Source organism: Periophthalmus magnuspinnatus, chromosome 18 (assembly GCF_009829125.3).
Source record: "Periophthalmus magnuspinnatus isolate fPerMag1 chromosome 18, fPerMag1.2.pri, whole genome shotgun sequence".
Lineage (NCBI taxonomy): Eukaryota > Metazoa > Chordata > Actinopteri > Gobiiformes > Gobiidae > Periophthalmus > Periophthalmus magnuspinnatus.
The window spans coordinates 14,129,846-14,274,024 of record NC_047143.1 but is presented as its reverse complement, the minus strand read 5'-3'; the positions used below and the strand labels follow the sequence as shown (position 1 = coordinate 14,274,024).

General features: G+C 39.0%; 3 protein-coding genes across 5 annotated transcripts; 2 read left to right on the top strand and 1 right to left on the bottom strand.

Moving 5' to 3' along the window:
- Positions 1-26,680: 26,680 nt before the first annotated feature.
- Positions 26,681-119,770, bottom strand: LOC117386524 (RAS guanyl-releasing protein 2). 3 transcript variants are annotated; one of them, XM_033983923.2, is made up of 17 exons: positions 119,459-119,770; positions 95,974-96,092; positions 87,945-88,047; positions 86,440-86,496; positions 84,724-84,855; positions 82,781-82,931; positions 80,875-81,048; positions 76,233-76,349; positions 63,408-63,689; positions 51,915-51,989; positions 51,672-51,794; positions 48,545-48,660; positions 48,321-48,462; positions 40,937-40,973; positions 32,852-33,010; positions 31,718-31,780; positions 26,681-29,729 (listed from the first exon to the last, which is right to left on the bottom strand). In XM_033983923.2, exons 2-16 carry the CDS (start codon positions 96,041-96,043, stop codon positions 31,722-31,724), a joined length of 1,797 nt encoding a protein of 598 aa, XP_033839814.1. In that variant the 5' UTR covers positions 96,044-96,092; positions 119,459-119,770; the 3' UTR covers positions 26,681-29,729; positions 31,718-31,721. The 3 variants fall into 3 exon arrangements, with proteins under 3 accessions (XP_033839814.1, XP_033839815.1, XP_055084910.1); XM_033983924.2 differs by having other exon boundaries at positions 26,687-29,729; positions 51,672-51,791; positions 119,459-119,729; XM_055228935.1 differs by lacking the exon at positions 26,681-29,729 and adding an exon at positions 29,759-29,777 and having other exon boundaries at positions 119,459-119,728.
- A 1,336-nt stretch (positions 119,771-121,106) lies between these two features.
- On the top strand, positions 121,107-130,033 carry alpk1 (alpha-kinase 1). The gene is made up of 13 exons (XM_033983892.2): positions 121,107-121,333; positions 121,951-122,105; positions 122,565-122,763; positions 123,080-123,139; positions 123,232-123,318; positions 123,583-123,659; positions 123,757-123,852; positions 123,928-124,032; positions 125,125-126,562; positions 126,856-127,003; positions 127,566-127,728; positions 128,093-128,279; positions 129,380-130,033. The coding sequence occupies exons 1-13, from the start codon at positions 121,210-121,212 to the stop codon at positions 129,589-129,591; spliced, it is 3,051 nt and encodes a 1,016-aa protein (XP_033839783.2). The 5' UTR covers positions 121,107-121,209; the 3' UTR covers positions 129,592-130,033.
- Positions 130,034-132,915: 2,882 nt separating this feature from the next.
- Positions 132,916-138,671, top strand: LOC117386354 (ependymin-like). The gene is made up of 6 exons (XM_033983705.2): positions 132,916-133,042; positions 133,127-133,161; positions 133,649-133,783; positions 135,447-135,630; positions 136,273-136,360; positions 137,194-138,671. The coding sequence occupies exons 1-6, from the start codon at positions 132,964-132,966 to the stop codon at positions 137,333-137,335; spliced, it is 663 nt and encodes a 220-aa protein (XP_033839596.1). The 5' UTR covers positions 132,916-132,963; the 3' UTR covers positions 137,336-138,671.
- The last annotated feature ends 5,508 nt before the right edge of the window (positions 138,672-144,179 follow it).

The following is a 144,179-nucleotide window of genomic DNA, read 5'->3' as shown; positions in this document are numbered from 1 at the left end:
TTACTGTGTTGAGCCTCTAGAATTTTCAGTCTTTTTTACAACTAGTTGAAACGACTTCTTAATTTGGGCAAATATTAATACGTTTCACTGAAGTGGTGAGGGCCCCAACGGCAAATTCTGCTTAAGCCCCCCAAAGGCTATGGCTGGCCCTGATATGTGCATCAAATGTGCACACATTTGCTAAGTAATAAAATACAACTCATCTCATTTTGTGATGGACTTGCTACACTGACACTAAGCATACATTAGATTTTATCACAGAATAATGTATATTATTTATTATTTTATCGGGTATGATATATAATTGAGTGTATAAAAATAAGCTACTCAATAACCACATGAATTGCAGTTGAGCCCAAGTCAAACTGCAGCCTTTGCTTTGTTCCTGTCATGAGAGAGAGAGACCGAGACAGAAAGAGGGAAATCGAGAGACAGGCACAGACCAAGATACTCACCAAGGCAATAATCCTGCAGGTCTATGGTGAGAAAAGTTTGCCAAAAATATATGTTGTTTTCAATAATGTGTCTTGTTTGTGCAGAGCAGTGGTGGCACTGGGTGGTCGGGCCTAATACAAGTCTCAGTCCACTGCAGCAGTCATATTGTCTCTCTCTGTGGAGAGACAGAGATGTGTGAAACTGCAGTCTTCGCATACAAAAGTACACAATGTTAGTTATTACATGATATGACAAGAGGTTGCACTGTCAAAAGAATCAATATCAATCATTTAAATTTGACCTAAATTAAACTTATATTTACAGGCATGTTTATGACAGCCATAGATCATTATGCTAGAATTTGCAATACTGACCTAAAACGAACTAATAAAAGAAACAAGTCCACTGACTTCTGCGTTAGAAAACTGTCGTGCTCAATGGAAGCTGACATCACTGTAAACGTCATCACAACAAAGAGCCATGTTGCTGTCAGCCCCTCCTATGGATAGCTGCACATCATGCAAGCAAGTAGCGGATTTTTTTTTTTCATTTGAACCAAAATGACTATGCGACTCTGCTAAATCCTAAGCGTATCATCAACTAAGAAAATAAAATTGAAGAACAAAGTAAGTAGAAAGCAGTGGGTGTATGCCGGTGGCAGTGATAATGGGGATTGATCAGCAATCTGGCATCTTGAAAATGAGCGATTAAAGATTGCTCAAACATGCACAAATCACATTAGCTTTTTCCCATTTCTGGCTTTATAGAGTGTTTAAATGTAGAATGTGTGCCATGTGATGATTTGTTAAGTCTAAGGTTGACATCATCTGTGCGGGCTATTATCATATGAAAATGCAAATTATATAGCTCTGTAAAAACCAGGCCACTGCCATGCAACAATTGTCTAGTCCCTTAAGATTCTAATGTAATCGAGGTATTTATGAGTGGTGCATCTCTGCCTTACTGTTTGCCCCACAACTAAGTACTAGTATAAGATTTTGCATATGTATGGCCTCAAGTTCTTTTAAATGTTCTATATTATGCTAAATTGGTTCTTGTGAGCTGTTATAATGTTGTTGCCTCCTCAAGAACATACCTGGAGTTGTGTTTTGCTTCATTCACACATGTTTGAGTTTATTATTAGTTCATTATTAGTCTGCCAACATCTCTAAATTCCAAAATGCTCTGTTCCACCTCATGATGTCACGTAGTGGTAGTTTTCAAGTTAACAGCTACCTTTTACATTTTCTTCAGTAGAGATTGGCAATTCCAGGGCTGAAATTATATAAATGATTCTAATGAAGGTGTATGGAGTTTAAAAACATAGTGGAGCACTTAATGTAATACCGCGTGACATCACAAGGTAATGTTTTCGGTTTGAGAGAAGAAATATGCTGGGTGTGTGTGTTAATGTGTGAATGAAACAAAGACAACTCCAGGCATAGATCAACATTGCTTGGTGCTGTTGTTTGGAGCTCAGGTGTTATTGAACTGCTGTAGGTATATCCTTCTATTAGCTAATATCCTTGCTTTAACAGTACCTTAAAGCCCTAGTAGGTTCCTTTTTTTTTTTTGTTTTTTTTTTTTTTTAGTAACAACTATCAGTGCTGCTTGTGACTACATTAAAGCTGCAGTTGAGCAGATTTGTAACTATCTCTATCAAGCTAAAGAACGAAATGTGGACGCATAACACATAAACAGACATAGTTATAAAATACAATCTGAACCCATATTCAAAAAATGTCAAACAAAAGTGTACCGATGATAAATGATGAATAAATTAAAAAAAAATCAAAAATAGACTAAAATAAAAGCATGATGAAAACTTTACATATTTTTTTCATTATGGTTGTGTTTATTGCACTGAAAAACATTCAATTCTTATATAGCACATTTAAAAACTGTTAGATGCTCAAAGTGCTTCACATAAAAGTCAACAAAAAAACAAATATACCGATAACAGGATAAATAAAAAAGAACTCTAAAATACCAAGATATCCTGTCTAGTTGTATTAGATTCCAGGGCAAAAAGGTGGGTTTTCAGTCTAGTCTTAAACTGTGTAAAAGAAGATCTGACAGGCAGAGAGCACTGTTCCAGTCTGGGCGCTGCCACAGAAAAGGTTCTCAACCAATCAAAGAGCCTGTGTCTGTAACCAATCAGAGAGCTCCCATCCAACTACCCACCTACAAACTAGTGGTTAGATGAGGGCCATTTTAGGAGATACTGTAAAGTGTTTCATGTTTGCGTAACTTCAAATAAGCACAGAGTATAGATGTGAGAGTGCTTGTGTTGGAGGAAAACAAATGATAAGTGTCTTGGAAATGAATTTGTACAGTGATTAAAACCATTCAACTGCTTCATTACTCGACATTGTTAAAAGATGTATTTAATGTACTGCAAATCATCGAAAAACATGCGCCCTTACTGTGAGCGGGCTTGTAACTCCATAAAACAGACTCTCATTTGATCTGAGGGATGGTCTCCTGCTTGTTTCTATGGAAATGTTATTCCTTTTACTATAATATTCCACAGTATGGCATGTTTTCTGTGTTGTTGTTCAGAGGGCACGTGTCTATCTCCATGGAGGATGTTCCGAAGTATGATTTTAATGATATATTTTCATGGAATTATGCAGTTGATTTTCCATCTCCAGAATGTTACATACTTTATAAAAATTTGTTTGCACAAACATGAATACCAATAATAACAATAATAATAATAATAATAATAATAATAATAATAATAATAATAATAATAATAATAATAATAATTAAAGCCGCAAGCGGCATCAAACGGCCCTCACGGGCTGTGCTTCGCACTCAGCCGACCCGGCACTCCCTGTGGGTGGCGCCACTTGTATCTCAAGTCTCTGGATATTGTGGGACTGTCTTGGCTGACACATCTTTGCAACATTGTGTGGTGGTTGGGGATAGTAGCGCTGGACTGGCAAACCGGTGGTCTCTCTGTATAAGAAGGAGGACCGGAGGGTGTGTTCCAATTACAGGGGAATCACACTTCTCAGCCTTCCCGGTAAGGTCTATTACAGGGTATTGTAGAGGAGAATAATAATATGTCGTACCGCTAGGCATGAGGGACCAAAAATACAGAACTTGGTGAAGTTTCAACAGTGTTTATTTACAAGGTGAGGGTTGACAAATGACTGTAGATCAGACGGTGTATCAGGAGCGGGGAGTAGCCATGGTCCGGGGGAAAATGTGAGGAGCTGAGTCTGAGACGAGGAGTATGGTACCGGTACAGAGAAGCAGGTTCGAAGGCAGGAGTGCTGAGCTTGTCCAAGGAGCGGTTTGTCCATTGGATTGGGGATGAAAATCGGATGTGAGGCTGACAGACGAGCCCAGACCCTCGTAGAAAGTGTGCCACACTTGGGAGGTAAACTGAGTGCCACGGTCCGAGACAATATCCGACAATATCCAATATACCATGAAGCCGGAACACGTGGTTAGTAATCTGGTCGGCTGTTGCCTTGGCGGTTTGGAGCTTTGGCAGGGCAATGAAGTGGGCTGCCTTGGAGAAGTGGTTGATGATGGTGAGGATGACCGTGTTGCCTTGGGACGGCGGGAGGCCTGTGACGAAGTCCACCGCCACATGGGACCAAGGCTGCTTTGGAACCGGATGCAGCAGGCCAGACGGTGGTGAATGGGAGGCCTTACCCCTGGCACACACCTGGCACGTGGAGACAAAAGCCCTGGTGTCCCTGTCGATGCTAGGCCACCAGAAATGACGTTTCAGCAGCGAGAGGGTGCGATTGGCTCCTGGATGACAGGAGAACCGAAAGCTATGGATCCATTCCAGTACCTTGGAGCGGGCAGTATCTGGAATGAAAAGAGTACCAGGTGGGCTATACCTGAATCAGGGTCATTGCATTGGGTCTCCCAGACCAAAATTAATTCGACTAAAGAATAAGGACCAACAGGCTTGATGGGAATTGAGGCGTTTGGCAGATTGAATGTAGGAAAGATTCTTATGGTCAGTCCATACCAAAAAGGGTTGCTCCGTCCCCTCCAACCAGTGCCGCCACTCCTCCAACGCGAGCTTGACTGACTTGTAGCTCGCGATTCTCCACATCGTAGTTGCTTTCCGCTGGAGACAAACGATGAGAGAAGAAGGCACAGGGAAACAAACGATTGAGGGGTTCAAACCTCTAGGAGAGAACAGCCCCCACTCTGAGGCATCTACCTCCACGATGAACTGGCGAGAGGGGTCAGGCTGACGTAGAATCGGAGCGGAGGTGAAGAGGCCCTTCAATTTGTCAAAGGCAGACTGGGCTTTGGGGGTCCAAGTGAACTGTCTGGAAGGAGAAGTGAGTTTGGTGAGAGGTGAAACCACACAGCTGAAGTCCCGGATGAACTATAAAAGTTGGCAAAACCAATAAACCTCTGGAGTTGTTTTCGGTTATTGGGTATCGGCTAATCGTCACGGCTTTAATTTTCTCTGGGTCAGCTCTCACCTGTCCATGCCCCATGATGAATCCCAGGAAACTGACCTCATCTGCGTGGAACTCACACTTTTCGGCCTTGACGTAGAGCTTATTTTCGAGAAGACGTTGGAGGACCTGGCATACATGATAATGGTGTTCCTGCGGGGACTGTGAGAAGATCAGGATTTCGTCAAGATACACAAAGACAAACCGGTTCAGAAAATCTTGAAGGACGTCATTTATAAGGGCCTGAAAGACTGCTGGGGCATTGGTTAGTCCAAAAGGCATGACCAGATACTCAAAGTGTCCCAATGGCGTCTTGAAGGCAGTCTTCCCCCTCCCTTAGGCGCACCAGGTGGTACGCATTCCACATGTCAAGTTTTGTAAAATTTGTGGATCCGTGGAGTGGTGTAAAGGCAGAGTTAATGAGAGGAAGAGGGTATTTATTTTTTTACGGTGATGTTGTTGAGGCTCCTGTAGTCTATGTAAAGTCTTATCCTTTTTAGCCACAAAGAAAAACCCTGTGCCCACCAGAGAGGAGGATGGATGGATAAAGTCTGCTGCTAGTGAATCTCGGATGTACTGCTCCATGGCTTCTCATTCCGGCTTGGAAAGGTTATAAAGGCGGCTGGAAGGCATGGGAGCACCGGGCAAGAGGTCTATGGTGCAATCACAAGGACGGTGGTGAGGAAGCGAGAGCGCCCGACTTTTGCTAAAAATGTCCTTAAGATCTTGGTATTCCTCCGGTATAGAGGAAACAGCCAGCATGTCTGGGAAAGGATTAAGTACGGAGTGGGTGCCCCCTGCAGGAGACAGGGCTGATTATAAGCAGTGGCGTGACAAGAGGAACTCCACTCCAAGACCTTTCCCCGGGCCCAGTTCAAAACAGGGTTGTGAGCCACGAGCCACAGGTAGCCCAAGACAAGCGGAGAGAAAGGGTGGAGATGAGATGGAAACGTCGGGACTCGTGGTGACAAAACAAGATTCATAGATCCCGTGATGTGCGTAACTAAAAGAGCAAGAGCTGTGAGGGGTTGTTCAAGAGGCTCCAACCTAATTCCCGACTGCTCGGCCACCTGCTGGTCAATAAAATCCTCCTCTGCTCTGGAGTCTATGAGGGCTCGGACGGGTAAGGTAGCCAAACGAAAGCACAGAGTAGCTTCATGCTGAAACTTATTGTCTCTCTCTGGGATAAGCTGTTTACCCACCAGTGCTCCCAGTGATACTGGTGGGCACCCCTTTTGGCCGAACCGGGCAGGAAGCAAGAAAGTGTCCCCGCTTACCAGAATACAAGCACTCCCCCGACTGGCGGCATCGCAGACATTCCCCGGCAGACAAGCATGCTTGACCCAGTTGCATAGGCTCCTCTGGGGGCGGTGTAGAGGAGTGTATCTTGGTCAACTCGGTTGGCTAGCAAAATCAAGGATCTCAGGTCATCTTGTAATTGATCATTGAGTCCCTTCAAAAAGACGGCTTTTAACGCACTGTCAGTCCAGTCCAACTCTGTAGCCAGTTTCCAGAACTCGATTGTGTAATCTGCCACAGGCCTGGATCCCTGCGCAAAACTTAACAGGCGAGAAGCGGCGTCAGACTGATAATGAAACTCGCTCAAAAAACTATAAAAAGTTATCTGGTCTAACGTAGTGTTTGAGAATTTCGCCCCCGCCCCTTGGAGTGCTCTCCTCCTCAGCAGCCCACAAATATAGTGTGTCTTGGCAGCGTCAGATGTAAAACGGGCTGGATGCTGTTGGAACATGGATAAGCATTGGAAGAGAAAACCCTGACAGAGGTTAGGCTGACCTGTATATGGATCTAGATCTGTGCCCCTCGACTCCAGAGGACCCGGCGGTGCCATGGTCCCGGTGGCGGCAGCGGCAGCGGGAGTCGAGGGAGGGAGTGCGAGTAGCGTGGCAACCTGGTTGGTAAGCTGAGAAACTTGCCAGGTTAGGGTCTGGTTACAGTCGAGCAGGGTCTGGACTGTCTGTTTGTGTTGACCGATTATCACTCCGTGATGCGTAAGAGCCTGGCGAAGCGTTTGATCCGGCCCTGAGTCTGCCTGGTCCATGTTTGGCCAGATCGTTCTGTTGTAACGCTAGGCACAAGGGACCAAAAATACAGAACTCAAGGAAGTTTCAACAGTGTTATTTACATGGTGAGAGTTGACAAATGACGGTTGATCAGACAGTGTGTCAGGAACGGGGAGTAGCCGTGGTCCGGGGGAAAATGTGAGGAGCCGAGTCTGACACGAGGAGTACGGTACTGGTACAGGGAAGCAGGGTTGAAGGCGGGAGTGCTGAGCTGGTCCAAGGAGCGGGATCTGGTGAGGAGCAAAGGTAATCCGGTAAGCACGTAAAAAGCAGAGAAGAAACATGAACAAAGCTGAGCAAGGTATATTCACGTGAACACACGAATGATCTGGCGCCGAGTGCCGGGTCCTGGCTCCTCTTATCCACCACAGGTGCAGCTGATGATGATTGCTTCCAGGTGTTCTCCAGACTCAGACACGTGAGGGAGGGGGAAACAACAAGCGAGGCAGGACAGACCGGGATCATGACATAATAATATATTTTTGCAAATATTCGTGTAGACTCAAAAAAAAGGTTTAAAACATAATACACTGAACAAATTTGAACTTCAGAAGCATTATTTACACACCAATTTATGTGGAAGTTATAACTTTAAACTTTGAAAAAAAATTTTTTCCAACAAATACTAGTTCTTGTTGATCAGAAAGTCTGAGAAGTTATTGTGTATTGTTTTGTATCCTGCTCGTTTACACAGTATTTGTGAAAATGGGTGTGTGGGAACATGGGTTGCATAGGATGGTTCGAATAGTGGGAGAGATTGCTAAATTACTCATATAAGAATGGTGGCATTTAAAACCTCTGCGATGAGGTTTATAACATGGTAGCCTCAAAAAGCTGATTTTGCATCATGGTAGCCTCAAAAAGCTGATTTTACCTGAGTAAACTAAAACATTAACTTATGTGAATATTATATCTTTAAACATTCTAATTTGTTCAAGTAATGAAATAAGGTTAGGCTGAAGCATTCTTTTGTTCATCAGTCAATCCTTAAAATAAACAAGGAGCTTAATCCATAGCTATCAAAGTGCTAGAAAGTGACTTGAATTAATGTTTGTATCGTGTCTGTGTCGCATGTGTGATGTTAATGTGTAGCAACGGAGCCACTGTTTTTATGTGCAAGACAAATTTCAGATCTCTGATCTGACAATAAAGTATTATCTAATCTAATCTAATCTAATCTAAAGTTGTGATTGGTCAGAAAATGAAAAGTGAGAACTCTCCACAGACACCTTAATATATCCACTTATGCTCTCATTAGCCTGTGGATTTGCATACTGTGTGGCTATAAGAGGCTCTAACAGGAGCCAGGTGAACCAGGGTGAGCTCTTTGTGAGGAGATCAGGACAGACACAATTACACCCACACTGCACCTGCTCAACCTGCGACTTTAACAAACTCCCAACATATTATACAGACCACAGCTAAATGACTAGAATTTTCATCTTAATAGAGAATATAAAGTAAAGTCAGATCAGGGTGCCACTTTGAACTAATCATCTCAGCAGACACTCTGGCAGTGTAACTTATAATGACTGATATTGTGGCGTTTCTTTTATGAAGTTTTGAAGCAGGATTATAGCTTCTCCTCTCTTATTAAATAAGAGAGGAGATGCAATTCCACTCACTCAGAGTAAGGCCACATGTTTTTAAAAAATACAAATTAAATAAAAAATTTAAATGCTTTTAATTTTTGTTTTATTTTTTGGCTACAACGTTGCCATTTGAGCATTGACTACAGATAGATGTGTCATATTTCCAAAGAAATCGCTCAGCAGTGTATCACTGTCATTACTTCAAGACCCTTAACCTGTGCACCAGCTATCCTGTGGGGGACTTCAGCCAGCCCGCAAACTTCAGACTAAACATCAACATCTACCTCCACACAATCCTTCTACATATTTTACATCCAGCTTCTGTGGAAAGAAAGAGGCCTATTACAGTGAAAGAGGACTCTGTCCCTTCTGCTGTTCCTCAAATCCATTTCCTCTGATATTCTCATAGAAAGCCAAAGAGGGAACTCAGAGAAAATAACAAAACTCAATGGTTGTTTGTGAGAATCCAGCTGCAAAATTAAATAGCATACTGTAATTCTTAAAGTAAACAAAAATTTCATTCCAGTAGATAGATGTCCACAAGCACTGCACTGTTGCTGTTGCTGATATAATTTTGTTGTTTTTGTCCTTATTGGTAGTAGAGTAGTAGAAATTACTTTACAACTACTAGTTGGACTAAACACCTAAACTCCACCCACAACCACATTTCAAATAGAGCTGCTAAACTGGACATATGAGGAACAGTGTGATTGGTTAAACAGGTATCCACACTTCAAACTCCACCCCTGCAGCCAGGTGTTTGTAATCAGAAACACCTGGCTGTAATCAGGGTAGCCTTGTGTGATGTCACCAACTACTGGGAATTGCAGAGGTTGCTGAAGGCAGCACACACTTAAATTTGGTCATTTTTGACCAGAAAGCTGCCAGGTGAGCTTGCAAACATGCAATCTGACCTGGTTTGCATTGAAGTTGCCAAAAAAATCACCAGTCACCGGTGATAATTCAATTCAAACACCATACATACAGGTTAGCAGCAAAAAAGGTTGCTTAGTTTAGGTGTTTAGTTCCACTTTAATGAGGTCTCCACATATGAGGAGCAGTCCGACTGATCCAACAAGAATCTACATTTCAAACTCTTACCCTGCAGCCAGGTGTTTGTTATCAGAAACACATATTATTTTTATATTCTCATCAGGTCTTTACCTAGCATAAAGGAAACACATAGTAGCTGTAATTTGAGGGATAAAAAACTATACAACTGCCCCTAGAGTGAAGCTAAGAGTCTGCCAAATAAGCAAATTGATTGTAGCTTCAATTTCCCTAACATTTGGCACTGGCTTAAATTTCCATTTACGAGACAAAGCTGTTACTGAGTAGCCCTGCAATAGAAACAAGCATTTACAAAGCACTCATTTGTTTGGCCAATTCACTGCAGAAAGTAATTATAAGGCAGGATTAGGTTAACCTGCATTATGCATGCACTTTTTATTCAAACACATTTTAACTGGCATCATGTGCATTTGTCCTTCCCCTGCTGTATGCTTCTATAACTGGAGCAGGTTAAAGGCCTCCTCACTGTGGACCATTCACTCGACCCAGTGGGATAAGTCAAACAGGTCAATGCACTTTTTCATAATGCTATAGTGATATCTGATATACAGCCATACAGACACATCTGCTTATTAACTCTGATATGTGTATGACGACAATATGTGCAAAATGTCACTGGAATAATAATGAAAGAGAGATTGAAAAATTAAGAGAGGTGTCATAATAGTATCATGTATGAACTGTGGTCTGTAACCTATGCGTCAGCTACAGTGCAGTATTACCATGGCATTGATTTCTGGAGCATTCAGGGAGTCATGTGGTTGGGGCTTCCTGTAATGGAACTCTCAGAGAGGCAGTGAAAGAGACCGAGGGATGAAACAGACATTTTCAGACGAGATGCAAGAGGTTACTTCAAGTAAGTACAAGTAATAAATTAAAAATGTATAGGAGCTAATAGTGGGGGTTTGGGCAGTGATATTAGGGATGTACTGGTAAGAACTAAATAAAAAAACACTTCATTTTCAGCTGAACATGAACATCAAAATTGAACAAAGCTGCAAAGTATTCATGTGAATAAAAGTTTAAAAGGTAGTGCTCTTTCGATTGGTGTTGTACCTGATTTTTACTGTCTAAAAATATGAAAAACAGAACTGGTTCATTTTAAACAGTTTGCTTATGCATTCTCACTTCAATGAGTTTATAAGCTCTTTTCTCATCTTTCAGAAACCAGAGTTTTGCTGTCACGGTAAAGTTAACAACAACTAGCATTCTAATGGGCACATGTTGATTATCTGATAATAAAATATCATTATAATTAGATTAAAGCAAAATATCAAGAGCTGCTTATACAATATATCTGTACTGGGGCAAGACAAATTTTCCTTAAATACATACAACTTCACCTGGGATGGGGGTTACAAATCCTGGTTTAAACATTTTATCTGATAACCCAAAATGTAAACAAAAACACAAATCACCATCAAATTAGTAATGCTCATTTTCTATCTTTATTTACATCTGAAATCTTAACCTAAAACTAAGTTCCTTTGCTTGGACCCCCACTGACTTACCTGTAAATGTCAACAAGAGCCTTTAACTAGTTTAAAGAACAAATATCATGCATAATATGTATTGTTATTTGCCTTTAAACATGGTCTTAATTAAATTTGCTTTGGAATGTCATGATTTGGAACTTAAATTAATGGCTATTTAAAAATACAGACATCATTTCACAGCCTCAGAGTTCTCTATACTCTGATCTGGTACAGTTTGCCATCTACTGCCAGCAGAGGGAATTGCCAAAGCAAAAATTTGACTATAAAATGAGAAATGTGTATAGGCTTAAAAACTGAATGACAAGACATACAAATCAAGGTATATTTTTGATCAGGAAACAATATTCTAACATGGTTAAAAGCTCCCAAAGACAATTTTGCATAATATATTTTCTTTACACTGCAAAATCAGTGTGACTTTTACTTCTTATACCCACAAAGTTTATACCTGTGCTTGTAGTCCCCAGAATCTGAACTCACTCTTCAAAAGGTGCACTGCAACTGCTTTTAAGGAGCCCCTCTGATCAATGCAGGATTACAGGTCATTACTCTGCACTTTAATAGTGACAGTAAAGAAGATGTAGTAGGTGTAATGTTCCCACTTTGACTTTCAAATAAGTAATTTATGGACTCGGCAGTGCTCTGTGGAGTCTCGGACAACAGAGGCAGAAGAAGACCTGACGGATCCTGTTGAGTGATGGGTAAATATCACAAAGCACAGAGCCTGTACAAAGAGCCCGGGTTGTCATAGTAACCTGGTGTTTGCAGCTCCATAAGGGAGATCAGTGAAACGTTTTGTAGATACCAGACAGTTTCATGTTCGGGGTGGTATATGGGACTGACAGGGGCTTTCAAATGAACGCAGGCTGTTTCAGTGTGTTTACGGAGAGATGGGGCCAGACATGGGAGCAAGAATTTTAGTGGGAGGATAACTTAAAGAGGGGGTATTATGCAAAATTGACTATTTGAATCTTTCTACCATATTATAGCATTGTTCCCTAATGAAAAAGTGGTTTTGTATGTCATCCATGCATGTTTAATTCATTTTGGGATCTCTCCTGGATGCTATTCAACCCTTTAACTTAAAGAGGGGGTATTATGCATAATCGACTATTTGAATCTTTCTACCATATTATAGCATTGTTCCCTAATGAAAAAGTGGTTTTGTATGTCATCCATGCATGTTTAATTCATTTTGGGATCTCTCCTGGATGCTATTCAACCCTTTATGGTCAGCAGCATGATCCTGTCCAAGACTCAGTCCACAAGCCTATGTCACTCTTGCTCCTACATGGCAATTTTCCATAACAAAAGCATGATACAAAACAATACTGTACAACTTCACAAACCTGATGTGATGTGCAATAGTTTCATTAGCAGAATGCACAATGACTGTGTTGTGATAGTGCTCTGAAGGGAGAGTGGCTCAGTGCGGAGAGAAAGGGAATGGGAGACTTAGAGCATCAAACACAAAACATGTTGTGCATTTTCAAAACAATAAAAGATAACATGGTGATCTAAATATTTTATGTGTAAGCAGCAACTGATAGCAATGTAATATATCCCCTCTTAAAAAAAAAAATAAAAAAAAATTAATGTTTCTTTTTTTTTCTTTTTTTTTTCTTTTGACTGCACAGTTTTAGCATAGAACATATATATGGAGATTCATTAAGTAGGAAAATGTCATCATATTTGTTTGTTAAAGTTCTACTATGTAACTTGTTTGGCAGATAGTCACCTTATATGGTCCATGTGGAATGGTCCACAGTATTGCATTAAACATATGTACAAGTGATGCCAGTGTTTCAATAAATGTATATAGATATGTGTAATGCCATAATGTGGAACGTTCCGGAAAACCATATACAGATATGCAGGTGGCTGAAATTAATACAATTTAAATGGACTACCCAGGCCAACTTTGGCACTATTATAAAGGATTTAAAGCAGCATTTGACATATGATAGAACAAAGAATGTTCTTGTTCACTTGCCAAAGAAAATTATCCACACAATTACATCCGCAAAGCAGATTCTTGGAAATGCATCGACTCCCCTCTTGAGACGTAATCAAATTTTCCCCATAGGACAATTTATATAGAACAAAACAATTATCTGAGAAATCCAATGCATTACAGACTGAATGAGACAGATCCAACATCTTCATAGGAGGAAATAGTCTGAATATTGCAGTTGACAAGATAGCAATCCATATGTAGCTAAATTGCTCCAATAAGCTGTAAACAAGGTTGGCAACTTAATGCATCATTATTATAAACCCACACTGTAACTGATAAATATATGCATATCATTATTGTATTCTATGTGTGAACTGTCATGTATCTTACTTAAAAGCATCTAACTTCTAAAGTGATTTTTACAATTCATTAAAACTGCACTAACATTTCAGACAAAGAAAAAAGAGGGAAAAATACAAGAATAAATATCATTATGGCCATTTTTATCCACTAAAAAAACATGCTTACTGTGACGGTTTACCTCTCCGTTGACCTGACTTGAACCTTGGCCTGGTCATGCCACTTGCTTGTGACCATTGAACTATCATTGCTATGCCTCGTATGTTCTAAGTATAAAGTACAACAATGTATCTTTCTCCATAGAGAATGTTCACAGTATGGTTTTAATTTTTATTTGTATCTGGACGAAGTCATACAGGTGGCGTCCCGCAATCATTAACAGTTACACAGAGCTGCTTTAATGAAAATGTATTACTCATTAGTTCCTGATTGAAAAGGAGTTCCCCAAGGTTTCTGTATTTGATCTATATCTATATATTCTATCAACCTAAGACATACACAAAAGACTAGGGTTATGGCTTTTTAGTTATTGATTAACTGGTTGATAGTGTCATAAGACTGGTGTCCAGTGCCCATTTTTTTCATCTTATAAGACTGTTGGATGTCACATTAGGCCATCTGAGGGATTTAAATTGTACAAGAACACACATGCACAGTATGTGATGGTGCACACGATCAGTCGCAGCTACGATCAAAGTTTGTTTGAGCAAATACCAGACTCCAAGTGGAAAGGTCTCCGTAATTATACAGGTTATCTGAGGCTAGTGCTACATGCTAGCTGTGTTTCTGTATTTGTAAAAGTTAGTAAATGGAATGGAAAAGGGGAGAGAGGTTCCAGTGTACAACTGTTTTCTGTTAGTTACATGTTCGACAAAGATTGATCGCAGACGAGAGGAGAGCTCACTCTGCAACTAAGACTCCAAAATATATCAATCTAGGCTAGGTTTTTGGTCGTACAACAGTTCTAAGTTTGATCTTTGATCCCTGCCTCACGGTGAGATCTGCAACCTGCAATTTTTAGATATGACTCAAGATGTGTGAAGATGATCAGAAATCTTCCGTCATAGGCGACCAAAAGCATATAATGGACTTCAGGCTTAAGTTAGCATTTTTATTATTATAAAGATATGGAACTCAAGAAAAGAGGAAATGGAGTGAGTTAGCTGGCGTTTTGGGAGTGACTGGACAGTTCAGTCTGCCTTTTTGCTGAAGCGTATTACTTGTACTTCTCTGTATATATTAGCAGTTTTTGCATGAGATCCTACAAAATATTAAGAACCTTTTTTCCAGCGCCATGCCTTACCCCATTTTGTTTGATTAATGGAGGCACAGAAAATCCCATAATGACTAAAGACATACTTGCTTCCAGCTATGACTGCTGATCAAGATCCTTATTTAAAAGCAGGACAACATGCTTATACCTTACCTTGTCCTTTATGAACTTCACTTGAACTTAATAGTACTTAAATATTCAGTCTCTTAAAACTCTCATGTGAGACATTTAAAGCAAGAAGGCAATACATTTCCCTTAGTTATCGCTCCTATGGCTCTTCTTATACGCATTATTTCCCTATGGTTATTGTGGCATCACTTACCACTGCAGATGCCTATCTGACAACACGATTTAAACCAGAATGAAGAAAGGGAGAAAGGAAAGAAATGGTGAGCGACGGGCTGCAAAGAGAAAAAAAGAAAGACGGAGTCACGGAGATAGAGAAATGACTGCAATCAGACCTCCAGGGGCAGCTATAGTCTGGGAGCACATGATATGTGTATAAATGTGCTATGTCTTGTGTCTTAACTCTTAGCATCCAAGGCTAACAATAGCTAGTATAACTCTACATGAAGGGAGCAGTCATTATAAGCCATAGAGATTTACACTGGAGGTCTATTGGAGGAGGGAATACTGTTTAATGTCATATCTTATCAGGAAGATGGAGGGTGCCAGGGGAACAATATAAGAAGAGAGAATGGCACAAACTTGGTGGAATGAGATGCTTATTAAGTTTGAATCCAACTTTATAGAGGTTTACTGAATCCATGAATCACAGAGATTAAGTGACATAAAAAAAAAAAAAAAAGAAATAAACACTTTTCATGATTTTGTCCACTGATCAGAAGGTTGGCGGTTCGAATCTCACTCTCAACATAAGCATTATTGGTAGGGCAGTCAGATCCACTGACCTGCAGGTTGACAGTGCGATTCCAGCTTCCACAAATGAATACAGTCATTATGTCATTGGATAAGGCTCTTAAGTCACCCCGCCCCCAGCGTCTGTATATACTGGTGTATGAATGTGTATGTAAATGGATGAGTGGTTCCTTGATGTAAAGTGCTTTGAATGCCTAGAAGGTGGACAGGTGCGATGTAAAAATGTGACCAATGAGACCTGGCGCCTTCTATCACATAAATGGACAAATGGCTGGATTATTTTGGACAGTGGTATGAATATCTTTATTTATTTTTTAATACAAGGTATAAGGTAAACTAACTGCACCACAAAGCTGATATGGAGAAAGAAAACATATTAAATAGTTGTGTGATAAGGGACTGGAGACACTAATTCTATAAACAAAATATCCAACGATCAGCTCCAACAAGATTCTATGTCCTTCTCTTTGCTCACATGCCACAGGTTGTGAAAACTTGTCTTGTTCAGACAGGAAATGTGCTTCCCATATTAAACATACATTGTGTGAAATAGTAAAACCCAATCATGCTCAATGTTCCCAACCTCAGCCCACATCCTAAAAGGGCACTTTCGGAAATGCCCTTCCTTTATCTGACAGAGTTTGATAAGGAAATCAATATTAATTTCATGTGAGCACTGAACAGAGATTTGCTGCATACAGTATTTAACCGACCCTCAAAGCTTCTGAGACTGAGGTAGTGCATGTTTTAATCATGTCATCAAATACAATAAATTACATTTGGAAACTTCGAACTTGGATCAACTTTATGTTTCCATTATGCAATCTTAACATAACCTTACACTGTAACTGTATTATTATTATTATTATTTTTATTTTTTTTCACCTAACTGTGTACCCAGATAGAAGGTAAACATATTCAAATTAAATATAGCTTTTAGTGATGACATTTGCAATCTTGATTCATTCTTGATTACAAAAACATTGGACATGATGGTCAAGTTGCTTTGGTTCCTTAATCAATGTCTCTGCTGCTACAGTATATACTGTCTATAAACTGAGAATGTGAAAAACTTGTATGTGTCCTCTATCTGCAGGTTAAGTCACTGGCAACTTAGTTTTGATTGCAATACCTTTTTTTTTTAAAGCTGTAAGGGCACATGCTACATACAGTTCCTTTAAGGCTTGTTAAACTGGAAATAATCACAATCAGTGAGAGAAAATGGAATCTCCCATTTCACTGAGATGGGTTTCAAGTTTAGCCAGCCAGAGTTATTTAGAATTTGATTTATACATGATTCCTACAATGTTCATCAATATTGTCCCTTCCTAGCTTTGTCACCCATATGGTCAATAGCTTATGAGTTTCATAGATGAAACTTTGTTTTAAATTGATTTGAGTTGATCATTTTTATGGAACTGGCGCTAGATTTCCTTTGCTTTGAAACACATGGATAGATTGTACTTTCCTACAGAACCTCTTCATGTCAGTGTTAATCACTAAAAGCCTGAGGAGTAATTGTGTCCCCTCACACCTTTCAAAGTGCCTCTCATGTACTGACAGCCAAAGCACAACCACTTATGTTCCATGTTTAAACCATCATCAACTCATGAACACATTTAAAGAAGGAAGGGGGGGTTATAGAGAATTGATTTTTGGAGCTTTTTTACTGTGTTATAATGTTGTTACCTCATCAAAAACATGCCTGAAGTGGTTTTATATGTCATCCATGCATATTGAGCCGGGCCATAGTCAAACCCTTTTACAGTTAGCAATACAACTCAAACTCAGCCCACATTTTTCATAAATATAGAAAAGCATGATACGAAACAAAACACTACACAAAACTTCACAAAAGTGATGTGATACATTATGTATATGTCGTTTCGTTAGCGAATTGTACATTGAATGTGTTGTGGTAGTGTTCTGAAGGGACTCAAAAACTGAATCTAATTACACATTTTAATATATTTTCGGGAAAATAGAGCATTTTCAAAACAATTAAAGGTAACATAGTGATCTAAATAAGTTATGTGTTACCACCACTAAACCACTTCTTATGTACTACTTCTCCTCTATTCATATTTACTATAGTGCATTTTCTCCACAGGGGGCCATGGAGGACCAATCCTTTCTACAGGCCATCACTGTGAAGCTTAGACCCACACAGGCAGGAGATGTCACTGATCAAACTGAATTTTCCCATGATGCAAAGCAATATGCACTTCCAATTGTCATTTGTGTGTGCTGATGTTGTCTCTATGGCCTTACATACAAACTGTGACCCAACGCCATTGCTGGGTAAACATGACACAGGCTTTTGACAGCTTAGCATGCAAATGCTTCAAGTGAATGTAACTGCTTTAAATGGGTGTGTTTTGCTACTTGCTTGTCTCCTTAGGGTAGTAAGCTTACCTATCTTGTGGAGGGCAGGGCCCTAGCTTTTAGGGGGCCCTTAGCTGAATTTGTCTCTGGGGCCCCCAGCAGTGGATGTCTCCTACCTCAGCTATTGGTGATTCACATTTGACAACATTATAACTATGCTCTCATCACCTTGACCAGTTGTATTTGTATTTATATGACCAAGATCAGACTGAAAACATCCAAAATGTCACAACTACTATAGGCACAAGAACTGAAGACAAACATAAAGGGGGTCAAGATTTTTGAAATTCTAGACAAGTGTCTGGTGGACTTTAATGTGTTCCAGTTGGCGACAGTAGGCTTACCTTTACATTATAAAGGGTCCTTACACCAGTGTAAACACATAGTTGTCCTCACCTATAGCTGGCTCAAAAACAAATGCACCCATCAGCAGATATTTTGCTACTATACGTAGATATAAAACAAATGTAATTTTGTGATTTAGGCTGCTGTAAACACACCAACCCTGTTTCCAATAAACAATATATTATATTATTTCAATATAAATATATGGGCTCTTGGGGGCTTTCTGCTGGCCTGGGGACTAAGCAGCTGCTTAGACTGCTTATGGGCTGGGAGGGTGAGAAAGAGATTTTTTGAAGTGTCTTGGCATGAAATGTAAACTAAACATCAGCACTGAAGCATTAAAAAGTGAAATAGTTATGTATAGAACTTAAAACAAAGGTATGGTCAAAATTGCTAAACTATGCAGTCCAGATTATTGGACTTTAAAAACACAGAGGAGTACTTCAAGCCTATAGAGAGGCAGATTCTGGAGTACTGAAACATATGAATGAAACAAACCACAACTTCATATATGTTTGACAGGATAACAACTTTATAACAAAAAGCTTTAAAGTCAGTTTGGCTTAGCGTGTGGTTAACTTTAATGTAGTGCCTTAATAAGAGATGGAATGCAGCCCCTTCAAAACTTCCCAAGGCCATCATTAGCCAAAAATGCTTTACTATATTTTCACATTTTTCTGGTTTAACACTGCAGCTGATTCCTATCTTAATCTCCCAGTCAATGTCTTGGAATAACAATGTCTGCACTGGGCCCTCCCAAGGTTAAAATGTACTCATTTCAAACTGAAACAGACTATCCTAATAAAGCTTATTGTGTGAAGAATGGCAAATAAAACCTTGTATTTTTAATGCGTATTACACATTACACATTTTAACTTACTGGAAAGTAACAGTGCTGTATTAAATCACATTTGTACTGTCACCTGTTAATTCTACCATAAAATGAGGAATAATGTTGTTATGTACAATATTAAGCTCCTTGTTGTAGCATAGCTTTCTTTTATTGTCATTTGTAGCTTCACAGGCATAACTTTAGTTTATTAAAGAGGAGGTATTTTACTTCTATGGGATATTTACTGCTAAGTACTAACACCTAACATATTTAGATCACCATGTTACCATTCCTTGTTTTGAAAATACTATATTCACCTAAAACAATGTATTGTATGTAATGTATTTCACTTTTGTTTTTGACACTCTGAGTCACTCCTCCTTCACAGTATCATTACAACATAATCAGCATGCATCCCACTAATGAAACTACTGCACTACTACTATATCAGGTTTGTGACGTACAGTGTACAGTTTTGTATATTTATAATAAACATGCATTAGTCTTATATATTACTTTTCCAGTCGCTTTACAATTCTATGGTATGCATTATTCATTCATTCCACACTCAGTGGTGGCATGCTACTATTCTAGCCACAGGTGCCCTGAGGTATACTGACAGAAGCTCAGGCACACACCACTTACAAAGCAATGTGAGCGAAGTGCCCTGCCTAAGGACACAATGACAATTGTCCCCACTGTGGCACTTGAAATTCCTAGCAGGCTCCCATCCAAGTACTAACCAGGCCCGGCCTTGCTTAGGTTCTGAGATCTGACAAAATCAGACTTTGACAAGGAGGTTTGGCCACCCAAGGAGGTTATGGAAAAATTGTCATGTTAGAGCATGAAGGACATAGGCTTGTGGGCTGAGTTTTGGACAGAATCTTTCAGCTAACCATAAGGAGAGTTTGAATAAGGCCCGGGAGAGATCACTAAATTACTGAAACATCCATGGATGACAACTAAAACCTCTTCAGGCACATGTGTTTGATGATGGAACATTATAACATAAGTTAAAAAAATAAAATAAAATTGCTTTACACCCCATCTTTTAGCAATGTCATTACACAAACTAAATCTACATTTTATCATGAGTCACACAGCAATCTATTAGCTTGTTTGAAGAAAATTCATAATAAAATGCATATGGTAATTATAGGCTACAATATGGGCTATGCTATTCACATTATGCCCCTTTTTAGCATGCAGATGAAAGCCATGACTGATGAAAGCCAACACTGCTATCAAGTGGATAAAAATGGTACAACAGGGCCCTGAGTCACAATAGACAGAGCTTTCCAGTCACTACAGCACAGACGGGATGAATGATAGTTGACATTTTAAACTAACCAAACATCTTTGAATACATTATATCTAAAGGTGTACTGTGGAACTTTTCTGTTGGAGGGTATGCAGCTGCTTGCCTGAAATATGGCATTAAAGATCCTATATTGCACAAAATTGACTCTTGTGAGCTTTTAGCGATGTTAGAATGTTGTTACCTGATCCAAAACATATCTGGAGTTTTATTTTTTTATTTTATTTTATTTTTTCTATTCACACGTTTGAGCTCAAAATGCTCTGTTCCACTGTGTGATGTCAAAAAGGGTAGTTTTAATATTAACAGCTACATTTTACCTTACGTTCAGTAGAGATATGATATTCCGGGGTTGAAATTATCCAAATGATTCTAGTGAAGGTGTATGGAGTTTTAAAGCACAGTGGAGCACTTCCTGTATTACCACATGACATCACGAGGTGGAACAGTGTGTTTCCTGTTTGAGAGAAGAACTCAGCCTAAATATGCAGGATTTGTGTTAAATATGTGTCAATGAAACAAAACACAACTTTAGGTATGATTTTGATGAGGAAACAACAATTATAATATAGATTTAAAAAAAATGCATAATATGGTGAGTTAGAGGTCAGACCTGTGGAAAGGTCTGACTTTGTCTTCATTCACAGTAAGATTGTTTTTTTTTTTTTTTTTTTTTTTTTAGCAACAAATACATAATTGAATAGATATAAGACAGAGATGTGATTTCAGTAGGCCCTACATAGCAGAAACAAACTAGCTTTTCTTTTTCTTTTCTTTTTTTTATTGAGTAGTGGGCCTATTAATTATTGAAGGTAGGTATATGACCTTCTCAAATCTTTTATGTAATCATGGTTGATAATTACACTGTAGCCATTTGCTTTTGCTAATGCAGTCAAGGATTGTATTATTTTTTTCTCAACACAGTTATGTGTTGAGAAAAAAATCCAGCTCTAAACACAAACATCATTGGTAGAGCGCTGAGATCCATTGACCCACAGGTTGGTGGCGGGATTCCAGCTCCCACAGTTGAATGCCGTTGTTGTGTCCTTGGGCAAGACACTCAACCTTGAAGTTGGAAAAGTGCTACATAAAAATGTAACCTATTACCTTGACCATTTAGGTACAGGTAGCCTATTTTGGGTAAAGTGCATTTGACAGGCTATACTACACATTTCAGACATAGTTAACATAATTATATTTAAGATTTTACTAAAATGTATTTTGTCTTGTTTTTAAATTTTGATGAAGATTGTCATTTTACTTCCTGGTTGAATATGGGCAGCAGATATAACACACGTAGAGGTAATTCCGTACAAATGTTATGTGGCAATCATAATGTTAACAAGGGCCTTGTCTAAATTACTCAATAGTTATGATTATACTAATAAAAGTAAATGACAACACCTTTATTTTAATTAATTAATTAATTAATTAATTAATTAATTAAACAGAAAGTTTAATTAAGTGTGTGTTAATGTGCATAAATAGTACCTGAAAGTGAATTGGAATTTTCTGTGTTGATGACATAGGTAGGGGGATTATTTTTGTAGAACTCACTGCTACTTCCTGTATTTTTGGACTTCTCTTCTCAACTTTTGCCCCACAAATTGCCACTTATGTAAAACTATGAGAAATATGTACCCCAAGTACTATCCCACCAAACCAAGCAATAATTAGAAAAAACATAAAAACCTGTCACTTGTACTTTAAGGTTAGGACTTTGGAACACATTTAGCAAGCCTCAGCAGAATTGTTTTGGGAAAAATAGATGCCATTCAAACCCATTATTAACTTATCCCTCCTTCATTAGCCTATAATTAGCCATAGCACTATTCATTTCCCCTCATTATCAGGTCAATATCTCTCACGACTCCAAGCTAAGCAGCTGTGTGGAAAGTGCCACTTATTCCTCACCTTATTGCGAGGTATCCATCACCAAAATAGATATTCACTGTCCGAAAGTCAAATGGACATTCTGAGGCAGTCTTAGGAGTTGTCCTTGTATCGATTCACCACAAACAAAAACACAAGGCATCTTACAATAATATTGATATAGTTTTAGAGTGAGAATATCCGTCATGTCAACTGGGTTAAAAAAGGGAAGATTTCATAACTTTTCATGTGTAACTTTACCTAAACATTTATAGGCTATATCATACTGAAAATACATACTTGTGTTGCTAAATACTAACTATCCCAAATACTTGTACACACACTACTTTCATACTAGGCAATGTGGTTGAAGCGCCTTACTTAAGAATACAAGGACAGTTTTTGATATACCCATCCAGATACTAACCAGGCCCAGCCCTGCTTAACTTCTGAGATCCGGCTTTGGCATGGAGGTTTGGCCACAAGACAAAGCATGTACCGTACAATATACCTCACCCACAATTCCTATTTTAAATCCCTACATATGGTTGGTTGAGACAGGAGGGACATCCAGGTTAAAACTTTTCCAAAATACTATATATTATCAACCTAGGCAGAAGTTAGGTAGAAGCTAGATAGAAGCTAGAAATTTGAGTGAATGCATTTCAAGTTACCATACTGTGGCACTTTCCAGGCAAAGTAATAATCCCCACAGAAAGGTTGCCTTTAAGTGAGTGATACTTTTTCCACATATTAAAATCACATATCTATCATTTTCAATAGCAATAGTCATGTAATTAGGGACGATATGAGACTGAATTCCAAAAAGATGAGAAGAAAAATGAGATTGGGTTCATGAGAACGAGACAAGATGAGATTTTGAAACAATGTATGATTTATAATAATTTGGATTTATTTTATTATTTATATCAGAATGATTTTTGGAATAACAGCTTGTCAAGAGGTAACTCTGCAGTATAACCTTTTTTTCCAATCCAAATGTAAACACATGGGGAAAATATCTCACAAGGTCATATCAGAGGTGAGTATAAAAGTCAAAACTTACTCAAGGGTAACGTTACTTCAAAGTAATCTTACTCAAGTAGAAGTAAAAACTTGTGGTCCGAGAAATGACTTAAGTAAGAGTAAAAAAATATTTGGAAAACTGTTCAAATCATTTAATATGGCCAACACGTGTAGAGGGAAAAGTACCCAAAACTTTGGTAAGCTTACTACTACTTTAATAAAAAATATTTCTCTAGTTGCAGTAATAGTATGCTGCCCTCACTGGCTGGATGACCCCTATCCTGGATGAGCCCCCCTCTGTCCCAAAGTCTTGACTTCTCTGTAGGGCTCTGACCCTACAGACTTGAACTTTATCTACAAATGGATTTGCATTAGTCTTGGGAACATCTGCAGCCTGCCCGGTGATGGGAGTGTATCTCTCCTTCAGTGTGGTTTTCCTCAAGGGTACTCTTTTTCCCACTGGGTTTTGTTGAGATTTTCCTTGCCGAGAAGGAGGGTCTAAGGACAGGGGATGCTCTGGGATTTGCTTGTTTTCTAATGAATGCTGTTATTGACCAATACCTGTTTCACTGTTGGATTTTCTAACTTTCTGGTGGTTAAATCACTGAGCCCTAAGAGACAACTGCTTTTGTGATCTTGGGCTTTACAAAAATACACTGAATTGAATTTAAAAGTTTCTCAACAAAACGCAGTAACTTCCCACCTCTGGCCGTTATACATGCTGTAACCTATAGCCTATACATTTCTGTCCAACTTACCGCAACTGTATATATGGACATCAGTCGTGGCAGTTATTAACACATCATCTTTGGAGTTTATCAGTTACCAGCCTACACAGTGTCACATGTGAGCACTTTATCCTCTCCATTATAACACTGCAGAAGATATGAGTTGTCTGAGGCGCCATAGTACTGTCCAATCAATGTGACCATATTGAGCTGAAGATGGACATTCACTTATGGCTAACTGACTCTTTCTCCTGGACTCATTAGAGCTAGCATCGACCAGGCCGTTCAGATTCCCTAGTAATGATTATTAAGAATGAAGATACTGGAATACACATGGTGGAAAAATATTAATTGTTATTTAATGTGAATATTGTCAATTCATAGTATACATTTGGAAAGTTTTGAATAATTGTTTTTATTTAGTTGGCTTAGATTTTTTTTTTTAGTCTGCCATTTATTCTTTAAAGGTCCTATGTTTCCCAAAATGACCAAGTTAGAATGTTACCTCATCAAAAACATACCGACGTTGTGCTTTAATTCATTCATACAAGTTTGAATAATCCTGGATTATTATGCTACCTGCATCTCCAATGGTCAAAATGCTCTGTTCCACCTTGAACTGTCACAAAACGGTAGTTTTCAAGTTAACAGCTACCTTGTACTTTGTATAGAAGAGATTGGCCGTTCCAAAGGATTCTAGTGAAGGTATATGCTGTTTACAAACAAGATTCTTATAGGCAGACCTCTATTTATTTCATACCTTGACAGTTGAAGCCTTCCTCAGCTGCTGACCAGACGCATCACAGCAGCATCATGGGCTCGACACACGGGGAGCGACTAACGACAGCGTGCAGCGACACTTATCGCATAGGCTTTAAAATCGAACACACGGGCAGCGACAAACTGCAGCGACTAGCGGCAGCTTGTCACGTCGCGCTCTGTTCCAGAGCAGATCGCGAGCCTCCTACACGTCTGATTGGCTGTTTATTTGGAGGGAATTTTGAGGTTAATAGCGGTAGATGGGAAAAAGACGCTAAAATGAAATCTTGTAAAGTTTTGCTTCATTTGACTAAAATATTACAATTGGTTGCACTCTACAAAACTAAAAAAAAAAAAAAAAAAGCGATCCTGGGTCCACCCTATTTTGCAGCTAATTCTGTTTAATGTAAAAACCTTAAATAAATATATATATTTTAAAATGTTGAATCAGTCTTTAATACATTTGGTTATTAGCCTCCATAGATTTATCTGAATTAACAAATTTGCGCATGTTATCTTACCACTCATAATCACCCTGGCACCAAGGCAGGGGAGTTCCCAGGCAGCGGCTTTTTTGATATACCTCGGTAGTCTCTTTGAGATATGTCAAAAATAATTGGGAAATCCGACACCGTGAGTATATAATTTTCTCCTCCATGATGTTTCTGAAGTGGACAGTGCATTGGCTCGTCAATCAAACTCTCGCTGATTGGCTGTTGTGCAGGCGACAGCGATAAAAGTAGAACATTTTTCAACTTTCATTAGTCGCGTCGCAGGCCCGCGTGTGCACGGCGACACGCACGAGCGCGAGGTTTTCACGTGCACGACTTTCGCTTGTCGCGGAGGTGAGAGAGACGAGCGATTTTCGCAGTGTCGCACAGGTACCATTGAAAATGAATGGAGAGCGAGCGACGTCGCTCCCCGTGTGTCGAGCCCATCAGCCGAAACAGTCAAGGTATGAAATAATAGAAGTCTGTACATAAGAATCTAACTTATAATCATCAATCATCATCAACAAAAGACCTAGTGAATCTGATATGACTATTATGACCTTCTGTTCACAACCTCAGAAGTGAGTGGCCCTGCCTCTTCAAAATACATGATTTTATTTTATTATTATTATGTGACATTTTTTAACCCTACATGTAGCGTATGGAGGTAGGTGGGGTGAAGCGGTAAATGAAAAAGGTAATTTCTGAGAATTCAAGCATCAAATACAGGATGATACAGGATTACTCAAACATGCATTAACCAATCAAAATACAACTTCTACTACAATCATGATGAGTGAACATCGTTATAACCAGTGGGGGAACCTAACAAAGTAAAGGTTGTAAAGTACAAATTAAGTACAAATTTTAGATATCTGTACTTTACTTAAGTCAATTTGAAAGTGGATACGTTTCACTTTTACATCATCTTAACACATAATTTGAGCAAACAAAAATACACAAATAAGAACAGCAAGGAAAACAATTGATTAAATTGTTTCTGTTGAACAAAACTTCTTCAAAATTACTTCAAGCCTTATAACACCGCAAAATCACTCTGAAATACTTTTCATTTTTCCTCTTTAAGTAAATTTTTAAACGGGTGCTTTAATACTTTTACTTAAGTAGATTTTTTCATGGGATTCTTTTTACTTGAGTAATTCTGCTCAGAAAAGTTTATTTTACATAATATGTTCCCTTTCCATTTTGCAATGTTCAAGTCACAGGATACTGCTCCTAAATTCCTCTGTCTTGGGTTTAGTTTCAGTAGGTAATTTTTCATGACAAGGTCAAGAATGAAAGAATGAATAAATGGAAAATATAAAACACAGGTCTCTGTTCTATCACTTTTATTCACAAAAGTTCATAACATTACATCATACTGACATTTCAATTTACAAAAGTTTAATACTAACACATCTTTCATTGAGCTGTGCACCGTTTATACTACATTATATTATTTAAATATGACATACATATAACCAGGCTTATGCACTCAATTGTAGTTCCCAATGTGACAATAAAATACAGTTACAATGCACAATAAAGGAGCAAGGATTCTTCTCTTAGTTTGGGACTAAACCCTAAATCCAATTTTTCGCTACTAAACTCTGTAGATGGTGTTTTAATAGCATCATCTACCATTCCAAATCATTTTTTTTAATTTTATTTTATTGCAAACTACATACATTTGCAGCTTTTTGTCAAAACAATCAGTAGCCACTGCAATTTCAAGTACTACGTGACATTATGCAACACTACCCTGATGACAACCAGGTGTCTCTGGTTACAAACACCTGGTTGCAGGGGCAAAGTTTAAAGTGTGGATACCTAGCAGACCAATCACTTTCTGTAGTTCTCCAGGTACTGCCCAGTTTAGCAGCTCTATTTGAAAAGTGGTTGTGGGAAGAGTTTAGGTGTTAAGTCCCACTTTAAAATGATTCCTATCTCCACAATAAAAGTTTAAAGTTTTAGACTTTATAAAAGATACAGCTTCATACTCCATATTTCATTTAGTTTCATATAAAATCATTTCTGTCTCAACCTTAAAGGCCCTGTACTGAAGTTATACCAAATTTGTTTAGTTTTATTCTTTTTATATTATTTATACGCATGAATGATTGTAGAGGGGAGTTTATCATGGCAACATCCACAACAAGCTTGTTATGGACTCACAAGGAGTGTTAACAACAGCAACCAATTCTAGCATGTAGTTCAGAGGTTTGCAGTCAATAAAAAATGTTTTTTATTGCAATGCAGATAATATGCAGCGTACATTTTTGCACATAGTTCACTTTTTTTTTCTCTTTTTTTTGCCTTTAGAATAAACTTTATGGGGCAAATACTTTACTACAACAAAAACATTTAGGTACAGGGCCTTTCATTTATATTTAGTCACTTTGACTAGCCTCCATTTTTACACATATCTCTGAATGCACACAAGACCCACATTTTGTTTTGGACACTCTTCAGGATTTCTCTACATAAATTAATAAAAAACAAAACAAAAACAAAAAACGTATATAAAGTAAATACAAATATATATATATCGATATATGTGCTACATTCACAGTACTCCAATGTTTGACTGCTACAAACAATAGCACTACAAAGGGTAAACAAATCATGTACACATATAGATTTTTTAAAGGTTCATGCTATTCTCATTCTTTTGTTGCTGCGAAGACAAAACAGTATTTGTTCAGACAGCAAAATTGGTGTTATTAAATGTACTTTTGAAAATGTAAGAAGTACTTAAGATGTTGCCTGGACATGTTGTTGACAGAGATACTTAGGAGTCTTATACACTTAAAGGAAAATAGCTTGCAAGTAGAAGCAGTTATTTTTTTCTTCTTGAACTTCGATCAATAGAATGCTTATCTAAACATAACCATTGATGATCTCATTGGTCTAAGTAGGAAGTAGCACCACATTATACCACGCCGTTATAATGTGGTGATACAATACACTGAATGATGTTTTGCCTTCTATCATATTTTTTCCTGTATTATGCATTGTGTGCAACCCATTAGCCCATTAGCTGTATAGTGGTGAAATAATAAAAACAATTCTAGAACAGGGGTATGTACTATAAAAACACAAAGGAGTTGCATGTAGTACCACTATATGACAAAAGGTGGTGAGCATAAATGAAACAAATGTGTTTGTTATTATTGTGAAAAGTGAGTTTTTTGAGCCAGAGAGGGGGGTATTAACCCTTTAAGGACTGAGCACATTATAGACCAATGTTGCTCGCCTAGACTTTTATTCTTTTTTAGCTATTGAAATCACGTTAAAGGAAATATCAGAATATATTCAATTTTTTCCACACAGCTACCTCTTTTTTAAATATCCGTATTTTCCCTTTAACGCGTCGCATAACCGACTGGGAAAATCCCTGCGGCATCTGCACTCCGATTGGTCATATTCAAGGAACAACGTTAGCAGATTACCACAATGACAGTAAAATATTTAAAGAGCCCCATGCCTCTGCTTTGAGATGCCATTTGAATTTACATGATAGCACAATTGGTTGCAAAGTTACGGTAATGAAAATTCCGCAACCGCGCTCTATCGGCAATGATAGAATCCGCCACAATAGGGTAACTGCAAACACATAACATATTTAGATGACCATGGTATCTTTTATTGTTTTGAAAATGCTTGCTGAAAACAACTTATAAACATGTTTTTTATAAGTTTTGCTTTTGTTTTTAGCACTCTGAGCCTCTTCTCCCTTTGCTGAGCCATCTCCATGGTATGTCACTCCTCCTTCAGAGCGCTATCACAACACAATCAGCATGTATCTCGCCAATGAAACTACTGCACATCACATCAGGTTTGTCAAGTTGTTGTGTACAGTTCTGTATCATACGTTGCTATATTTATGGAGAATTGCCGTGTGGGAGCATGGATGACGTAGCCTTGTGGGTTGAGCATTGGACAGAATCTTATAGCTAACCGTGAGGAGGGTGTGAATGGTACCCAGGAGAGATCGTGAACTATGATTTTTTGTATAATGTTTTTTTTTTTTTTTAAATACAAAAACATTGTTTTTTGCAAAATACCCCCTCTTTAAAATTGTAACATTGCTTTCTAATAATCTCAGTTATCGCCCATGGCATTACACCTTGGATATCAATATCGGCTTTTAAAAAAAATCCATATCGGACCATCCTTACAATTTACACTATAATGTGGTTTTAAACTCCTTACATTTGGTTTTAGCATAATATATGACCTTTAAAAAATGATCAAATTCATTTGTTTGTATCTGCACCGTCATTGAAAGTCCACTAGGGGGCAGTCTGTACATATCCTGTAGTCTCCTCACTTTGAAGTAGCACATTCTCAGTTTGGTTCCTCATTTCTCGTTGCCTGGATTCTAAAATAAACACATTGTAATCCATTTGAATCAATACAGGTGCTATCGCTGTAGGAAAAAAACAATTAAAAATGCATTAACGTAGCATGTATGATAGACTGACTACCTTTAGGATATTATGCATCTGTGAAATAAAGATTATGTGTATGGAAATTCAGTTTTGGGAGTATATTTCCGAATTTCTGAAGCTGGAGTGAAACAAATAATGATAGCTATTAGCAAGGCAGTGGGTGAAATGATTCAAATGGGATTTAGAATAGCCTTATTAATCAAAATTAGCCACAAGCATTGGAGAAGCTATGAATAATTTAAAATGTAATGGGATTAAATAGTGGGATGCAGGTCCATTATGACAAGGAAAGAGATATAGTTATAGTGTAATGAATTAGTAACATAAATAAAGATGCTTGTCTAGCTCACTGAGTTCTGTTCCATTGGTTTGATTTGGGCTGTAGCTAGTAATAACTTAGCAATACAAATTTAGCAGTAATCAAAATATGTGAGGCATTGTACACTAAAGCATGAGAAAATGCATGAGCGACTCTTGTATGTCTGGGAGTCTATAGAATTTTGTTATCCTCATTTGAACACTATTGTATACATAGTTACTTTTGTAACTACTATTGTATACGTAGTTACTTTGTTATTATATTTATTAAGCACCAAAAAATGTCCAATTTTGATTTTGTATATATTTTTATTGTCAACTCTGTAGTTTCGTATATTGCATATAACATATGTTTTGTTCTCAAGTGACATTATTTTCAATTAAATGAATAAATAATTGCAGTATTTGGAATTTACAAACTATTCAAGTTGAACGTACGATAGATGCAAACTCCAGATTGTGTCTTGCATTCAGACTCACAATCACACTTTAATCCAGTGTACTTCATCAAAACGAGAGGAAACGTGAGTAGTTTATCAGGGGCAGTAGCTCAGTTGGTAGAAGGTTTGTCCCCTAATCTGAAAGTTGGCAGTTTGAATCCCCCTCTTACATAAACATCATTGGTAGAGCGGTCACTGACCCACAGGTTGGAGGATTGATTCCTCCCACAGATGAATACTATCATTGTGTCCTTGTGCAAGACACTTAACTCATCTTGCCCCCATTGTCGGTGTAGACTGGTGTGTGAATGGGAGAGTGGTTCCTTAATGTAAAGCACTTTGAGTGCCGTGAGGGTGGAAAAGCACTATATAAAAATGTGACCCATTTACCAATAGCAGTTGTATCCCTGGTGCTGTCCAAAGTTATGACTGAATGACCAACATTTGGTTTAGTGAGAAAATACGCTGTATAATAATTTTTATTTTATTTTACAGGGACCCTGCTCAGGACCACTAAGACACCTTTGTACCAGACCAAAGATAATTTCCAGACATACAAAAACACAGAATGCACAAACAGCATACAAATAGTACAACTATTTCATGATTAAAAAAAATACTATAATGCCTGTAAATAACTCACCTTCCCATCCTAACACTGTGCACTTAATCAAGCAGAATTTAATACATTTATTTTTGGAAACCGGATTTCATTAGTGATAGGAAATCCCCCCCCTAAAATCTAGTCCATTACTGGTGATGTTAACATAATCCGAAATTGTCAGATTATTGAAATGTCATATAAACTTGCACACCCGTGCAAGGGTGTGAAAGAATTCATACACTTGAATTCTTTCACACATTTGCACAGGTTTTGACAAGGGAAATGACGCAAAAAAGTGGTAAACTAATGTGGCAATGACCAAAATGACAGAGAAAATGTTACAGAGTTATTTTATAATTCTTTATACTTTACTCTAATTTAGTTACATTGAAATCTATGGATTAACTGACACATGTCACCAGGTGTTTTTGATGATCAGATGGCTTTTGTGTTGTAAAGACCAAAAATCAGATCTAATGATAGGGATATCTGATTATTCCAGTTATCTGATTTGTTTCACCCACTAACATTCTTCACCATTCCAGTCTTGTTTTACCTGGTTATAGGTGCACATCGAACACACCCTCCTCCACCGTCTCGATATCCTCCTCCTCAATTACTGTAATCAGATTCAGACAGAAAACATTGATTGGTCATACACAAAAATAAGGCAACAATTGTTCTAAAAGCTAAACAAATGCCTGATCCATGTCAATCCATACAGCACTATTGTCTGCCTCTTTGATCGCATTTTAAACCTTGCCTGGATTATACATTTGGTGGGATTGTGACTCATCGGCCCTGCTGCAGTGGTCCAATCACATTACCAATGCAAATGGAGCAGTATTGTGCCTGCGTGTCTCTGAAATGTCACACCAGAGGAGAGGTGGAGTGCCCTTCTGCACGGAAAGTGCAGCAGATTCTGGGAGATGTCAATTAGGGAGATGGTGTTTGGATATAGAGCTAAGTGATTGTCTGTTTGTTAGTTTCAGCACTTATGTTAATGTTAGCTAAAATCAATAGGCTGTTAATTTTCTAGAATTGTAAACATTTTAGATTAAGGGCAAGAGCTTATATGAGAAAATGCAAAATGAGTAAATGAATGATGCTAGGAACAAAGTCCAGGTGTCCTCGCCTCAGAAGCATTGAAGGTAAAAAGAAAATGGGGTGGCAAAAGCCAGATTGATAAGCACTCTGAATGGAGTTACACTTTTTTTTTTTTATGTATTTATTTTATTAACAGTCTGGGATTGCTTGTGATGAAACCGACTGAGAAAAGGCAAAACATTCAGAATAATTCAGAATAATTTGCTGATTGGGAGATGTATAACAACAGTGGAAGAAGCAGCGAAATCTAACTTTTTATAAATCTAGTTGCAAGAAAAATGTATAAAATGCACATCCACCACTATGTTTGTTTTGGTTTGTTTTAGCACTTGGCCTTTGGCCCAAACCAAAATGCATCCCTATAATTGGTCTGATGACAAGATAGATCCTGGTGTGTTAAATATAGGGCACTTTCCTTCCTATTTTTTGCTTCTAATTTATTCTGTTTTGTCTATTTTTCTGATAACAATTCTGATAATCAGATCATATTTTTGTTTAATGTTTTACCCTCTCTTTATGTACATCACAGTACATAAAAGTATAAACTGATATGTATTGTTATTGTGAAACTGGGTCAGCTCACCTGAGTCCTGCAGGCTGGGTGGGGTGTTTGCGGGCAGAGGGAAACTGTAGGAGCGTGTTGATAGTGCAGGAGGGTTCTCGTGGCTGATGCTCTTGGTCCTCTTCCGGCACTCCACCGCCAAACGACCACGACATGCTTTGTGACAGTTCACTCCACAGGCTGCAGGGGGCAACAGACAGGGGGGCAGGGAGCGCGCCCGGGACAGGGATAGGTTTCGGTGGGGCAGGCGGTTGAGGGGTGAAGAGCGGTGGCGGGACAAAAGACAGAACGGAGAATTGGGCAAGTCAGTTAAAGGGATAAACATAGTGGGGACAAACGGTTGGACTAGCGGAGATGCTAACTTGGGGCAGCTGCAGCAACACGAACAGTTACACATGCAGGAGGTGAGGCTAATGCTATTGGATAGTAGCTCAGTGAACCGGGAGAGGTCTGAGGGTGATGGAAGATGACAGAGCAATAAATAATCAAATCATCATGTCTTAAAAACTGTTGTGCAACCTTAAATTGTTACCTAAGGCACTGTACAAAACAAAACTAGATTGTTTTAAAAGGTTTGCACTGGTCCAAATCTATTCCTCACTTGCCTTATGAATTCAGAGCATCCTAATTATTCACCACAGTGAATATATAAGCATGTTTCACATGCTTAGATTGCTATCACGGTAATCCTAACAACTATTAGCATGCACCTTATCTTTAAGCAATATTCTCGTCTCCTGTTTCAGTACTGGAAGCGGAGGCAATTTGAGAAAGTCTAGAGGTGTATAGACTTTAGAAACATGGAGGAGCTTAATCTGTTAATATTCCCAAAGAGAGCATATTGAGTACTACTGAAAGATACATGAAGTGAACAAAACACAACTCAAGGTATGATTTTCGTTTGACATAAGAACATTGTTAAAAGGTGCTGTGTCTGATTTGTTTTTTTGTTGTTGTTTTTTTTTTTTTTTTTTGGTAAGTAAGTAATAAGTAAGTATAGTAAGTAAGTATAATAAAATAAAATTTGTTTTTCCCTTTTTATCATCCGCGAACCAAGAAGTAATGCTGATAAGTTGTTGGCATGCTAGTTGATTTTGGCTTTTCCTTGCCGGCAAAACTCCAATTTAAAAATTGTGAAAAGCATTTATAAACTCATAATAATAATTAGGACAGCCTCAGTAAACTGTTAAAAAAATAACTTGTTTATGAGGCAGTACAAATCAGGTACAACAAGTTTAATAGTAAGTAAGTCTGCCTATTCAAATAACACAAATATTACCTCATTTAAACTCCAACCTTCAATTAGGCTTAGCAATATCTGAAGCACCAGCTTCAGCCCATTGTCTTGTCATATTTTCCCACAACTCAACTCCACCAGGACCACTGTTAATTACTGCTGTTGCTACGCTACCACAGTCTGATGTCTGAGCATGTTAGCTTTTCAATGCACCGCCATTAGCCCACGTGAAATTAACCTGTTATAATGAGCTTGTCTGCATGCAACACTGGCGATACATTGTGTACTAGCATTTTTTTTTTTTTTTTTTTTGCATATTTTGTCAACCAAAATCTACTTAATGTGTGTTTGTTTTTTTTCTAATACGTTTTTTCACCATGTTCATTAACTCTTTATTTAATTTGTTGTAGTATTAGTAGAAAGCTACTTCTGAAAATAAACAAATAAATAAAAATAACTTGTAGTATAGCAGTATTGGATGTTGGCCAACTATAAGGTGACTTTTGCTATGTATTTGCCACCAAAAAGCATGGATATTTTAGTGTGTGTGTGTTTTGTCTTTTGTTTTTTCATCTGCAATGCCATAGGGCTAGGCTAAATAAACAATTCTTGGCAAAAGCTTGAAAAAATAGGCTACTCTTTCTTCTCCCTCAAATCATAACTGTAAATAATGCAAAAAAGCTTATATTTGCAAAAAACAAAACAAAACTATTGCTAAGCATCTACTGCAAAACAGGAATAAGCTATTTAGTTTGCACAATATTACTTCTTGACTCAGAGCAGAGGAGGTTGCAGTGGGAAAGATGGTTTTCACAGATAAATGAATGGGGTTGGCTGTGTGTGCTGAGAAATGGAAACAGCCTGGTCAAACACTGAGCTATCAGGAAGAGCAAATACTGTGTTCAAGTCCATTATGAGCATTTGAGATAAGTTGTATTTGCTGAGGTTAGATATAGGTGCTAAAGGTAAGATTTAGATTTATAAGGTTGTTTACGGGTTATAAGTTAAGGATACTACCTCCAGGCACAATAGGAAAACAGAGAGACATCATTATTTGGTATGGTTGCTTGTATAAAAAACTGTATAGTAGAAAATAAATGCTAAATTAGGAATACAAATTAAAATACTACAACAAACATAGTTAACATCATTATATTTCAAATTATGCCTAGTTTTGTGTAGGTTTTTGTTTTTAGTGTAAGTTTATCATTTTTAGCAGATGACGTAGATGATATAGACGTAATTTCATAACTGTTACCTAGCAACCATAATGTTAGTAACAAGCATAGACATCATAAAACCTGCGCTAGTTTGCTGAGCCTATGGTGCTAGTTCTGACAGAATGACCACCATATTAGGCCAGGATACTTGAGCATTCTATCATAAGAATCAATGCATTTTCAGGTCCGCCAGAAGAAATGTTTTACTAACTTTTATTTTATATCAATTAGGTATATATTTTATACAATATAGCAACAAGTTTCACCATATTAAATGCATAAATTGGCTGTAGTGCTCCCCCGAGTCGCCGCTAACATTTATTACACTTAACAGTTAGTTTGCATGTCAAAATGGATTTTACCAAATAATTTATGAATGATGAGGACTGAAAACATGGTAACAATAGTTTTCTGCTACTTAAGGTTTGTTAGTTTAAATATCTTTATTACCAATATAAATGTTTATTTTGTAGTCTTAACTGGGTTTTAACTATCTACTGTATAAAGAAGTGGACTAAGGGAGTGTGACATCACCCATAACGTTTTGCTCCAGCCAAATGAAGCTCGTATTGAAAATTATATAGTTATAGTACTTTCCTTTTATTCTCATGTTTGAATATCTGCCTCTGTCTGTTTGCTAAATAAATGATGCTGATAAAAAAATTGCTTATTTCTGGTATTTATCGTGCAACTTCAGCAGCTAAAAATGCTCTTAATGATCTATTCATGATGCTTTCTAAACTGGAAAATTATGAAGTCCTAATAATGGGTGATAAAAAATATTAACTGGCCAAGACCTAACCAATGGCCTAAATCTCACACAATTAATTTATATTTCGACTAGACCTGATGCTAGAAATTTAAATAAAGGCACACTCATAAATGTAATCTTAACAAACCCCATAATTATAAGGCAAATTGGGTTTTTCCACTGGATTTTAGTGACCATTGTCCAATTGGATGTATTTGAAATACAATAGTGAAAAAGACACATCCATGTGTAAAGGTTAGAAGATCATATAAACAAGCCTTCATCTCTGATACTAATATCAGGTTAACATCTGCATTCCATGACCCTGATATAGCCTTAACATTTTTTTATTAATGTATTTAATAAAATTGTAGACCGATATGCACCTAAAAGAAAAAAATAAATGGAAAACTGTAACAATCCTTGGTTCAACTCAGAAACTGAAAGTTTAATTAGAGAAAGGAATACTGTCTGTAAAACTGCACACACAACTAGGTCAGATTTGGATTGGGCATGTTTTCACAAAAAGAGAAATAAATAGTGGTCCTTGGTGGCAAGGCTCCATCCCGAGTACCTTAAGTCTCTGGACTCTGGGTGTTGTGGAGCTGTCTTGGCTGACACGTCTCTGCAACATCGTGTGGCGGTCGGGGACAGTATTGCTGGACAGGCAGACCAGGGTGGTGGTCCCTCTGTTTAAGAGAGAGGGGAGGGTGTGTTCCAACCACAGGGGAATAACACTCCTCAGCCTTCTTGGTAAGGTCTTCCAAGGTACTGGAAAGAAGAATCCAACTGATAGTTGAACTTCGGATTCAAGAGGAGCAGTGCAGTGTTCGTCCTGGTCACAGAACACTGGACCAGCTCTATACTCTCCATCCGGTCCTCGAGGGTTCATGGGAGTTTGCCCAACCAGTCCATTGTTGATCTGGAGAAGGCATTCGGCCGTGTCCCTTGTGGTACACTTTGGGAGGTGGTCCAGGAATATGGAGTCCAGGGCCCTTTGCCCTTTGGCTCTCCGGTCCCTGTATGATCGGAGCAGGAGCTGTGTTTGCATTGCTGGCAGTAAGTCAAACCTGTTCCCAGTGCATGTTGGACTCTGCCAGGGCTGCCCTTTGTCACCGGTTCTGTTCATTGTATTTATGGACAAAATTTCTAGGTGCAGCCAGGGGCCAGAGAGGGTCCAATTTGGGAACCACAGGATCTCATCGCTGCTGTCCTGGTGGCTTCAACAGCCAGGATATGCAGCAGGCGCTGGGGCGGTTTGCAGTCAGGTATGAAGTGGCTGGCCCCCTACTTTTTATTATTTTGATCAATTCCACTAATAGCAATTTAAGAGAAAGCCTCATACATTCATATGCAGACGACGCTGTTTTGTATGCAAGAGCTTCCTTTGCTGACCAGGTGCTTTTAAAACTGCAATAAAATTTCAATGAAAATAAATAAATCTTAAACTGTATTTGAATGCAAATAAAACTAAGTATGTGATTTTTTTTCTAAGAAATGTTCAAGTAATGTCCAAGCTACAAATCTTTATGTGCTAAATGGTACATTGATTGAAAGATTCACGCCAAGATCCCAGTCGGCCCTATGTTTTGGTGCTGTCTTTCACTCCCTTCTGTGTCGGAGCCTGGAGCTGGGCGGAGATTCTGGCTCCACCTGCAACCCATCCACAATGAGGCTGCACCTGGGGAGGACAAAGGGACCGAGGACCTGACACTCAGCGCCAGATCACCTGCATATCCTCTATGGCAGGGGTGTTCATTACGTTAATCACAATCTACCAGTCGATTGCGAAGGCATTTTGTGTAGATCTCCTCCCGTCAGCCATCCAGTCACATGACTAATATACAGGACAACCAGTCAGATTACACCTGACTCTAGGTCACATCAGGGGCGTTGCACACGCATAAACAAGCGCGAGTTAGTTTAACCCTATAGCGTCGGATCCTATCGTCGCAGATAGAGTGCGGTTGTGGACTTTCCAGCAGCGTAACTCCGCGCCCAGTCGTGCTCTCATGTAAATTCAAACGGCGTTTCAAAGCGGAGACATGGGGCTATCTAAATATTTTACCGTCATTACGGTAATCTGCCTCTGTTGTCCCTCGAAGGTGACGAATGAGAGCGCGGGGGCTGCGGGTCATTTATTCGATGCGTAAAAGAAAAAATATCATGATGTGATGTGTAAAATAGAAGTAGTTTTGTGAAAAAATGCAGTAAATTCTGATACTTCGTTTAAATTTTTTTTTATGGCTATAAAAAAGACAAAACCGTAATCAACATGATTAGCTCTGTTATCTCTTTCAAATGAAAAATTTTACTCCTGGCTGTCAGAAGCGACTGCCCGAACTATGTGTCCTTCACTGATTCCATTCAGTCCAAGTCATCAGAGCAGTAATCATCATACAAGTAATTATGAACATGTAAGAAGTTCAATTGTGTTGCGCAGTATTATCTCATGACGTTGTGCAAGGTACATCAAAATGCACTGTACATGTAAGAATTCATAATACATTTGCAAATAAATATATGTTTAACATTTTTGTATTAGGTGGTAGATATTTCAGACACGATCATTTTAAAAGTAGCTCACATACTGAAAATATCTGAGCACCCCTGCTCTATGGTACTGCTCTGCTTGGCTCAGTCTTGTTTTTTGCATTTATGACTTCAATCTTAGCCTCTGATCCCACTACCCATGACCCACTCGAAGACTGCTCCATCAACCTTCAGTTGCATTCCCTTGTCTGTAAATAAACTTTGTTTAAACTTTTCACCCAAGTCTGAATCTTTGGTCCCCCTGTCAGTCGTTACGACAATTCAACACTTATAAATATCCAACACTTATAAATATCCAATATCCATACTGGATTATGGGGATGTGGTGTACATGCAGACTTTAGCCGCTGCTTTGGAACCATTGGATACACAATTTTACCCTTATTTGCCCTTATTTATTTATTTTTTTTATTACAGGTGATGGATTTGAAACCCATCACTGTATTCACTATGAAAAATTGGGTTGGCCATCACAGTTTATTAGAAGAAAAAAGCACTCTATGAAAAGTATCTATAAGGGACTACTTCAAAAACTGCCAGAATACCTCACCTTCTTGTTAATCATTGATACTGGAACGTTTAATACCAGATCACACAACTGACTTGTATATTTGTAGTAGTGGCTAGCAAATTAGCTATGTCCATTTATATATACAGTCTACGGTTGTAACTGTCACATTTACAGTCATTGGCTGCTAGCTTATCTAAAGTAACACATTTGAAGAAGTGAGCTTTACTTGTGAAAGGTTTATACTTTTTTCCTGCATTGTTGATTATAAAAATAAAATGACCAAATATAGACACTAAAGTCTCTGCGTTTGAGTCTATGTGACGTGGTGGCCATCTTGGGACATCCATTGCTCAAGTTGCATCCAACAAGCCTTTATGAGGCTTTTATGATTTCTATGAGTAACAAGAAACAAAACTTGTCTAAATTACACAATAGCTATGATTAGACAAAATAAAATTAAAATTAATAAAAAAAATATTTTGTTAGATGAAAGTTTAATCTGCCAGAAAAATGCCTTCCAGGTTTCTACATAGATTCTGCATTTTGGATAGTGTTGATGGCATTGGTAAAAGGATTCTGGTTTTGAACTCACTCCTAGTTCCTGCATTTTTGTTTTTTTATTTACTGTTCTTCTCAACTTTTTCCCAAGAACTACCACTTAACAGGTGTGAGAAAGACCTTATACTTAGGTTACTTCCTCATACTTGGTCAAACCTCTGCTGACTTTACACATTTGAATTGAAAAAACATTTTGGTAGTGCTAATTAGGGACAGTCTTGGCTGAGTGATCCTAAATGAAATACCATAGTCATATTTAAATAATTACAATTAAAAAGCTTTTAAAGGAGTCATTATGGACAAACATTCTATAGCCTTCAACTATATTACAAAGCTATTCCTCCATCAGGAACATACCTTAAGGTGTGTTTTGTATCATTTTTTTTATATCTATTGTATCAGGGTTGTTTTTTTTTTTACATTAGCTAAAAATAAAATAGAATAAAATAAAACAGGTTATCAACATCTCGACCGGAAAAAGGTGGCTTGCCCTCTCCAGGTGAGTGGTGAATCTCTCCCTCAAGTGGAGGAGTTCAAGTATCTCGGGGTCTTGTTCATGAGTGAAGGAAGGATGGAGCGTGAGCTTAACTGGAGGATTGGTCTGTTGTGGTAAAGAAGGAGCTGAGTCGAAAGGCAACGCTCTCGATTTACCGGTCAGTATACATTTCTACCCTCACCTATGGTCATGAGATCTGGGTAATGACCGAAAGGACAAGATCGTGGATACAAGTGGCGGAAATGGGTTTCCTCCGTAGGGTGGTGGGGCACACCCTTACGGATAGGGTGAGGAGCTTGGTCACATGGGAGGAGCTCAGTGTAGAGCCATTGCTCCTACATGGCTCGAGAGGGACCAGCTCAAGCGGTTCAGGCATCTGCTCAGGATGCCTCCTGGATGCCTCCCTAGGGAGGTGTTCCGGGCATGTCCCATCAGGAGCAGGCCCAGGGAAGACCCAGGACACGCTGGAGGGACTATGTCTCTCGGCTGGCCTGGAGGACGTGTCTGTGGTGAGGGAAGTCTCAGACTCCCTGCTTAGACTGCTGCCCCCACTACCCAGCCCCAGATAAGCTGAAGAAAATGGATAGATGGATGAAGGTTATCAACATTCCCTCTCAACCCACATTCATTTGAAGATTGTCTTTCCAAACTTTCTACATTCCATGACCATGGCAGCAGAACAATTCACCTCCTCAGCCTCTCCATTTTCTTCTCTTCACAGTCACAAGTGCCTAGGCTTTGGTGGAGATAGTATCCCTAACACACCCAAGCCTATCTTACCTTTACACTTGTAACCTTGCTTGTAGAATCCCCATATCTGTAAAAAACAGAAAAAAAGAAAAGAAAAAAAAACAAGGTTGAGGACTAATTAAATGTTTCTTTCTAGCCTACAAAAGCACAAATACACCAATTATCACTAGTCAGCAGCCACATCTCCACTACAGCTCTTAATGAAAAAGAGTGTCTGGCTGTTTGAAATGATGAAACAAAGAGGATACAAAACATTAGGTCTACGAGGAGACATTGTGCATTTGGTGATGCACTCTCACTTTTTAATGTTTTGTATCTGTTTTTCTTTTTCACTTGAAGCTTCCTTAATTTCAACAAAACAAATATCAAAGAAGAGAAAGCATTATTGTTGAACTGTTGTATTAAGTGTTCTTCAATCAGTATTTCAAGTGGCATCCTTGTTCACATGGTCTGTTTAGTTTAGTCATTTAATGATTAAATTTCTGAGTGCCAAGAAGGATTGCAGATATATATATATATATATATATATATATATATATATATATATATATATATATATATATATATATATATATATATATATATATCTCTTCTAGAAGTGTAAATTTGTTCAGCGTTACTTTGTCAGGACTCATTACCTTCTCACTGTTGCAGTGACTATGTTTACATGCACACCATGAAAACTGGATAACTGGCCTAGTCCAATTTAAACAGATTTATCAAAATGCATATAAACTCAGAAACTACGATTGAGGTGTCATAATTCAAATCTCAAAGATCCCAAAAATATATCTCAAGAAGCTGATACATACTCAGATAGTCCCTGCATGGAACAGTGCTGTCTGATTTATGTTAGGCGCAGATTAGGAGAGGCATTCAACTGCATGGGGTAAGAAACAGCCAGACAAAGTTTAGACGTTTACTCACTACATTTAGGTCATCAGTGATGATAAAATAAGGTCTGTTTGTTGCAGTCTAACACAAAGCAAAACCTACCGATATCCAAGTAGAGCAAATAACTACTGCAGTTCCTAAATATAAATCTAATCAAATGATCAGCGTAAAGATGTGTTGCTTATCTATCAAAAGGGTGTTGATACATATGCTAGCCATTTTTATCCAATCCAATCCACTTTACTTATATAGCACATTTCACAAACAAATGCAGTTTCCAAAGTGCTGCACAAATACATTATTGTCATGAGGCATTTATTTCTGCTCCTGGTGTTATCTCCCTGTGTGCTTCTCCCCCTCCCTCACCTGCCGGAGTCTGGAGCTGGGCGGAGTTCCTGGCTCCTCCCGCGCGCACCTGCATCCCATCAGCGCAATCAATGCCACCTGCCATGGATAAGAGGAGCCAGGACCAGACACTCTGTGCCAGATCGTCCGCGTGTCAAACGTGACTGTCCCAGCTCTGTTTTTGTACTCTTTGTTACCTACCTTTTTGATGCTTACTGGATTTTGCTGCCCCTCAGATTCCTGCTCACTCGGCCATCCCAGCTTCTTGTCTCTGGCTCCGTTCCTGACCTGCTCCTTCGGTATAGTCTGCTCCTTGTTTTCACCATCTTGTCTCGTCCTGGACTCCGGCATGCCTCTCGTTTCCCGCTCTGGCTCCTGTTCCCCGGACTGCCCCTGCTCTGTTACCTCTGGCTCCGTCCCCGGTCCTGTCCCCACTCTGGTCCTGGCTGTTCCCTGTTCCTGCCCCTGCTCTTCGCAACGCATTCCTGGACTCTGGCTCGCACCCTGTTCCTCGCTCCTTGTCAATTTAGCGAACTCTTGTCTATTATTTCACAAACTGTAAATACACACTGTAAATCTGCTCCGAGTTCTGCACCTCTTCGGTCCACCCTACACCAGCATTACGACAATTATAAATAAAAACAACTGGTTCAGTAAATCAACATTTAGACTAAAATCAAATAGCAAAATTAAAATAATAATTATGTATATAAAAGAATTACCAATATAACAATAAAATAAAAATAAAAACAGCCATTTTTATTAGCAACTACAGGTGCAAAGTTTTAGTACCAAGGCAAAATTACTAGACACCCTTGAGTATCTTGTAGCCCCCCTTTTGCAGCTATTCAGTTCTGTGACCAGCTGTACACTGGCCTGGGAGGTTTTGGTTCAAAAACGATTTTGAATTTGTTAGTTTAATGCACTCTGACTTCTCTGTGCATGTAAAGGTAGTGTCTCTTTTGGCTGCACTGTGATCATGTGGTGATCTCTGAGAGGTGCCTGGTTCGGTTCCATGACCAAGTAGGGTGATTACCTCCAGGTACTCTCATTAGACATGAACAGGTCCAGGGAAGCACCTTGATCCCGGTTCAGAATCTGGGGTCCCTGGTATTTACAAACCAGCCAATGTTCCTGGAACAACATGGACCCAACCCAGGGCTTCCTTGCATACAGAGGGCTAGTCACCACAGTTACTTAATGTCGCGTCTACTCCAGAATCTTCCGACCACAACCCAACAAACTAAGTGTTATAAAAAGAAAACACTTCTTGTTGAAAGTTATTGTCTAACTAGAAAGTAACTCTTTAAAGCTTAAGCGTTAATTCTGATTAGCCACTTCAGTCAAAAAACATTACAAGAAATACTGCAAAAGGAAAATTAATTCTGTCAGCTGAACATACCTTTTAAGAGTGAATATGCTTCACAACAACACAACTAGTACATTTTAAATGTTTTGCAGAGCTGCTTATATAATATGTCTGTACTGGAGCAAGAGAGATTTTGCGCCAAATGCATGGACATGCATAGTGTTTAATACATAAATTTTTGCATGGTTAAATATGAAACTAGGTGGCCAACATTTAGGAGACAAGTCCATTGGGCAGCGTGCGGACATCAATGGGGCCATGAGCCAGTGGGGAACAATGACATGAAAGAGGGACATCTGAGGGACAGCAAATATCCTGACCTCTCCACACACACACACACACACACACACACACACATAAAGCACATGCACATGGACTGTACTGCAGGAGGAGGAGATGGTCTAAATACAGAGAGGACCACAGAGCAGCCCACACAAGCTGACCTTTACAGCACCCGTTCAATCCAAAACACAATGCAAAGCAAATGGGAGCAGGAAGACCCCTATGGAGGGATAGAATGGGTTGGTAAGATGGTGCGTTCCAAAGAGCTGCTGCAGCATGTGGTTCATTAATTTCAGTGCTGGCAATAATCAACTTTCCATAGATTTATATGGGCCATTTTCTCAAAATGCATTTTCTCCCATGATGACTAAAAGATAAACCATTAAAAAGCAACTATATACACAGAAATTTCATATCTTGTACTTAATACAATTTTGACAGATCATACAGAAGGATTTGTTGATTTGTTCAAAAATTTTACAACAATTTCCAGTAAGATCTAGCTCACTCAAATGCTACATAATGTATTCAAAGTTAGTTCTGTACATTTTTACATTGTTAACTTTTTTTTCTTCTTTGCTCATTTGTTAGATTCAATTCAGTCTTTATCATTGCAAAATTTGTAACCCTACATGGAGCAGTGGAAATTGATTCTGCCTCATACCCAGGAGATTGTGGGTTTGAATCCTCCTACAGCCTAAAACAACATGCAAGAATTCAAATTGGAATTCAAATGCACAACCATTTAAGGTTCCTATTTGCTGTGAAGGGACTCCAGCAAATCCACCTAGAAGTCCACAAACAGAACAGACAATATGGTTGTCTTAGTAGTTTTGTAATGTGTGTGTTTTTTTTTTTAAGTTTTCTTTAAATGACACATAAGAATAGATTTGCAAATGGTACTTTTTAATATTTATTTTAACATAAATAAAATAAAATATTCAAATTCAATTCTTATTACAAAAAGAAAGAAAACAAAGCAAAACAAACTTCAACGATTACAATTTGGTGTTTTGAATGGCTTGTAAACAAGTGTGGCATGGATGTGTTCTATAGTTTCATTCTGATCTGTTGGTATATTTTGACAGAGCAGAGCCATGTGTCAACACAGATTATAACAGGTACTTGTAACAGAGAATTAGCAGACTGGTTCGGAACGGGGAAGTGGACAATTTAATTAGTATGTGGCTCTCATGTTCTAATGAGAGCATACAGAAATAGGGGTAATTGAAAAGACCACAGCAATGTTCAAAATGCATGCTGTTATGATAAAGATGGGATGGTGTGATGAAGTAGGTATTTAAATCTATTGAACTTGTTCCCAATGGTGGAAGGTGGCAAAGTAAAAGTAGTATCTGTACTTTACTGAAGTCAATTTTACAGTGGATACTTTTTACTTTTACTTCACTATATTGTGAAGAGAGCAGGTATCTGCATTTTCTACTCCAAAAAAATACTTTTAAAAATACTTTTAAAAAGTATTTTTTTCATATGATTCGATCGGTTATTTTTTACCATGTTTGTGGTATATCCTGACTCAAGTTTTTTAGTTCAAGCTTTGAGCAAAAAAAAAAAAAAAAATACACTAAATTTATGAGAAACATTAAGAAACTGATTCATATTGCAACTGTTGACTAAAATATGTATCATTTTTCACTCAATATCATTCAATAACACTTAAACAAATTAACCACACTTTATCAAAATATCTCTAAAATAGTTTAATTTTTTACTCTAAAAATACATTTTTAAATGGGTACTTAAGTGGATTTTTTTCATGTGATACTTTTATTGAGTGTCTTTTTACCTCTGTATCTATACTTTTACTTAAGTAACAAAATTGAGTACTTTATCTACAACTGCTTGTTCCTTGCACTCAAAAACCCTTTGGCAAATGGTGAGTATGCACATACATGTATTTTTTATGCTAGAACAGCTTTTTCAGACAGTGAAGCAAGATGGACCACCCCTGCACAGCCAGTTAGCTCTTAGTTAGTGACCCACATGGCTCTTTCTTACAAGCTTGCAATCTATAAAATGTTTTCAAATTAGACAGCATGCAGAAAATTTATGTTTTGTTTTTTTTTGTTTGTTTTTTTTTTACAAAGTTTTGTAAAGAGAGGAGAGGAGAAAACAGCATTTACAAATGTATGTGAAAAAAAAGGGTACTTCAACTTTGAAAAGTTATAATTTATGGAGGTCGGGGTAGAGTCCTTTTTTAATCATGCAATCAATACTGTCCCCTAGTTTATCCGAAGGGGACAAACTAGGCCACATAAACACCATGCAATGTGGTGTATTCCACTGCAGTGATGAGGAATACACCACAAGGAGAATTATATAGAGCAAACTAAACAACCACTACACAAAAAAACTATATCAACACGTTAAAGCTATAAATCAGTCATTTGAAGACAGCGAGGTGCACATTTTAAACAGGGGGATAGGTTGTTTTGAAAATGCTGTGAAGGAGGTAGATTTTGTCAAAAAAGAAAATATTTCTTTAAACAGGAGTGGTCAGTCTAATCAGGTGCTTAAGAGCTGTCAGAAAACAATAGGGCAGAAAAAATACAAAACTAGTCTAACAAGTATACATAGGCAAGTAAACTAGTACAGGACAGGTTTTAGGGTAAAACTCCTTCCCTAGGGTAGTACTAATATAGCTCCTCTTATCTTAGTGCAGTATACATTCTAGCTTCTCAGACCAGTATTCCCAGACAGAAAATGTCTTCCGGATAGCAACCAAAAGTCTTGATTTCAAATGTTGTAGAGATAAGTTCGAAACCTTCTCTAACATGGACCATTTGTGGATGGATTAGGGATTACACTGATTGCAATTAAACCCAAAAAATCCAATCCTAATCCAAGTTTTTGGGAGGTGAGATGATTCAATAGTTAAAATGCCTTCTATTTACGAATATCAAAATTGAATACTCTGCATCACATCTGAATTCTAACTCTAAATAACATAGGTCTTCTCAGAGACACACTACACACCAGTCCAATCATCTCACTCAATTACCTCTCACCATATTTCCCAGAATGCAACTGCACCAGCGGTCATAACTCAGGATAATTGGCAATGATGAAGGCTGAAGCTGACGGAAAGCCAAACAGGTAGAGTAGAGAGATGGAATGGGAAAGGTGAGCACATATCAGAATCAGAATCAGAATCAGAAGACTTTTATTGCCATATGAACAATAGGCTTTATATACCAGCAGTGATTGACTGAATCTATGGAATCCATATGAGCAAATGCAACATACATTAATATGAGGCGATCATGCAGAGATGGCAGATTCATCAGTTGAAATGTTACGTTGCCATGGTGACATTTGGGGTGCCTTGAAGTGTTTTCTCCTCTTTTGTGTCAAGATAATGACACAAGCACTACAGCTCACATATATGTAAGTGCCATTTTTTTTTCGAGACAAAATAATAGTGCTTTCTTTATGTTATCATATTGTCCCTACTAATGAAGCTCAAGATATTTCTAAAACTGTCCAGGAAAATTATCAATTCTTGCTCAAACAAGTACTTAGTTTCAATACTAGTTTTAGTCATGATTAATATCTGATTTCCCAGTCTAGTACAGAACATTTTGGTTATGCTGCCATTGTAGGGAGTATTATACCTCTGATGATGTAGGATGTAAGATAACAAGGACTGAGCTGGCTGTGAGTACCCTTGGTACAGCACAGCAGTACAAATTCAGTACTCAGTAGCTAGTAAAACTCATAAAATCAGCATATGCCAAAATCACTACAGGTTACTCAACAAACACATACTAAAAACTACAACACTGTGTCACGATCCCTGTCTGCCCTGCCTTTTTTTTTTTTTTTTTTTTTTTTTTTTTCTTTCCCCCTCCCTTCTGTTTCTGAGCCTGGAGCTGGGGCGGAGATCTTGGCTCCTCCCATGCACACCTGGAGCTAATCTACAATCAGCTGCACCTGGGTAGGACAAGAGGAGCCAGGACCTTACACTCAGCTCCAGCATGTCCACGTATCTCTGTGGTACTCCCTGCTTGGCTCAGTTCATGTTTTTTTTGCTTTTTGACTTTTGCTAAACTGGATACTTTTGCTGGATACTTCCTGCTCCCTGGACCCGCTCAGCTCTCCACCCTGCACTTCTCTACTGGTACCGTTCGTCCCGTCTCAGTCTCTGCTACTCACAGATACCCTTGGATCACGGCAAACGACCCCTCCCGATTCACCGATTGATCTGCTGTCATATTTTCACTTGCACTCCTGTAAATAAACACTGTTAAACCTTCCCTGAGTTCTGTCTTTTTGGTCCCTCCTATCAGATGTTACGACACACTGTAAACACGGTGAATCAACCTAATTAAAAAACAAAAAACAAAAAAAAAAACAGGGCCTGCTACATTTATAATAAATGCACTATCTCTCCCCTTTCTTTTAAAGCGCCAAAGTTCACCGATCCAATTCAGTATTCTATTGATTCTCACTTGCTTGTACTGGTTAGACAGATTACATTTATTGGATTGTGTGTTGACTTACAAATCCGGCGCAGTGCTCGCAGAATGTAGGTTTCACATACGTAGCCTCTGTAAACGTGTGTATAAAGCCCATCTTACAGTTGAGTAGAGAGCTAGCCTTCAAGAAGTAGTCGATCATCTCCTCTCGGCTGATCTTGCCATCTCTGACAGAAAAAAGGTTTATGAGGCAATAAATATCTGTCTGTTTGATTTAAGGGTAAATAATAAAATCTATATGTGTCTCACTGGTTCTTGTCCAGCTCTCCGAACTTGCTGAGGTAAGGGAAGTTGTTCTGGATAGCCTCAAACTCATCTTGGGAAATATGGCCATCACCATCCGTGTCGAAGTTCTTGAAGACTGACTGGAAAAGTTGTTCATTAAATGTTTAGTTGACATAATTATTATATGCAATTTCATAAGTAGTCTTGGGATGTCATAGTAAATTATATATTAGGAGTGTGTTGAATCAGAACTTCCAATATAATATTAAACCTATTGAGATATTAAATCTATGGAGATAATATAAAACTATATTATATCCATCCATCCATTTTCTTCCGCTTATCCAGAGCCGGGTCGCGAGGGCAGCAGTCTAAGCAGGGACTCCTAAACTTCCCTCACCCCAGACACGTCCTCCAGCTCCTCCGGTGGGATCCCAAGGCGTTCCCAGGCCAGCTGAGAGACATAGTCCCTCCAGCGTGTCCTGGATCTTCCCCGGGGTCTCCTCCCAGTGGGACATGCCCAGAACACCTCCCTAGGGAGGCGTCTAGGAGGCATCCTGAGCAGATGCCCGAGCCACTTCAGCTGGCTCCTCTCAACATGTAGGAGCAGCGGCTCTACTCCGAGCTCCTCCCGTGTGACTGAGCTCCTTACCCTATCCCTAAGGGTGCACCCAGCCACTCTGCGGAGGAAACCCATTTCGGCCGCTTGTATCCACGATCTTGTCCTTTCGGTCATTACCCAGAGTTCATGACCATAGGTGATGGTAGGAACGTAGATTGTCTGATTTTGGAACACACCCTCCGGTCCCCCTTCTTATACAGAGGTACCACCACCCCGGTCTGCCTCTCCAGTGGTACTGTCCCCGACCGCCACGCGATGTTGCAGAGACGTGTCAGCCAAGACAGTCCCACATCATCCAGAGACTTGAGGTACTCGGGACGGATCTCGTCCACCCCCGGAGCCCTGCCACTGAGGAGCTTGCTAACCACCTCGGTGACTTCAGCAAAGGTGATGGACGAGTCCGCCTCCAGGTCCCCAGTCTCTGCTTCCTCCTCGGGAGACATGACGGGGGGATTGAGGTAGTATTCCTTCCACCGCCCGGCAACATCCCCAGTCGAGGTCAGCAGCTCTCCACCCACACTGTAAACAGTGTTGGTGAAGCACTGCTTCCCCCTCCTGAGGCGTCGGACGGTTTGCAAGAATTTCTTTGAGGCCGTCCGATAGTCCTCCTCCATGGCCTCCTCCATGGCCTCCCCGAACTCCTCCCAACCCCATTTTTTTGCCTCTGCAACCGCACGAGCCGCTGCACGCTTGGCCCGCCTGTACTCATCGGCTGCCTCAGGAGTCCCACAAGCCAACAAGGCTCGATAGGACTCCTTCTTCAGTTTGACGGCATCCCTTACTTCCGGTGTCCAGCACCGGGTTCGGGGATTGCCGCCGCGACAAGCACCACAGACCTTATGACCACAGCTACGAGCGGCTGCATCGACAATAGAGGTGGAGAACATGGCCCACTCGGAGTCCATGTCTCCAGTCTCCCCCGGGATCAGGGAGAAGTTCTCCCGGAGGTGTGAGTTGAAGACCCCTCTGACTGAAGGCTCTGCCAGGCATTCCCAACAGACCCTTACAATATGCTTGGGTCTGCCAGGTCTGTCCGGCTTCCTCCTCTGCCAGCGGATCCAACTCACCACCAGGTGGTGATCGGTTGACAGCTCAGCCCCTCTCTTCACCCGAGTGTCCAAGACACACGGTCGGAGATCAGATGACACGACAACAAAGTCGATCATCGACCTCCGACCTAGAGTGTCCTGGTGCCACGTGCACCAATGGACACCCTTGTGCTCGAACATGGTGTTCATTATGGACAAACTGTGACTAGCACAGAAGTCCAATAACAAAACACCACTTGGGTTCAGATCAGGGAGGCCGTTCTTCCCAATCACGCCCCTTCAGGTGTCACTGTCGTTACCCACATGGGCGTTGAAGTCCCCCAGGAGAACAATGGAGTCCCCAGTCGGTGCACTGTCTAGTACCCATCCCAGGGACTCCAAGAAGGCCTGGTACTCTGCACTGCTGTTTGGCCCGTAGGCCGACACAACAGTGAGAGACCTGTCCCCAACCCGAAGGCGCAGGGACGCAACCCTCTCGTCCACCGGAGTGAACCCCAACACGAAGCGGCTGAGCTGTGGGGCAATGAGCAAGCCCACACCAGCTCGCTGCCTCTCCCCGTGGGCAACGCCAGAAAAATGGAGAGTCCAGCACCTCTTTTACAATTTTACAATTTTGAGAAGCTTAATACTGAAGTAAGTATTTGCATTTGCACACTAATAAGGATCTCTTCAGAAGATTTTCAGTTAGCCTAATATTAAACCAATACTAAATCAAATGCTAAATACCTACAAACGTATTCTGCTGCTAAAATGTAGTAGACTATTTACCAGTAGTGAGCTCAGGTTGTTCCCCAAATCTTTTGCTTGCATTCGTTATTTGATGTTCTCTGCTTCCTGTGTGGAATGTGCACAGACAGAGCCCAGGCGGTGCTCAAATACCTTCCCCTTTGTCTTGTACCCTTGTGGTCAACATATTTTTATATTTTTTTTAGGTTTAATATTTGCTCCATGAGGACAGCAGATGTGTAAAAGTTGTTTCAAACACGCAATAAAGAATATTCACTGCGCATCTCATTTTTGTTATACTTTTTTGGTCCAAGATCCCTCAGGTCATTTACACCAATGCAGATAGCTTTGTTGCTGATAACTCAGCAGGTGTACACATAAAAGTAGCCTAATATCTAAAGAGGCAAAATCATACTTGCTTACTTAAAAAAAAAGAAAAGGTGGATAAGTGATATGGAAAAGTGGTAGAGCACCTGCCTCTAAAAATGTCATTTCCATTCAAAAAACATACTACTTTGTTTAAAATTGTTAATTGCTTTGGCAACGGTCCTAATTTGTCATAATTTTGAAACCCACGGATAATGTGTTGGATGTATTCACCTGTCATTATTGATGTTTTTACCTCAGCAATGCAGTTAAACCGTGATGACTACTTCAAACCTTGATTGTAGTTACCATAGCAATCAACACTTGACTGACTGTTGCTGGTGATGAAGTACGAGCAATTGATTGTAATGGTGACAAAGTCTTATACCTCCACCATCTTCTCTATGTGCTTCTTGATTATGGTTGGGTCCGCATTTGGCTTAACCGATACAGCCCAGTCATCAATCATGGTGGCCTTAGGCTCTGGAGGAGGGGTGGGGCTGGAGTTCTGCTGTAAAATGAAAAGTAAAAGCACCAAAGATCAACATTAGAGAAGTAAGTTACTATATGACCAGCAAGAATGGAAGGTTTTATGTGCTGAACTTGAATAACCGTGAGTGACTTGCTTTACCGCTGGTTTTCGAGGCTCTCTTTGTAATGACATTTGATAGATCTCCTCCTCTGTGTGGTACTGGTCTAAAGACACCTGAAATGAAGGAGACAGGTAAATATTCAATGTCCAATGTTTACTTCCTTGGGGATTGTACAACAAATGATCAACTTAACAATGTAGAGCAGTAAGTAGTTACACAGTAAGGAGCAGTGGAGGGTAACTTTTGGAAATTGTACTTTTCAGAGTACTTTTCTAGCAGCATATTTATACTCCTACTTGAAAACAATTTTTATTGAAGTACTTACTTGAGTAAGTAACATTACCCTTACTTGAGTAAAATCATCTTTTATTGAAGTATTTGAGTCTTATTTGAGTAAAAGTTTTAGTTATAGTTTATCACTGCGTGCAAGTCTACAAGTGACAAAACATTTATGTCGACAATATGAAATTATTTATATGAAATATGATTTTTTTTTTCTCATTTTTGTGTATATCCTTTGAAAATACCAGATTTTAATGTTCCAATTACATTAACTTAACATTGCAAATCAGATGTTATGTCTCGACAGTTACTCTTACTTTAGTAGTAATTTTCCCGAATACTTTTTTACTCTTACTTGAGTAATTTCTTAAAACACTAGTTTGTATTTCTACTTGAGTAATATTATATTGAAGTAATGTTGGTCTTATTTGAGCACAGTTTTTGGCTGCCCTACCCACCTCTGGTAACACAGTAACATGTTACAAGTTAAATGAGCTGTATGTTTCCCTAAGTAAGCTATAGTAATCACACAACAATATAACTGCTTTTGAAATTAAGCAATAAGAGTAGTATTTAGCTAATGTTTACCACTTATATATATATATACATATGCATTTTAAACATGAACTGATGAAATAATATAAGAATCCTATGCATTTCAGAACATACAGCTGCAGTGTTAGTAGATTGTATAGGGCTACAAAAAACACAGTATAGTCTGCGGTTAGCGTAAGACTTTCTACTTAAATAATTCCTTTCTTTGTGATTAACTTCCTTTGCTATTGTCTCGGGCTAATTGTGTTTCCTGACATCTATTGACTTTGGATGTGGAGGGTAATTTCAGAGTCCCCGGCGCTAAACAGGTGGTAAGAGAGTTGACTTATTTTGGCCTACTTCCCTGTTAAACGAACTGACGAACCAAAGATAATTAGGTATTGACTCCTTCAAAGTGCACTTTGCAAAGGAACGTCACTATCTTAGACGGACACCTGCTGCACGACTGAATTATTGAATACATTTTACAACAAAATAAATAAAAATAAAACCTGAAGTGTCACAGGACTTTAGCACTAAAACAAATTATACATTATTAATATGACAATTTATTCTGCTTTTAATTGTAATTGTTCTGTGAGACGTGTCAATTAGGTATCACTCATTCCCACACCACAATCGGACAAATGCACGGTGGGTGAAATGTCTTGCCTAAGGACGCAACAACACTGGCAGAGATGGGATCAAACCTATAACAAACCATGGGGGAGCTAAAGGTTTGATGCTGCTCTTCAAAAGCTAAATACTGTGGCTAAGTTCATAAATTGATGAAAAAGCAGGCCTCAGCATCTCGGACTAGCTTTAGCGCTCTGGTTAAGAGAAGGGAGAGCGAGTGATTTTTTTTTTTTTTTCCTTTAGCTGTCAATTAAAATAATCATCCTTGTCACTGTACTTTTTGTCGAAATTTCTAAAAAAATAATTCACAAATGTTGAACCTGGTCATGTCTATTAATGACTAATCCCTTTAACTGTCTATACTACAGCAAAAATTGTCTTTTTAACTATATTCATTTTACCTGCTCCCCACCTGTATTAAACATTATTAGCCAATAGAATGTCATCTGAAATCTAACAATTGGTCGCACTATGGAACACAAAATAATCTTATGTTTATGCCACAACCCCTATCGACCATTTTAACCCCAAAAATACTCTCTTCGCTTCAGCATTTTCCTGTTTGTCTCCATGGAGATGCTATTGCTGTGTCTGAAATGCTTCACAGCATAGCATTAAACTTACATATTTTACATATATTCTATTACAGTTATTCTATTCCTATTTCTTTCAAGAATAAATTTAAAAATTATGTATTCTTACAGTGAGTCGGGTTGCTTCTCCACAGATCTAACCTGTGACTTGTCCTGGTATTGTGTCGCCTTCTGGTTTTCATGGAAATAGTTAAGTTTCATGCCATGCTGTGGAATATTCCAGGCAAAGCAATAACATCTCCATGGAGACACTCAATGCACCTTTGAAACTTCGCAACCCTGCTCTCATGTCTATTGCAGCAGCAGCAGCAGAACCATCAGCATCTTCAACTTCTCCATCTCCTCCTCTTAGTCAGATCATAACTACAATAAATGATACATTACAGCTCACTCATTTGTAGTAGTTAAAATATTGCTGTGGCTTCCCAGCACCCATGTCTTCACACCTTTGACTAAAACAAACCATATTTTTTACACTACAATTTACTGCCGAGCATAAGCATCACACCAACTGTTTTAACATCAAGAAGAAACAGTGTGACTTCACAGGGTTTTATCCATGTAAATAAATGTGGAGACTGTAACTCCACTTTCTATCTCTTAACTTTCAAAATGTATAAAAATGAAGCCTATAGAGGAATAGATATATTTTCTGTACAATAACAACATACCTATGTACCTGTTTATGCTAACTTTGTAATTGTTTCTATCGACACTAAAAATACCATTACCACATTAAAGTATAAGTAAAGTATAAGTAAAACTTAATGAGAGATTCACTGTTTTTTGATGAAATATCCAAACTCATGATCCACAAATGCCTAATGTTTCATTAATTGTTAGGGACTGGCTTCACAAACCAGTATTAATTTTTATTCATCTGACAACAATCATGCATTTAGTGTTGACAATGGCACCCCTTTCTGAAGCTATTGTTAAAAAAAAAAAAAAATACACTTTTGTTTATCTGTGCTGACTGAGAAGTCATTGAACTTTGTGCCAGTTTTTGTTTCATGTGGCTACACCCAGTAATTACAGAGATATAACCATAAACCAGGTAAAAAACCAGCAAAACAAATTCTATCATAGAATTCTGACCTGTCCTTCAGCTCAGTTTTAAGCTACAGAGATTGTAAAATGCAACCTATAAAACTTGAGTATTTTTATGGGGGACAGTAACTCAGTAGGGTGTTGATTGTTGATCCAAGGTTTGAATCCAATTTGCGACATAAATATTGCTTGAGCGGTCAGACCCACTGAGCCCACAGGTTGCAATTCCAGCTCCCACAGATGAATGCTGCCGTTGTGTTCTTGGGCAAGACCCTCACCCCTAGGGTCTGTGTACACTGGTGTGTGTGAGTGTGTGTGAATGTGTGAGTGGTTCCTTGATGTAAGGTGCTTTGAATGCCTTAAAGGTAGTGAAGGACGTAAACGTCATTGCTCATAATATCAAAGATTAGACTAAAAGGAGGTTTAGGACTTTCATGCAACACTGCACAAACACACTCCATCCTTGCCCTATCGCATAGAAAAGAACGTACTGTGACAATAGATAGATTGTGTAGCATGTCCTCCCAGGTCAATCTGTAACAGATAATGCTGCGCCAGTGGGGTGCCTGGAGGGTAGAGGAGTGCCAGAAGGAAGAAGAAGATGTCCACGCCCAGCTACTGAATATTCATGATTTATCTTTAAATGTGGCGTTCAGGGTCAAGCACTCAGATCAAAACGGGACTGCCCCTGAGATCTGCACGTACTAGGGACAGCATCATGCCTGACTTGTATTAGATTGGATGTATAGGGGATAATAAAACTCGAGTGATTCTACTCTCTGGTCTCCAGTGGTTCTTCTGATCGGATAAAAGGAACATGCTTACAATTTGGTGACCCCTGACGTGATCCGATCTTGAGGCCCTGGGCAAACTAAAGAGGTAAGGAAGACCTTTCAAAACTTCCATATTGACTACATGTAAATTGAGGAAGTCACCGTGCTGTCTGGTGCCGCTTGTGGTTAAATTTAGCAAACCGACCATATTAAAATAGCATTTTAGGGACAGAAGGGCCACAAGGTAACTGGTGAATTACAGCTGTAATATTATCACGGGGTTAAAGTCCCTTAAAAAAAATAAATAAAAAATAAATAAATAAATACATTTAAAAAAAAAATAATTAAAAAAAAAAAAAAAAAAAAAAAAGGTTAACGACCGAGCTTCAGGTTCGAGTCCTGATACTAAGACAGGTTCGAGTCCTGTGACCCACCATGAACTGGTGTAGTGGGCAGACGTGTCCCTACGTAGCTGGGTGCGTACAGCGCTTCCCTGGGGAGTTTTGGGTCCCCCAAAAATAATAAGGGTACAGGGTTCGAGTCCCTGGTGAAGGGTTAGAGTCCCTCACGGAAAAGGTTAACGGCCGAGCTTCAGGTTCAAGTCCTGATAGTAATACAGGGTTTGAGTCCCTGGTGAAGGGTTAGAGTCCCTCACGGAAAAGGTTAACGGCCGAGCTTCAGGTTCAAGTCCTGATAGTAATACAGGGTTCGAGTCCCTGATGAAGGGTTAGAGTCCCTCACGGAAAATATAAAGAAAAATAAATTATTATTATTATTTATTTATTTTTTTTAATTAAATAAAATAAAAAATAAGAAAAAAAAAATAAGCAAAAGAACAAAAACAGAACTATGGATGAAGAGTGTACAGGAGGGTGTGAAGAGTTTGGTGGATGTCCGCAACTAGAGGGTGGCAAGGACTCGCTGGATGGAGAATGGTTAGATATGTGGCAAAAAGTGGAGGAGCAAGTGCTGTCAGGCATAGAGAAAAGGAAAAGGCCAAAGGAAAAAGAAAGGTTGACTAATTAATGGATTCGCGCCCAGGTAACTATGCCCAAAGACATGAGGACAGATCCATGCTGGGGAAATATGTGTAAGTTGTGGATAGGACGAGAGGAGAAAGCACAGTATGTTATGGGGCAGACCACAAAAGAGAAACAAAAGGCAAGTATTGTACTATGGCAAAAGAAACATGGATTGACGGACTTTTATTAGACATAGTAAAGTGACAGGAAAGTATTTGAGAAGGGACAGGAAAGTTTTGTAAAGTACTGGGAAAGTTCTTAAACTGAGCAAGACAGTGTTTAAAGAGTGCGTGAGAGAGTTTTTAAAGGGTGCAAATGAGTGGGTGAGAGAGTTGCAGATTGGAGGCTTGTTAAGACAAGATATTATTATACTAAAATATTGTTATATTATGATATAATCTAATAGTACAACAATATAATTCAGCCTAAAATATGAGAGATTCGTGTAACAACTATCAGTGCTGCTTGTGACTACATTAAAGCTACAGTTGAGCAGATTTGTAACTATCTCTATCAAGCTAAAGAACGAAATGTGGACGCATAACACATAAACAGACATAGTTATAAAATACAATCTGAACCCATATTCAAAAAATGTCAAACAAAAGTGTACCGATGATAAATGATGAATAAATACATTGTATCCCATATTGGTGCCTCTGTGAGTGGTTTAAAATGAAGCAATTTACCAAATAATGATCCCAGCAATATAATTAAACTTGAGTTTAACTGCACCTACATGATACAAGACCAATGGTTAAAGTGCCACAGTTGATGATGCTTTTGTGCAATGCAAAGAAAGAGCAGTATGTTTTAAATTCATCTGACAGTAGAGATTTATTTTAGCATTCAAATAAACTTTAGAAGATTTTGTTTAATTAGATCATGCTGAAATTGAAATAAACAATTCAAACCATGTCTTTATAATTATTGAAAATTCCTCACTTTAACTTTAGGATATTGTAAATATAGATACGGATTTCTTATGCAAACTGTTTACACATTTTTGAGGTGAAAATGAACAACTTGTCCATGCAAGTTGGAATAGACCTTGAATAGATTTTAGTTTTGACTGAAGTGGATTTGGGATGGGTCTTTGGTCTGTTGTGTCTGGGTGGGCGTGGTCTGGGTGCAGTGGCTCTCTGGGTGCATCGCTCCATCTCTGAACTGGAAGGTCACATGACCTGGACTGGCTCTGTTTCTGCTGTCGTCTAAAGATTGTCTAAACATGGCTGTTGCGTCACTGAGAAACATGAACTGAACTAAAACCAAAGAAAGTCCTGCTGGCTCTGAAACTCATCTGTGGACTGGGCTCCTCCACTACCGGTCACATGACAAATGAATGAACTGAATCAAAAGCTTCCACAAGCGCTCTGCTGCTCTTCTAAAGGCCCCATAAAACTGTCTCTGCTGCTGCGTTTGGGCTGTGTTTACCTGGGCACTCATGACTGGAGCCTGTTCTTGGATCCACACAGTCAAATATTTTGTTTTTGACCAAATTTCAAAATTTAGAAGTGTATTCATTTATTTCAAACATTTTTGCTCCATTCCTGAGAACAACCATTTACCAATATAACATTATTTAGGCTGTTTCTTTTCATTGTACATCAGCGCTGTTGCACTGGGGCTTCTACATACTGCAAATGCAACTCATTTGAAATTACATTTAGAATGGCCACAATTAACAAAATTAGAAACCAAAGTTTTTAAACAGTATAATTTCCAATGTGAAAAAATATGTAGCTTTATTATGTATGAAATCTGAGACCGCTGGAGTCTGAAAGACTTTAAATTGTTTGGTGTAAATCTTTAGTTCATATACTATGCTACTTTAAATTTGATCAAAATGTTAATGCTCCTGAAATGTGTTTGAAATTTGTATTTTAAACTGAATTATATTATCAGAACATAAAACAGTGGCTTTCTAAGGCTTGTAAAACAATTCTTAAGCTAATAACAACAACTAAATAGGGTAGTCACAATAACGTCATTTCATCTGACAAAAAAAAAAAAAGTTCAGCAGTATGAATGTGTCTAAACTTATTTGGAGGAAGGAAAAAAAAGAAATAAGTCCCGCTTCAAGTCCTAATCAAAACCCGGTATTAAATAATTTTAAATATTCACAAATAGAATAAATTATTGCTATGAATGAATGTTTGAATTATATGAATGTTGATCAGATAAAATAAAGTTGTTAAAAAGGGGGGAGGTTGCAGTTCATATAACATAAAGCTAAACTGGACAAGGAGGTTTCAGTTAGTATAATATAGAGCTAAACTAGACATTAACAAAGGACAATTATGGTTAAAGCAGTAATAATGGCATCTAATACACACTGATGCCTCTCAGTAGATACTGAAGGGATTTACCACCAGCACTGCACATAAAAACTAAATATTCAATAGAACTGATAGACACTGGCAGATTGTTGACTGTGCATGAGCTCAACATTTGGACTGACACAGATATGACAAATATGTACCAAATATGTAACCAACAGGACAAATAAGTGTCACGATAGACCACCTGACAAATGACAGAGTGTTACATATGGCTATATTTTATAGAGGGGGGTCTCATCACTTGAGCAAATGGGGAAACAAATCATGAACTTTACCAGAATGACCTGGTTGGATGCTTTGCCATTAGCGCTGATGGCAATGTGATCCACAGCCAGCATTCTTGATTTCTCTTTACATGAGATCTTAATTAGGAAAAGGATCGGCACTCCTCTCCAACCTGAAACAAGTGTCCTTAAAAATCTTCACATTCATAAGATCTTGATTACAAAGCACTGACTAACTTAACTCTATAGTTCTCTCCCAACAGGTCCAGCAACCTGAAACAAGTGTCCTTAAAAATCTTCACATTCACAAGGTCTTGATTACAAAGCACTGACTAACTTAAGTCTGTAGTTCTCTCCCAACAGGTCCAGAATCTCTGACAACCCCCTGGTAATGGTAAACTAACCTAAACTAAATGAAACAACTTAGAATGTATCTGGCCTGAAGCCTATCCTGTGAACCGTGAGGATACTCTTCTGTGATCAAGGTCATGATTAATCATTATATTCCTACTCATGGCTTTCCAGCTCTGATTAGCTCTGATAATGGTACACATTTCAACAACCATGCTCTTCAAAAGGTTGACAAAAAATGCTAGGCCTGTGTCATAAATTTGGTTCTGTGTATCATCCTCAAAGTTAAGGACGTGCTGAACGCATGAACCGCACTCTAAAAGACAAATTGGCTAAGATCTGTTACGCTTTAGGGCTTAATTGGCTCCAGTCCCTACCCCTGGCTCTTTTGACAGTGAGACAGACTATTAACAAAGTTACTGGTTTCTTTCCTTATGAATTGCTCACTGGACGTTTGATGCCAGGGCCAGGGGCTACATTGGTACCACAGGACCCCTCATCTTCCTCTTAATTAACTTTTACCTTAATTGTTTTTAGTTTAATTATTTTCACTTATGCTGTACAATTTCTCTGTGCCTTCCAGGTTGAATATAATTGTGCTCTGGTCGGAGTCGGTACGGGTGGCTACCCTGCATCCCTGTCAAAAGGCTTGTACACGCATGCAATGATTTTTAGTGGACGGGGTTCTACCCTGCACAAAAGGGGGATTTCATTATTAACAGTGTTATGCTTTAGTGTAACATTATGGGCATGTGCAGGTGGGGCCTCCAGTACCTCAGATAACTTAATTTCAAAAACAGGTCAGAAGTGTTCAAACAAAACCAGCCACGTGACATTACCTCAAATGTGTACTCCCACCGGAGAATCCAGAGTTTTTCGTATACCATTCCACTTATTTAAACATCGGGGGACTCAGTTAACTTCTTTGGTAGACCCTAGCTCTTATCACTGGTATGTGATGCCCGGACAAATTGACAATTCATGGGGAAACGTAGCTGCATACTCAGGTAATGACTGGACTCCATGGTCCTCCACAGAACTAGCTAGTAAATGGAAAAACATGTTAACTTTAACCAGGACCTCAACCCATTTAGTAGTAACAATAGATTTTACACAACAAGCAAATGCTTCTGAATGCACAATATTTAGATTTTATGTATATGTGCCTGGACCATCTCGTGATTATTATGCCGATGCAATTATATGTCAAGATCCAATCAGAATTAACAAGACTAGTTCCTATACTTCTGTTGGTAGATTAGACCAAAATACAAAATACATTGAAGTTCTGGACCCATCACGATTTACTTCAGCAGAATTTGTTTATTCAGCTACTGGCACTAAATTACAATCTAACATTTGGCTCCAATCCGCACAAAATGTTGCTTTAGGTATAGGAGAAGACTGTGTGGTCTGCCTTAATGCAAGGCCACAGCTGCAGTTGGTCCCAGGCATTTATGAGAACACATCATGTGCATTGGAGCTCTCCTCAAAGGAACAATTCAAATCTATCCCCATCATGTAAACAATTAGGCCCTATCTTCCCTATCCTAAAAGCTCATATCCAACCTCCAATTTTTTACACTCCCAAAGTGGGTGTGTAACACCTGTGTTTCCAGTACCTGTCCTGAAAATTGTACAGATTGTAAGGCATGTAGGCTCTATTGACCCTAACATGTGTTCTGAAAATCTAACTAAAAACAAATCTTTTAGTCTCTTAAAGCAACGTGTTGATGTATGGTGGTGGTGCGGACGTGACACTCTCAGAGGACACATGCCAGGTAATTGGAGTGGTGTGTGTTCATTGGTTTCTCTTATCTATCCCGCTACCATTATTGTTAAATCAGGTTCACATACCACACACACCAGATATCAACGTGACACTATGTCTGATGTAAATCATGCTCTAGGCCCTAACCCAACATATGTAGATGCTATAGGTGTATCACGTGGTGTTCCAGATGAATATAAACTAGTCGATCAGCTTGCTGCAGGGTTTGAAAATCTTCCATTAATTAGTGCTATATTTCCTATCACTCCTAACAAAATGTAGATCGTATAAATTATCTCCATTACAACTTGTTGCATTTAACCAATCTGACCACATCCTTAGGCACAGCTATGGCTGAACAATTAGACGCGGTATCCAGAACTACCTTTCAAAATAGAATGGCCCTAGATATGTTATTAGCCGAACGGGGAGGGGTATGTTCTTTGTTCGGGGAACAGTGTTGTACATTTATTCCTAATAATACTGCTCCGGATGGCTCCGTAACCAGAACTCTTAAAGGACTCCAAATGTTCTCGGACACGATGCATTCTCACTCAGGTGTTAACAATCCCCTAGATGAGTGGTTCTCCAAAATGTTTGGCTCTTGGAAACAAGTAGCAATGTCAATGGCTACCACAGTAGTAATGGTGATTGCTTTATTTGTCTTTGGTGGTTGTTGTTGTATTGATTAGATCCTTAATTGAACGAGTCATTCAACACGCTGTAGGTGGTCAGCTAAGAGGTCAATATACAATGTTTAAACAGGAGGAGGTAAAACCCACATTACCGGTATTGGCCCCATAGATTGTGTAGCATGGTCTCCCAGGTCAATCTGTTACAGATAACGTTGCGCCGGTGGGGCACCTGGAGGGTAGAGGACTGCCAGAAGGAAGAAGATGTCCACGCCCAGCTACTGAATATTCATGATTTATCTTTAAATGTGGCATTCAGGGTCAAGCACTCAGATCAAAACGGGACTGCCTCTGAGATCTCCGTGCACGTACTAGGGACAGCATCACGCCTGACTTGTATTAGATTGCATGTATAGGGAATAATAAAACTCGAGTGATTCTACTCTCTGGTTTCCAGTGGTTCTTCTGATCGGATAAAAGGAACATGCTTACAGTAGAAAAGCGCTATATAAAATGTGATAATTAACCATTTCTCTTATCTTCACTCAATCTGATCATAGTTTTGAGAGTTTCCTCCTCTCCCGGCTGGTCATTCTACTGTGTTTTTGACCAACAGCCAAACGCATAACAAAATCTGTACTACCAATGTCTTCCTCCTACTTCAGTCAATGTTGTCTTAGATACTTAGATACAAATGTTCAAGTGCTCCCATCTGCAGACCAAAATCTTTCCAACTTGTTTCTTTTGTATTTAAGTTAAGAATCAATGCATTCCAATTTCACATTTTCTAACTTAAAATAATGTTTAAAGTTGGAAAACTCACTTTTTAAACTCCAGTTTCATATTTAATTTTATATAAATAAATATTTTATATAAATATTGGTAAATGTTGTCTGTCGGACAGACAGGGATAACTGGGAAACCCCACCAATATCACTGGAGCCACATTGGAGCCTATATATTGCCGATCCCTACTTTGCATTATCTCCTGTGAAGTATGTTTTTTTAAGAATTTTTCAAACAGACAATCCACACATACTGAAGGAATTATTATTATATCATTAATAGTAGCAGTATCATGAAATTATTTGTATAAGCCTGAAGTAGCTTAGCCATTGTTGAAAACATTGTAATAACAAGACTTCAGCTATTTTTCTGCCAATACTTGTTGTCCCTCCATACTTACTGTAGGCTAATCAGTTTGAGCAAGTTTGTGTTAGCATCTGTATTCAGGGTTTGTTCTAAATTAGAGAAGGTTTTTTAGAATGCCGTCAAATATTTGTAGTTCTATAGGCTAGCAACTCTGTGCCAGCTCACTTACTGTAAGCAGATTTAGCAAGTCCGTGTTAGCATCTATGTTGGGCGGTGCATTTTGTATTAGCGCTAACTCTTGTAAGATGGCATACAGCTGCTGCGTTTTGGCCAGGTTCACTCTTGTCTTCTCTTTGTCCATCCAATCCGGCAGTGCTACATGAACAGCGATCAAGTCCTTTAGGTGAACTCCAAGAATCGGAAAACGGAATCCGGAACAATCTGAAAAACGCTTGCGGTACTGGCTATAGTTTCCACAAGAGGTCACCAGCTCGATCAGACTGTTGAAACTCTGAAAAAAAAAAAAAAGTTTTAATTGTAATAAGCTCTAATGGAAGTTATACAGAAAAAGTCGGCGAGCTATTAACCAAGATTTAAAGATGCACTTTGTAACTTTTCTGGAGGATCTGGCACTTGCTTCTGGAGATGTTATTGCTTTGTTTCTTACTATATGGCATTAAATGTATTTATCTCCATGGACACATGCCAGTACCACCACCGGGCCAAGTGCAAAGGCAACCCTGCTCATAGTATGAATGCATGCTTTTCAAAGCACACATCTAGCCAAATTCAATAAAGAAATGTAAAATACCATATTGTGGAACCTTCCAAGCAAAGCAATAACATCTCCATGGAGACAAGCAAGTGGCGGACTGCTCAACAGAAAAGTTACATAGTGCACCTTCAAGTAAAGATGGAGAACTGACATAGGTGTTGTTGCACTGCGTTTGACAGTGGAATGTACACAGATCAGAAACAGTTCTCAGTGCATATGTTAGCATGATGACCTTTACATAGCACTGTGAGAGTAAACAAAGCAGCGTACAGTTTAATGTGAAGTCGTTGGCCTTCTTGGTTCAGCTAATTTACTTTTTAGGCAAACAGTGTCCATAGCAAATTACAAGATATAAACATTTGCTGACTAGCATAATACCTCCAAATGTCTGTAATTAACTCGTTACTATTATCTCCTTACCTCGGTTAGTGGAATGTAAAACCTGAATAAACACTTCTGTTTACACAATAAAACCGTTTTGTAACATCAAAGGACTAAAGGGAATAAAATTTGTATTTTTAAGATTCAACAAGTCCTATCGGATGTGGTATACAGAAAAAAAGTCTCTAGCAAACTCTGACCAGTGGTGGAAAAACTACTCTACTAACTACTAATTTTGTAAAGTAAGTAAAAGTACAAACACTGGAGTAAAAAAAAAAGTAAAACTAAAATTATCACATGATACATCATTAAAGTGAAAATCAGCGCTATATATATATATATATATATAGCGCTGATTTTGAGATCTAATGAAGCTTGTAATGATTTTCATATGTCTATTTTATTTGTACATTTTTGGTTGCTCAAACTACAAATATGTTAAAAATAAACCCTCAGCCTTTTCAGCAGATCGCAGGCAGTCATATAACATACTTTTACTTTTCAGTTCAGTTCAAAAATGTAGTGGAGTAAAAAGTACAGATACCTGCTCTCACGTACTGAAGTAAAAGTATCCACATTTACATAAGCAAAATACAGATACATAAAGTACAGTGCTTTCCTACTTTTACTTTGTTACATTCCACCACTGACTCCACCAGATCAAAAACAATAAAAGCAGTAGAAGTAGTAGTAGTAGTAAAAGTTATTCTGTATTTTAGGAAAGAGATTTACTGTTAACATGTTTTACAACTTACAAGAAATCTATATAAAATACTTCTTTTTCATACCATATTTTTTCTTTGAGTGACTAAAAAAAGTGTTGTAACGGTAGGTACAGGTGTGGACCAAAGGATGCAGACCCAGGGCAAGTTTATGGTATTTATTTACAATAGTGAAGAATTTATAGTCAATAGTTCATAGATCACAAACGGGGACAGGGAGCGGGAGGCAGGCAGACGGGCGTAGTCCAGAGCGGGCAGGAGACAGCCAGGGCCGAAGCACGACAGGACAAGACGCAGAACCAGGAAGGACCGAGCAGGAGTAATCCAGTAAGCGGGAGCCAGGGCAGGTGACGGGAAACAAGCCAGAGACCAAGACAGGACAGGAGGCGAAGACAAAGGGTGGGCTGTACCAGAGCTGGAGCGCAGAGTCAGGAGCGGGAACGAGCGAGAGAGCAGGAACCTGAGGAGTAGCAGATCGCTGGTCCGAATGGGCTTGACCTGGGAGACGTGGAATGTCGGGTGGATTCGGAGAGACGGGGGCAATTGGAGTTGCACTGCGGACGGGTTTATGACCTTGATGATTTTAAAAGGTCCAAGAAAATGGAGGGAAAGCCTACGGGAATCAGTCTTTAATGGGACTGTCTTGGATGACAGCCAAACCTCCTGGCCGGGTCGGTACGCCGGGGCTGGGATGCGGCACCGAACAGCCACCGCTTTGGTGTGTGCCCACGTCTTAAGGAGGGCCGCTCGAGTCTTCCTCCAAACCCTGCGACAGCGCTGGAGGTGGTGCTGGACAGACGAAACTGCGATGTCTTCCTCTTCCGCGGGGAAGAGCGGGGGCTGGTAACCGCGGGAGCCCTGGAAAGGGGACATGCCGGTGGCCGAGCTTACCAGCGAGTTGTGCGAGTACTCGATCCAGGGAAGATGAGAGCTCCAGGTTGCAGGGTTAATGGCAACCACGCACCACAGGGCTGACTTGAGGTCCTGGTTGGCCCGCTCCGTCTGACCGTTGGACTGCGGGTGAAAGCCGGATGTGAGGCTGACCGTGGCGCCTAACCCCTCACAGAAGGCGCACCATACTTGTGAGGTGAACTGCGTTCCTCTGTCGGAGACGATGTCCACCGGGATTCCATGCAGGCGGAAGACATGAGCGGTGAGCTGGTCAGCGGTCTCTCTGGCTGTCGGGAGTTTAGGCAGTGTGATGAAGTGGACGGCCTTGGAGAAGCGGTCCACCACGGTAAGTATGACCGTGTTTCCCTGAGAAGGCGGGAGTCCGGTGACGAAGTCCAGGGCGATGTGGGACCAAGGCCGCCTAGGAACTGCGAGGGGAAACAAGAGTCCAGAGGGTGGTGAGTGGGAGGCCTTAGCCCGTGCACATACCTGACAGGCCAGTACATAGGCTCGAGTGTCAGAGTCCATAGTAGGCCACCAGAAGTGGCGTTTTAACAGGGACAGAGAGCGGCTCACCCTGGGATGACAGGCGAACTTGGAGTTGTGGACCCACTCCAGCACCTGGGAACGGACAGAATCAGGGACAAATAGTTTGCCAGGTGGGCCATTACCTGGGTCAGGATCGTTGGTCTGGGCCTCCCGGATTGTGTCCTCAATCTCCAAGTGCACTGCCGCCACCACAAAAAATGGAGGGACGATGGTCTGGGCCGAGGAAGGGCTGTCCCCCAGGGCGAATTGGCGGGAAAGGGCGTCTGGTTTGATGTTCCGTGATCCGGGACAGTAAGTAAGAACAAAATTAAAACGGCTGAAAAACAGGGACCAGCGAGCCTGACGGGAGTTGAGTCGTTTGGCGGACTGAATGTACTCCAAGTTTTTGTGGTCTGTCCAGACCACAAATGGTTGTTCCACCCCCTCCAGCCAATGGCGCCACTCCTCCAGGGCAAGTTTCACTGCAAGGAGCTCCCGGTCCCCCACGTCGTAATTGGCCTCTACCGGGGACAACCGGCGGGAGAAGAAGGCGCAGGGGCAGAGTCAGTTATGGGGTTCAAATCTCTGGGAAAGCACAGCCCCCACTCCCGTGTCGGACGCATCCACTTTCACCACGAATTGGCGCGAAGGGTCGGGCTGGTGCAGAACGGGGGCGGACGTGAACAGTCTCTTGAGTTGATTGAAGGCCGCGTGCGCTTCGGGTGACCAGGAGAACTGGAACGAGGGAGAGGTCAGTTTAGTGAGTGGCGAGATAACATGACTAAAATCCCTTATGAACCGTCTGTAGAAATTAGCGAAGCCGATAAATCTCTGGAGCTGCTTACGAATGGCAGGAACTGGCCAATCCATCACCGCCTGGATCTTCTCTGGGTTGGCTTTCACCTGGCCCCGCCCCACTATCAATCCCAAAAAACTGACCTCTTCAGAGTGAAATTCGCACTTCTCAGCCTTCACAAACAACTTGTTCTCCAGGAGGCGCTGGAGGATTTGGCACACATGGAGACGATGTTCCTGTGGGGACCGGGAGAATATCAGGATGTCGTCTAAATATACAAACACAAAGCGGTTTAGAAAATCACGCAGGACATCATTGATGAGGGCCTGAAACACTGCCGGGGCGTTGGTAAGGTCAAAAGGCATGACGAGGTACTCAAGATGACCAAGGAGAGTCTTGAATGCCGTCTTCCATTCGTCCCCCTCCCTAATGCGCACCAAGTGGTAAGCATTCCAAAGATCCAGTTTGGAAAATATGGTGGCTCCATGGAGAGGAGTGAAGGCGGAGTCAAGTAATGGTAGTGGATATTTGTTCTTCACGGTGATATTATTCAAACCCCGGTAATCAATGCAGGGTCGTAACGACTTGTCCTTCTTAGCCACGAAGAAGAATCCTGCACCAACCGGGGACAAAGACGGGTGGATGATCCCGGCGGCCAGGGAATCGTGGATATAGTCCTCCATGGACTCTCATTTAGGCTTGGATAGGTTGTACAACCAACTGGAGGGTAAGGGAGCGCCCGGCAGGAGGTCGATGGTGCAGTCATAAGGGCGGTGTGGGGGTAGAGAAAGCGCTCTGCTTTTGCTAAAAACCTCCCCTAGGTCATGATACTCTGCCGGGACTAAGGACAGATTCGGGACGTCATGAGATGGGCCGGGAGTGGAGCCCCCCCCCCTTCCGCAGGAGACAAGGCGGACTGAAGACACAGGGCGTGGCACTTGGGGCTCCACCCCGACACACTCCCCCAGGCCCAATCAAAAACAGGATTATGAGTACGTAGCCAAGGGTAGCCCAAAACCAGTGGGGAGGAGGAGGAGGGGAGCACATGGAAACGCCGGGCCTCATGGTGGTTGCCGGACAGGACCACCATGACGGGTTCTGTGATGTGCGTCACGTGGGCCAGGAAACATCCATTGAGAGCTTGGGTGTTAAGAGGGTTTTCCAGGGGCTCGAGCTTGACGCCGAGTTGCTCCGCTAGCTGGGCGTCAATAAAGTCCTTCTCTGCTCCGGAATCAATGAGCGCTAAAACAAGTAAAGTCTCTGAACGAACACACAGGTTGGCGTTGAGCCGCAGTCTATTGTTATTCTCTGGGATGCTGGCCTCACCCACCAGTACTCCCAGTGCTACTGGTGGGTGCTTCCTTTTGGCCGGGCTGGGCAGGTGGCCACAAAGTGTCCATGTTCGCCGCAATAGATGCACGCCCCAGCCAAGCGACGCCTCCGTCAACGTTCCTCGACCGAGATGAGTGTCCGGTCAATCTGCATGGGCTCCTCGAGGGGGAGCGGGGCGACGCGTGGTTCTAGACGGGGCGGTGAACGGCGTCTCTCTCCAACGTGCCCGTAGCCGGTTGTCAATGCGGTTGGTAAGGGTGATGAGGGCGTGTAGATTGGGGGGTTCATCACGTGACACCAACTCGTCCTTAAGGCGCTCGTTAAGTCCCCGTAAGAAAGCGGCCCGTAACGCACTATCCGTCCAATCCACCTCCGCAGCATGTGTCCAAAACTCTATGGTATAATCCGCCACTGTCCGGGACCCTTGGTCAAGGCTCAGTAATTGGGAAGCAGCATTGTTCTGATAGTGTGGATGGTCAAACACCAGTTTAAAGGCAGTAATAAAGTCATTAAAGTTCAAACTGTCCACAGGTGTGTTAGCCAATCGCGCCTCAGCCCACTGGAGCGCCCTTCCCCGAAGTAGTCCACAAATATACCGTATCTTAGCGGCCTCAGAATTAAAACGAGTTGGGCACTGCTGAAACAGGAACGTATACTGGAACAAAAACCGCGGCAAAGGCTGGGCTGACCTGAGTATGGCTCCGGGTCCGTGCCTCTCGACTCCAGAGGGCTCGACGGCGCACCGGTCCCGGCAGCAGCAGCCCCAGACGCAGCAGGTAGAGCAGTGAGCAGCGCGGTTACCTGATTAGTGAGCTGGGCAACTTGTTGAGTCAGAGCCTGATTACAATCCAACAGAGTCCAGATGGACTGATCGTGTTGTCCGATGATTATGCCATGGTGCAAACAAGCGAGTCGCAGCGACTGGTCTGGGCCCGAGTCCGATCGGTCCATGTTGGCCAGACCGTTCTGTCGTAACGGTAGGTACAGGTGCGGACCAAAGGATGCAGACCCAGGGCAAGTTTACGGTGTTTATTTACAATAGTGCAGAATTTATAGTCAATAGTTCATAGATCACAAACAGGGACAGGGAGCGGGAGGCAGGCCAGACGGGCGTAGTCCAGAGCGGGCAGGAGACAGCCAGGGCCGAAGCACGACAGGACAAGACGCGGAACCAGGAAGGACCGAGCAGGAGTAATCCAATAAGCGGGAGCCAGGGCAGGTGATGGGAAACAAGCCAGAGACCAAGACAGGACAGGAGGCGAAGACAAAGGGTGGGCTGTACCAGAGCTGGAGCACAGAGTCAGGAGCAGGAACGAGCGAGAGAGCAGGAACCTGAGGAGTAGCAGAAATCCGGTAAGAGGCGAGCAGGCAGGTAACAAGAATACAAAAACAGAGCTGGAGCATTCACGTTAAACACGCAGACGGTCTGGCGCCAAGTGTCTTCTGCCGAGCCCTCATATACTCGGCAGCAGGTGGCGGTGATTACGTTGATGCGCTCCAGGTGTGCACGGGAGGCGTAGGAACTCCGCCCAACTCCGGAATCAGGCAGGTAGGGGAGGGGGAGAGCACACAGGGATACGGAACATACAGGCTTCATGACAAAAAGTTTTCTTCCAAAAAGTCTTGGTTATTTCCTGCCCTATTTACTTGAAGTCTTATTTTGTTTATTAGCCCTCGCCATTCACAAAGTGATGGCGAGGGGTATTGTTCTTCCTTGGTTTCTTATTCTTATTATTAGCCCTCGCCATTCACAAAGTGATGGCGAGGGGTATTGTTCTTCCATGGTTTCTTTTTATTATTCTTTTTTTTCCGCCCAAACGATCCCATTTTTCACCCCCTGAACATGAACGAAAAGTCCCACATATATATGTAGGATCGACCGGCTCGGCGAAAAATTTCATAAAATTGGCATCACTACAATGTCCCACGGACACAGGCTCGACAGCGCCGCCTAGAAAATTCAAAATTTTCAAATGAATTGGGAGCTGACATGCATTTTTTGCCATAGCTCGACGAAATTCACACCAGTGATAGAGCTCATAGAGACAAGCAAAAAAGCCAATCATAGTGCGGCCCTAGGGTTGACCAGAAGTCGGCCATATTGAATCAAAAATTCGCCAATTTTTTCACTGCGTGTTTTCAAAATGCATCTCCTCCCAGGTTTTTGGTCCAAATGAGCTCAGATTTCACATGCTACATCTAGACACATGGGGTTTCATAAAACATCCGTTTTTTCTACGAATTCCACACGGTTCGCCCGTACGCCGCCGCCGAAATACGCCTTCATTTCCTGTTTTTTTTATGTCCTCTCACGACCACAGGCATTGCCCTACAGAGCTCACATTCACATCACATATACGAGATTGGGGCATGAATGGAATGCAATATTAATTTTAATCAAAATGAACACTATAGCGCCCCCTACCATAGGGGTGAAAGGCAAACATTATCGGATTGCTACAAAATTCGGGGAATAAATTGGGGGCATGACGTGGAGAAAAAAATTATATTACGGGCATAGGTCTTTTTCCTCCCTTGGCCACCAGGGGCACAAAGACTCTATAGCGCCCCCTACCTTAGAGGTGATATGTAAACATTATCAGATTCCTACGAAATTTGGGGAATCAATTGGTGGCATCAGAAGAAGCAAAACATTACATTATAGCCATGAGTCATTTTCCACGGCAGGCCACCAGGAGCGCAAACACTCAAAATAAAATCATTGAAAAATTTCTTACACATACATACATTGTTCTAGACAGCTGAAATTCTCATCACACATGTGATATCAGGGTATTAATAGAATGCACTATTAATTGTTATCTAAATGAACACTATAGCGCCCCCTACAGTATTGGTAAAATACTCAAATTTGTCCGATTGGCATGAAACTTGGGGAGATAATTGTGGGCATTAAAAGGGGCAAAAAAGTCAATTACACCATACCTGTATTATGTACGTGGTTGCTGGTGCAACGCCTTGCACAGCCATTGTAATGTGTTGGTCACACATATTTATATAGAAACTGTGTGAAGGGGGGCGGATTGCGGCCGTGGGGTGGCCAGGTGGGGAAAATGGTGCGTGGGGGCGGTGGCCAGACCCGGGCGGTCGCTTGGGGCTGCGGTCGCGTGGGTGGCAAGGGCTATCATCGCCGCTCGCGGCTTTAATTATTTTTTTTCCCCCTCTTTGATCCCATTTTTCACCCCCTGAACATGAACGAAAAGTCCCACATATACATTTAGGGATCGACCGGCTCGGCGAAAAATTTCATAAAATTGGCATCACAACAATGTCCAGTGGACACAGGCTCGACAGCGCCACCTAGAAAATTCAAAATTTTCAAATGAATTGGGAGCTGACATGCATTTTTTGCCCTAGCTCAACGAAATTCACACCAGTGATAGAGCTCATGGAGACAAGCAAAAAAGCCAATCATAGTGCGGCCCTAGGGTTGACCGGAAGTCGGCCATTTTGAATCAAAAATTCGCCAATTTTTTCACTGCGTGTTTTCAAAACGCATCTCCTCCCAGGTTTTTGGTCCAAATGAGCTCAGATTTCACATGCTACATCTAGACACATGGGGTTTCATAAAACATCCGTTTTTTCTACGAATTCCACACGGTTCGCCCGTACGCCGCCGCCGAAATACGCCTTCATTTCCTGTTTTTTTTATGTCCTCTCACGACCACAGGCATTGCCCTACAGAGCTCACATTCACATCACATATACGAGATTGGGGCATGAATGGAATGCAATATTAATTTTAATCAAAATGAACACTATAGCGCCCCCTACCATAGGGGTGAAAGGCAAACATTATCGGATTGCTACAAAATTCGGGGAATAAATTGGGGGCATGACGTGGAGAAAAAAATTATATTACGGGCATAGGTCTTTTTCCTCCCTTGGCCACCAGGGGCACAAAGACTCTATAGCGCCCCCTACCTTAGAGGTGATATGTAAACATTATCAGATTCCTACGAAATTTGGGGAATCAATTGGTGGCATCAGAAGAAGCAAAACATTACATTATAGCCATGAGTCATTTTCCATGGCAGGCCACCAGGGGCGCAAACACTCAAAATAAAATCATTGAAAAATTTCTTACACATACATACATTGTTCTAGACAGCTGAAATTCTCATCACACATGTGATATCAGGGTATTAATAGAATGCACTATTAATTGTTATCTAAATGAACACTATAGCGCCCCCTACAGTATTGGTAAAATACTCAAATTTGTCCGATTGGCATGAAACTTGGGGAGATAATTGTGGGCATTAAAAGGGGCAAAAAAGTCAATTACACCATACCTGTATTATGTACGTGGTTGCTGGTGCAACGCCTTGCACAGCCATTGTAATGTGTTGGTCACACATATTTATATAGAAACTGTGTGAAGGGGGGCGGATTGCGGCCGTGGGGTGGCCAGGTGGGGAAAATGGTGCGTGGGGGCGGTGGCCAGACCCGGGCGGTCGCTTGGGGCTGCGGTCGCGTGGGTGGCAAGGGCTATCATCGCCGCTCGCGGCTTTAATTATTTTTTTTCCCCCTCTTTGATCCCATTTTTCACCCCCTGAACATGAACGAAAAGTCCCACATATACATTTAGGGATCGACCGGCTCGGCGAAAAATTTCATAAAATTGGCATCACAACAATGTCCAGTGGACACAGGCTCGACAGCGCCACCTAGAAAATTCAAAATTTTCAAATGAATTGGGAGCTGACATGCATTTTTTGCCCTAGCTCAACGAAATTCACACCAGTGATAGAGCTCATGGAGACAAGCAAAAAAGCCAATCATAGTGCGGCCCTAGGGTTGACCGGAAGTCGGCCATTTTGAATCAAAAATTCGCCAATTTTTTCACTGCGTGTTTTCAAAACGCATCTCCTCCCAGGTTTTTGGTCCAAATGAGCTCAGATTTCACATGCTACATCTAGACACATGGGGTTTCATAAAACATCCGTTTTTTCCACGAATTCCACACGGTTCGCCCGTACGCCGCCGCCGAAATACGCCTTCGTTTCCTGTTTTTTTGATGTCCTCTCACGACCACAGTCATTGCCCTACAGAGCTCACATTCACATCACATATGCGAGATTGGGGCATGAATGGAATGCAATATTAATTTTAATCAAAATGAACACTATAGCGCCCCCTACCATAGGGGTGAAATGCAAACATTATCGGATTGCTACGAAATTCGGAGAATAACTTGGGGGCATGACGTGGAGAAAAAAATTATATTATGGGCTTAGGTCTTTTTACTCCCTTGGCCACCAGGGGCGCAAAGACTCCAAAAAAATCATTGAAAAATGTCTGACACAACCATACATTGGTCTACACAGCTCAAATTCACATCACACATGTGACATCAGGGCATTAATAGAATGCACTATTAATTGTAATCAAAATAAACACTGTAGCACCCCCTACCATAGAGGTGATATGTAAACATTATTCAATTCCTATGAAATTGGTGGCATAAGAAGAAGCAAAAGATTACATTATGGCCATGAGTCATTTTCCACGGTTGGCCACCAGGGGCGCAAACTCAAAAAAAAAAAATCATTAAAAAAATTCTTATACGCACATACATGGTTCTAGACAGCTGAAATTCTCATCACACATGTGATATCAGGGTATTAATATAATGCACTATTAATTGTTATCTAAATGAACACTATAGCGCCCCCTACAGTATTGGTAAAATACACAACTTTGTCCGATTGGCATGAAACTTGGGGAGATAATTGTGCACCTCAAAAGAGGCAAAAAAGTCCATTACACCATACCTGTATTGTGCACGAGGTTGCCGGTTCAACGCCGTGGACCTCCATTATAATGTGTTGGTCACACATATTTATATAGAAACTGTGTGAAGGGGGGCGGATTGCAGCCGTGGGGTGGCCAGGCGGGGAAAATGGTGCGTGGGGGCGGTGGCCGGCCCCGGGCGGTCGCGTGGGGGGGCGGTCGCGCGGGTGGCGAGGGCTATCATCGCCGTTCGCGGCTTTAATTATTATTTTTTTTCCCCCTCTTTGATCCCATTTTTCACCCCCTGAACATGAACGAAAAGTCCCACATAAATATATAGGATCGACCGGCTCGGCGAAAAATTTCATAAAATTGGCATCACAACAATGTCCAATGGACACAGGCTCGACAGCGCCGCCTAGAAAATTCAAAATTTTCAAATGAATTGGGAGCTGACATGCATTTTTTGCCCTAGCTTGACGAAATTCACACCAGTGATAGAGCTCATGGAGACAAGCAAAAAAGCCAATCATAGTGCTGCCCTAGGGCTGACCGGAAGTCGGCCATTTTGAATCAAAAATTCGCCAATTTTTTCACTGCGTGTTTTCAAAATGCATCTCCTCCCAGGTTTTTGGTCCAAATGAGCTCAGATTTCACATGCTACATCTAGACACATGGGGTTTCATAAAACATCCGTTTTTTCCACGAATTCCACACGGTTCGCCCGTACGCCGCCGCCGAAATACGCCTTCGTTTCCTGTTTTTTTATGTCCTCTCACGACCACAGGCATTGCCCTACAGAGCTCACATTCATATCACATATGTGTGATTGGGGCATGAATGGAATGCAATATTAATTTTAATCAAAATGAACACTATAGCGCCCCCTACCATAGGGGTGAAATGCAAACATTATCGGATTCCTACGAAATTCGGGGAATAAATTGGGGGCATGACGTGGAGAAAAAAATTATATTATGGGCATAGGTCTTTTTATTCCCTTGGCCACCAGGGGCGCAAAGACTCCAAATAAAATCATTGAAAATTGTCTGACACACACATACATTGGTCTACACAGCTCAAATTCACATCACACATGTGGCATCAGGGCATTAATAGAATGCACTATTAATTGTAATAAAAATGAACACTATAGCGCCCCCTACCATAGGGGTGAAACGCAAACATTTTCAGATTCCTACGAAATTCGGAAAATAAATTGAGGGCATGACATGGACAAAAAAATAATATGACGGGTATAGGTCATTTTTCACACTTGGCCACCAGGGGCGCACAAACTAAAAAAAATCATAAAAAAATGTCTGACACACATGTATATTGGTCTAGACAGCTCAAATTCACATCACACATGTGACATCAGGGCATTGATAGAATGCACTATTAATTGTTATCTAAATGAACATTATAGCGCCCCCTACAGTATTGGTAAAATACACAACCTTGTCCGATTGGTAAGAAACTTGGGGAGATAATTGTGCACCTCAAAAGAGGCAAAAAAGTCCATTACACCATACCTGTATTGTGCATGAGGTTGCCGGTTCAACGCCGTGGACCTCCATTATAATGTGTTGGTCACACATATTTATATAGAAACTGTGTCAAGGGGGGCGGGTTGCGGCCGTGGGGTGGCCAGGCAGGGAAAATGGTGCGTGGGGGCGGTGGGGTGGGGTGGCGGTCGTGCGGGTGGCGAGGGCTATCATCGCCGCTTGCAGCTTTAATTTACTTTGCTTCTACTCCCTGCACAATATTTAATTTCACCATAAACAGAATACTTGAATACATCTGATATTGACAACCATAACTACCAAACCTAAAGTCGACTTGTGAGTGAGTATAGATCTCTTCTCTCACCTTGTTGGTCTCTGCACTGATGTGAGCCTGTGTGTCTTTGAGTCTGGAGATGGAGCTGTTACTGAGGCCGCCCACCACTGCCATCAGGGTATTGAAGTTCTGCAGCTGGAGTAGCTTCTGTTCACAACAAAACCACATATATTTTAGTTAAAAAAAAATGGTTCTGACATCTTAGCTTCCAGTTCCATTACATTACACAAGCTTTTGGAGCAGCTCTTGCTTCCCTTACGATTGGTATATAGGTAGTTTTTACACAGTTAGGTCGACAAGGAAGATCTTTTAATCTGAGAGCGGAGTTTTAAAATTTCAACTACCAGAAAATACACATTGAAACCAGTAGGAACCACTAGTATGTCCAAAAATCACTTCAATTCAATAAATCATTTTATTTATATAGTACATTTAAAAAACAACGTCAGGTGCCCAAAGTGCTTCATATAAAAAGTCAACAAAAAACACAGATGCAGATAAAGTCTTAAACTGCATTAAAGAGGATCTGACAGGCAACGGAAAATCTGGACCAACTAACTAGCTAAAATAAAACTAGTCTGAACCTAAGAATTCAACTGATCTTTAATTGTTAAGATTATTGCTTGTACTGCCAAGACACTCCAGCATGTTCCAGCATTGTTCTGCATATGAGCTTGAGAATACTTTGTGATGGACTCGACAGGGCCCCATGTGGCCTTCTTTTGTGTGGACTCTCCCTGTTTAAATCAGTGGGTCTATAGCGGTGCACAAGGGCAGCCAAGCGCGTCATGTGATATAACAAACAGCTTCTCAACTCAATATTGGACCAAACTGAGACAGATTAATAATAAAGGTTTATTCAAACATGTGTGAATGAAACAAAACACAACTCCAGGTATGTTTTTGATGAGGTAACAACATTCTAACAAGAATCAATTTTGTGTAATATAGGGCCTTTAAACAATTTGCAGGGGTCCAAAGTTATTCCTTGTGCATTCCAGACATTGTAATCCTCAATTTATAAGCAATTAAAAAATAAAAATAAAACAAAAACTAGCATGCTAATACTCACTTCCTCTTTATCAGACAATAAAATGTTTTCTAACTAGCAGCAGACTTATTTGGAACTCAACAGCTACTATATATGTACTGAGACAAGAAAAATCGAGTAAAGTTCTTTAATGCTATAAAATAGAATATCTGAGGCAAAGCAATAACATCACCATCTAGACCAGTGTTTTTCAACGTTTTTCTCACACAATGCAGCAGTATTAACATCTTGCCATTGCTTGGTGGGTGTAAACATTTCAAGATTACCACTTTTGACATGTTGTTGCCCAAGTTGCACCTTTGAACAGAATCCTTTTATTTTATCTGTACTTGTACGCAGGTTTTCATTTCGGCCTTACATTCATGTTTTCAGTTCATTCAGATGATGAAAAATATCTGCCAGGTATGCCAGCCTTGCACATCAGTCATCTGGCACCTTGCAAGCAGCTTTGCGTAATCAGACCTCTCATTTGTAAGAAACACTGTAAGTTCTTCCTGCAGCTCATACACAGGGGCCAAGAACATGCCACGCGACAACCACCGGGCCTCCATATGAAAAAGCAAGGCTTTATGCTCTGCTCTCATTTCCTCACATAAAGATGCAAATATGCGACTTTTCACAGGTCATGACTTTACAAAGTTTACCAAGCACACAACATCCAACACATGAATGGACCATAATTTATTTATTTTAAAACAAAACTATATTTTAGACCAATTTGGATAATTTCCCACGGCATACCATACAATATCTCATGGCACACTAGACACACACTAGACACACGCCCCCCCCCCCCCCCCCCCCACACACACACACCCACACACACAATGTATTCATGTATTCATGTGTGTGTGTGTATATTATATATATATATATATATATATATATATATATATATATATATATATATATATATATATATATATACACACACACATATATATCCATGAATACATTTTAGCACTTTTGACACATTTTCGGTAGAAGATACTCTGTGAGCCTTATGTGAAAGAGTTAAAATTGTAAAAGTCAGAAGCCCTGTTAGTGGGAGGGAGAGGTGAGAGAGACCTGGCGCTCCCCGAGGGACAAGCCATGAAATGTAAAGTGTGTCGCTGTGCCTTCTGTGCTGTCGGCAACACATCACAATCACAACAGCCCAGACCTCAGGCCCAGCACGCACTCTCCGGGACCCTCCTTAGCTGTAAGATTCTGTCCAATTCTCAGCCCGCAAGCCTATGTCATCCATGCTCTAACATGATAATTCTGCATAAATATAAAAAATCGTACAAAACAGTACACAACTACTTCAAAAACCTGAAGCTTTGTGCAGTAGTTTCACTAGTGGGATGCACACTGATTGTGTCGTGAAAGCACTATGAAGATGACTTGTAGAAGAAAGGGGGGAGAGTGTAAAAAAACTAAACTAAAACTTCTAAAACAGTTAATATGTTTTCGGCAAATATAGGCTTGGCGGGGTATATTTTTTTAACAATGAAAGGTAAAATGGTGATCTAAACATGTTGCTTGTTAGCAGTTAATGCCCCATAGAAATAAAATACAGTACTCTTTAAATTTGCTACAAACTCACCCCCACTTAACCACTAACTTATAAGAAAGCAGAGTAGTCCTGTTTTGTGCATCACCCTCTTTGCACTGAAGTGTTCAGATGAAGTTTCATGTATATTTTTCAGGAGGCAGGTTGGCCAAACCAAAATATCGGCCTGCGCTGGAGATTGAAGGCAGATAGCTGATGTGCATATATTAGCCGAATATACTGGCCAACTGGAATACAGATGTATCTGTATTTAGTTATAATGTTCTTACATCATAAAAATAAATAAATAAATAAAATCACATGATCAGGACTTCTACTGACCTTATTCCAAAAGTTGCCTCAGTGCCATAATAATCATGGTTGTGTGATTTGCATATAGTGTTTCCAAGCCCAGCAGTAAGTAAGTTGTAGTGGGAGGTTTGACACACTACGGTATCAAACCACCCACAGACAGCTTGACATCATACTGCAAAAGTGAGAGTTCTTCTAACTAGATCTCTAGTTCTCCATTTATATCAATGGGATTCTTGCTTAACTTGATGTGCCTAACACAATGGGAGTGTGGGCTAGTAGCAGTCGTGAGAAGTGAAAGCAGACAGCTTCTTACTGATAAAAATGTAAGTTTTGCTCAATGGAGGCAAAAACAGGAAAAATGGTTTAAATGTTTTTATTGTTGTCTGTGTAATCTCTCAGTTGTCCAGATATGATCCATAGCAAAATAAAATTTCAAAACAGGGCAACAAAGAATCAGAAGCCACAAATAAATGTGGTCTACTCCATTCAGTATAATGAAGACTACGGCCACTTCATAAGAGAATGCACAAACACTATTACAAGAGCTCCTCTGGACCCCAGTCTGCCATACATCTCCATCTCAAAGTCACTAACCACTCCTTTGAAAAAAAGTGAGGTGCAGCCAAAGAAAAGAAATCGTTTGAGAGGGGATTTTTTGTTAGGGAAGACAATCCGCATGTCTATGCTAAATATGACTCAGGGACAGTTCACACTTAGTGTAGCTCAGAGAGGGGCTTCTGTGGAGCAGAAACAGAAGGTGAGGGCTCCAGTTGAGACAATCAATAAATCATAATCTCTATTCTTTTGCACATGAGTGCAAGCATCAATGTGAGGGTGGGGAACACTATTTTGTACTACTTTTCATTTGCAACTTCTTTGATACAATAAAATAGTATTTTATGACCTGTTGATGCTGCTAATTGTTACAGGTTAAAGATGCCCTAAGGTACTTTTGGTGGAGGGTCCACCACCTTAGCCAAGTGACGCCAGCTGCTTGCCTCCTCCTGGAGATATTATGTAACATTTATTATACTAATGTTTTACACCCATAAACCACTTGTTCAGGCTTAAAAGTGTCAACAAGTGACAAGTGTGCCGACCCCTGTCAATCAAAGTCTGTCAGTCTGTGTATAGATATTGTAGAATACTGGTAGTCAGCAAAACATCCGAACCAAATCATGGCAGCAGTCAGAGTAAAATAAATGCTCAATTCTGCTAACTGGACAAAAGGCTTGAGAGTGAAAACGTTTCGCTGCTCATCCAAGCAGCTTCTTCAGTTATGGTCAGATTGCTGGTGGACACTGCCTTATATTTATCTGAAGGGAGGTGCTAACTACACTGAAAGTAACACATCTGGTTGTAAACAGTTTCTGGTTGTTGGCTAGGTCTGTTGAACTACACTAAGTGTGAACTGTGCCTGAGTCACATTTTGCATAATCATCCAGGCACATAATGGGTGCGCTTACACCTATTAGCATACTGGCTAGCACTATTGTTTTCCATGCTAATAGTAGTCATTCTTCTAGTTGATTATTATTTTTTTTTTTTATTATTAAAAACAATAAAAAAAACATGAATATTTAACACAGAAATAGTCAAATGTCTTCCTCTTAAGTCTGAAATCTGCTTCAAACCACATGCTTTTACTGACAAGAGGACTAACTATTAAAAAGGCACTAGTTGATCATGGTCTTAATATTGATCCTGATAAAAAAAAAAAAAAAAAAAATTCCAATCACAGCCCTACATGAGTATGTTGTGTCAGTATGTACCTGTGCCACCCGGATGAAGTGGCTGATGACCAGGGCTCTCTGCTGGGCTGTAGGCTTACTCAGCACCATGAGCTGGATCCACTGGGACACACTGTTGAAAAGAGTGATGAAACGCTCCAAGATAGGGTTGTCCACTGTGCAGCCGTGCATCACAAAGCTGTGGTAGTCCTGGAACTGCGGGAAATAAGAATAAATCAAGAATGTATATATATATATATATATATATATATATATATGATTGACAGACTGACAATAACGTAAAGGTCCTATATTACGCAGAAGTGACTCATGTTAGAATGTTCACTCTTCAAAAACATACCTGTGTTTTGTTTCTTTCACGTTTGAGTAATCCTTTATTATAAGTCTGTCTACATCTTCAAAGCTCAAAATGGTTTGCTCCAACTTGTGACGTCATGAAGCAGTAGTTTTAAAGTTAACAGCTTCTTTTTACCTTTAGTTCAGTAGAGAGTGTCAATTCTAGGGCTGAAATTGTCCAAATGATTCAAATGAAGGTGTATGTAGTTTAAAAATACAGTGCATTACTTCCTGTATTACCATATGACATCACAAGGTGGAACAGAGTGTTATCAGTTTGAGAGAACCCCACAAACTAAATATGCAGGGTTTGTGTGTTGAACATGTGTGAATGAACACAAAACAAAATTTCAAGAATGTCTTAGATGAGAAAATAACATTACAGCATAGATCAGAAAACAGTGTGATGTGGACCCTTTAATAAAATTGCATGCATTTAGAAATGTTTAGACAATATGGCATGAATTGTTATTGATTTCATTAAGTATTTTTGTAAGGTCTTAATATAAAATTTGTAATAAAAGTGTCATATTGTTTCCAGTTTGAAATAACTCATTTAAAAAAGAAGCTACCCACCCATGCCACCATCATATGCATGAATGATCTTAGAATCTGGCACAATCATAGCTTTCCTGAAATAACTCCCAAATGTCTGCCAGCAACAAATAATTACCACAAGTATAAAGCAGATTTTCCAGCAGCATCGCTAAGCAACCGAAATGAGTCACTGGCCCCAATTCAGGTAATGGAATGCTAAAATACTGACCAATACTGGAATTATACTGCTATCAACACCACAATCTGCCATGCTTATCTTACATCGCTTTGAAATTTGAAAATATATCAACACATGTTATGAATTTCTTTTGTCAATAGAAAAAGTATTGAAGATAGTAATAATAATAATAATAATAATAATACATTTTATTTATATAGCGCTCTTCAAGATACTCAAAGACACTTTACATAGAAGAACAATTTAAAAAAATACAAATATACAAACATTTAAAATCAACACTCATAATAATTAAAGATTAAAAGCAGCTTCAAACTTTAAATAGTATTGGTATATTAGTAGTGCATTCTTTTTTCCATCCATAAAATGTGGCGATATATCTATCAATATCTATCTATCTATCTATCTATCTATCTATCTATCTATCTATCTATCTATATATCTATATATATATATATATATATATATATATATATATATATATATATATATATATATATATATATAGTGATTTTTCAGACAAGAATTGCAATTGCAATTAGATTTGCGCATTGTTTTTATTGGGTTTAGGAAAATTGACAAAAAAAAATATGAAATGACATGAACTGTATTTCAGGTTTGTAAAGCTCTAAACTACAGGGTTAGCAGTTTTTATGCAGAATAAGATAGGAAATTAAGTACCTATTGCGATTGGTCTTGCAACCCTACTTTATACTGTAACTGTTGGGTTTGCGTGTAGGCATTCTTGTTGCAATAGGAGAAGTAAGAGAAGGACGAACAGAAGTACATGTAGTAGTACCGATTGCAGTAGTAGTAAAAGGAGGAGGAGCAAAAGTAGTAGCAGAAAATACTGACCAGGATTTTGCAGAAGGACTTATACTCTAAGAATGTGAGATGCTCTGCCAATTCACTAGAGTCCAGGTGGTCGAAGAGCAGAGACATCTTCCTCTTTTTGGACACAGAGGGAACGCGCTGGGTCACCTGCCGCTTCCACTTGTACGACGGTCTGGAGACAAAGAAACGTTACAGAGAATTTACATGCACAGAAATACAGAATACTACAGCAATTAACAAGTACAAACTGTTTAGGTAATGGACAATAAAATACTAGTAGATTTCAGTGACTATCGACATGTTTTGCTAAGTGGTACTCATAGTGCTGTCTGGGCCTGGTGGACCTCAATGATACTGCAGCCCCCATGGCATCAAATTGGAAGAAAAAACATTGCATAGCCCTTTGATGTTTCACAGTGTAGCCTTTTACAAACACCGCACCCAGGTGAACTTTGGGTGATGTCCTCGGTGCTTCTCCTGCATGTCCAGAGGTATAGGTAGTACTCAGTTACATTTACTCTAGCAACTTTTTAAAGGTGTTTGAGAATACTTTTCGAGTGGCATACTTTTACTCCTACTTGACTACTACTTTGTCTTCCCACTGTGAATAAATCTACAAGTGACAAAAACTTTGTCAACAATAAAAAATGATTTGAACATTTGTGTATCTTGTACCGCTCCTTCAGATATGATTTTTTTTTTTTTTTTTTTGCTATCCTTTTAAAATACCCAATTTTGTGCAGTCTTTAATGTTTTGTACTTCAATTTACATAAATTCAAATTATATACCATATGTTACATCCCAACAGTTATCCTTTAAGTTACTTGAGTAGTAGTTTTCACAAATACTTTCTTAATCTTACTTGTAATTTATTGGACAACTACTTTGTACTTCTTCTTGAGTAATAATATTTTGAAGTAACTTTACTCTGACTTGAGTATAATTTTAAGCTACTCTACTCACCTCTGTACACCCATAAACTGTACACCCATCTGCAGTACATCTATATTTTGCATTTGAACAGAAGAGTAGTGTGTCTGCTATGTGAGCTTTATGCACATAGAGGCTGCTGCACCCGGAGCCACTCCAGCTCTGACTGACCAAACAGCCACTCTACACTAGGGAATGTATCATCTGGGAAAATTGGGTGCGACTGTGGGCTCTGCATTTGAGCAGGCTGAAGTCTGTCTGAACACGCATGTTTGTAAAGGGCTTATGGCATTTAAAGTGGCTGTACCAGTTTTGTTTTTCACGCAGCTGAGCAAATAAGAAAATTTGTCTCAAGTGTTGTATTCAAAAACACTTACTGTGTCAAATGCAACAGGTACATTCATGTCACTGCATTAAGCCTGCAAGATGAGCAGCAATAGAATCAAAATTGCAATTTCAATGGATACATTTAGCAAAACACAAAGGATGCAGTTTTTGAAGTACCATAATTTCTTCTACAAACAACAAAATATCTGCAAAAAAATAGGGGGCAGGAGTGCTATTTGGAAATGTAGAGATTGTGCAAAACTGTCCTTTTGGTGCTCTTCAGTATAACCCCAAATACAAAGTTGATATGTTGTTGGAAAAAAACTGAGACACTTGGAACATACAAAATAATTAAAAAGCCTTTATTAACAAATGGCAGATAAAGTTAAAATGTCAACAAGTTTCAGCCCTTTTTACTTTTTGAGTGCCTCAGTTTTTGTTTTGTTTTTTGTTTTTCTTTTTAAATATCCAGCCTTTTTCAACATAAAAACTGCTAACCCTGTAGTTTTGAACATTCTCTGAAATGTGAGTGGTTTGTAAGTCATATTTCAGTCTTGTGTCAATTGTTCTGGATGCATTTAGAATGTAAACTTTGAACAGAACCCTATTATCATAACATAAATCGCAAACCTAATTGTAAAGTTTGTCTCAAGTTTTTTCTTTTCCTCAAATGGTTCAGCCCTACAGTGCACTACATATTACTCACACACTGTCTATATCGATGAGTTTGCTGTGGCTCTCCTCTCCCTCCATGCTCAGCAGCTCCTTGAACTTTTTCATCTGCTCAGCCAGCTCCGGGTTCAGATTGAACTCTGCGGGGAACTCCGAGATCCAATACCTGCTCCGGCCACAGAGAGGAGGGAGAGAGCCAGAAGGGACAAAGAGGGACAGGGGGAACAGGGAGACGGGTGAGGTAAGATAAGGTAAGTACATTTGAGATCTATGATTTTCTGTACATTTCACATGGAATTAGACACTTTCACCTTAGCATTGGTTTAAGCCTTGTGGGGGCCCTTTAGATGCTTCTTGCAATTATTAATAGGCACATTATCATCCCTACATTGGTTAAAGGTGCACTGTGAAACTTTTTACAGATCAGCTCTGTGGAGGCTGGACCCTGCTTATAATAACAATAACACAATAACATAACATACTACACCTTTAAGGAACCTTTTATTCATATGCCCATGTCTTGCTTGAGAACTCAAAGGTAGAATTTGATTTGGCAAACACAGAGTTAGTATCATACTGAAAAACAGAGTGCATGGGGAATAAGCATTTTAGTTTTATGCAGCTAAAACATGGAACAGTCTTGGTGAAGATGTGAGATAGGCCTCTACTTTGACAACGTTTAAATCCAGGCTCAAAACAGTTCTGTTTAGCTGTACATGACTGAAAGGTTTTTATTCTGCACTCTTCTGTTTTAATGGTAATTTTATGATTATTTGTGATGATTTGTTTTGATTTGTGTGATTTTAATGTCTTTCTTATTCTGTAAAGCACTTTGAATTACCTTGTGTACAAATTGTGCCATACAATAAACTTGCCTTGCCTTAGCCATATTTGATGGACCTGCTTGATTCCTGCTACCAGTGCATACTGTTGTTAATTCCTTGGGCAAAGCACCTCACCCATGTCTATATAAGAATAAGGTGTGCATATGTGTGAGTGAGTGATTGGTGGCAGTTGGAGGGACTGATGGCACAGATTGGAAGCCTCTCTTCTGTTTGTCTACTCCAGGGCAGCTGTGGCTACAGGAGAAATTTACTACCACTCAATGTGGATTAAATGAACAGTGTAGCACATTGAGAAGCTTGTCAATCTTACAAGGATAAAATACATGTGAGGGATAATTACATCTACTAGGAGACTATGGCAGTAGTTGAAATAATTGTTTGTATGTTTGTTTGTTTTATTTATTTGGTGTTAATTATTTAAGGGAACTGTATGTAAGTCAATCTGTGTCCCCAACAATTTAATGCTGATTTATTCTTGTTACAAAAACATTGCACATGATTTCCTATTTATTTATGCTAGAATTTGATATCCAACCAGAAACCAGAATGACCTTCAGATGAGTCTCTCATTTGGGTTGCCAGTCTCAAGGCTGAAATCCAGTTGGTTTAAACCTAAAATGTCTCTGTCTGATCTGTCTGGTCCTACATGCAGGCTAGGGCACTGGCAACCCCATTTTTACTGTAAGAAAGCAGGCAACATATGGTTTCTTTAATGATGCTATCCATTTGCAGTTTGAAAAAAAAAAAAAAAAAAAAAAAAAAAAAAAAAATATATATATATATATATATATATATATATATATATATATATATATATATATATATATATATATATATACAGTAGTCGCAATTGCAAGGTGAGAGGAAACAGGACTAGGATCCATTAGAGATGCAGAAACTCTTACTTGAGAAGGTGGACAATTCTGGTCCGGTGTTCAGCACTGCAGCTCTCCTCTTGAGACCTGATCCTCCAGTCAAGGACGCTGTATGTTTTATACATATTCTTTTCTTTTGCATTTGCATGTTCTCTTTTCAACAGTAGCCGCAGCAAATAAAAATGCTCCCATTTTCTACTATGCTCATTTATCATAACAACTCATTTCATGTCCTATTTCACAACAACCATACATTTTCTCTGACTAGTCATTCAAAATGGGAACATGGTTATCATGGAAAACCATGGAAAATGGTTGAAGTGACAGTACAAATTTTGTTTTCTGTTTTTATGTAGAGTCTTTTGTATATCGTAAAAGTAACTCTTGAGGCCAAAATGAGAGCTTTCAATTGTAAAACTTTTTACTGTCAAAGAATAAGGAAGTACATTGTTAGCATGCTAGTTGTTAGCAATACTATGACGCCAGAACTGAAATGCACTATTGCTGTGAATAATTTGGATGCTCAGAATGCATAAGGTAAGTGAGGAATAACTTTGGACCATTTCTAAGCAATTCAAATGAACTAGCTCTGTTCTTCACATTTTGAAAAACATAAAAATCAGGTACAGTGCCTTTAAGGTTACAGTTTTGTTTTGTTTTGTTAGAATAGAATTATGGTTAAGATTAGGAAAATGGTTTGGGTTGATCAACATTTTAGCATAACAGTCTTAAAAAAAAACAAATTTGTCACCAACTAGCCTTATCTTAACACTATAAACATTATCCTGCCAAACACCTCTAGGTGGATGCGTTTGCATTTGAAGGCTGATACATGAAACACAACAGTAATTCCTCGTACACTTTGCATGTAAACCCGATCAATGCCCCTGATGCTCTGGTCTGAAAGCAGCATAAAACAGTCAAGAAATGTAACCGTTTACACCATTTACACCAATCACCATTAGGACTGTAGTTGTTTAGTCGTTAATCGATTAATGGGTCGATGGTGTCTTAGTCAACTAAAATTTGTATTACTTGTTATTATTTAATTTAGATCATAAGATTTTATGTGGGGCAACAGAACAAAGAGAGTGGGTAAACTGAAGATTTGGTATTTGTTGGGATTTATAAGTAAAAAGACAGATTAAACTAATGATTCACAAGTTTAATTTGTTTTATATAAATACATTTTTTCATAGTACCTTTGTGTATGAATAGTTACAGTATATAGTATAGTGCATGAATTCCCTTGCAGGTGTAGTCTTGTGAGTCCAATTTTGAGTCAGATACATAGAGATAAGCTATGCAATAATTTTGAAAGTCTCTGGTTGACTGATCAATTGGCAGAACATGTCTTTAGTTGACCAAGAATTTCTTTGTTCGACTACAGCCCTAATTACCATGGCGACCGTTATCATTTCTCTCTTTTGAGACCCGACTATTTCACACTAAATATTTCTCTTTGCCTGGCAAATCTATGCTACTTCTTTCAACCTGAACACTACTCAGTGCATTCAGCTGTTCCAAAAGGATACTTGAGCACCAGTTTGTTAGCCAAGTCCGTGGAGGGTATATACCACGGATGCATCATGATAAACATCCTCACCAGGGAAGCGTCCTTCAAATCGCCCTTTTCATCTGCAAGCACAAACAGTCAATCACTATTATGCCTCTTTCTAACCCATCCTCTGTGCTCCCTTTAACACTAATCTATTCTGTACAAAGAGTCCAAGGTGAGCGCATATTTCAAAACTGTGTTAATCATAATTAATGTTAATTGATGGATTTCAGATGACATCACAGCATTCTATTAGTGGTTTTCAGATTCTAGAATGTGATGATGTCATAATCCCATATGAAGGGCAAGAGACAGTTTCCCCTATTGATTACATTGTACTTTGCCATGAAATATCCAAAAAGTAAATGCACAAATGTTAAACCAGATCATGTCTATTAGCAACCAGATGAAACATCACATTGTATTACAACAAAAATCTGCATTTTAACAATAGCCATTTTAGCTGCGCTCCTAATATTCTGTATTGAATATCATTGGGCTATAAAATGTTGTGATGTCATCTGAAACCCAACAATAGGGCAATAATATTTAACACAGATGGGGGCAGCTAAAATTAATATTGTTAAAATGTAGATTTTTGTTTTGATAGTGAGTTCTTGGCTCTAGTCACTAATAAAATGATCAGGTATAATATTTCATGACAAAGTACAATGAAATCAATTGGGAAAAAATGGTTCTTGCTCCCCATCTGAGAGCATGACATCATCACATTTTGGGTTCAGTTCATGTGTCATCACAACGGTCTAGAATCCCTGTTTAACTGTTAGATGGCAGATTTGTTGACCTGGTTTATGGTTGATATGTCTGCAATTACTGGACCTATTCGCATAAAACAAAAACTGGCCCAAGTACAACATGTGTATAAATAAACAGTCATTTTCATTATGGTCTGATCCGAATGTAGTGAGCTGCGTATCCAAAACTGTGAACGAGTACACTATCAAGCCCCTTAAAGAGTTCGGGGCTATGTAGTGAATGAGGGGTTAGGCGCTAGGGTAGATATTCAGACAAAGCCCATGATATATGAACATAGGATTAACTGTCAGTCACTGCTAACCATAGACTGTATTAAGAAGTGGACTATGGGAATGTGATGTCACCAGTCAAATGAAGCTCATCAAGGCTAGAAGTTATAGGGGAAAATTATATATATATATATATATATATATATATATATATATATATATATATATATATATATATATATATATATATATACATATATATATACATACATATCTATGCACTCAGATAACGATTTTGAACAAAACATATATTAATGCCGGAAAATAGGAAACTGCATGTTTGAGCTACGGGCTATTTAAAACTTCGAAAAACTTCTTTTTTTTTTTTTTTTGCAGGCTGGCCACAACCACATTTTATAATTTAGAAAATTCCAAAAGAGTTCCCTATAATCCCACATGGGTCTAGTAAATTGTGACCATTTTGGAAGTTTCTTGAATGAAAATCCACGGCATAAAAAATACAAATGTTAGAGTTAAAATTTTGAAAAAATGGGGTTCCGCCCAAATTGGCCGACTTCCTGTAGGGTTTATCTTATAGGGTCTATCTTGAATTTTAGGTCATAGTTTGATAAGTGTAGAGCATCTATTTAGTCTACAACAAAGTCCAGTACTATGAACTCCACATTTATTATGTTACCACGGTAACATAGTTGCAGAGAGAGGCATGTTCTCATTGGCTTTTTTGTTCAGTTTGACAAGTCAATGTCAAAAGTCAAACGGTCCATGCCGAATTTCAAATGTTTATGTCAAAGTAATTTTTTTGGTACAATTCAAAAGTTCAAGGGGGCGCTGTGGAGCAATATAATGTCTGACCTATGTCTGACTGTCTGAATTGGTAAACTGAACAAATAAATGGTCTCATTGGAATGAATGGAGTAGTATTACTCAGCGGGAACGAAAGGCAGGATATTCACTGTGGCCTTTACCCCGCGGTCGCAAGGGGTGGCGAGGGCCTTTATCACTGCTTGCAGTTTTAATTAGACCCGAGCCTGGGACTATGTCCCGGCGAGGGACTCATTAAAACGGAAAATGGCAAAACTCAAGTAGTAAACACGCCCCGACATGGCAGTGAGTGGTGTCAAAAATTAGAACTCGACGAGCTCTAATTGTCACAAAAGACCCCGAGAAAAAATAGCACAAGACTACTCGGTAGCACCACCTCAAACTTTGATTTTCATGGGGCCAATGGGAGCCCGACTCGGAAAAAAGTCAACGTAAAAATCTGAAACTCACATCAAAAAATAGTACATGTCGGGACATGACAAAAATTATATTATGGCCCCGCCCTAAAATGTACAGGAAGTCGGCCATATTGGATCAAACCCGGGAACGACAAAAGTGCACACCCTCGCATTCAGGACATTATCTCGCCCAGTTTTAATCACAAACACTTCAAATTTGGTCAAATCCCACTAAACCCATGTGTGATTAAAGATTAACAATTACATTTTGATTATGACTTTGGGTGTGGTCAGGGTGAATTTTCAACAAAATTGCAATTTTTTGAATATTTCAAAAAAATATTTCTCTTTCACACATTTTTTGTTGGGAAAATGCTAATACAGAGTTTATGCACATTTGTGAGCTGAACGCAATGATATGCAAATCAAGGCACTCTCTCACAAAATGGCTCTCTAGCGCCCTCTTCAAATTTCTTTTTCAAAAATTCGTAGAAGACAATCGCTTTGACGTGGACGTGTGAAAAAAATCACAGGGGCCTTATTTGTGATGGGGCACAATGTGAGAAAGTCACATGACTGTAGCTTTTCCGGTTTAGGAGAAAAATAATGGGTGGAAAAAAAAATTCCATTATTATTATAATTGAAGCCACTTTTGACCCCCTGAACGTTAACGAAAAGTCAATTTTATTGGACCCAAAATTCAAGTTTGGCGAAAAATGTATTATTTTGATGTTCAAAAAAATTATTCTTTAAAAATGACTCAATAGCGCCACCTTAAAAATCAAAATGCATTACGTCAATGAGAGACCTTTTTCATCATAGACAAATGAAATTTGGTACAAACATAGAACATGTCAAGACAAGTAAAAAATTATATTATGTCCCCACCCTAAACCCTACAGGAAGCCATTGTGGGCAATTTTTCCAAAATTTTACCTCTCACATTTGGATTTTTTGCGCCTTGGATTTTCATTCAAGAAACTTGCAAATTGGTCAAAATGAACTAGACCCATGTGAGATTATAGGGAACTGTCTTGGATTTTTCTACATCATAAAATGTGGGTGTGGCCAGCCTGCAAAGAAAAAAGCAATATTTTGAAGTGTTACAAAGTGTGCATAACTCACACATGCAGTGTTCTATTTCCCGGCATTAATATACATTCTGTTTAAAATCTTGATCTACATGAAATGATATACAATTTACATATGTCAGATTTTTTTTTGCTCCACAGTGCCCCCTTGACCTTTTGAATTGGACCAAAAAAATTTCTTTGACGTAAACATTTGAAATTGGGCATGGACATTTGGCTTGGCAAACTGAACAAAAAAGTCAATAAGAACATACCTCTATTTGCAACCATGTTACCGTGGTGACATAATAAATGTGTCATTGAAATGAATGGGGTTCAGAGTACTGGACTTTGTTGTAGACTAAATAGATGCTCTACACTCATGAAACTATGACCTAAAATTCAAGATTGGCAAGAAATGTGCAAAAAAATTAACGTAACAAAATGACTCAATAGCGCCACCTTAAAATTTGAACTACATTACGGCAATGAGAGACCTTTTTCATCGTAGACAAATGAAATTTGGTACAAACATAGAACATGTCAAGACAAGTAAAAAATTATATTATGACCCCACCCTAAACCCTTTAGGAAGTCAGTCATTGTGGGCGGAACCCCATTTTTTCAAAATTTTACCTCTCACATTTGAATTTTTTGCACCTCGGATTTTCATTCAAGAAACATGCAAAATGGTCAAAATGAACTAGACCCATGTGGGATTATAGGGAATTGTTTTGGAATTTTCTACGTTATAAAATATGGGTGTGGCCAGCCTGCAAAGAAAAAGCCATTTTTAAAAGTTTTTAAATGCGTGTAACTCACACAGTTAGTGTCCTATTTCCCGGCAAGAATATACTTTTTTTTTCAAAATGTTTATCTGAACGCATAGATATACAATTTACACTGGTCAGACATTATATTGCTCCACAGCGCCCCCTTGAACTTTTGAATTGGACCAAAAAAATTACTTTGACATAAACATTTGAAATTCGGCCTGGACATTTGGCTTGGCAAACTGAACCAAAAAGCCAATGAGATCATATCTCTATTTGCAACTATGTTACTGTGGTAACATAATAAATGTGTCATTGAAATGAATGGGGTTCAGAGCACTGGACTTTGTTGTAGACTAAATAGATGCTCTTCACCAGTGGTCCCCAACCTTTTTATCACCACGCACCGGCCAACGCTTGAAAATTTTTACCGTGGACCGGGGGGTCTCATTTTGCTAATTTGTAACCCCTTAGCATTCCGGGTCATTTTGGTGAAATTGCCTTTGTTCTGACCTCTCCCTTAGTAGTAACTGCACTAGTTTGAGGTCTTTGTAAAGGTAACACCCTATAGTTTTACCCACAGGTGTCAGAATCACTGTAAGTTTGTCTGCTGAGCATTTATACACTTTGGAACACACATAAAAATGCAAAACTGCTGCGTAAAATTACGCAATACGCGCGCATAATTTTACGCACGGATCTTTATATCCAGTCTCCTCCTTTTACGTGCCTAGCAAACTCAGTTTTTTACAGTAAACCACTGCATGTCACGCATCAGCGTGTTCCGCAGTTCATGGGTTTTAAGAGGAAAACATCACTAAACGTGTGTAATGTAACAGCTTCATTCTACAAAGGGGAGAGTGGGGCGTACTCTTCCAGTCATCTGCAGCTCTCATTCACTGTCTGCGGCTCCAGTAACCCACAGCCCCCACCTTATTGGCCAACTTTGGTGTCAATCACAAGCTAACAAGTTTGTTTTGCACTGAGGAACGGCGCTGTCAGAAGTTTATTATGCCTGAAACTGACAAAAGAAATGCAGAGAAGTGATGGAACAGATTTCACTTTCCTGCAGCAGATTGGACATGGAGGCTCTAACTTTCTTTGTAAACATAATTTCTTGACTGGATTATATTCTCTGGACCTCTACGGAACGAATGAGACTGTGTTTGTGTGAATATGTTGATGTTTGACAGAACCAGAGCGCTCAAAGGTAAGTGAAGTCCAAATCCACATTTCTGACTTCTCTGTAAAAACGTCTTTCCTGTCAGCACTGTGGTGATTAGAGGTGTAAATGGTTTATATATTCAGAAAGATGAATGCCGTAGCTTTCATTTGATGTGTAGATTGTTTGTGGGTGACGCAGAAATACACGTACATTGCTGTAAAGTTGTAACGTGTAACGCGGGCGGGCCGTCGGAACGCTAAGTGGTTAAGTTGTCGGCACGCAAGTGACGGAAATGTAACCGAGAGTCCGGTCATTTTTCAAAATAAAAGATTGTTCAGACTAAGATAATAAATACAATGGAAATAATCAATTATTTCTTGGACAGCTGGTGGCCCGGTACCAATTGATCCATGGACCGGTACCGGTCCACGGCCCGGTGGTTGGGGACCACTGCTCTACACTAATCAAACTATGGCCTAAAATTCAAGATTGGCAAAAAAAGTTGTATTTTCATGTGCAAAAAAATTTAACGTATCAAAATGACTCAATAGCGCCACCTCAAAAATCAAAATACATTACGGCAATGAGAGACCTTTTTCAACGTAGACAAATGAAATTTGGTACAAACATAGAACATGTCAAGACAAGTAAAAAATTATATTATGACCCCACCCTAAACCCTACAGGAAATCGGCCATTGTGGACGGAACTCATTTTTTTCAAAATTTTACTTACTCACATTAGAACTTTTCGTGCCTCTAAATTTCATTCAAGAAACTTGCAAATTGGTCAAAATGAACTAGTCCCATGTGGTATTATAGGCTACTCTTTTGGATTTTTCTAAGTTATAAAATGTGGGTGTGGCCAGCCTGCAAAGAAAAAATACATTTTTTGAAGTTTTAAATGGTCCGTAACTCACACATGCATTGTCCTATTTCCCGGCATTAATATACGTTTTGTTCAAAATCTTGATCTGAGTGAATAGATATGCAATTTGCATATGTCAAACATTACATTGGTCCACAGCGCCCCCTTGAACCTTTTAATGGTATGCAAAAAAATTACTTTGTCACAAACACTTGAAGTTTGGCATGGACACCCCTATTGACATACTGAACAAGAAAGCCAATGAGAATATACCTCTATTTTCCTGTGACCTGATAAAGCGCATAGTATCATGTCAGTACTGAAAATGGTCTCGAACAGAGTCTTTGAAATAAGTAAATAATCTATTCTGGAAAAAAGATTTGTGACGTGCAGAGGACAGGAAAAAAGGAAAATTCTCTGGATTGAGGGTTCATGAGATGCCATTCATCACATAAACCATCTTCATTTACTAAATTTTGAAGTTCACATGAAGTCATTTTCTGATCACTACTCTCTTTCTGTCCTGATCTGTCCATATCATGATGCAGCACTGCATTGAAATCCCCTCCAATTAAGATCTGGTAGTCAGGGAGATCAAGCAAGGTGGAATACAGGGTGTCATAAAATTGCTTATTGAACACATTTGGGGCATAAACACACACCAAAGCAATCTTCAGACCATTATACAAAATTTTGCAATACGTAATGCGACCATCCTTGCTGCCTCCCATGCCCAGGTTAGTATAACATAAATTCCTTCTAATCGCAATAAGGACACCTCTATTTTTTTCTTTTTTTTTTTTTTTTTTTTTTTTGAGTGGCAAGATGCATTTGCAACATTAAAAAATGTTCTGGAATCTGTGTGCATCTGCTTCTAAATAATGGGTTTCTTGAATAAATGCAAAGTGAATATTTTTCATATGCAAAAAAATCTATAATGCTTTGGCACTTTTGAGGGGAATTCAAGCCACGGGCATTTAAAAAGAGTATATTAATTCTACCCATCTAAAGTGTAGTCTTTCATACTGTAACCTTTGTACAGAAGAAAAAAATAAAATAAACCTGGACCTCCATATCTCCCACCCACAAAAAATAAATAAATAAATAAAAATAATAATAATAAATAAATAAATAAAATAAAATAATAATAATAATACAAACCCACAGCCCCGCCAACCCAAATAAATAAATAATAACAGATCCATGCCCCATCCTGAGCTGAGTTCCATATTTTGAATTTCAATCATTAGTATCATAGCAACCAAAGAGCCTATCTTCCCCACCTGCGCCACCGGTTGAGCAAGGAGTGGGAGGGCTGTCAATCAAACTTGTTGCTAGCGCTAGCGGGAGCAAAGGGAAAGAAGGCACCTGATTTGTCTGTTATTAATGTTCATATCTTGATTTACGGACACAATAGTGAAATAAAAACATTTAGAGCGGGTTAATACAAACATGTTAAGGCCAAAATGTCAAGCCTGACAGCAGCAGTTACCGAGAGAGGGATGACAGTTTTTCAATACAAAGTTAATTGGAGTTGATTGAGCTGGAAGCGTGCCTATGCTCACTTTCTATTTATAACACGGCAGCTAGCAGGTTAGTTATGTCCATTTATATAAAGTCTATGATCATAACATAGGATTAACTGCCAGTGACTGCTAACACTAGCTTGGCAAAACCTGGCTACTTACCTCAACCCCATATACTTTCTGTCACACTTACATCCCTGGCTGTTAAAAGCTAAACAACTGCAGCCGTTTTTAACAATGAGGTGTGTTGTTGCCAAATAGTAATTGCAAATTGTAAGAATGTCCATTGTTTTCAATCAGCTGATGCACCTTGGACCCGAAAGTGACATCACACTTAACAACCCTATTATGGAACTATGGAATAATTTACGGACTTACCAAATGCTTGGATGCATGCTTCAACCAGCTCATCTACAGTAGCTGACTGCTCTGACAGAATGGAGTCCATCGTGGTGACTGGCTGCACTTGGTTGGTTTATATGGTAGACCAATTCACCCTAAAACAGAACAGAAAGAAGTAAAGGAGGTGAAGTACAGCTTAATGATTTGAATAGTTGTAAGATTAGTTGAACCTAGTTTCGCTGAAAAGGGAGACGAAAGTGGTTTTAATGTGGGCAGCTGTCAAGTTGATGGGAAATACCCTATTAAAATGTTAAGACAAGAGTTTCAGAACTTATATTTTTGGTCATTAATTGCAATATATGTGTATATATGACAGGATTTATTCAGTTAACTATGCGTGACTTTTTTGTCTCACATTCATGAAATATTCACTAGTCTATGAAGCTCTACTAGCCTACTGCAGTGTATAGCTTTGTGTCCATTTTATTTAAAGGCACACTATGTAATTTTTCCATGTACATTTTATCCTGAGGGCCACCTGCTTGTGTCTATGGATTTGTGATTGCTTTGCACCACCAAATCAAGTTACAGATCAAGTTACAAATCTGTAGAGAGGTTACCCCGCTCACAGGAAGAATGCATGTTTTTCAAGATATTTTTGAACAATAAAAATACTATTGAAGAAATGGGTAACAGTAGCTGTTGTAACAATGCTGTTCTTGTGTCCTTGGGCAAGACACCTCGGGCCCCAGTGTCTGCGTACATTGGTGTATGAATATGTGTGTGTCCTTGATGCGCTTTGAGTGCCTTGAAGGTGAAAAAGTGCTATATTAAAATGTGACCAAATGTGACCAAAATGCAAGATGGCTAAGTTAATGTCATGCTGTGGAATGTTCCAATTAAAGTAACAACATCACATTGAAGACTGTGGAAGAGCTTTTTTTTGGTGTCTAAATAGATTTATAAGGCCAATTTAGAATTTTATGTATGTAAATATTTATTTGTGTTCTGAATGGATTATAGCTTAAAAGGTGGAAGAATGCAGCCAACATTATGCTAATATAGTTTACTTCAGTTGCTCTTGCTCAGTTTTAACATGCCCAAGAATGAAGTTTGAGCACTAGCACTAATGAGAACAGTCTTCTGTATTTCTTTATTGACAGTTGTTGCCAACAAACCCCACACAGAGCTAGCTGTTGCTGTTGCACTAAACGCCGCAGAATTGGGTGGCAGTATAGTGAAAGGATTGTGTGTTATTTATTGTGGGTTGACACTGTGATGGCTGCAGCTAAGAGGTGGGAGGATGCTTTCAATTATAGGCTTCACAGGCATTCTGAGACACATTTAGAGGAAAACAAAAGCGGGCCAGACAAAAGAGAAGGATCATTCATGGATAAAGCGCTACAGCTAGCAAACAAGTCTGAGATGTTTTGGTAATTAACGCAGTAAAAGCAGGAAGCTAACTGTCTGTTTTACACTATTGTACATAAGCCTGTCACGATATTTACTATATCAACATTTTGTTCAATCTATGAAAGTCAGAACAATATTTTTGTGGGGTCTGTATTTATCGTGTACATTTTCTTTGCACCACTGGGATTTTTATTTTTTTTGGCTATATTAAGCTGTAAAAGGTTGAATTAATAACTTATATGACTCATTACAGATGCAAACTAAATTCTTAAGTGTTTAATTCTGCTATTTATTTTTTTCAGCTCATGAATCTTGTACATTCAGAATAGTGTCTATGGTTTAAATCTGCTCTTGGGTTATTGTGTCAGTGGTGTAAATTAATTTCAATATTATAGTTTATCCTGTATATTTACTTCAGCAATATATATCGAACTTCAAAGGTGTATTGGTACATCCTCGGTATAGGTCGACACAACCCTACTCCCAAGCCTAAAGATACAATTAAATAATGTAGATTAATGTAGTACAATTCACATTGTACTACAGATACTACAGATACCACACATTACAGAACCAAAACACTTTTAAAAAAATGCTGACTTTTGTATTTAGCATCTTAAAAATGTCCAATGGTTTAACATTAAGCTAACTTTAAGGTTTAACAACACAACCTGAGCTCTGTACTAGCTATGATTAGACTTGTCATTAAAGTTAAATCCCTGTCCATGCAGATGAGCAGTTGAGGCCAGGTTACAAGTTAGATCCGTGGAAGAATTATTTCCAAGCATTTCTGAGCAATAAAAACACCTACATTCAAATAAATGTAATATGGCCATGACTTCTACCTGATATAACAATCAGGAAGATTGAAATGAGTGTTTACTGACAATCTTGAAAACAGAATTTCTCACACAAGTGTGAAAGATGCTAAATATGAACTGTTTTTGGTGAGGGATCAACTTTATAACATGGTCAAAGCTTGAAAAAGTTAAATTTGCATAACATCCTTTAAAATTTTTTGTATATTGTGTCTTTTTATGGATGAAAGAGAGACATCTTGTATTTGGGGGAACATATAACCCTTCAGATACAGATGGTTCCACACTGACTGACCTTCACTGCATAGGCCTAGTTTCTCACAGCCAATCAGAAATGACCATAATGAGCGGTTCAAAATCTTTATAAAAAGTAGCACTATTCTGTGAAATTAAGCCAGCCTACATAACAGGCAGTATTATGAGCCCAGACAGCCCCCATCAATGGACATCTCAGAGTATGAAAAAGACCAGCGCTTCTATTCCCTTGGGCATTTTAGCTTTTTGTTGTATTTGGAATATCTAGTACTTTAAAGGCGCTGTACCAGATTTTTACCATCTTAAAACCACAAAAAACAGAGCTAGTTCTTTTCATACGGTTTGCACTGGTCCAAAGTTACTCCTCATTTATGTCATGCATTCCAAGCATCCTAATTATTCACTGTGATGAGTTTATTTAGTACCTTTAACACATTTCAAAGACCAGAGTTTTACAGTGGGAATCATACTACTAACAACTAGCATTCTAACTGTGCACTTCCTGATTATTGGACAATAAAACACTATAACTAAATGCAGGCACTACACAATGGACTTAATTTAACCTCAAGAGTTTGTACAATATAGTGCTCAAGTGCTTGTGCAATATATCTGGGACAAGATAAATTTGATTAGATACTTTTTTTTTAGATACACTTTTTTTTCTCTATAAGACAAGTCCAACAAGTAAATAAATCTAGTTACATTAAAATGAATGACTCTTATTAGGCCTGGAGTAGAGTCTCCTCCTGCTTGTTTCCATGGAAATGTTGTTCCTTTGGCTATAATCTTTCACAGTATGGCATAAAATGTATCTGTCTGCATGGAGAAAGTTCTTAAGTATGGTTTCAACTTTCTATTTGCATAGAATCATGTGCCACCTCCAGAGGGTTACATACTGTGCCTTTAATTAGCTATTATTTTTTAGTTAATGAAGTTTAAGTATAATTCATCAGACATTATTAAATGTTCTTTGTCAATGATCACCAAATTATTGTTTATTATCTAATTGGTTGTAATAGCCTAGAACCAATATCCAAAATTATTTAATATTTCATTTATTAATTTTGTAGTGTACATCAGTGACCGTTCTTCTTTGGTCATGATTAACAGGCAGTTATCTGGAATTTCAAGACTTGTGTCTATTTTCTACAGCAGATTGGTTTTGAGAGGGCAGAGATGAGATGCAGGAAGTGTGATGTGATTGGCCGTCGCTAGGTGACTGTGACATGGGTGAATTGATCAGGCAGATTAGGGGGTGGGATGGAGAGGGGACAGACAGGATTAGAGAAGGTGCTTGGTCAATACATGTGTGCAGTGCTCAAAATGTCACAGCGTCTGGGCAGGCATTCAAGATGATTCAACACGACCTGAGCTGAATTTAAACATTTTATATATTAGAGGTGCACTATGTATCTTTTCTGGTGGAGGATTGGTCACCTCGTCTCTATGGAGATGTTACTGCTTTGTCTACAGGTGGTTTTCATTAAGTGCCACATATGAAAGAGGGCAACAATGTGAATCATTGAAATTGTTGCATTTAAAATTGGTTTCGCTGTGCGACCCTCATTTTGGACATTAAAATTACTGTAGATCTGAATCATATTGTAATGTCTTTTATTGAAGTTATGTTAGAATTTTCCAGAATACTTGCAATGAAAAAGTACTTATGCTTAAACTTATGTTCAGGTGGGGCCAGCATAAATTGGTCTGAGGACCACATTTGACCCCTGGGCCATAGTTTGGATTTCCCTTGCAACCTGTTTGTTGCCATGAAATCTGTCAACCACACAAAAGTTTGGGGGAAACTTGAGAAAAGTTTCTTCTGTGATGAAAAAAAATAAATAAAAAAAATAAATAATTAAATTAAATAATTGCGAGACAAGATACTATATATATATATATATATATATATATATATATATATATATATATATATATATATATATATATATATATACACATACACACTATGGAACATTCCATGCAGTCTTCATGGAGACAAGCAGGGGGCAGAAAAATTATACGGTCTATCATTAAATGATAAATTATTTTTTTACTATGCTGTTTGATTGTTTTTTTATACTGTGTGTATTTCTTGATTCTAAAGGTATAGTATTGGCAGTAGAAAATAGCTCTAAAGGTAACGAATCATGTTCTAAACATCATATGAGCCATACTTGAACCATACACACAATGCAATAAATCACATCTTATAATAGATTTAGCATGTTCCCTTGAGCTCCATCTCCATGTAATTCCTCATCCTATGTGCTTGTAGTGATCAATACTCAGATATAATTAAATCTGACCATAGGTAAGAACAAGTATTCAATATGCCCCCAGCTCATAATCCATCTCTGTCCACTAGAATATGATAAGAATTGGCATGTTATAATTATAAAAAAATAAAAATAACCTCAATGGAGCGCGCAGAGCTTTATGCACATCACGCTCCACTGGAGAGGACACATATGCCTCACTTCCCCAAGTGTGCTCGCGAGGAAATCTTGAAAGGAAAAATTACAAATATTTGACAAATATTTGGGGCTCAGGTGGATGGAAACCAGATTTGAAGAGTTTCTAAGTACAACAATAAAAAAGGTTATTTCAAAATGAAAAAAAAAAAAAAAAAAAAAATTGTAGAAAAAGGAATTTAGTAAAACCAGAACAGAGAAAGAAAGGAAAGAACCAAAATACCCTGGAAAAAACTAAAATAAAAAAACAACAGAAAACAGAGGAAAGAGAAGGTTTCTATAAAACATCTGTATGATAAAAGTCCATATAAAACATAATAGACAATAGAAGAATTCACACATAATTAATACTTTAAAAAAAAAAAGCCTTGCAATGTACTATCAAGAGCCAAAAATATGAATTCATTCCATGAAGGAAAAACGCACTTACCTGTATTTTCATTGATCGCACGAAAATCCTTCTAACTTTGTGACAATTTTTCAAAACAGACATATCTGTTTATCCAGTCGACTTTCCTTGCAGCTTTGTGTCTTTCCATCTGTTTTTATTTCTTGGTATTGTCTTGTACAAAGTTACAATAGTACATCCTTATTTCCAAAAAGTGTCTGAAATAACTAGAAACTGCTGCACTTATCTCATTCCCAACACAGTATTGTTACAGGAAGTTGTTCCCGAGCCTGATGCATGATGGCAAAGATAAAGTCAAGGCACTCTATTGGGGCGAGTGACAGAGGCTATTTAGGGACGACAGGAAAACCGACATTTCCTCCCCTCTCTGTACACAGTGAATGAACCATGGCAGGGGGCACTGTCTGTTAAGTGAGATTAGGAATTGTGCTCAGGAGAATGGATACTTCATTGGAAATAAAGAGATATTTTGGGATTAGATTTATTGAAAAGTTAAAGGTATTTGAACAAACTTTGTCTTGCCCCAGTAAGATATATTGTATAATCAGCTCTTAAGGTCAAAATATGTCCGCTGATGATCAGGAAATGCACGTTGCTGGTTGTTGTTAGCTTTACCATGATAGCAAATTCCACTCTGGTCACTGAGAGTTGTGAAAAGTGCTTATAAACTCATCGTGGTGAAGAATTTGAATCCTAGAAATGCACAAGGTAAATGAGAAATAACTTTGGTTACCAGGTACTGAACTTTTAAGGTCTAAATATTTTTATGATATAGTAATTGGGTCTGTCTTAAAAACGAACAGCACTAGTTCATTTTAAACAGTTTGCAGTGGTCCAAATGTATTCCTTACTTACTGTAGGTATTCTGAACATCCTAATTATTCACCATGTTGGGCTTATAAGCACTTTTCACAACTCACCACAGCAGAGTTTTGCCATCACAGTAAAACTCACAACAACTAGCATGCCAATGTGAACTTCCTGATTATTGGACAACAAAACACATTAACAAGATTACAATTTCCCACACATCGTGCTTGTAATAATAAGTGCTAAGAAGGAAAAAAAGGGGAACTGAAACTCATGACACTAAATATAATAGATCAAAGAAGTTAATATTATTCATAGGAACACCTAGGTTTTGAGTTAATATTATGTAAAAACCCAACCCCTGTTTTAGCACAAGGCTAGATCACTTTATTTAACTAGAATAGATTTCCATAAAGGTCTTAAAAGGTGCCATTGTTTGCAGTGGCCCATTCCTCACTTCTTAAGTGCATTTCAAGCATCCTAATTACTTACCATAATGAATTCCTAAGCAGTGTTCACAACTTTCAAAGGCTAGAGCAGACAACAAGCACCTGTCTCATTTTGACCTTCAGCTGATTTCCCAATATAGTCGAGGCTTTTTTTTTTTTTTTTTTACCTTACAGTATACAAGGTTTATTATATATGCCCCCCCCCCCAAAAAAAAAAAAAATAAAAATCATTATGATAATAACAACAACAACCTAAAATGGCCAACTAGGTGCTCCTGACAAAAATCCTGAATAATTCAACATTTTAGCCATAGCCTATGGTATTACCAAGTATTACCAAATATGGCATTACCAAATTTGGTTAAATGTTCATTACTCCGACAAAGTGATACAAGCAAGTTCACCAGAATTCTGAAAATTAAATGTTAAAATGTATGAATACATTTTTGCATAAACTGTTACAAGCTTGTACAATTGCATAACTAAGTGACGAGCCCCTGGCACAATAAAATCTACCCTAACTGGAAACGGGGCCTGTGAACTATGGACAATGTATTGACATCAGCAGCATGTGACAGCATTTACCCCCTGACAGGACATAAACAAAAGTCTTTAGTCAACAGTTTTAGTCATTCATGTTTCCTCCAACTTTCTAAAGTACGCTGACATAGCACAGAGGTGGGGTCACAAAATATTTCACAGTGTTTTATTACCTCCCCTGTTTCCTCTGCATACCCTTCCAAATGGCTCTCACGTTGGCATCACTGGGTCCATATTTCAAAAGCATATCATTTGGCACAGACCTATAGGTGCAAAGGTCGTCAGCCAGCATAATGAACCATATAGCAAACCATAGCATACTTTGTTCAGAGTTTCCTGTCTAAATGACAAGCTAGCACGAGATGGAAAGTTAATATGACTAACAAACAGCGGAAGGGCGTGCTTTCATTGGGGTGTGTGCCAAAATGTGGTAAGCAAATGTCCACACAGCTAGCTAGCATGCTTCAGAGATTTTTGTAATATTTGTTGCAATTGTTGGCAGGTTGTGTCACAGAGTTTGTTGCCTGACCAACAGATCTCTCAGTCTTTACTATGATTTTAATGTATCCCTCTTTCAAAAATATAGAATGCATAAGTTGCATAAGTTTTTTTTGTATTACTGACGGACCACCTTTTTCTAACTGGATCTGATCTGTCTTGGACTTGCAAATTTTAATAATCCATAAAGAAATGACCTGGAGTGAAATTTGCCTGGAGTTTTGTTATGTTGCATTTTGTTACATTTCATTTTTTCTTATGTTTAACACACAAACCCCGCATATTTAAGCTGAGTTCTTCTGTCAAAAAGAAACCCCTGTTCCGCCTTGTGTTGTCATGTGGTAATACAGGAAGTGCTTGACTATTTTTAAACTCCACACACATTCACTTAAATCATTTAGATAATTTCATCCCTGGAATTACCAATCTCTGCAAAACAAAAGGTAAAATGTAGCTGTTGACTTGAAAACTACCTCTACATGACATGACAAGGTGGAACAAAGCGTTCTGAGCTTAAAAGATGTAGACAGACTAATATTAAAGGATTACTCAAAACGTGTGAATGCAACAAAACACAACTCCAGGTATGTTTCTGAGGAGGTAACAACATTCTAACATAGCTTAAAAGCTCTCAAGAGTCAATACTGCATAATAAAGGACCGTTAATACCAAAGAACAAGCAAATTGTAGTTAAAATGTTATCACATTTTAATTATAATAATTCAGATTTACAAATATAAACAAACATAGCCTTCTGTCTAAGCATGTTTCAGGTTTAAGATGACCATTCTGTCACCATACAACTGCTGCACCCTGCAAATAGATGCTGCTATAGCCATTCTAATGACAGCAGTTAATATGCTAGCCTCGTCATCTACCATCATGGTTAGCATTGTCAGCATTGCTATCATTCATCGAGATTCCCCATGCAGTGCTGGCATTGATGAGAACGAAGAGAATGAAGGATCACTTATTTATTATTTATTTATTGATGTATGAATATATGGCTAGTTTTTGTTTGTTTTTTTCTTTTTTGATAGAACATAAAGCAGTGTTACATTATTATTAATGTATTAATTAATTAATTAATTTATTTATTTATTATTTTTACGTAATTTTTTTGTTACCAAGAGCATGTGGTTTAGTCTGTCACTGTATTTTAAAGGCCAGATACTTTGGTATGGCAATCCCACATCACAATATTGTTTACAGGACTTGTGTGTTACTCTCTACCACCACTACATTAACGTCATTACTGGCTCAACTGTATATTTTTCAGAATCAGATGCAATACTGTGTGCTCTATTTAATTCAAAGAGTTTCTAAGAATTGGCTGTGTTTGGGTGCATACGCAGAACATCTGGCTTTGGTGGTTCTCTCTCTCTCTCCACGGCTGTTGAGGGTTGCCTCGAGTTTCACATGTAGCCTACAGCATGCTCATTAGCACAGAGAGATCCTGTTTACATCCTGAAAATGACTAGTAAAAAATCAACCCAATTTTGAGACATCTTAATGTGTATGTAAAAGTTTTGAACAGTAATACAAAAGAAACTTAACAAAAATGCATGCAAAAAACAAAACAAAAAAAACAAAACAAAAAACAAAACAAAAAAAACATTTTTGGTAACATTGGAAACATAGACAAGAGAGCATATGAAATTAAATACCAAGAAATCCTGTCTAGCTAGTGTTAAAGTAGGTGGTATTACACATCTGTAACATTAATAGTTAACACATAACATATTTAGATCACCATGTGACCTTAGCATATTAAAATGTTACTATGCATGCATTCTGCTAATAAAACTACACACATCACGTTTGTGAAATTGTAGTGTATTGCTATGTATCCTACTTTTGTATACTTATGGAAAACTCTTATGTGGGAGCATGAGTGATGTAGGCTTGTGGGCTGAGCATCAGACAGAATCATGCTGCTAAGAGTAAGGAAAGTACAAATAGCACAAGGAGGAGATTGCTACAGATTACTAAATATGCATGGATGACATTTAAGACCACTTCAAAGCTCCTACTCTTTAAACTAAGGCTTAGTTACATATAGTGAAATTCTATTGTCAACATAGTTTGTCCCACATTCTAGCAGGATATCAGCCAGATAAAAGAAAAGGCACTTTATACAACGAATAAACAATGACACCAAATGCACTTGATATTTACTTGAAGTCTCTAAGATCTTTTACTTCAATAAATTGCAAAACAGTTTCTAAAGATTAAGACATCTCTGTTCCATTATCCCTACTAGTTTTAGAATGTGGTTTAAAGATGCTATGTGTTTCTTTTGTGAAAAAAAACAACAATTTGATTTCCATATTTTCTGTTGTGAATGTGGGCGCCTCCTCCCACCTGTAGATGTAAGCGTGACTTTCAGCATAGCATGCAGCCATCAAAGCTAATTGACTGACTGTGCCAGTCACAGAAACTCACCACACCCACCAACCACCAAGAAGTTTCAATATGACATAACCCGGACTATAGCAGTTGATATGGCACTATTTATTTTACACTTCGGCTTTGTACATGGAACTAGAATTATGAATATATGTAAGCAAAACAGATCCAATCAAATTAAATGTCTATGAATACATTTTCAGCAGAGGGCGCAAGGACTGACTTTGCCGGTGTACTGCAACTGGAACTGCACTAAAATAACTGGACCTGTTATTGTTGCCTAGACTTTAAAAACACGGAGGAGCTTCATAGGTTAAGCTGGGTGTATACACTGTACAATTTTGGCTGTCTGTGATGAAAGATTTCTGATTTCTGAAGCTAGGCTTCTAATCTGCACCATTTGCCCCTCTCACCACCACTAACACTCACACACATACATAGACTGTATAAAGAAGTGAACTAAGTGAGTGTGACATCACCCATAGCGTTCAACTCCACCCAAATAAAGTTTGTCAAGGCTAGCAGTTATAGGGGCGAATTTGGAGCCAAGTTCCATACTTGGAATTTCGAGTATCATTGCAACCAAAGAACCAATTTGAAGCGAGCCTGTTGAAGGTAATGCCCCTTCCCATGCTCACTTCCTATTTGGAACTTGGTGGCTACCAAGTTAGCCATCTCCATTTATATATACAGTCTATGCATACACCGCATTCATAATAGGCAATGTGGGTGAAGTTTCTTGCCTAAGGACACAACCACAGGTTTTGCCACTGACACCCCACTATAGGACCTGGTAGTCCCAGCTGTCTCCCATCCCAGTACTAATCAAGCCCTGCCAGCCCTGCATGGCTTCTAAGATCACCACCAATTGCGCAAGTTCTCCCACTTAAAACGATGAGACAGGCCTGCAATTTTCTTCATAGGTACACAACTATGAGAGACAAAATGAGAAAAAAAATCCAGAAAATCACATTGTCTGATTTTTAAATAATTTATTTGCAAATTATGATGGAAAATAAGTTATTTGGTCAATAACAAAAGTTCATCTCAATATTTTGTGATATACCCTTTGTTGGCAATGACAGAGGTCAAACGATTTATCCAAGTCTCCCCCAGGTTTTCATACACTGTTGCTGGTAGTTTGGCCGATTCCTCCAGGCAGATCTCTAGAGCAGTGATGCTTTGGAGCTGTCACTGGGCAACACGTACTTTCATTTCCCTTCAAAGATTTTCTATGGGATTGAGATCTGGAGACTGGCTAGGCCACTCCAGAACCTTGAAATGCTTCTTAGGAAATCCCTCCTTTGTTTCCTGGGTGGGGTGTTTGGGATCATTGTCATACTGAAAGACCCAGCCATCATCTTCAATGTCCTTGCTGATGGAAGGAGGTTTTCACTCAAAATCTCATACATAGGCCCATTCATTCTTTCCTTTACGCGGATCAGTTGTCCTGGTCCCTTTGCAGAAAAAAATAGCCCCAAAGCATGATGTTTCCACCCCCATTCTTCACAGTAGGTATACTGTTCTTTGGATGATCAGCATTCATTCTCCTCCAAACACAACAAGTTGAGTTTGTACCAAAAAGTTCTATTTTGGTTTCATCTGACCATATGACAGTCTCCCAATCCTCTTCTGGATCATCAAAATGCTCTCTAGTAGACTTTCGACGGGCCTGGACATGTACTGGCTTAAGCAGGGGGACACGTCTGGCACTGCAGGATTGGAGTCCCTGGTGGTGTAGTGTGTTACTGAAAGTAGCCTTTGTTACTTTGGTCTCAGCTCTCTGCAGGTCATTCACAAGGACCTAGGTGTTGTTCTGGGATTTTTGCTCACTGTTCTTGAGATCATTTTGACCCCACAGGTTGAGATCTTGCATGGAGCCCCAGATCGATGGAGATTATCAGTGGTCCAGTATGTCTTCCATTTTCTAATGGTTGCTCCCACAGTTGATTTCTTTACACCAAGCTGCGTACCTATTCCAGATTCAGTCTTCTCAGCCTGGTGCAGGTCTACAATTTTGTTTGTGGTGTCCTTTGACAGCTCTTTAGTCTTGGCCATAGTGGAGTTTGCAGTCTGACTGTTTGAGGTTGTGGATAGGCGTCTTTTATACTGATAACAAATTCAAAAAGGTTCCATTAATACAGGTAACGAGTAGAGGACAGAGGAGCCTCTGAAAGAAGTTACAGATCTGTGAGAGCCAGATATCTTGCTTGCTTTTAGGTGACCAAATACTTATTTTACCAAGGAATTTACAAATTAATTCATTAAAAATTCTACAATGTGATTTCCTGGATTCTTTCCACCCATTCTGTCTCTCATAGTTAAAGTGTACCTATGATGAAAATTATAGGCCTCTCATCTTTTTAAGTGGGAGAACTTTCACAATTGGTGGCTTACTAAATACTTTTTGCCCCACTGATATATATATATATATATATATATCAGTACTATATGCTGTAGTAAATATAGATGATAAACAATAATATTGAAACCAAAACATAAGCCAAAATGATCTCTCAAAAATGATTCTAGTTGTTCAATATAGTTAAAACATTGCAATAAATAAATGACAGAATGCAACACTTAAGTAGTTATATTGTGTCTATAATGAGTCATAGAGGTACATAATACAGCCCCGAGTAACAACCTGTAGCGTAGGTAACAACATGGATGACAGTGTCAGGCAGACAAACATAAAACCTGACAGCAGACGCAAATATTGAGGTCCAACGCTACATGGTGGAGCCAAATACGGCAAGGCTGGCGGAACCCCTTCAATACTGGGAGAGACAGAAAAATGCGTATCTAGAGCCCATGTATATGTGTGTATTTATATAAGTTAGCAGTGGCATTCTTGTGTATGCCTGCCTCATCTCTGCCCTGTGAGCAGCTGTTTTCCGCACACATATACACACTGTGTGTGTGTATATATATATATATGTACACACACACACACAGTATATCACTACAGTATACATGTTTTGCATACTTCTTTATTTTGTTGACAGTTTTATTCACAGACTTTCTGCAAACACACACACACTTCAAATTCATGCAAACTGATATTTTTGCGTCCAGTAGATGCGCCCATTCAGCAAAGTAAAACTCCCACATCTACATCACTAACAGTAAATGCAACAATCGAAGTACAGAAATACCTGGCAGAACCAAACATAGACAGGAGGACCCACTGCAGTACTGGAGAAAGCAAAGAAATAAATGTCCACATTTATTCACACTGGCCACCATGTACCTTTGCACTCCAGCTTCATCTGTGCCCTGTAAGAGGATTTTTTCTAAAGCAGGAGAAATCCTCACAAAAAGCAGAACCGCCTTAGTCCTGATTCTTTAGAGAAGCTACTTTTCTTGAATAAAAAACAATGAAAAATATTGGGGTTTAACTCTCTTTATATAATTAGAAGCACTACTACAAGTAACACAAGTGCATTCCTATTTCTAATAATGTGTTTCACTGTGGTCCTGTCACTGGTTTTGTAGTACATTTGTTCAATTGATGGCGCTGAAGTGGAAACTAGATTGCAGTACATTTTATTGACCTCTTGATGGCGCCATAGAGTAAATAAATCCTGATGAAGTGTCGATACATGTGCCGGCACAGTTGACTGAAAGTATGGAAGCTTCACGGGGCTTCATCTCACCTCAAGTGTACCGTATTTTCCGCACTATAAGGCGCACCTAAAAGCCTTTAATTTTCTCAAAAACACACAGTGCGCCTTATAATCCGATGCGCCTTATATATGGATCAATATTGGTCAATTATGACACCCGTAGTCAGGAGGTGTCGCCGAAGTAATAGCGGTAATAACCCTTTAAGGACTGAGCACACTGTGGGCCAGTATAGCTCACCTAGACCTAGACTTTTATTATTTTTTAGCCATAAAAATCATGTTAAATGAAGTATCAGCATTTGCTGCATTTTTTCCACACAACTACTTCTATTTTACACATCCATCCGTATTTTTTCTTTTACGCGTCGAATAAATGAGTGGGAAAATCCCCGCAGCACCGCGCTCTCATTCGTCACCTTCAGGACAACAGAGGCAGATTACCGTAATGATGGTAAAATATTTAGATAGCCCCGTGTCTCCGCTTTGAGACGCCGTTTGAATTTACATGAGAGCACGACTGGGCGCGGAGTTACGCTGCTGGAAAGTCCGCAACCGCGAGTCTAACGGCGACGATAGGATCCGACGCTATAGGGATAATGGGGAGACAGCGCCGGGCGACATACGCCACAATCTGCCAATGGATTGCGGATGCCTGGGCTGATATATCAGTCTCAACTGTGGTCCGAGTTTCACGAAGGCAGGAAATGTCACTGAACTGTTAAGACAACAGCAGCGACACGGATAATGGCGATTTTGACGAGACGGAATCGTGCACTTTGAATGAGCTCGACCAACTGTTCAACTCAGACACTGAAGAGGAAGAACGCGACGGATTCGTGAATGAGGAATGAACTGAAAAAGTGAGGCTTTACGTGTTTCTTTCACGTGTTTACAACTAAACAAGGCTGGGAGATATTGTGAATATGGACATTAACGTTTGAACAACGTTGAGTTATTGTTATTACGTTGCACTATTTCGAGAGTTACTATATTGTGATGCATTAACTTGTTTTGTGAGTTTGACTGACTTATCTGACTGTTTTGTTGACATTCCCTTCAGCGCAGCTCCATCTCGTGGATGCGTAACACAACCCCAGCTACTACAGTAGTTTATATTCTATGCGCCTTATAATGCGGTGCGCCCTATATATGAAATTTTTTTAAAATAGGCCATTCATTGAAGGTGCGCCTTATATTCCGATGCGCCTTATAGTGTGGAAAATACGGTAACTTAAATACAGCTAACAAAAAAAAATAAAAAATAAAATAACACAAAACAAACAGTCTCTGAACTAACTGAAGGTCTACAAATGTCTCAATTTACAAAGTCATAAATACAAGTATCATACAGATAGTGCAAAAAAAAAAATGGCATGCTGTTCTTGGCAGAACCCAGCAGCCAGGAGTGGCAGTGGGCAGGTCCTTTTAAAGGGGCGCTGCCACAGGTGGTAGGTCAGGATTGGCCAGGCTCTTGATTGTTGCTCCAATCAGACGCAGGGCCTCCTGTCAATCAGCAGCCAGCTGGGGGAGCACTACCTGGAGAGGTCCATGGAGAGATAGCAAGGACAACACATAGGCCTTAAGCGCTAGATCCATAAGGCTGTAACTTAGGGGTATGATTCTCGTTTGGGATTGCGAGAGGTTCTGGGATCATAATACCTAGTGATGGTAAAACCGAAACCTCATGAAACATTGAACCACTTTGAGACAACTGCACTGAAAATGACACACTGCTTCAAAACATTTGACACAGTTAGAAGAGCGACACCTGCTGGATTTGTCTGTAATGCACTTGTGTGGATGTGACGTAAAGCTTTTGTGAACCTCGCTTACCCCCTTCCTCTAATCCCCACTCCCATTTTCTGTGACTTTTATCTGAATGAATTTTATCACTTCCATTTTATTTTTATTCTCTTATAACTTATTCTCCTGTTTATTATGATATTGTTTCACATTATTTTGTGTCAACTTGTGTTTAAATTAAGTAGCTTTTCCCTCTTTGGTGCAGCTCACGTTTTTTAAATGTGCTATACAAATAAAATGGCTACTTTCTCATAAAAAAATGTACTTTTCAAACTGGTGTCTTTGTGTCCTGTACTTATATGTTTGCATTAGTTTTACTCTGACTTGGCCAACTAAAGAGTTTGCAGCTACAGAGGCATTTTAAGCTGGAAAAATTGGAGAATAAAATGATGTGATTAAGCAACTGGGATAGTGATTGTGCAACTGTAGATTTTTCTGAAATTGGAACATTTTTGGGAAAGGTGAGATACGGTATTTATAAAGTTTTAGAGATTTTCTCTTGAGCACAAATCAAACACTTGACTTTATTCAGGCTTATTAAGTCAAAGTGCTCCCGTGCATATGACTGTGCTCTTTTTGGCCCTCTGTATCTCTTCCTTACTGTCTCACTCACACTCTATTTCTACCACTCAAACTCACTCCCAACACTTACCTAAAACTATGACTGTGTATTATATAGGCCTAGGTGTATGTTGATGTGAATCTGTGTATGTGGTGGAGTGTATCTTGTGTTATGTAATATGGCTGTGTATATAAATGTATCTGTACTAGGTGTAATCTGTTCTTACCTGTTGTATCTTACCTGCTTTAAGATAAACTTTCCCTTATTGAATAACTAGTATAGTGTTAGAAATGTGTCAACAAAATCTCCTCCTCTCAAAACCCACAATTCTTGGGGGGATTCAGACTCTTTTAAAGCTCTGACACAATTACAAACCACCCCCATCAAAATTCCCACAAAGCGGCTTGAAACCGTAGCTCGACACGTATCTCTGACACTTCTGACGTAACGAGGCCTCGGTTTGACGGTCACGTGATTTGTGGCGTGGTGAAGCGCGTATCGAAACAACGCTCGGTGACACTTCCGCTTCATAGGGTCGGTACAGTGTCGAGCTGAGAGGCTCAAGCGTAACATCTCTAATAATACCCTATCCCACCCGTTAATTAAGAGTAATAATGTAATAGGTTTGTATTGGGTAAGTTATTTTTAATTGGCTTGTCTTTCCAAAATTTGTACTGGTGTTTGGAGATTCGGTGTTGGAATGTATAAATATGTCACATGTAGATGATGTTTTAGGGGCTTTCGTGTGTGATAAAAATTCTGTGTCTTTGTCTTTGAGGGAACAGCAGATGGGGATGGTGAACAGCCTGATCAACTGCACACCCTTCCCTGTCGCAAGTTCCTCTTGTCTCCCAGGTTCCCCAGCTCCAGGGATGGGGCTCGGTTCCTAGCGTGCCTGGCCAGTCTCAGTGGAGCCTAAGGGTAGGGACAGAGCGCACTGGTCTCTCCGGCCGGTTTTACCATGTCTTCCACCACCTAATCTTTAAACATCAATGTAAGTACAAATTAATTATTTCAGTTAATTACAGAACTAGTTTGTAACTTAAGGGGGAGGGTGTTATGGCCCTGGGCCTTAAGTTCCTTTTTGTTGTTTGTATTTATATATTTTGTTTACCGTGTGTGTTCCCAAGTCTTCTTTTTCCCCATAACATGGCTGCTGGATCCCTGGGCCGTGATTGGAGGACAGTCTTCCAGCCTCGCCCACCTTCAGCCACCTCCTACCCCATTTAAGAAGATTGGGGACACCTGTTTGGGGCTGTTAGCCTGGAGTGGCCAGTCTGCCTTTGTGTGTGTGTCTCTTTGAGGACAAGTCACTACAGGGATAGTTACTTTTATGTTATGAGACACTTGTTGTCAGTACTGACTGTTTGTTTGTAAGATTTTGTCATTGTGAAATTTGTGCTTAGTTACTTTATCTTTGTTTTTGGTTTAAATCCTTGCAAGGTATACTTTGTTTATGTATGTTTAGTTTCTTTTTGTTTAGTTCACCCTTACATTCCTGTTAATTAAATTATTTTACCATTTCCCCATCTTGGTTTTCTTTTCTTGTTACTTCCCTTCCCCACATGAGCTGGGTCGTAACAATTGTTATGTTTAGGGAACTAAACATGTATAAAGAAAAGGTTCCTTGCAAGGATTTAAACCAAAAAACTAAGGTAAAGTAACTAGCACACAAATTCCACAATAACTCTTACAAACAAACAGAGTCAGTACTGACAACAAGTGTCTCAAAACAAATAGCCACTACCCCTGTAGTGATTGGATCAAAGGAGACACACACACCCACAATGACATGCTGGCCACTCCAGGCCAGTACCCCCGAGCAGGGGCTCAAATCACATCATACTACAGAAATATACCACAAATGTTCCTACTAGTGCATCGAAAATATACTGAAGACAAATATTAACTCACAAAAAACTATCGTTCCATCTCTAAATTGGTATAGTTTTATTGTGACAGGCTTATATACATACAGGTTGGAGGTGAAAGAGCTAACTGCTGTGCCACCGTGCATTTAACCCACAGTAAACACAAGCACTCCATCCATTTAGTCCTAGCCATAATTGATCGCACAGCATGAATGAAAGCCATGATACAATTTTTACATATCTTGTAGTGTGACAAGTCTTATAAGGCAAACTCGCCGTTTTGAGCTTTCTATGTTATAATATTGTTCCCTCATCATAAACTTGCCTGAAGTGGTTTTATATGTCAGCCATACATTCCTGAGTAATCTAGTGATCTCTCTCAGTCCCTATTCGAATCCTCATTGTATGATTAGCAGGACAAAACACATACACACATTCATGTATTGATTTTTGTTAATGTGGAGCCCAGGGAGGGTGGGTTGTTCACCATGAGCTGGGGATTGGGGATATATTTATGTTTTGGAGTAATTTTTGTCTTTTTAAGGGGACAATCTTGATTTTGTTATGGTAAATGGTCACATTTTTCTATAGCGCTTTTCCACCTTCAAGGCACTCAAAGCACTTTACAACAAGGACCCACTCACCCATTCACGCACACATTCATACATCAGTGTACGCAGACACTGAGGGTGAGGTGGGTTAAGTGTCTTGCCCAAGGACACAACGACAGCATTCATCTGTGTGAGCTAGAATCACACCGCCAACCTACAGATCAGTGGATCTGACCTCTCAACCAATGATGTTTTTATGTTGAGCAGGATTTGAACCGCCAACCTTCGGATCAGTGGACAAACACTCTACCAACTGAGCTACTGTCACCCCATTAACATACAAATAAAAAAAAATATCGCAAAAAACGGCATGATACAAAACAATACACTACAACTTCACAAACTTGATGCAATGTGCAGTAGTTTCATTTGCAGAATGCAAGCTGATTGTGTTGTGGTAGCGCTCTGAAGGTGGAGTAAGTGGAGCGTGAACTCGGAGCATCAATAATGAAAATTTTTTTTTTAAATATTTTAATATGTTGTTGTATTGAATTTTCAAGACAATAAAAGATAACACAGTGACTTACATATTCATAATACCCCATATAAGTGTAAAGCCTTCTATGGGGTATTAATCTTAATCTTTCTCCCGTTGTCGAATGCCTTCTAAGGTGAGGAGAGTGAAGTGACATTACAAGCCTATTTATTTATTGTATGGTTTGAGGCTTATAGTCATTTGGTTCATCTTTCATAGTAGTAAAATATAACAGAGCAATAGTTTACACCCAGACCACAGAGCTATATTTTTGATTTGTGATGGTGCAGGTTAAGCCAAAACAGCTAATTTTCTGCATAGACAGATTTGGAACACATCCACAGTCAAGTGGGGTTAATTGCATAATCTGTAAAGCCGTGAAAATAAATAACTAAATAAATATGTAAAACTGCATAAATGTCTTTCATCCTTATAATTTGGATCCTGCTGAATAAGTTGGCAATATACAAGAATGGCGATACAAAATAGTACATATGCAGCTTGGAGGGAACAGGGTCATGTTTGTAAGGCCATGCAGTTGAACTATATGCCCAGACTTTTTAACTCCCCGAACACTTCCTCCAGTATTCCAGGACAATGAGGGGGACTTTTTTGAGATGAGTTTCTGTGTAGACTCTGCACACTTGACGTGGGTGACAGGTTAGTTGGAGGAGAGGCACTTGACTGAAAGGTTAAGAAGACTCTCGCACACTGTCTCACTCTTAGTTCACTTTTATTAACACAAAATTTCAGTCCCTCATACCTGAGTAAGGTCAGAGTGACCAAAATGTTGTGTTGATAAAGGTGAACCAAGAGTGAGACAGTGTGCAGGAGTCTTCCTAACTTTTCAGTCAACTGACTTTTTTTGACATTGTAAATACTCCATTTTCTCCCATCAACTCAAAACATGCCAGGAAGATAAAATCCTCCAGCTAAGGTAGTTTTAATAATACACTTACGTATCTGAGCTAGTTATACATACAAGACTTCTGCATTTGCTGCAATTTAGCTACTGGAATTGGACCTTCCCAAGTAATAGTGTTTTTTGACCCAGTTCTAGACCCTTCTGCATTCAGGCAGAATGTAGGAGGGACTGACACACCAGTCAAAATAACTTGTCTGCCTCCTTATTTTTTCTTGCAACTAGTTAAAACAGCCAAGGAGTCTAATCCAAATAAGTATTTGTCCCTCTTCTGCTTCCGTACATAACACATTTAGTAGTCCTGTATACTGCTTGCATCACAGCCATCAACTCTATTTGAATCTATTGAATGACATTAGTCTGAATAAATTGCATTAGAGAATTGTCAATACACTATGTCAGCCAAACTAATTAGGTCAGTAAGAGGATGTGATAGCAGGCAAGTGAACCAATGACCACATAGACTAGTGTACGCCCATGGACCACCATGGAACCCAACTGGACGACTGAGGGGTTACACAGATATAAAACCCATGGTAATCTAAAAGAAAGTACTATAATTGAATGTTAAAAATCGCATTCTATAGTAAAAAAAACAACAAACTAAAACTAATAGTAATGCACTTTATATATTGTATGGTCAATCCTATTTCAGTTCATTTGTGCTAATTACTGTAATTTATTCAAGCTGTTCCCTGCACAAAAAGTAAGTCTTCCTAGTCTTTGTGTCCAATTGTGGCTTGAGTAATTCCGCAATGGGGAAAAATAGGTAGAGATTAGAAGAATGGGTGGAAACATGCAGCTTTTTAAATCAATTTGGATTGTCTGATCATAGAAGGGGAGCTTTTAAATCAAGTATCACTCCACCTGTTGGACTCAAAACAAAAGGTGGGAGTAACATCGAAGCTAATCATCCAATAAGCAGTGTTCTGGTGAAATGGACAGTGGTGGATGGTTTTGTCAGACGCCTAATTTAACAGCTATTTTGGGATACGTAAATGTCTATGTTAAAGGTGCACACTGTAACTTTTCTAGTGTAACTGCTTATCTCCATGGATTTTTTGCTTTGCCTTGGAATGTCCCACAGTATGGCATTAAAGTTATCTACTTCCGACGGCTGTAGTATTTTGGTTGTTTAGTTGGTTAATCAGTTGAATTGTCTTAGTCAACCAAAATTTGTATTAGTCAACTAATTATTTTATTTAGATTTTAGTGAATTACATGGGGCAACAGTGAATTACATGGAGTAACAGCAACAAGGTGTGTATTGTGAGTTAGATAAAGATTTGGAAGTGAATCAAGAGTTGAATCTGCATTTTTAATTTTATATAAATGCACAATTTCCAGTCCATTTCTGTTTAAAATATAAATAGTAATTTTGCCAAAATACAAATATTATAAAGATATCTAGTCTAGTTTAGCTTTGGGACTTTTACCACACCCCCATTTTAGTGAACCAATTTATCATTAAGACATGTCTTTTGTCAACCACAATTTTCTTTAGTCATCTACCCCCCTACTGTCTCCATGAAGGTGAGCACGTGACATTACTAGCATGTGCTAGAATCATTTTGATCAATTCAGCCCTGGAATTGAATCACTACTACAGAAAAGGTCAAAGGTAACTGTTAACTTGTAAATTGCCACTACATTACATCACAAGGTAGAACAGAGAAGTGTGAGCTTTGGAGATGTAGCCAGACTAATAAACCAGGATTATTCCAACATGTGTGACTGAAACAAAACCAAACTCCAGGTATGTTTTTGATGAGATAATAACATGACTAAAAAGCTCACAATAATCCATTTTGTGTAATATAGGACTTTTAATTATCTTGTTATAGTGAAAGTTATACTTTCATGTTACTCCCTTATGTTGTCTGCTCACACTCTGATTAGACAGAGTTTTATGGGGATATGTATTTGACATTTTTTGAGAAGCAGGATAATTAAATATTATTCATAGCTAATGAGTGACTCACCTGTCTAAATTATGGTTAAAGGTCCTGTACCCAATTTGTTGTCCGTGTATTTGAGCAAAATGCGTCTTGCCCGAGTACGGATATACTGTATAAGCAGCTCTTGAGCTCAAAACATGTCCACTGCATAATGTCTGCATCTAATAGTGTTTCAATGTCCGCTGATCAGGAAGTGTGCATTAGAATGCTAGTTGTTCTGTTGTTGGGATTACTGTGAAGGCAAAGAATCACTCTGGTTTCTGAAAGTTGTTAAAAGCGCTTATAAACTCATCACCGTGAATATCGAAATGCATAAAGTTATCAAGGAATAACTTTGGACCACTGCGAACCATTTCAAATTAATTAGTCTTGGTTTTTTTTATGCTTTTAAGACTGTAAAAATCAGGTACATCACCTTTAGCTAGCTTTAGCTGCAAATATTATTCTCAACTATAGTCCCTGGCCAAGGTGTTAAGATGTTGACAACAAAGGTACATCAAAATGCACTGTACATGTAAGAATTCATAATACATTTACAAATAAATATATGTTTAACATTTTTGTATTAGGTGGTAGATCTTTCAGACACGATCATTTTAAAAGTAGCTCACAAACTGAAAAAGTCTGAGCACCCCTGGTTTATTGTATATTGGTTTAATTCTGTCAATAAATATTTATGCATTAAATTATTACATCATCATGTATCCCAAAGTGTGTGTCCATCATTAAAGTAACTTTTCTTTCTCCATGGAGATATTGCTTTGCTTGGCAAGTTCCTCATGACTAAATTAAACTTTTAATATTTTACAGGTGTTTTGATTGCCAAAAAAATATGCATTCTGCTTTTAACTTGGCCTGGTGGCATCACTTGCCTGTCTCCATGGTGATAGATATGTTTAATTACATAATGTGGAACATTACAGGCCCAACCATAAGATCTCCATGATCTCCAAGCATTGAGAACCCAGGACCATCCTCTTGAAAAGTTGCATAATGCACCTTTAAATCTTTGTTTCTTCCAATAGACAGTTTCAATCTTCCACTTCCATCTTCCACTAATCTCTACACCACTATAAACTTTTTCACTATAAATTCTCAGCGCCCTATCATTTATCATAATTGACCATCTATTAACCACAACCAAAGCCGCATGAGTGCCCTCACCCTCCCAATGACTAAATTTAGGAACAGGCGGTGCCCCCCAGTCCCCTTCCTGCCCGGCGTTGCACCATAATCCACTCATTACATATTTCCAGTCATAATTAATAGACCCCTGCGTTTGCGTAAAAAAGAGTACCTACGAGGTACGTGTTCTACTAATTACATGGGTGCGTCGCAACAGTCATAAGCCTAGTCCAGTTACCGTGATGCATTTGACACTTACGGTGTAAAACTCGCAAAAGGTGACATGCTTCGTTCCAACGCAGAGCACATTGACGGTTTTCTAACTAGATTGCATTGCGCTCTATCGATGATGTAACTCGCATGTCGACACTCTTTCAATTGCATTCTAACGGAATTATGTGTCGCAATGCACGTTTGACAGCGACAGTTGTCCAAAAGCCCGTGCGTAAAGATACATTTGGCGACAGAAGTAAGCAAATTGTCTTACCTTTAGAATAAATCCATCGTTTGGTAGTTTATGATCTTGAAGCTTGAAGAAGGTTAAAAAAAACGTCTCTGTTAGAGCACGAAGCGCGAAAACTGTAAAATCAGCGACTAGCGAGCAACAGTTTGACAACTTGTTGCTATTTCGCATTGGTTATTAGCATTCAGCCTAATAAAGAGAAAAGAGGAAGGCACTCGCACTCGAAGTTGCAGTAGTGCACAGTAGTCTATAGAAGTGAGAGTTCTGAGTAGGGTGAGAGGAGAGGGGAGGCAGCTGGAGCGCAGTGCCTCGCCGCGCGCTACCCGTTTCAGTTGTGCGTAAAGAGGTCCGCCTATTGGTGTACAGTGCCACAGCAGCACCGCGGCAGACAGGACCTTCGCGGAGATGGTTTGGTTTATGTGCCTTTTCGCACGGGCTGCTTGACAAGTTGGATCAGTTTACAGTGGAATAATTTCTAGAAAGTCTTTTTTATTGTTCCACTCAAATAATGAAACAAGCTGCTGGAAAACGCATATGCACCCATAATTTGCCTGTCATAGTCCACAGACAAAAGAATACCTTTTAGACATAAAAGACAAATTTTCAATGTAGATTCACATGGATGGGGAAAACATAAAGTTGTCATTTTATCAATAAAAAGAATGAAGTTTTTTCTATAGGACCTGCCTCTCATTTTGAACGTAACCATCAACATAGCCTGTGCATCTTAAATACAATTTATTTTAATATAATAAAGTTTTTTCGTCTTTGTTTGTTTAAATAGTGTTGATGCAAGTAATATAGTTGGCCCATAAATGCAGGTATGAACAGGCAGACAAACAACAACACATTCACTCGTGGTATATTAGGGCACTACCCGGAAAAAAAAACAAAAAACAAAAAAACCTCCTCAAATGAGTTAGCTTGAAAGCAACGCCAAATGAAATAGGCCTAGACTGAGTTTTCATGAAATTCGGATGAATTTAAATAAAAAAATGTTGTTACTTTCTAATGGTGTTTTGTTTTAGTTTTTAGTTTTTTGAAGCTACGTTCCCTGTTGTAGCCTTTGCGTCACAATATTAGCCACGCCCACCCGGAAGAAAAATACAAACTGAAAGTAGAGCATGGGACTGTGAAGTAGAGACAGCGGAGTGCACATGTAAGTACTGTGACCTATCTTCACCTTATGAGTAAGACAGCTACTGACCAATTTTCACAGCCTCTGTAGGCAAGTAAAGATATTTTCCTACACGTAAAATGTATCTATTCTACCTTGATTATGCTGACTGCAAATCGTGGTACCATTATTGTTTGTCATTGTTAAAAACTGCTCTATATTCTAACTGAGGTTTGATAGGGTACAGCCTATACCTACTACTACACTACAACTACTTCTACAACTCCAACTCCTGCTGCTGCTAGTACTACTACTACTACTAGGCTACTACACTACTGCTGCTTCTAATACTATTAATACTATTATTACTTCCACTATTAAACTGCTATGACTATCTTACTGTTAACATCTAATGCTAAGGTCTCAGTACGCAGTTTAAGTAGGCATAATATATATATATATATATATATATATATATATATATATATATATATATATATATATAATATTATGGGTAAATTTGAACTTAGACCCTGGAAATGCTGTGATGTTGCAAGCCACTGTACTTTCCTTCTCTTCCAGGGAATTCCCAGTGAGTCATACTGAAGCCGGGGAGGAGCAGAGCCAAAACGGCTGTTGTAAGGTTGGCTGGCCCAGGATGGGCAGCCTGGAGGTAGGGGTGCTTTTACAGGAATGTCTGGAAGAAGCAGAGAACCAGAGAGACAAAAAAGAGCAGCAAAAACCAACTGAGAAGCAGGCAGCGGCATACCGCACGTGCAGAGGTAGGGCACTAGAGGGAGCTGTTGTCTTCACAATAGGGTAATGCATAATTCTATTGGTTGTTTCCAGATTGTAGAAATGATATGTCATACTCCCAAATGGGGACCACGTGACGGTTTTCCCCATTGATTACACTGTATATATATATATATATATATATATATATATATATATATATATATATATATATATATATATATATATATCATTTTTTGGTCAATTTGGTCCACCCACATTGGAGTTAGAAAACTGGGGTGCCTAATGCGAGCAGACGTCACCATAAAATTTATCACAACAAAGAGCCGTGAAGTTGTCCGCACCTCCAATGGATACACTGATTAACAAAATAAAATTAGAGAACAAAGTAAGTACAGAGCAATGGGTATATACCAGTGGCGGTGAAAACAAACACTATGGCATTTTGAAAATAAACGGTTAAAGATTGCTCGAACATGCAGAAATCACACTAAATACTACTTTTAGAGGGCAAATGAGAAGAGGATAGCATTGTTAAATGCTGTGAAAAGTTGATTTTGCTTTGTCTTATTGTGAAAACAACAAACATTTCTGTATATTTTTTTTAAGCCATAACTCTTATTCTTTTATTATTATTTCATAGATGCTCTGTGCCCGGAGCTGTTCTCTCTCCTCCAGGAAGCACAGCACATGCAGTGGCCCTTTGTCCCAGAGAAGTGGCAGTATAAGCAGTCAGTGGAGACCAACGATAAGACTAACCTGAGCGACCTCATCAAGAAGCACCTGCAGCTACTCCTGGTAATGTCTGCATACATTGTGTACGTGCTACATTGGTGTTTATTTATTTAATAGAATTCAATTTAATAGTTTAAAATTCATACTTTTATGGTGACTGTCAGACTACAGATTTGTTGACCTGGTTTATGGATAATATCTCTGTAAGTATCAGTGCTGATCTGTTTGGAACTTGTACAAATGTTCTTTGTCAGCATAAATGAACATAGCTAGAATAGGTAGCTTCAGAAAGTGGTGCCATTACTCAACACCAAAGATGTGATTGTTGTCAGTAGAAAGGACTTTAAATCATAGCTTTAATGTTTATGGAGCCCATTCATAATAAATAATGATAGAGTACTAATGAATAAGTTTGGATATTTCTTCCAAACTGAAAAAATTGATTCTATAGAGTTATACAGGTTCCTGCCCTCCAGCTGAAATTATAATATTCATGAACAGAACCCAATAATTGTGTTACAGGCTCTCCTCAAAGCATCCATCCAGTCTCAGGAACCTGTGTGTGCTCTGGCTGTGGTTTTCTTAGTTGACCGCTTCCTTTATTGGGCAGATGAATCCAGCCGACTGCTCAAGATCACCAAACTAGTGCACAAACTGCACCCAGAGACACCTGTGGCACCCCAGCTGGTCATCCGACAAGCCCGCGTCTACCTCAACTCTGGTACTATACAAGAATGCCTTTAGATACTCAGTAATCATAATTAACAATGTACAGTATTAAAAGTCCTGCACTCAATTTTTTCCCCATGATTTGAGCAACATTTGTCCCGGTCCAAATGTATTGTATAAACAGCTGTTGAGGTCAAAATATGTCCACTGTGTACTGTCTGCATAGCTCTGGATAAAGACAGTTTTTCTTTTCACATTTTTAAGACCGGCACAGTGTCGTTAAGATTTACAATAGACATGTATATACTTTTTTTTTTTTTTTTTTTTTTAGGAAATCATTCATGAACATATTTACTTTCTTCTTGTAGGGAAGCTGCAGAAGGCTGAATACATCCTCAGTAGCCTTATCAGCAACAGTGGAACTACAGGTTCGATGTACAATAGATACAATTATTGTTTATTTGCATTCATACACAAAACAAAATAGTTAATTAAGTGAATGTTGTGATGCAATGCGCAGGTTGCTGGGAGTACCAGAGTGATACTGACCGTGCACTGGTGCAGGCAGTCAGTGTGCAAGTGAGGGGGATGATTCTGCAAAAACTTGGTAAGATTTCCATTGTTGTTTGTTATTAGCCAGCCATTTAATATTATCACGAACTTACAATACTGAATTGTAACCTCCTTTGCTTAAAATAATTGAGCTTTATTCAAAACTATATCTTATGAACAAATTTGTACTTAAAAGCCTTCTTATGATATTTCTTTTGATTTTTGTCATTCACCTAATGTGTTCTTTCATAACCACTCTTACGCGCAGAAATTCTGCTGTTTAACAGTATTATTACTTATTACTTGTGTTTTGTTTAAGGCTTGTGGCTGGAGGCTGCAGAATTGATATGGGCTTCTTTAGTTGGATATTACACTCTTCCTAAACCTGATAAGAAGGTTAGCGGGGTTTAATTGAAATTGTAACACTGTAGTTCTATTTGGCATGAAAGAAGAATTAAACAATACATTTTTATATGTACATGTATTTTTTCAGGGTATAGGAACTTCCCTTGGTTTACTGGCCAATATTTTATTGTCTATGAATGACGAGCACTTCAGTGCTTTCAAGGCTAATCCTGACATAGACCTGGTATGTAATATATATATATATATATATATATATATATAATTTTTTGGTCAATTTGGTCAATGGTTTTTCATACAGTCTTTACTTGGAGAGAGCAGCCACCGTCTCCTGTCCGCAGCCCAAGCAGCAAAGATGGCAGTGGTCTACAGCCAGTACACTTCACTCTATGTGCTGACTAATGCGGTATGTTATTATTTTTATGCATGTATTTATCTGTGTATTTAAAGTAAATAAAGTAGCTTTCCCGAAAAGCTGCCCCAGTGTAAAAATGGGCCCAATGATGTAGACCAGGGGTGTTCATTACGTCGATCGCGATCTACCAGTCGATCGCGAAGGCATTTTGGGTAGATCACGTCCCGTCATCCATCCAGTCATATGACTAATATACAGGACAACCAGTCAGATTACACCTGACCCTAGGTGACATGATGGGCGCTGCATAAACAAGCACGAGTTAGCTTAACCCTATAGCGTCAGATACTATCGTCGCTGATAGAGCGGGTTGCAGACTTTCCAGCAGCGTAACTCCGCGCCTAGTCTCTCATCTAAATTCAAACGGCATTTCAAAGCGGAGACATGGGGCTATCTCAATATTTTACCATCATTACGGTAATCTGCCTCTGTTGTCCCTCGAAGGTGACGAATGAGAGCGCGGGGGCTGCGGGGATTTTCCCAGTCATTTATTCGATGCGTAAAAGAAAAAATACGATGGATGTGTAAAATAGAAGTAGTTGTGTGATAAATGCAGGTAATTCTGATACTTCGTTTAACATGATTTTTATGGCTATAAAAAAAAAGACAAAACCGTAATCAACATGATTAGCTCTGTTATCGCTTTCAAACGAAAAGTTTCAATTTTACTCCTGGCTGGCTGTCAGAAGCTACTGCCCGAACTATGCATCCCTCACTGATTCCATTCATGCAAGTCAGAGCAGTAATCATCATTCATGTAATTATGAACATGTAAGAAGTTCAATTGTGTTGTGCAGTATTATCTCATGGCATTGTGCAAGGTACATGAAAATGCACTGTACATGTAAGAAAACATATATTAATTTACAAATAAATATATGTTTAACATTTTTGTATTAGGTGGTAGATCTTTCAGACACAATCATTTTAAAAGTAGCTCACATACTGAAAAAGTCTGAGCACCTCTGCTGTAGACCAAGCATGTTCCAACTGGGGCCCGGCGGCCAAATATAGCTCTCAGACTTCCTCTATCTTCCTGTTAAATTGATGTGATATATGTAGCAATTTGACTTTATTTTCCAGGTTTCTCAGGGCACATCTCTGCTCTCCTACAGCTTCTCTATCCACTGCCCCTCCTCCCTGCACCACCACTATCTTCTCCAAGCTCAAGAGGCTTTTGAAATTGGCCTTCTCACCAAAGCTTCCACTGAAACTGTCACAAGCATCCAAGAACTCCACACATTCCTCAAATCTGCCTACTCTCTTGCTATAACACAAAAATGGCTTGGTGCTAACCCTTCAGTTGTCAGCCAAGCTAAGCAAGCCTGTAAGAAAGCCCTAGAACATTTCTATGACTACTGCAATGCCCAAAACCAAGACAGAGATGTGTTATGTTCTGATATTATGAAACTCATTGCTAAAGTTAAAGATTTGTTGCAAGTTGTGGCATTTGAAAATTCTGACAAGCAGTCTTTTATTCCAGATAGCTTCAGAAATATCAAAGAAACCCCTGTTCATTTTAATTTGGAAATGTTTTCAAGAATGATTCTCAAGTTCAAGAAGTTCCATGCAACATTATCCGAAATGGATCAAACTTGCAAAAGTGCTAAAGCTGAGCAAGCTAAGTACTGCATAACAGCTTTTGGGACAACTGTTGGAAATGTGAATCCGGAATGTAGCACGCATGCTAATCTACCTGACACAAGCACATCTTCTAGTGATGATCTTGGTTCATCTTGGAATAAAATCTCTTTTAGCAATTCTCTAAGATTGAGTTCTGGAAGCGCAACAGCAGCTAGGATCCAGAGTTTGCCAAAAACAGATGATGATAAAATTCCCTCCAGTTTAAGCTTGGGAAGTTTGACACAATCCATGAATTCTTCCAATGCTAGTCTCCAATCTTGGAATGTCAAACTCCTAGCTGCTTTAGAAACAGTTGATACTGAAAGTGATATTGAAAAAGCAATACAGTCTTTAAGTGATAGTTATGGTTCAAATTCGTCTTGGGAAAAGCTCTCAGCCGATATGAACTTTCCAAGAAGTAAGCCCATGCTACCTAAAGTTGGTAATAAGTCTTCGGAGTCCAACGATAGTATATTCCATTTAGAAACGACTGACTCAGAAATGCCAGATTCTTTAAATGCCAGTAGCAATAACAGAAATCCAAATATGGTTAGCGGAAATCCTATTGCCAGCCCAGAATCGATTTTGATCCAAGCTAACCAGTGTGTGTCAACTGAACCATCTACTGATAGTTCTTTTGAAATTGTTGAACAAGTAAAGATTGAAGATCAAGTGGACAATACTAGCAAGAAAGAACAGAGGAATGATCCAAAGGAGGAGAAGAATGCTCTATGCTACAATTGCTTGAATGGGAATTTTGGGAGGTCCTCAGAAGGCCAGTATATTTTGACGGAAGAGGATTACAGTGCCTTACTTGCAGGAGTGTGTCATCAGTGTTTGTTAAAAAGGCTCAACAGTGAGACAACCTTCCAGCTAAAGCGACACAGGATGGCTTATTGTAAGTTTGTTTCACATTATTCCAATCCAAATCCAATTAACTGGCCATTTTACTGGTATGTCAACAATTGCAATATAGTTTTACTTCATTATTAACAAAACTTTGGCAAATTTTGGTATGGAATTTTGATTCAATCTGCAAATGTAAGTGCATCATGCAATCAGCAAAACATAGCTTACTCTTGTAGTTATCAAAACACTACTTATTTGGGGGGCAGGTTATTAAATATTTCACTCTTACGTTGTTCACAATGCTAAGTTGACTATATAATAAATGTTTTATACATTTCTTAGCCAGTCTGCATCTGAAGTTCTCCAAAACCACTGGACTGTGGACAGCCCAGGAGACTTGTGTTTACATCGGAGAGGATATGAAATTGACAGGCAAACAGAGAGCGGCATTGTGGGTACAGTTCTTACACCAGGAAGAGCGGTTAAGCAGGTGAGGGTCGCCTAATGGCAACACTGTACAATCTCAATGATTTTAGTTTTGACTGGCTCCATGTATTTTAGTGAAGATTCACGCTTTCTGTGCGTAGTTTCTCCCCGTGTCTGGGTGGGTTGCCTCTGGGCCCTCCGGTTTCCCCAATCAGCCTAAAACATGCAATATAGCTCAAATTCTCCAGCTACGATAGCCTAGCAACAAGAGCACAGAGATGGGTCCCTGGGTGCGGGACTGCATACCCACTGCTCCTGATGAGGTTCCCCAGTGGCACTGAGGAATGGGTCAAATGCAGAAGACAAATTTCACGATGGGGACAATAAAGTGTACCTTAACCTTAAATGAGAGACTCACTCTTTGCTTTCTGATTGGATTCTTGAGAACCATAACACCAAATTATAACAACAAATCACCATTATTATTGTTATCAGTAAAACGTATATGTGATTGATTGGGTTTTCTTGTTCCTGGGGACACAGTTGGATTGTCTTGATTATGGAATTTAAAATAAAAATCTTGCATACGGTTAATTTTAAATAATTGATTTTGTTTCTGCCGATAGCTATGTGGGCAAAGACTACCTAGAGCCACGCCAGATAGAGTTCCACCTGAAGGATGTGGAGAGGCAGATGACCGCACAGTTCTATGTGACTCAGTTCAATGAGAGTCTGTACGAGCGTGAGCAGATGGCACAGATCTTCTTCATCCCCTCAGAGGCACTGTTGGTGAGAACAGAAATAGAGTTTGCTGATGACTGCCTGTGGGGGTATGAAGATTTTTTAAACTTGCACAATTTGACAAAATATATTTTTAGCATCTTTGGCTAATAAGGCTAGTAGTTACTGTTTTTAGCATTATTTATGCTTAGCATTATTTATTTATACACTCTCCTCATTGTTGCTAGTACAGGACAGGCAATGCAATCAAGGCTTATTTCATAGGAATAAACAATAGAAATAAGTAAAAATGAACCATAAATACAATTAATAAATAATAAAACTAAACAGATTTATTAAGCTGCACTGTGAAACTGAACGCCACCATCTGTGTGTTGTATTTTATTGTTAAATTTCATATTGTCTGTGTCAGATCCTGGAGGAGAACCAGATTGTCAGTTGTGTGACAGTGGAGCCGTACATGCTAGGAGACTTTGTGAAGCTCACCAATAATACTGTGAAGAAAGCGAAGCATTTTGAGGCCACAAAATATGGCCTTGCCTTTGGACACTTCACCTACCTCATCTCCGGAGGGCAGGAGGTCGTGGTGGATCTACAAGGTAATCGTGTAGACGTGTCCAAAAGTAGCCTATTCATTCATTCTTCTATTAGTTAGCCTTAAGGATTACACAGCTCAGCCAGCTTAGTAATGGCATGTGCCCAAGTTTATTATACAGTATAACAAGTTAGTTTCCAGAGTGATGCACATAATAGTAATATAAAACTATTTGGTAAACTGTTAGGGTTGTCAAAAGTATCAAAAATCAGAGGCCAATCAATACTAAAACAATATCAAAACTAGATACTCAATTGAGAAGGTATCAATACTAATTCTACAATACCTTAAGTATTTTTATTTGATTTTTTTAAGCATATCTTTTTTAACTTCGTGCATGCCCTTATTTGTATTTGTATTTATTCAGTGTGTTTTATGTTTCACTTTATCACCAAAGTAAGTTCCTAGTTTGTGAACTGTGTTCACAAATGATGGCAATAAAAGGATTCAGATTCTAAAAAAGTCACATTTACAGGCCAGAAATGAACTTTTTCTGAATAGCTTCAGAATGATCTCTAGCTGTATCAGAACAAGTATAAGACCACATAGACTAGTATATGCCCACCATGAAGCCTGGATTACTGAGGGATTACATAGATATCACACCACATGGTAATATAAAAGAAAGTACAATAATTTAATGTGGTATTGGAATCTATTTATCTGAAGTTGAATGAAAAGGCTTTACAAAATGAATCAACATTTTTATGTGTGTGTGTGTGTGATGAAGTTGACAGCAATTGAATTACATCTTGAAATATACCTTTTTTTAGTTTTTGTTCAGAACCCGTTCCTTTGGATTTCTGTACTGCTCAGACATTACTCTACAAAGATATAAAAGTCTTATAAATATATAGCCGATTACATGCGTATCTCCAAAAAACTTCAAGTGTGATATAATAACATTTTTCATTTATCTCCAATCTCTAACTTGAAGTAGTGTTTGAAATTTTAGTATTGTGAGAATATTTATTGTAGATAAAGAAATACTACAACTACCAAACTCGATTTTGATAGTAACAACCATTAACAGATAAGATTGGAACAATAAGCAGACTACTTAGCATCAAATTTTGTAGTACTAAGTTTTTACCCTTTCCACAGGTTGGGTGACAGCTAATGGCAAAGGACTGACTTACCTCACTGATCCACAAATCCACTCCAGTAAGTTCCCCAAGGGCCCTTCCAACTTTGCCGAGAGGGGCTTGAGGTACTTCTTATCAGAGCAACATGGGCCAGAATGTAATGAGATCTGCAAAAAGCTCCAACTTCCACCAGTGCCCAGTTTACCTCTGCTAATACCCGATTCACTGTAATGTATGTATGAGAGTATGCAGAGGACAGTTATGGTAACTCATGAGGGACATGTTGTTGCAATAAAAAAAAACAAAAAAGCATTGGTATCAATATTGATCATAACATTAAAGGAACTCTATGTGAGATTTTAATTTTACATTCCATAAATATGACCTAACCCAGACAATAAATAAATAATGGCAATGTTATTTACAAAAATACTGGACATGATGGCCAAGTTGTTTATGTCAAAATTTTGAGTTTTATTTCGCAAGTGAATGGTCCAGTCAGGAAACAGAATGGGCCTCATTTGGGACGCCAGTTTCAAAGTTAGAAACCTAAGGACTCCCACTGATCTGAACGTCAAAACCCAGCACCTGCAGCCAATCATTAGTCTGTACTACTGCAGCCTCTGCAGCTCAATGAGTGAATTCAGGAGGTTCTGAGCTTTCACATGAGGCATAGCCTGTCCATATACTGAGAAAAGTGTGTATGTGTCCTCTATGCAGGTTTAGGCACTGGCAATCCAGTTTTTGTAGTTCTGTTTTTGTTTTTTTGTTGTTGTTGCTGTTGTTTGTATATATATATATATATGTATGTATGTATGTATGTGTGTGTATATATATATATATATATATATATATATATATATATATATATATATATATATATATTTTTTTTTTTTTTTTTTTTTTTTTTTTTTTGGTGCAGGCCAAATAGGGATATCATTGTTTTGTGTTTATTCATGATTATTGACAACAAGTGACCAAACAGTTAAATCATTACTTCACTTGCATTCACGTTGTCTAACAGGTTCTGATTGTATGTAACCAGATTTATGAAATCAAACTTTCTGATTGGTAGAGTACATTTGACATGTGCCTTATTTTGTAGGTATGACTGAACTGAAATATTTTTTCTTTTGTTGATTATTGTGTCATGATTATGGTTTTTTTTTATTGCTTTCAAACTTTCTTTTTTGTAGTATAAATGAGGAACTTGTTCAGATCTCTCCACCATCACATGACACTGCTAGACCATATGAGCTTTCATGTGTATTGTCACCCCATCCAGGATTGTGGTCAAACTTGAATGTTTGAATGTCTAAGCACCTGACAAAGACGACAAAGACGTTTGTATACAATGAATACAAAAATGAATCCATTTAAAATATGACTATGACTATGAATATGAAATATTACTGTAACCTATGTACTTTTTTTTTTGAGAGAGAGCAATAAGATGATCAATATGACCATATATAATTATTAATGTGATCTGCAATCATATGATTATTTATTTTAAAATAAATCAAATAAGGCATGTAGACAGCATTTGTATATTCATATTAATATAGTCTGATCAGACTATAATAAAATCTTTACTTGATATCTGCGTTTGAAATGACATTTGAATAAAACTACTGTAAATATCTGCATATACGTAACAGTAAAAGACTAGTCATATGACCCAGTCTATCAGCATGTGATTTGACAGATAAGATTAGACTTGTAATGTTGATCTGTCCCATACTCCTTTACCTAGTGCATCACAATGTATTGCCATCTTTGTATTTTATTTCATTTGGAGGATATTTTAGTTTAATGATTGGAAAAATACTATATATTGAGCCAATAAGCGATTATATAAGCCAACATACAATCTATTACTACACCACCTCCACTATTACTATCACTACTTATAGTTTTAAATATGGGACAGTGCACATTAAAACGTGTTAGTAGTCTAGAGCATGTAAATGTACCAGAGATTGCCATGCAGGTAAATTTTCATCTTTTATTTATTTAGGGTCCAAATAAATACTCCACTACTTCTACATTAGACATTAGACAACTATGTTACCGGTAATTACTACTATATAGAACAGTTTTAGTTTTTTCTTCTACCGCTACTACTACCTCTACCACTACTAACAATAAAGTTTTTTGTTTTTTTTTATTTATGGATATATTTGGGTACTGCTTCTACAATTTATTGTATACTACTACCCTAACTATTACTAATACTGATATTATCACATGACTAATACTAGTACTATTACTTCAGCTACCCTAACTAACCAAGGTTCATTTAAACCATAACAGGAATCTCATGGTGTACATTTGTATTAATTTATGTAAAATGACAAAAAATGGGAATGCCAAGTGTATAGTTCCATATTCATGCCATAACATTGACATTGTGATTGGAGTGATAACCTCTGCTTTGCATACACCACACCTGCAGTCATATGACAATGAGGTCATTACTGGAGCAAAGGAGCCTGTCCTAGTCCTACTCAAAATCCACTCCAGATTTTACCAGCAACCTGCATGGAAAAATCAACAACATTCTGTACTCCTTGCACAGAGTCAACTGATGTAATGGGGCTTTAACGAAATACAGATAATTATAGGGGGGGGGATGGAAGACCAGATGAACCTCATTGGACTGGTACAATAGAAGAAGTTGGCATCAGTAGTAGGCTAGTAGTCATAAATGATTCTAATTATATGCATATAACACACCTATAGCACTTTAGCATTGCAGTAGCCCTATTGGTAAAAGTTAAAGAAGCCATGGTTTAAGGGTATTTAGTATTAAATTCTAGCAAATGTAGATAATGAGTTTACATTTTGTCAATTGTATACTGTAATGTTGGTCCCATACATGGTTAACAGTACAAATCCATTAACTTTCTGTTCAAAACTGCAGAACTGATAGGTCCTATAAGCATGCTCTTTACCATGGCATTTCACTATAGCAAATGTGACACTCTTGAACCCAGTGTATGACCGGAAGTCTCTATTTTCTTTCTTTTTTTTTCTTTTTTTAATCACATATAATACAGAATCAAATGAAACTTTTGACAATACTAATAATGTGAGAACACTGTACAAGCGTATATTTCACATAATATGTTATTAAGTATAACAAAAGGCAATAGTTACAAGTACAAATCATATGTGTTGCTGTAAGGTTTTTTTTTTTGGTTTTTTTTTTGTTTTGTTTTTTTTTTGGGGGGGGGGGGGGGTCGGGGGGACATTTTTCACTCATAACAGTAATAATCAAATATAATAAATATAATTATAAACAACAGGAATTGCATTTTTATTTTATTTACCACCATTTATTAAGTGATTAGGATAACTGTTTTATGCAAAGTTTACATACATTTCATTATTTGATAAAACATAAGTACAACTGTTGGAGTCATTGACAGTAATTACTTTTCTTTCTCCCACCCACCATCTTGCAAATGGGCTTGTTTAGTTTATGAGGTTCAGCATAAAGCCTGGAGCCTGGATTTCTAACCTGGACTGTGTGTTTGTCATTTATAAGGAAGTGGCTGACTCTCCGTCTGCATAGTGGAAGCAGGAATAGCTCTGAACATGAGGTCCGTGCTGCTGTTAGCCTGTTTACTGGGGCTTAGCCTGGCAGCCAGCCTGGAGAGGAAGCCCCACCACTGCAGTAAGTACTTATGTATTGCTTTTGTGGTCATTTATATTGCTATATTCACTCATTTGCATGTTTTTGCTTTTTTCCCTAATCTAGAAAGCCCAGGTCTGCTGACTGGAGGGTTCACTTTTGTAAGTCTGATTACATCATGAAATATGCATATGGTGTGTTTCAAATGGGTATTTTTGAGTTGTAATGGGAATTAGGAATAGGGTATGGTAATATAATGACATCTGCTGTACGTCATAGGAAGGGAAGTGAAAACCATGTGACAGTTAGACTCACCTGACCAAGGGTTCACTTCAGTGTTAAAATAATCCAATATGTTTGTCTTAGGAGGTTATGTGGTGAGGCAAGCTCGTGTACAGTAACAATGTATGTTTTCCAAGGTTTTTTTTGTTTTTTTTGGCTAATACAAACACCACCACTTGGGAAATGCTGGATAAATGTTATGCCACCAACATGTAGCGCACCTTGAATGATGAACAAACTTCTCAAAAAAAAAACCTCAAAATTTGCTATATTTATTATTTGCATCTTTAAATAAACTTCTCAGAAAATCTAAATTTGCAACATTTAGTGATTATTTGTATTTGTATCTTTAAATGGTGTGTTCAGTCCACGCAGAATGAAAAGGCCTGGTTCTACGCTGGATACGAATATGATGCCTGGCAACAGCGCATCCGCCTGTATGAGACCGGAACATACAACAACCAGTCCTTCACCTATGATGTCCTCCTGCTCTACGGCGAGGTACTGCTTGTACAAAGTTTACACAATAGAATTATTCAAAATATGGACTTTATGGTGGAATTAAAGTGAATTAGTATGAGATAGAGATAACATTTGATTACCCCATGTAAAATTTTATATATCTTACAACCTACTACTACTACTACTGGTACTATCTTACTTTTTTATTTAGCTTATTTTACTGGGGTCACAGTTTCACTTTCCAGTCAGACCAGGAACCTTTTGGTTACATGTGGAACACTGCCATTGCTGCAAAATATGTTTAACTCATTCTCAGACAAAAGTGGAAAAAAAAGTGGAACTAAAGTGGAAAAAAGGGGAACTAAACACTGAACTCACTTTTTTCACTAATAAACTGTGTATAGGTTGTTTTAATAGCGTTATCTATTGTTCCTAGTCATTTTTGGCAACATTAGTGCAAACCAGGTACATTTGCAGCTTTTTAGTCAGAAATGCCTACATCTAAGTGTGTGCTGCCTTCAGTGGCTTCCAGTACTTGGTAACATCACACACTGCTGTGACCCTCATTACATCCAGGTATTTCTGATAATAAAAACCTGGCTGCAGGGGTGGAACTTAAAATGTGGATACCTGGTAGACCAATCAAACTGTTCCTTATGTCTTTAGACCCCTTCTACTTTCTCATTCTTTTCTTTTGTCCTCCAGATACTGCCCAGTTTAGAAGCTGTATTTGAAATGCGTGGGAGGAGTTTAGGTGTTTAGTTCTGGTACTTTCACATATCTTACCCTTATCTTTTCCCTAGTTTGACCATTCTAGTCTACAGTTTTACTTCCTGGTTAGACATGAGCAGCAGATGTAACCGAGGAAATCTGATAACTGCAACCATACAGTAAACAGTAGTAAACAATAGTTATTACACTTTTAATTTTGTTTAAACTTCCAGAAAATATGTATCCATTATGAATGAATTGATTCTGCATTTTGGATGGATTTGGATTTGTGTAGGCCTATTAATAACATTGTGTTGGCCTATTAATAACATTTCCTAGATAGAGCGATTCTTTTTACAACTCTTTGCCATACTTCCTGTGTTTCTCTACTTTTTTAAAATTCATGTAAAACTCTAATACATTTTTATCACAGGTATTATACCAGCAAATCAAGTAATAACTATTAAAAAATATAAACTTTTTTCATTTTAAGGTCCAATATTACACAAAATGGATTCTTGTGAGCTTTAAGCCATGTTAGAAAAATATACCCAGAGTTGGGTTTTGTTTCACTCACACATGCTTGAGTAACCCTTTATTACCAGTTTGTCTACATCTCCAAAGCTGAAAATGCTGTGTTCCGCCTTGTGATGTCATGTAGTGGTAGTTTTCAAGTTAACAGCTGCCTTTTACCTTTAGCTCAGTAGAGATTAGCAGTTCCAGAGCTGGAATCATCTACTGTAAATTATTCTAGTGACGGTGTATGGAACCACAGCGGAGCACTTTCTTTATTACAAAATTACATCACAAGGTGGAATAGTGTTTTCTGAGTGTTTTCTGTTTGAGAGAAGAACTCACACTAAATATGCAACATCTGTGTGTTAAACATGTGTGAATAAAACAAAACACAACTGCAGGTATGATTTGATGAGGAAACAACATTATAACATAGATTAGAAAATAGGGTAATATGGGCTCTTTAATGTGTCAGGGAGTGATGTACCAGATTGACACCAAGGCCTCCAAATGCACCAAGCAGCCCCTGCAGGCAGACTTCATGCCCCTGGGAGTGCCCCCCAATGCCAGCCTGTTGGGACAGTATGTGATTGGGAGCTCCTCTGGACCTGGGGAGGGACTGCTGGTTGACACCTGGCAGGGGAAGGCACCAGATGGAGGTTAGTGGATATTCTGAGGTTTAAAATTTTGATTTTTAAAGAGGGGGTTTTATGCCGCATTTTTTTTTTTTTTTTGCTTTCTAACATGTTACCATATTCTACCAAAAACATGCCGGTTTTATACATCCATGCATATTTGAGTATTGTATTTCCTTATGGAGGGTTATGATCCTACACAATAATTCTCCATAAATATACAAATGCATGATACAAATCAAACTGTACACACCAACTTGACAAACCTGATGCAATGTGCAGTAGTTTCATTTGTGGGATGTACGAAATTACTTAGCGGGATGCACGAAACTACCCCTTCAGATGTTGTGATATCCATCTGAAAGGGGACTGATTTTCATTTGATTGGTAATTTAAACAGTTGTAATAGAGTTGTAAAAATTCTATTACTACAATTTGTCAATTACTATTTCTAGCAGTTGTGACAGTACTAATAAAAGTAGCAGAAGTATTTAATTTTTAGTGGTAGTAGTAGGAATTGTTTAAGAAGTCCTAAACTATATGTTTTATTTTATATATATTAAAAACTATTGCAATGATTTAGTTTTGTGACCAAGTGCTAAACATACAATTACTAAAATGTTCCAATATGCCTTTTAGATTCTCAACTGTTTCCTCTTTTGGCAGCTCAATATATGGTGACGGTGACCGAGTTTGGATGCATTCCTGTCAGCACTCTGTACCAGACCAAAGAGTACGGCTGGATAGTCGTGAGGTAAGTTTTCAATAAATGGAATCTGTGAAACTACAAACTTCCCTATAGTTTAAAATGAAGTTGGATGAGAGGTCAGAATTCTATGGTGGAATTTGCTGTGTAAGTGTCAAATTGCAGATTAATATGGCAAATTTGTGAACCCAATCCTAAACAAATAATGATAAGCTTTAACATTATAGTAGATCATACGTTTGGATATTTCTTCCAAAAACAGTAAATATCTGATAGAAAGTCATGGTTTAGAAATAGATACAGAATACTGGTTATGCAAGGTGATTGGTGAGTTGATGTCTACCAACCTAAGCAAACCTAAGCTCACTGTTGTTGCATCCATGAGCAAAACCCTTCTCCCACTTGGCTAGTATAATTTCAAGAGGCTGCCTATATTAACAGTAGCCAGGCACGTCACCAAATGCATCAAATTGTAAACCCAGTAGGGTTTACAACCAGCAGCCCCTCCCTAGGTTATTCGATAAATCGGCCGACAGTGTTTTACGCGACCAAAACTCATGATTAAAATTTAAATTTGTATTTACAAAATCTTTATGCATAAATAGTTGTTTTTCAATTAACTCCCGTGCAGTTTGGGTCAGATACGTGGAGATACGAAATAATTTTGAGAGCCTCTTTGCCACAGCCTCTTTTTAGTCAATTAATCAATCAGCGGCCTGTGTCTTTAGTCTACCAAGAATTCCTTTTAGAGTGCTGCCCTAAAAGCGACGTTGACTGTGGAGTAAAATTTGCTCCTAAACATTGCAAGTGGGAGAACAACAAGTTTGATAAAAATCCAACAAAGAATCTAATATTACTATCCAATTTATTCTCTTTATCAGCTATATCAACACCATTAAAGGCATTCTGGACCCCAGCTCACTCAGTCCTCCTTCATTCTGCCCTGGTCTGGATGCCAAACCAGAAGGAACACCCGTAGATTTCTTCACTGTTGTCAGCAACCTGAAGAAAATTGCAGTTTAACTCAAGTCTCCATGCTTGTTTTGTGAATATGTTGTAAGGGCATTTTTACCATACCTGACCAAAAGACTCTTTTGTCAATGATAATTATACAAATGTATATTTTTGGATAAATGTGATCATGAAATGTTTGGAAATGTTTTTTTTTTTGTTTTTTTTGCCTGTCAAACATGACAATATTTTATATTGCCCATGCTTAATAAATATTTAGGCTTATTTTTTTATTATATTTTTTTTACTTTTGCATAGAGTACACACAATTGCGTATATCATTTAAGAGACCACTTCCAAGAGGCATAAACTTTTTTTTTTTGAAGTAACAACATACTAATTTTTTTACTCAACCAACTTAAAAAAATGCACTGGTTTAGTTGCTACAGGTGATCATAGCATCATAGCACAGTGAGTATAGCATATTAAAAAGTATTGTCAATTCTATGACCTAAAACAGTGGTTGTCAAACTTTCACATCAAGTACCACCCAGGAAAATAGCGAGTACCACCATCTTTAAAACTGTAAAACTGTGTAAAATTCGACTAAACCATGGGTGAAGTACATTTGGTGGCCCATTTTACCTGATGGCTCAATTTACTTGACTGCATCCCATTTGAAAAAGTAAATTTAAAAAAGTCACCATGACGACTTTGCATAAGGGAATTATAATGCGACTGCTATTTGATAAATTAAGCTTTATTAGGTTTTTGCTTTTATTTCTCATCTCGATTCTATGAAGAACCCCTGGAAGTGTGACATCACACCGCAAAGCATTGTGGGTTTTGTTGTTTGTTGATAGCTTGCTGCTAACATTAACCATGGCATGCAGCGCGTAAGCTCTAAGGTTTTAGAACCCAATAGTGGGTCTTTTCTTTGTTTTTGCATACGTCGCTCCTGTGTGACCAAAAGGCGACGCATGGCTGAGTAGGAGTTATAGGCCGTGTCCCAATTCGCCAAACTGGCCTTAGAATCACCATTGGAATTGTGCGTCGAAGGGCAGTTACGTAATTTCCGGCGTGACAAGGGCTGTCCCATTTCAACGCACCCTACTGAATGTGGCCGACAAACCTGCCCTTCCCTTCCCAACATTTCCATGGAGATCGGACGTAACCAAAGCGTGCATCCGTGCACACTTCACGCACTTCTATATCCCATCATGCACCGCGACTACGGAAAATAGAGAAGAAAATGGAGTCCACTGCGCAATACACGTTCAAATGTTCATACTGGTTTACCTCACCTACAACAGTGCGACATGAAACTGTTAAATCTGAATAAAGATATGTACAGTGGGTTTGATGATTAAAAAGGAGGGGAGTTACATGGAATAAAGGAATGTGCAGTTATTGTTAGACAATAAGAAGACATTATTATCATTAGAAATTATTATTGCAATAAGAATAATGAAAGAATGTTCATTTCTATTGTAAGCGTCAAAGACCAAGAGACTGAAACATAAAGTCAGAAGGTTTAATGAGTTCCACACAGGTAATGTGAACAATGAAGCAACGGACTCTCCAGATAGGACAGAAGAGAGTCCTGAGACGTGCACAAAATCTTCATGTGTTCTGGTACATTCCATAGGTCTGCTCCCCTCGTGGGCACGTGCCATTTACCTTCGTGTTAGTAAATCGAGATACTAGTTTGATGTAGCGCTGCACTGCTAGAAAATACCTTAAAATAATAATATGAAAAGAACTGGCACGGCATAGAAGGGAAACAGCGCCCTCTACTGTTATTAAAGTGGTGTAGCCACTGGCCAAAATACCGAATTGTTAAACTGCAATATCCCACTTTATGTACAACTAATCAGTGTTCTCTGGTTTATAGACTATGAATGTACAAATTATATTGTTACCTCTGTCTCTGTTATGACGTTTTCACAAGGTATATTTTGTTAAAGTTATGAAGTAGCTACAATTGAGAAAAAAATCACCTTGAAACTTATATTTGCCTATTGATATTCAATCTAAACAGAAAGAAACGATTGCGACAACCAGGGCCGGCCCTAGCCTTTAGGGGGCCCTAAGCAGAATTTGCCTTGGGGGCACTCACGACATCAGCAACACAAATTCCTCATTGCATCTTGATACTGCACAGATCTCTGCAGATTACAGGCTGTATAAATAACACACCATAGACATCAAGAATCTTACGTCAGACACAGTACCGTATCAAAATAGGTGGTGCATTATAATGTGGCCCTATTGGCTAAAGTGAGAATATACGTACAGGTTGTAAAAGCTATATGATAGATATTTTTACAAAAAACAGCTGTTTAGACTAAATCAGTTTTAACATAAGACCCACTAAATATACTTTTATTTTATATATTTATGTTTGATATGATATGCCAAGAGTAAGTGACTGAAGTCAGTCAGTTGTTGATAGATTAGTATAGATAATTTAATACAATATTGGCTATAACATTGAGTCAAACTGTGTTGATAGGTGACAGTGGCTCAGTGGTTAGAGTGTTGGTCCCCCAACCCGAAGTCGGAGGATCGAGTCCCGCTCGGACCAAGTTCTGTCGTTGTGTCCTTAGGCAAGACACTTCACCCACATTGCCTAGTATGAAAGTGGTGTGTGCGTGAATGATAGGTGGTGGTCGGAGGGGCTGATGGTGCAGTCAGTCAGTCTCCCCAGGGCAGCTGTGGCTACAATAGTAGCTTACCATCACCAAGTGTGGAAATGAATGAATAATGACTATAGTGTAGCGCTTTGAGAGGCTTTGACAAGCCTGTAAAGCGCATTACAAGTGTAAGGCATTATTATTATTATATCACAAAAAACATTAGGCTATGTGTTGACTACCATATTGTATTTATTTATATTAATAAATTACTAATGTGTACACTCTGATAAATTACTTAAATATTAAGTTATTATCACCAGGCATTACCAGCTTCAGCATCTTCAGCAGCATCTTGAGATGTGGATGTCACTTCATCTCCAATGGCAAAGAACTTGTCTAAAGAGCCTTTGCAGAAAATTCGTAAAACACAATCAGACTAAATGTAAATCCAAATTCCTGAATAATGACAATAATGATTAAATTAAATAATTTTAGGCTTTATCACAGGCCCTTTGCCGTTATTTGTGACTATTACGTTATTTATTTTTAGCACTCATATAACATATAACAATAAAAAGGACACAGTTTATAAAAAAAAAAAAAAAAGGTGCAGGAAGAGGCAAAAAGCCCAAATATTAACCTTATGAATACATAAAATTGAACACTGTGGTGGTGCATTGGATAAAAAATGGCATTTATGCAACTTAAAAAGTGAATTCAAACATGGATTGAAAATCAATAAAACATCCAACAATTGAAAGATTATTAAACATTACCCTGAAATAACAGACATTTCCTTAAACTCTTTTTAAATAAAGTTTCTGCCATCACGAGCCACATGGCTCCACACCTTACAGCCTCTGGATCATAGGCAATGAGTATTGTATCTATGAATCTGCATTAATTTTAAGTAAAATGTGAAATGTTTAGGGATAGGGATAATAATTATATAATAGTTATATATAGTTTATAAATGGCATTGAATAAAATAAGACTGTTACTAACTGGCTTTATTATGCTGCTCAGGTCTTCTACAAATGTGAAAGACCGGTGTCCCATTAGCTCCATGCCCAGGCTCTCTCGATAATTTAGCCGAGCAATGTAGTACCAAACACCGCAGTGACAGTGAGACACACTGACAGCAACAGCCTGGATTTAATGTTAAGAGATGCAGAACAGCAGACTTCCCGCTAACTGGCTAACAACAATATCCTACACACACACATAATTTACAGGCAGGAAACACAATCATGTTATGTTTCATAATGACACTTTCACTACTGAGAAGAAGGATGTACGGTCGGTCACAAACACAGCAACACCACCTTACGCTGGGCCTGGGCTGGGCCCCGCCGCCTGCTACTACACCTGCCACTGCGATGCTATGCTAAGTGCTAATAGCATGTTGACATACTCAAGATAGCGGTGGGTGGTGACATTGTGAATTAAAATGACGATAACGTAACTTGTCACATTAATTGCATTAACCTCTTTGTAAGATTCACTCAACATTACCTCTAGATTAATGTTTCTTCTCCGCACCCGATGGGTAGCTTCGTTTGGACATGATGAAGACGATGAAAACTCGGAACAGTTGGGCACAATACCGTTATATTATGCATTTGTTTATTCCACACTCGTGCTCGCTTACAATAAAGTTGGCCAATCATCGCAAGATCAGGTGTAGCGTCATTCAGTTGGTTGCCAGATTGTCAATACAAATACATCATGTGTGCACTACACAGTGCGCTTACTGCGCTACAGCCGAGATGCGTCAGTAGCGCGTACTGCGCGCGTACTAAATGCAACGTCTATTGTGGGGGGTTGCCAGATTGGGGGCCCTCTTGAGTCCTCGGGGCCCTAAGCGACCGCTTAGTTCGCTTATAGGCTGGGCCGGCCCTGGCGACAACAACATCTTGACTTTTCTTCTATTAAATAATATATAATTAAAAAATAACATACGTAATGTACGCTCAAAGACAGCGGTGGAAGTGCGGTCCGTGGTGTAGGCCTGTCCCATTTCAGCAAGATGGCGGCTGCACTGAGGAGTACACATTCTCTTCCGGAACCTTCAAACTACACTTTGAGGAGTACTTCGAAGGGACCAAAAAGGTGCATTTGGCGAATTGGGACACGGCCTTAAACAGAACATCCATCACCTTGGTCAAAATTACTAAACGACATTTCCACGAAGGTAAATAGTTGTTATAGTTTTACTTTTACTTTTTTTTTTCAGGGGAGCTGTTATTACTGGGGACGTGGTGATTTGCGTTCCTTCTATTCAGATCGTAGCTAATGGTATGTTTCGTGGCTTCACAACTTTTTGGTGTGTATGTAGGAGGCCAGGTTACTCAGGCCTTCTTAATTATGATTTGTATACACACACACACACACACACACACACACGCAAGCACACACCTTGACAATAAACATTTAACAGTTGCATGTCAGTGTGTAATACAAGGCACTGGCAAAAGGATAACCAATAACTCACACTCACAATAAATAAATCACACGCACACATACACTTTTTTTTTGTTCATCAGAGGTCATCATTTTCAGATTTTCAAAAGCTTCTGGGACAGATGGAGCACTTTTACGTTTCAAACATTTTAAGGATTTTTGGTAGTTTTTTTTTCCAGTTGTCTTTTAAAAGCAGCAAAGACAGGTTTTATGTTTTTCAATTTGGATGAAGGAATACTTTGATAGCAATAAAATATTAACACATATTTTGTTTGCAAGTCCTTCAGGTTGATGCCAAAAATAATATTGTCCCATGTTGACCTGTCCTGTTGGAGCAAAATTTTTGATGAGAGCCAATCCAAGAGGTCTTCCCAAAATGTTAGTAGTTTCAATGTCAGATTAACAAAACGTGCATTTGTTTTATTAAATATTAAATTTCACTCTAGTTCACCAGATGGATATATCTCACTTAGGATTTTAAAATGCATTTATTTTCTTTCAGTTTTGTTCTACATTCAAGTTTATGCCCAATGTACCTGACGCTTATCTATCTATGCAAATGTTGATAGGCAAAAACATAATAAAAGCACAAAACATTCATGACTGACCATTTAGAGCCTCTAAAGAAGAATACATCCATTTATATACACTAAAAAGCTGTTTAATCTAGTGCTCCTTTTCACCCTGTGCCTCCTCTGCGTTCTATGTGCTGACAATTTCCACAATCTTTCATTTAATTAAATCAAATCCATAAACTTTAGATTCTGCTCCCGGATTCTCACACATATTTTATCTACAAAACATGGAGATGCAGAGAGATCTGGCTGGCAGTCGAAGGTGGGGGCCTTGACGACTGGATCTCCGGACATGGAGACTGGCTCTGGGGACATGAAATGTCACCTCGCTGGGGGGGAAGTAGCCGGAGCTTGTGCGGGAGGTTGAGTGTTACCAACTAGATATAGTCGGCCTCACCTCCACGCACAGCTTGGGCTCTGGAACCCAACTCCTTCAGAGGGGCTGGATTCTTCATTTCTCTGGCATTGCCCACGGGGAGAGGCGGTGAGCTGGTATGGGCTTGCTCATTGCCCCACAGCTCAACTGCCTCGTGTTGGAGTTCACCCTGGTGAATGAGAGGGTTGCTCTGTGGCTTCAGGTCAGGGACAGGTCTCTCACTATTGTGGCGGCCTACGGGCCAAACAGCAGTGCAGAGTACTCGGCCTTCTTGGAGTCCCTGGGAGGGGTACTAGACAGTGCACCAATCGGGGACTCTGTTGTTCTCCTGGGGGACTTCAATGCCCATGTGGGTAACAACTGTGACACCTGAAGGGAAGATTGGGAAGAACGGCCTCCCTGATCTGAACCCGAGCGGTGTTTTGTTATTGGTTGGTACTTCACAAAACTGTTTACAGTGCGAATGGGGAGCTGCTCACCTTAACTGGGGATGTTGTCAGGTGAGACTGGGGACCCGGAGGCGGACTTGTTCATCACCCTGGCTGAAGTCCCCAAGGTGGTTGGCAAGTTCCTCAGTGGCAAGGCTCCAGGGGTGGATGAGAGAAGTCTCTGGATGTTGTGGGGCTGTCTTGGCTGACACGTCTCTGCAACATGGCGTGACGGTTGGGGACAGTACCGCTAGACTGGCACACCAGGGTGGTGGTCCCTCTGTCTAAGAAGGGGGACCGGAGGGTGTGTTCCAATTACATGGGAATCACATTCCTCAGCCTTCCCGGTAAGGTCTACTATTCCAGGGTACTGGAGAGGAGAATCCGACAGATAGTCGAACCTCTGATCCAGGAGGAGCAGTGTGGTTTTCGTCC

Coding starts and splice junctions, on each gene's coding strand:
- LOC117386354 (XM_033983705.2), top strand. CDS start 132,964: ATGAGGTCCGTGCTGCTGTTAGCCTGTTTACTGGGGCTTAGCCTGGCA. Junction 133,162..133,648: donor TGACTGGAGGGTTCACTTTT/GTAAGTCTGATT, acceptor TGGTGTGTTCAG/TCCACGCAGAATGAAAAGGC. Junction 136,361..137,193: donor TACGGCTGGATAGTCGTGAG/GTAAGTTTTCAA, acceptor TCTCTTTATCAG/CTATATCAACACCATTAAAG.
- alpk1 (XM_033983892.2), top strand. CDS start 121,210: ATGGGCAGCCTGGAGGTAGGGGTGCTTTTACAGGAATGTCTGGAAGAA. Junction 124,033..125,124: donor TCTATGTGCTGACTAATGCG/GTATGTTATTAT, acceptor TTTATTTTCCAG/GTTTCTCAGGGCACATCTCT. Junction 128,280..129,379: donor GGTCGTGGTGGATCTACAAG/GTAATCGTGTAG, acceptor CCCTTTCCACAG/GTTGGGTGACAGCTAATGGC.
- LOC117386524 (XM_033983923.2), bottom strand. CDS start 96,043: ATGGACTCCATTCTGTCAGAGCAGTCAGCTACTGTAGATGAGCTGGTT. Junction 82,932..84,723: donor CTCATCGATATAGACAGTGT/GTGAGTAATATG, acceptor CTTTGTCTCCAG/ACCGTCGTACAAGTGGAAGC. Junction 48,661..51,671: donor ACATAGAGAAGATGGTGGAG/GTATAAGACTTT, acceptor CAACTTTTCCAG/TCAGTCTTCAAGAACTTCGA.